This window comes from Eleutherodactylus coqui, chromosome 2 (assembly GCF_035609145.1).
Source record: "Eleutherodactylus coqui strain aEleCoq1 chromosome 2, aEleCoq1.hap1, whole genome shotgun sequence".
Classification (NCBI taxonomy): domain Eukaryota; kingdom Metazoa; phylum Chordata; class Amphibia; order Anura; family Eleutherodactylidae; genus Eleutherodactylus; species Eleutherodactylus coqui.
This window is the reverse complement of record NC_089838.1, coordinates 115,022,425-115,127,663: the sequence shown is the minus strand read 5'-3', so window position 1 is coordinate 115,127,663 and position 105,239 is coordinate 115,022,425. Positions and strand designations below refer to the sequence as shown.

General features: G+C 43.4%; 1 protein-coding gene across 1 annotated transcript; it reads right to left on the bottom strand.

Moving 5' to 3' along the window:
* Positions 1-10,066: 10,066 nt before the first annotated feature.
* NR1H4 (nuclear receptor subfamily 1 group H member 4) lies at positions 10,067-72,331 on the bottom strand. The gene is made up of 9 exons (XM_066591395.1): positions 72,247-72,331; positions 63,155-63,520; positions 57,445-57,585; positions 50,593-50,726; positions 45,721-45,822; positions 40,057-40,150; positions 38,365-38,511; positions 25,904-26,017; positions 10,067-10,357 (listed from the first exon to the last, which is right to left on the bottom strand). Exons 1-9 carry the CDS (start codon positions 72,329-72,331, stop codon positions 10,119-10,121), a joined length of 1,422 nt encoding a protein of 473 aa, XP_066447492.1. The 3' UTR covers positions 10,067-10,118.
* Positions 72,332-105,239: the final 32,908 nt, after the last annotated feature.

Below are 105,239 nucleotides of genomic sequence, written 5' to 3'. Positions count from 1 at the left end.
ACGTTTCAACTCCACATGGAGTCTTTATTTCTGGACCATCGGTGGTGCTGCTCTGCTCTGCTATTTCTGGACTATATTTAATGGTTCTTGGGACCAGTTGAGCTTGCACACCTAATCCAAACCTCGCACCTTAGGGCGCCCACCCACTGGCGATTTTTTTTCCCTGCGAAATTCGCAGCGTTTTTTTCTCTGCAGGGGTCTATGGGACTTGTAATGTTAAAATCGCGATCGCGCAAAATCGCGATTTCGCGGTAAATCACGAATTTGCGCGATCGCGATTTTAACATTACAAGTCCCATAGACCCCTGCAGAGAAAAAAATGCTGCGAATTTCGCAGGGAAAAAAATCGCCAGTGGGTGGGCGCCCTAAGGTTGATTTGGCTGAGTGCTGCTATTATATCCAACAAGGATCAACCAACGAGGCAGATGCCAATTAGCGCCCTTGGGGGAAAACATTCCTTCCTGACTTCATAATGGCAGTCAGAATAATCCCTGGATCAACTTTTTGAAAGTTCCTACCTGACTGTAAGACCCGGATCAACAACCTGCTGTGTATTTAAGGTCTATATCCTTTTAATATCGTAGCGCTCTAGAAACGCATCTAGCCCCCACAGTGTATCCATGATGCAGGAAATCGCCATAATACTTTCACTAATGCAACATTATAACATACAGAAAGGGCAGGGCCCTCGCTATCTACTTGCTGACTGCAGGCCGGCATCCGTCTTGTATGTGGATTTTGCCATGCGCTATTTCACTGTTGCCAAATAGTGAAATCGCAAGAGGTACAATATACCAATCTGCAGTATATCTCCAAAAATGTAGTGGAAAAATCTTGTGCGATTAGGGGTTTAAAAACTGTAATCACATATATTGTACTCCACTATGTAGCAGAAAAACTATAGAGCTCCACGACATCTGTAACATACAGAATAAGATTTTTTGAGGGGTTTTTAAATCTCCCAAATGTTGCTTGTAAGTAAATAGGAGAAAAGAATCTCGTGCCATGGAGTTGTGGAGACGTTTGTTTGTCCCATTGATCTCTCTGTTATTGTAAGTTCGCATCAGTGGAATTGTGAGGGAAAAGTTATCTGTTAAGGCAGAAACACATGGGTGCATGCGCTAATACGCTCGCCACTACGGAGTGTATTAGCGCATCAATCAGGGTTTTTTTCAGACTATTCAAACTCCACGCTATTGAACGCAAGTTTGGAGGAAAAAAAGGGGGGAAGATAGGTCCTGTCTAGAGATGAGCGAGCATACTCGATAAGGCAAAATACTCGAGCGAGTAGTGCCTGATTCGAGTACCTGCCCGCTCGTCTCTAAAGATTCGGCGGGGGGCGGAGGTGAGCGGGGAGGAACGGGGGAGAGATCTCTCTCTCACTCTCTCTCCCCCCCCCCCCCCCCCACGCTCCCCCTTGCTCACCGCCGCAACTCACCGCTCACCCGCGCCGGCAGCCGAATCTTTAGAGACAAGCGGGCAGGTACTCGAGTAAGGCACTGTTTGCTCGAGTAGTTTGCCTTATCGAATATGCTCGCTCATCTTTAGTCCTGCCCTATCCGTTCTGACACATACCATTAACACGCGAAAATCCTAAAAGTGGAAACGAAGCCATTAAAGTCAAGGGCTTCATTCTGTTCTCGTCATGCGGCTGTGATTTTCAAAGCCACATAACGGCATAAAACCACATCCGTGTGTTTAAGCCCTTAAACCCAAAATATGGACAGTTAAATAACGGGTAAAATATTTTGAATGAATGAGCACCTGTGCGGATTTTGGTCTCATACACACTGCTGCCGGCTCTGTCGGGCCTCATGTGTACAGAGATGTTCTCCCCTAGAAGAGAACACCCCCCCTCGTGAACAGAGGCCAATGCAACTGGGCATAATTTGCTTTCTGCGAGGATCCAGCAGAAAAAACTTTGTATGAGGGAGGATTCAGACAAACGTGGTTTTCTCCCGTTGTAACGGTACAAAACCAAACCAGTGATTTCATTAGGATTTCAGTGGTTTCATTTTCACCAGCTCTTTTTTTGGCTGTTAATTGTACAGGCAAGAAAAGATAGGACCTGCCCTATCTTCCCCGTAAGTAGTTAACCCTTTCCAATCCAATTTGTATCCTGGTTTTCCTAGGGGCTTAGTCTTTTTCTGCCGTTATAAAACGGCACTATCTGCTGGCTAAAGCCAGTACTGCATGAGATGGCACGTTAGATAGGCTCCGACAGCAGAGAGGCTGGCAATATACAGTAAGAGAACCCCAATGGATGTCTTTCAACATCGGAGCTGTACAGCCTTAAATCATAATGTCTTTAGACGTCAGACAGTGGATTGGAAAGGGTTAATACATCTTGAGGGGAAGATCGGGCGGCACCTGTCTCCCCGCGGTTATTTTCAAACTCATGCGCCCTGCGGTGGAGTTTGAAAAGCCGGCAAAAGGGAAGAAATTCCCCTTGTTCAGTTGCAACTACATTCCGTGCCGCCGAGCGTAGTTGTGCCTATGGCCGCCTGAATCTGCCCTGAAAGTGACGACACATGTAGGACTGATGCACCGTTATGATTGCACAACTCCATACATAATATGGCATGAGTATAAGCCATTAGTTTGCTCTCCCCGCTGTGCATTCAAGGAAGAAAAGTGTTAAACTTTATACAGTATTATAACTTTTTTTTTAAAAACTTTTCTTGTGTTTCAGTTCCACTCCTTGTCTTGGCTTTATTCAGATGGATGAATAATGTCCATGCGCTGTCCGTGTACTGGACAGACCCATTATATATATTATTCACACGGGCAAATTTTCACATGGACTGCTGGTCCACATGATTAAAAAAAACACTGTGTGTCCTATTCTGGTGGGTACTAACAGAAGAGAATAGCGCACTGTCCGTGGAGATCAGGCAGCACACAGATGAGTGTCCTTGTGCCGTGCGATGGGAGTTGGTCCTGAAGAAAGCTGTCTGTGGGGGGCAGTATGAATACACAGCATGAGCCCAGCAAAGAATAGACGACACGCTGTGAGCGCAGCACAGAACACTAATAGCTGTCTGATTTTTGAAAGATCAAAAAAATGATTTGGCACTACAATCAGGGGCTCTGTCATTAGTTTGAGCTGCTCTCAGAGAGGAAAGCATATATATTAGGGACACATATTCTTACTTTGGACACTTTAATGCACCACTTTTTTGTAATTAGCATATTTTAACATAAGTGAATGGAGCAGTAATGCACAAGCGCAACAATCTACTGTCATACCCTCTGGGACTGAGCCACAAATGGGGTGCCTGCATGACGGGTAAAATCTGTCGTGAGCCTACTCCTTTTATGGGGTGTATGCACCGGTATGAGGGTGATGTAACCAATAGAAGACAGGGAGAACTGTTTTTAAATGTTTGCTTTCCTTCAGGGGAAGCATGCCGTGAAGATGGAGGTTTGAAACGCGTAGCATAGACAAAACAGGAATGCTGAGCTGTGTGGACGCCGGAAAATACAACCGTGAGTGAATGGCAAGTATCAATAAAGTGCATGTGCAAACAACTGTGGACATCTATATAGTGCATATAATGAAGTGTATGTAATAATAAAAAAAATGTTACAAGGACGCAAAATATTTTAATTATACCGTGTGACAGTAAAGTGAAAAGAGATGTGTGGCTTAAAGCAGCAGAAGAACGATAAATAAATGACATTATAAAATGTATCACCAGCACATGCACATTCTAAATGCCATCAACCCTTAATAAAATAAGTAATGGAGAGGAACCTGGGAAACCGTACAGAACATATTTAAATGATATATAATAAGTACCTGAAAAACCTGTTTCTGATCCGGGCTCATGATGGTAATACCTGGAGTACTACTGCAATGTAATGGGGCGTTTCATGGCAGTGGTAATCCATCATGAGCCGGGGTGGGTGACAGGTGCTTTAGCTACTCATTGTTATATATAATTTGCATCAAATATTTTTTCCTGGTTCCTCTCCCTTTTTTCTTTTATTAAGGGTTGATGGCAGGGGCGTAGCTAAAGGCTCATGGGCCTGGGTGCAAAAATTTATCTTGGTGCCCCCCAACTTCTCTTAACCCCTTAACGCAGAGGCATAACTTGAAGCTCCTGGACCCCAATGCAAAACCTGTAACAGGGCCCCCAACTATAATGCTTTATTCATAGTATTGGGCTCCCTATATGGAGAAGAGAGGCCTTATGGGCCCCCTAAGGCTCCCGGGCGCAACTGCATCCCTTATAGTTATGCCAGTGGTTGACGGCATTTATAAAGTGCATGTGCTGGTGATTAGAGATGAGCGAGTATACTCGCTAAAGGCAATTGCTCGAGCGAGCATTGCCCTTAGCGAGTACCTGCCCGCTCGAGACAAAAGGTTCGGGTGCCGGCAGCGGGTAGGGAGCTGCGGGGGAGAGCGGGGCGGAACGGAGGGGAGATCTCTCTCTCCCTCTCTCCCCCCGCTCCCTCCTGCTGACTGCCGTTACTCACCGCTCCCCCGCGCCGGCACCCGAACCTTTCATCTCGAGCGGGCAGGTACTCGCTCATCTCTACTGGTGATATATCTGTCTTGGTATTCGACTGCTTTAATATTTTTGGAGGTTTTGTACAGGTTTTACATTCCCAGTTCTTTGGGTATATAGATAACATAGAGCACTGAAACTCTGTCCTCTTCCATGTCACATCCAAACATATGGGAACTGTGAACAGGACTTGCAAGCAGACATGACACAATGACTGTGAAATACCCAAAACACCCACCTAACATGCCTACTCGCATAAACAGATGGAATTGCTATGGTCTGAGGTATTGGTTCATATTTTGGACGATATACACCCTCTAGGTTAGCCTCGCCCTCGATGTGTTGTGGTGGTCCGGTATCTGTAAGTGTATTTCCAATCAGTACATCTAGTGTATTTGATAAACACTTGTAATATACGACGCCAGTAAGGTAATCATGGTGTATGGATAATTTGGATCTTTATGTAGTCATATCAAGATCTGCCCATTTCTTATGACCTATAATGTATTTTCATAGAATACTCTCCTCATAAAGTTTTTGTCTGCCCCTCTAATACGCAGTCATACAATGTCCTCCCCGTAAGTGTTTCCTTTTGTCCTTCTAAGGGCTCCTGTCAACGGGCGTATGCATAAAACACTAGCTCTCGCCGCAGCTTTTTACTGATTTTGTAAATATCAGCTCTGCTGGCAAAGACAGTGTATGGCTGCAAGTGCACTGAGCATGCCCGCGTATCACATGCACACAGATGACTGTTTCACAGCAAAATGTGATTGTTCCCGGCAAGAGAACCCAAGTAATCTTGTAGATATGATACCTTTTAATGGCTAACAAAAATACATGGTGTAATAGGAGCTTGCAAACCTCTCGGGCTCTTCGTCAGGTTTTTTTTAGCCTGACGAAGAGCCCGAGAGGTTCGCAAGCTCGCTATAACATCATGTATTTTTGTTAGCCATTAAAAGGTATCATATCTACAAGATTACTTGGTTTCTCTTGCTGGGAACAATCACATTTTGCTCTACTGGCTAACACCGTACCAAACCTTTGTTTTCATTGTTTCAGAGCGGGGATGCATATGAAAACAGTGGCCATATACAATGTATTGTGTATGGACAGTGTTTCACATGCTGCCTATATTAATGTATAGGGCTCACGCTGCGTGCTATTCAGGGAAATAGAGCATGCTGTGATCTATTTTTTGTGTGCATCAATCCACAATATCTACATGCACATGTGCAGGGATCAGCGAATGTCTATGGACTCCATTCACCGCATATCACGCGGCTGTGCAATGCACACGTAATACATGGTAAAAACACAGTTGTGGACATGAGCCCTAATTTTTAATTATTCAAATTCAACCCTGGTAAATCTTTTATGAGGGTCCCTCTAAAGGCCCATTTAGACACAACGATTATCGCTCAAAAGCCGTTTTTTGAGCGATAATCGTTGTGTCTAACTGCACTGACATCGTGCAGTTTTCGTTAAGGAATCTCTGATCGTTCTCTTTCAGCATGCTGAAAGACAACGATGAGCCTTATCAGGCATTCACAGTGGGATACAGCTGATACTATTGTTTCAGCTGTATCCTGCTCCCTGAACACAGGCTGGGTATGAATACAACAGCTGTCCAGCCATGTTCTTTATACCCAGCTCGAAACGCTCAGCTGTATAACAGCCGGGCGCTCCGAGCAGAGAACAGCTGGATACAGAAGACAAGTGGCCCGCTTGTCTTCTGCATCCCCCGCTCAGAGCGCAAGTTGATCACTCAAGGTTTGAGCGATAACCTTGCGCTGTAAATGGACACAACGATTATCGCTCAAAAGACATCTGTTGAGCGATAATCATTGTGTCTAAGTGGGCCGTTACATGTTGTTATACAATGTCCTCCACGTAATCAAATTCTGTGGATTTTGCCTTGGATTTTGTTGTGGATTCGGTACAGATTTCACTTCTTCATTTGAAGAAGTGAAATCCGTAGTGAAAATTCCGCAGCATAAATTGATATTCTGTGGATTTAAGATCCGCAGTGCAGATCAAGGTATGCTGCAGTGTGTGGATGGAATTTCTAAAATTCCAACTACAATGCTTGTACTGTAAATGCTCTTTTCTAGTTACGCATCCAGTCGGGATGGGATCCGAGCATCATGGCAGAAGCTTGCGGTAGTGTGTGAGCTGGTGATCACATCTCTTATTACCTACGATGTCAAGTATGTATGAAATCATTAGAGAGACATAAGAAAAGGTTTATGGGCAGGGCGTTCTATTACAACATATTAGAGGGACACTCGTACAGAATTAAGGGTGAATTCACACCTGCATTAGAGTTCAGTTTAGGGTTTCTGTCTCTCTGTTCTCTTTTTGTAGGAGACAAACTGAAATAAAACTGAAATAGGCTGGTCTCACACGACCGGATTTGAATTGCGAGTGTTTCATCTGAGGGTTCAATCAAATACATTGAATGACACAGTTCTGCTCACATTAGCGTGTCAGAATTGCGTACTCCGCTCGTGGAAAATAGAATGCAGCATGTTTTATTTTACCGCGGATATCTATTGTTCTCTATGGTTGAGGACATACCAGCAGCCCATATGCTATTACATCTTTTTTTCCTTCTTCTATAGCAATGCTTCCCCGCATAAATGGGACGTTTTGAGTATCAAAAGTATTTTTACTTTGCTGAAAAATATTTAGTGTGACCTCTGCATTAAAGCTTCTATGCACTAAATAAATTGACTTATTGCATTAAACTGTTAATAAAGCTATTGTACAGCGTGGAGTCGGCCACACACTTTCCCTGTGGTGTTAAATGACATTCATTCAGTTGAAGTGTGTGAAACATGGTCTCGCCAAGTCCTTCAGAGCACTTTATGCAGTGGCTGTCTGCTCTGGCTAATGAAGTAGAGTCCCAAGCTGACAGTTCCTCTCTCCGTGAGATCAATGAACCCTAAGGCCTCATGTCCACGGCTAGAATAACATTTAAAATCCGCAGCGTGATCCGCACCCCATCGGGATGCATTGGGCACCTGCAGGTAATTAAATACCAGCGGATGTCATTTTCCCCTGAGGCACGGATTGCGTGTGTGGAAAAACACCCGCAGCATGCTCCATTTTAGTGCGGGGCTCCCGAGTGGACAGCTCCCGCAGGCTTCTATTGAAGCAGGAGTTCAAAAAAAAAAATAGTGCACGGCACTGCGTGCGGCATGCTGCCGGCGTGCCGAGCACATCCGCCGGGCCAAATAAAGAAGATGTGGCTGCAACGGAGGGAAGATCCGCAGCGTCCGGACAGGTAAGTATTCTTTTTAGGCCTCATGTCCGCAGGAAATGAGGGAACCGCTGCGGGATTCTGCATGAAGCATCTGCGGCAGGCCTGATTTTCCCCGTGGACATGAGGCCTAAGGCCTCATGTCCACGGGGACAGATCCGCAGCGGGTCACCCACGCCCCATAGGGATGCATTGGACACCTGCAGGTTTTTAAATACCTGCGGATGTCATTTTCCCTTGAGGCGCGGATTGCATGTGCGGGAAAACACCCACAGCATGCTCCATTTTAGTGCGGGTCTCCCGAGAGGACAGCTCCCGCAGGCTTTTATTAAAGCCGTCCGGATCCGCGGCACACCCACAGCTGAATTCCGGCGTGGGAGAGCAGGAGTTAAAAAAAAAAGAGTGCACGGCGCATGCGCACGGCACGCTGCTGGCGTGCTGAGCACATCCGCCGGGCCGAAGCAAGAAGATCCGGCTGCGACAAAGGGAAGATCTGCAGCGTCCGGACAGGTAAGTGATTCTTCTTTTTAGGCTTTATGTCCGCGGGAAAGGAGGGACCCGCTGCGGGATTCTGCATGAAGAATCCGCAGTGGGCCTGATTTTCCCTGTGGACATGAGGCCTAACAAGGGTTATGGAAATGGTCTGACCTAACGGGACAATCCCTTTAAATTTAGCTCTCCCTTGTGCAGCATAGTCAAAATTATCTCATTCTTCAAGGTAACAGATAATGAGAAGCTTATAACCCTTTTACACAGAATGATTATCCATAAAATAATTGTTGAATCATGCGAAAATGAATGATGATCATTCAGTGTAAACGTGGCCAGCGCTTGACTGCTGAATGATAATTTGTTCACTGATTGTTCCTCATTCATTTTATACAGGCATAAAACGTATTGCTCATCATCTACCAGTCATTTGTGTAAAAGGTAATTGTTACGTTGTTTGCAAACCATTCCCAGGCCTTTCCAGACTGCCCTGACAGACCAACGATGGGCTGAACAAACTTTGTGCAACGTATAAACGTATTAACTTTGTGCAACACATTATTTGCAAGTATTAATGGACGTAGCTGGAAAGCAAACGACTCGCTCTTCTTCCCATGTTCCAACAATGAATTGCTCTGTGCAGAAAGGCCCTTACAAAGCAAACTGAGACAGAATTATATCACAAGCTAAAACAAAATAACTTCAACACATGACACAGGGCAAATGTATTACGCTTAAGACTTTTTGCACCTACCTTAATGCTTTTATTCTGCAGAATTTTGATATGGCAGCATGATATGAGTTTGTCTCCTGTCTGAGGTTCTGTCCGGAGCTCGCAGCATAAATGCCGTAAAGAAATATGAAAATATGGAAAAATGGTGGGCACCTTAGCAGAAACACAACGAATCCCTTAAGGTCAATCGGTTTCATTGGTGACCATAATATGATGGATCTGGGACATAATTTTTGATTTTCTCTTCTTATGACAAGACAGAATATGAAATGTATATATTTATTTTACATATTTTATTTGTTTTATATATTTATATTAAAAATTTTTGCTCACATACGGAAATCCTGATAAAACTCAGAGGTAGGCCAGGCTCATACAGGCGAATTCAAATTGTGGAATCGGCGTCTACGTGGTGGATCCGTGGCAAAGTGCAGGCATTGAAAAGGATTTACTTTCGCTTTTTCGCTCACACTTATGGATATGAATTGCATATTCCGCAAGTGGAGGAAAAATCGCAGCATTCTCTATTTTGCTGTAGACACAATGGAGGTTGTCTAACTCACAGCCCATACACAATTAATATTGTGTATGGGCTGCAAGCTTCCTCGTTATCGATACGCAACTACAAACATTCAAAAAAAAAAAACTGTACTCCGCGGTGATCCGCATTACAAAAAAAACAGATACGCAGGGTCGCCGGCTGGGCTCACAACCGAAGTCAGCTGCAGGCCTCCTGCATGCGGAATCTAGTCCGCCCATTTGAGCCCGGCCTTACTGTACAAACCTAGTTTATGGGCATCAACAGTATATGCTCCGCTGGAACATTCCCTGTACATAAATTAACTCATTTGTCCATTTCCAAGAAAAAATACAACGTAGTTATGCATTAGGTAAATTATATCACCTGGGTAAATTCTGTTTACCCATCATTTCAAATCTTGTGTATAGAGGTATACACTTACATTATATATACAAATACATACAACACAGATGTTAATTACTCCTAAGTATTTAAGTATATTTATATCCCATTACAGTGATGATAGGGTCTCGCTTATAGATGCTATGTGGCATAGAAAAATCCAGAGGAAATGGAAGTTTTGGGGTAGAAACATCTTCATTATTGAACATCCCAGATTTCGCACAAGAGGGGTGTAAATTTGTGATCCCTGACTCTCCATGACATTACCATGTCTGTATGGTGGTGGCTAAATGTCCTTAACTCGGTGAGACGCCCCAGAAGTCGAGCAAAGTGTTGAGGGTTGTTAGGGTGATGTTGCTTGCACAGCTTTTCTAGAATATTCAGGAAGCTCTCTTGAAGCTTTTCCACAGACTCCTTGTCTTTGATGTATTGTCGATCTGCAAGAATGGGGCAAAAATGTAAAATGTAAATGTCACTACACAGATATATCCAATATATGAAATGTATCACAGTCTGTCATCCTGCTTCTGAGCGCTTGTAAATAATGGTCACAGTATGGGTACTTTTATATGGAGAGAGAGTTCGATCGCCTGAGCAAATGATGACACAGTTTACTCATTCGCTTGGGCGGTCAGTTTTCTTTTTAACAGGATCATTCAGTTGCTCAGTTTCCTGTCCCAGTGAATGAGAACGACTGAATGATCGGTGTTTAAACCGAACGATAAGCTAACAAGCCAGCAATGATTTTCATGCTTGTATAAAATGAATGATGATCAATAAGTGAACTAATTATCTTTCATTGTTCGATCATTGGCCGTTTTTACACTGAAGGTTAAGGCGTATTATAAAATGACATGTGACACTATTCTTGATGGCAAGAATACCAGAACCTCGCTGGAAAACTGAAAAATCAATTACAAGCCTATTTTTAAAAATACATCCATTAGCTGTTAGGTTAGGTTCAACAGAGCCTAACTTTAAGTGTACTGTAATCACAGTATAAGGCCTAATGCCCATGGCTGGATTTCAGCCGCATAAAAATCCGCGGCATTTCACTGCAGCTATTAGGTTCTGTTAAACCTAATAGCTCAATGTACATGCTGCAGAATCCCGCAGCATGAAATTACCCGTGGCATGTCCTATTTGTAGTCAATAGAAGCCGCCCGTCACGCTATACTTCCGCTGTAGCACAGCGGAAGTATAGCGTGAATACGCACACCACCGCCCGCGTCACGTGACACCGCCGGCGCATCATGCGTTGTACTGTGCATGTGCGCTGGCAGTGTCATGCCGGAGCTACGCAGCGGATCCGGAGGGGAGTGTGGGCTCTTGGGGGGGGGGGGGGGGGCGCCGTGACGGACTCCGCTGCGGTATTCCGCTTAGCGAAACATATCTGAGAAGGTAAATACCTCTTTTGTACAAGGTGGCTGGGAAGGCAGAAACAGCAGAGCGCAGCTATGCAATGCTTTTTCAGTAATTCCCATAGGTCAGAAGTGGTGTCGTGTCTCCTTAAGGAGAGCACCCAAAAAGTGTGTGGGAACACCTAGGGGGTGAGTGGATATGGGGATGGTATAGTCTCCCCCCAAGGAGAGACTCAGAAGGGGTGTGGGGACACCTTAAAGCTAAGTAAGGAGACTTATAAGGCAATGCTCCTCTGGGAAATTTATGCAAATAAGTAAGATGGAAAAATACCTCTACAGCGCCATCTATTGGATGGCAGCATTCCTTCAATTCAATGTGACCTTATAAAAAAGGTCTACAATGATTGAGATTTTTAAACCAAGCCAGAAACCATGCACAGACAGATTGTTTCAGGGTGTTTGCCCCTCCTCAGTATGCAGTAGGTCTCTGGCTAGTAATTCCCATAGAAATGAATGGGAGTTAGAGAAACAATGTAGCATACTGATATATGCTGCTTCCTTAACTCACAAGCTGAAGAAACAACACAGATCCCTGTGCTACACTATTTCCATAACTGTGATTCACTTCTGTAGGAGTCATGGAAACATCGTAAGACAGCCCACTTGTCTGTTTCTGTAATACCTAACCATTTTTGGCCACCGCAAATAGCCGATCCTGGGGTGGTTAGGCCCCAGGGGTGGGACCTACATCTATCATACTTTTAGGACATATGCCTTGGATGTGCCATAAAAATCCAGTTAAGAACACACCTTTAAATTAACTATCTAGTTGTGAGATTCAAAATGATAGGCAAGTCAGTGCCTATAGGTCATGTTTTTTTATTCTTTTGTATTCCTTACTACATAATACTATGATTATAAATTACATTGATACATCATTTTCATTACCGCATATCCTACACCCTCCTCTCCCAAGCAGAATCAAGGAAAGAGAAAAAAAACTAAAGTTATTAATGCATTCGAGAAAAAAAGAAGACTAATCTCTGCCAGCTAATTGATAGGTAAGATAAAGCCAAATGTTCCAAAAGTACCAATTGTTTATCTCCTTGATATTTGTCCATATATATTCCTCAGTGCTGTACACAGATTGTGATATTAGAAATAGCTGTGGTAGTATTACCAACATAAGAAAAGATTATTGTTAAGGCAGCAGATGTGAATTTGTTGTGTCTCTAAACCAATTTGGCTTAGGGCTAGATCCAAGGGTTGTACCTGGGGGTCCCCAGTTTTCACCCTTTAACCCAACCAATCGGGATACGGTCTTTGCTGTGAGGAACCTCATACCATTACCCCAGAAATAGTCTTGGTTAAGAGGTAGCTAACACAACTTTGTCAGGTTTTACTATAACACTGTACCAGAAGGTGTAGACAAAGATGCGGTCATGGAATAGAGCCACGGCCAGGGCAGGCCAAATTATTGTATAACTGAGAAACAGGTCGAGAGTAGAGATGAGCGAACACCAAAATGTTCGGGTGTTCGTTATTCGGAACGAACTTCCCGTGATGCTCGAGGGTTCGTTTCGAACAACGAACCCCATTGAAGTCAATGGGCGACCAGAACATTTTTGTATTTCGCCGATGCTCGCTAAGGTTTTCATGTGTGAAAATCTGGGCAATTCAGGAAAGTGATGGGAATGACACAGTGACGGATAGGGCAGGCGAGGGGCTACATGTTGGGCTGCATCTCAAGTTCACAGGTCCCACTATTAAGCCACAATACCGGCAAGAGTGGGCCCCCCCCCCCTCCCAACAACTTTTACTTCTGAAAAGCCCTCATTAGCATGGCATACCTTTGCTAAGCACCACACTACCTCCAACAAAGCACAATCACTGCCTGCATGACACTCCACTGACACTTCTCCTGGGTTACATGCTGCCCAACCGCCCCCCCTCCCCCCCACAGCGCACACCAAAGTGTCCCTGGGCAGCCTTCAGCTGCCCTCATGCCACACCACGCTCATGTCTATTTAGAATTGCGTCTGCCATGACGAGGGACCGCAGGCACACACTGCAGAGGTTGGCACGGCTAGGCAGCGACCCTCTTTAAAAGTGGCGGAGCGATAGCCCACAATGCTGTACAGAAGCAATGAGAAATAGAATCCTGTGCCACCGCCATCAGGAGCTGCACACGTGGGCATAGCAATGGGGAACCTATGTGCCACACACTATTCATTCTGTCAAGGTGTCTGCATGCCCCAGTCAGACTGGTAATATGCACCTTAACAGTAACCGCGTTGGTGGTAATGTGGTGGTGACTGCGGACCTAGTAGCACGGTTGTATTTTGTTGGTTTTCGGAATGTGGCCAGGATTAAGTAGGCCGTGGCGGGGGGATGGTGGGGGGGCTCTCTTGTAGTGTCGGTAAAGGTGAAATTCTTGGACTGCCACCAGACGAACCAATGCAAAGGCATTTGCCAACAATGTTTTCCCTGTTGGAGGAGGAGGGGGATGTTTTTGAGGCACTACGTGTCCTCTCCACGTGTCCGTTCCATGTCAGCAATAGTAGCACTCAAGACAGGCCCCAGTAACAATTCTGAAGCAGCAGTATAGCGGGAGCGCAGTCTTCGTTCCATGTAAGCAATAGTAGCACTCAAGACAGGCCCCAGTAACAATTCTGAAGCAGCAGTATAGCGGGAACGCAGTCTTCGTTCCATGTAAGCAATAGTAGCACTCAAGACAGGCCCCAGTAACAATTCTGAAGCAGCAGTATAGCGGGAGCGCAGTCTTCGTTCCATGTAAGCAATAGTAGCACTCAAGACAGGCCCCAGTAACAATTCTGAAGCAGCAGTATAGCGGGAGCGCAGTCTTCGTTCCATGTAAGCAATAGTAGCACTCAAGACAGGCCCCAGTAACAATTCTGAAGCAGCAGTATAGCGGGAGCGCAGTCTTCGTTCCATGTAAGCAATGGTTAATGTGGCTTAAGTGGTAACTAGGCCTGGAGGCAGCCCAGTGTAACGAAAAATTGGTTCAAGTTAAAGTTCCAACGCTTTTAAGCGCATTGAAACTTATAAAAATTGTTCTGAAAAATTATTTGAGTGAGCCTTGTGGCCCTAAGAAAAATTGCCCGTTCAGCGTGATTACGTGAGGTTTCAGGAGGAGGAGCAGGAGGAGGAGGAGGAGGAATATTAGACACAGATTGATGAAGCAGAAATGTCCCCGTTTTGGATGGTGAGAGAGAACGTAGCTTCCATCCGCGGGTGCAGCCTACGTATAGCTTACGTATCGCTGCTGTCCGCTGGTGGAGAACAGAAGTCTGGGGAAATCCAGCCTTTGTTCATCTTGATGAGTGTTAGCCTGTCGGCACTGTCGGTTGACAAGCGGCTACGCTTATCTGTGATGATTCCCCCAGCCGCACTAAACACCCTTTCCGACAAGACGCTAGCCACAGGACAAGCAAGCACCTCAAGGGCATACAGGGCTAGTTCAGGCCACGTGTCCAGCTTCGACACCCAGTAGTTGTAGGGGGCAGAGGCGTCACCAAGGATGGTCGTGCGATCCGCTACGTACTCCCTCACCATCCTTTTACAGTGCTCCCGCCGACTCAGCCGTGACTGGGGAGCGGTGACACAGTCTTGGTGGGGAGCCATAAAGCTGGCCAGACCCTTAAAGACTGTTGCACTGCCTGGGATGTACATGCTGCTCGATCTACGCACATCCCCTGCTACCTTGCCCTCGGTACTGCGCCTTCTGCCACTAGCGCTGTCGGCTGGGAATTTTACCATCAGCTTGTCCGCAAGGGTCCTGTGGTATAGCAACACTCTCGAACCCCTTTCCTCTTCGGGAATCAGAGTGGGCAGGTTCTCCTTATACCGTGGATCGAGCAGTGTGTACACCCAGTAATCCGTCGTGGCCAGAATGCGTGCAACGCGAGGGTCACGAGAAAGGCATCCTAACATGAAGTCAGCCATGTGTGCCAGGGTACCTGTACGCAACACATGGCTGTCCTCACTAGGAAGATCACTTTCAGGATCCTCCTCCTCCTCCTCCTCCTCCTCCTCAGGCCATACACGCTGAAAGGATGACAGGCAATCAGCCGGTGTACCGTCAGCAGCGGCCCAAGCTGTCTCTTCCCCCTCCTCCTCATCCTCCTCATGCTCCTCCTCCTCCTCCTGTACGCGCTGAGAAATAGACAGGAGGGTGCCCTGACTATCCAGCGGCATACTGTCTTCCCCCGCCCCCGTTTCCGAGCGCAAAGCAGCTGCCTTTATGGTTTGCAGGGAATTTCTCAAGATGCATAGCAGAGGAATGGTGACGCTAATGATTGTAGCATCGCCGCTCACCACCTGGGTAGACTCCTCAAAATTACCAAGGACATGGCAGATGTCTGCCAACCAGGCCCACTCTTCTGAAAGGAATTGAGGAGGCTGACTCTCACTGCGCCGCCCATGTTGGAGTTGGTATTCGACTATAGCTCTCCGTTGTTCATAGAGCCTGGCCAACATGTGGAGCGTAGAGTTCCACCGTGTGGGCACGTCGCACAGCAGTCGGTGCACTGGCAGCTTAAAGTGATGTTGCAGGGTGCGCAGGGTGGCAGCGTCCGTGTGGGACTTGCGGAAATGTGCGCAGAGCCGGCGCGCCTTTACGAGCAGGTCTGACAAGCGTGGGTAGCTTTTCAGAAAGCGCTGAACCACCAAATTAAAGACATGGGCCAGGCATGGCACGTGCGTGAGGCTGCCGAGCTGCAGAGCCGCCACCAGGTTACGGCCGTTGTCACACACGACCATGCCCGGTTGGAGGCTCAGCGGCGCAAGCCAGCGGTCGGTCTGCTGTGTCAGACCCTGCAGCAGTTCGTGGGCCGTGTGCCTCTTATCGCCTAAGCTGAGTAGTTTCAGCACGGCCTGCTGACGCTTGCCCACCGCTGTGCTGCCACACCGCGCGACACCGACTGCTGGCGACATGCTGCTGCTAACACATCTTGATTGCGAGACAGAGGAGGAGGAGGAGGAGGAGGAGGGTGCTTTAGTGGAGGAAGCATACACCTCCGCAGATACCAGCACCGAGCTGGGGCCCGCAATTCTGGGGGTGGGTAGGACGTGAGCGGTCCCAGGCTCTGACTCTGTCCCAGCCTCCACTAAATTCACCCAATGTGCCGTCAGGGAGATGTAGTGGCCCTGCCCGCCTGTGCTTGTCCACGTGTCCGTAGTTAAGTGGACCGTGGCAGTAACCGCGTTGGTGAGGGCGCGTACAATGTTGCGGGAGACGTGGTCGTGCAGGGCTGGGACGGCACATCGGGAAAAGTAGTGGCGACTGGGAACTGAGTAGCGCGGGGCCGCCGCCTCCATGATACTTTTGAAGGACTCCGTTTCCACAACCCTATACGGCAGCATCTCAAGGCTGATGAATTTTGCTATGCGGACGGTTAACGTTTGAGCGTGCGGGTGCGTGGCGGCGTACTTGCGCTTGCGCTCCAACAGTTGCGCTAGCGACGGCTGGACTGTGCGGTGCGAGACATTGGAGGATGGGGCCGAGGACAGCGGAGGTGAGGGTGTGGGTGCAGGCCATGAGACGGTCGTGCCTGTGTCCTGAGAGGGGGGTTGCATCTCAGTGGCAGGTTGGGGCACAGGGGGAGAGGCAGCGGTGCAAACCGGAGGCGCTGAACGGCCTTCGTCCCACCTTGCGGGGTGCTTGGCCATCATATGCCTGCGCATGGTGGTGGTGGTGAGGCTGTTGGTGTTGGCTCCCCGGCTGAGCTTTGCGCGACAAAGGTTGCACACCACAGTTCGTCGGTCGTCAGGCGTCTCTGTGAAAAACTGCCAGACCTTAGAGCACCTCGGCCTCTGCAGGGTGGCATGGCGCGAGGGGGCGCTTTGGGAAACACTTGGTGGATTATTCGGTCTGGCCCTGCCTCTACCCCTGGCCACCGCACTGCCTCTTGCAACCTGCCCTGCTGATGCCCTTGACTCCCCCTCTGAAGACCTGTCCTCCTGAGTAAGCGTTGCACACCAGGTGGGGTCAGTCACCTCATCGTCCTGCTGCTCTTCCTCCGAATCCTCTGTGCGCTGCTCTCTCGGACTTACTGCCCTTACTACTACCTCACTGCAAGACAACTGTGTCTGATCGTCATCGTCCTCCTCACCCACAGAAAGTTGTTGAGACAGTTGGCGGAAGTCCCCAGCCTCATCCCCCGGACCCTGGGAACTTTCGAATGGTTGGGCATCAGTGACTATAAACTCCTCTGGTGGGAGAGGAACCGCTGCTGCCCAATCTGAGCAGGGGCCCGAGAACAGTTCCTGGGAGTGTTCCCGCTCCTGAGCAGGTGTCATTGTAGTGGAGTGAGGAGGCTGGGAGGAAGGAGGAGCAGCAGACAGAGGATTCGGATTTGCAGCAGTGGACGGCGCAGAACTGCGTGTTGACGATAGGTTGCTCGAAGCACTTTCTGCCATCCAGGACAGGACCTGCTCACACTGCTCATTTTCTAATAACCGTCTCCCGTGTGGACCCATTAATTGGGCGATGAATGTGGGGACGCCAGAAACGTGCCTCTCTCCTAATCGCGCAGCAGTCGGCTGCGACACACCGGGATCAGGAGCTCGGCCTGTGCCCACACCCTGACTTGTCCCTCCGCGTCCTCGGCCGCGTCCACGTCCTCTAGGCCTACCCCTACCCCTCAGCATGCTGTATTACCAGTGATTTGATTTCACAGGCAGGAAATAAATTGGCGCAAGACTGCAGGCCAAATATAATTTTTGCCCTTTTTGGAAAACGAAAGGCCCCACTGCCTCTAGTGAATGAATAATCTAAGTTTAATAACTGTGCTGTGTCCCTGCTAATGTGTCACAGAACGTGAGGGTAGCAGAGTTACTATAACTCTGGCAGAGCAGGTATTTTTTTTCCCAATGAAGGAAAGCAAATGGCGAAGCCAGCAGTAAAACGTAGCTGGGTGCGTATGATTTAGCAATGTTGTTCACGCAGCTCACACGTGTCCACAGGCGTTAGGACGGACAGAGGCTGGACAAATAGATTTGTTTTCAGTTTTTTTCCACCAAAAGGCAGCACTGCGTATATTCAATGAACATGAGAAGTTTAATAACTGTGCTGTGTCCCTGCTTATGTGTCACAGAACGTGAGGGTAGCAGAGTTATTATAACTCTGGCAGAGCAGGTATTTTTTTTCCCAATGAAGGAAAGCAAATGGCGAAGCCAGCAGTAAAGCGTAGCTGGGTGCGTATGATTTAGCAATGTTGTTCACGCAGCTCACACGTGTCCACAGGCGTTAGGACGGACAGAGGCTGGACAAATAGATTTGTTTTCAGTTTTTTTCCACCAAAAGGCAGCACTGCGTATATTCAATGAACATGAGAAGTTTAATAACTGTGCTGTGTCCCTGCTTATGTGTCACAGAACGTGAGGGTAGCAGAGTTATTATAATTCTGGCAGAGCAGGTATTTTTTTTCCCAATGAAGGAAAGCAAATGGCGAAGCCAGCAGTAAAGCGTAGCTGGGTGCGTATGATTTAGCAATGTTGTTCACGCAGCTCACACGTGTCCACAGGCGTTAGGACGGACAGAGGCTGGACAAATAGATTTGTTTTCAGTTTTTTTCCACCAAAAGGCAGCACTGCGTATATTCAATGAACATGAGAAGTTTAATAACTGTGCTGTGTCCCTGCTTATGTGTCACAGAACGTGAGGGTAGCAGAGTTATTATAACTCTGGCAGAGCAGGTATTTTTTTTCCCAATTAAGGAAAGCAAATGGCGAAGCCAGCAGTAAAGCGTAGCTGGGTGCGTATGATTTAGCAATGTTGTTCACGCAGCTCACACGTGTCCACAGGCGTTAGGACGGACAGAGGCTGGACAAATAGATTTGTTTTCAGTTTTTTTCCACCAAAAGGCAGCACTGCGTATATTCAATGAACATGAGAAGTTTAATAACTGTGCTGTGTCCCTGCTTATGTGTCACAGAACGTGAGGGTAGCAGAGTTATTATAACTCTGGCAGAGCAGGTATTTTTTTCCCAATTAAGGAAAGCAAATGGCGAAGCCAGCAGTAAAGCGTAGCTGGGTGCGTATGATTTAGCAATGTTGTTCACGCAGCTCACACGTGTCCACAGGCGTTAGGACGGACAGAGGCTGGACAAATAGATTTGTTTTCAGTTTTTTTCCACCAAAAGGCAGCACTGCGTATATTCAATGAACATGAGAAGTTTAATAACTGTGCTGTGTCCCTGCTTATGTGTCACAGAACGTGAGGGTAGCAGAGTTATTATAACTCTGGCAGAGCAGGTATTTTTTTCCCAATTAAGGAAAGCAAATGGCGAAGCCAGCAGTAAAGTGTAGCTGGGTGCGTATGATTTAGCAATGTTGTTCACGCAGCTCACACGTGTCCACCGGCGTTAGGACGGACAGAGGCAGGACAAATAGAATTATTTTCACTTGTTTTACAAGCAAAAGGCAGCACTGCGTATATTCAATGAATAATAACTGTGTTGTGGCCCTGCCTATACAATTCTTTCCCTGCAGTATCAATGGAGGGTGGAATGCTCTGCAGAGGCGATTTTGAGAAGCCCAAAAAAAATGCAGCACAGCTAACAGCAGCCAGCACAGTACTGCACACGGATAAATATGGCCCTAGAAAGGACCGTTGAGGTTCTTGAAGGCTACACTCACTCCTAACACTCTCCCTGCCTATGCAGCACTTCTGTCCCTAATGCCAGGTGCAACGCTCTGCAGAGCCGATTTTGAGGAAAAAAAAATGCCACTGCTAACAGCAGCCAACACACAGCTATCAGTGGCCCTAATAAGGACCTTTGGGGGGTCTTGAAGCCTACACTAACTACCAATTCTTTCCCTACAGCAGCTCCGGTACAAACAGCACTGTCTCTCATCTAACTCACCAGGCATCTGAGGCGAGCCGCGGGAGGGGCCGACTTTTATATTAGGCGAACACCTGATCTTCCCAGCCACTCACAGCAGGGGGGTGGTATAGGGCTTGAACGTCACAGGGGGAAGTTGTAATGCCTTCCCTGTCTTTCAATTGGCCAGAAAAGCGCGCAAACGTCTCAGGGAAGTAAGTGAAAGTAACCAGAACACCGCATGGTGTTCGTTACGAATAACGAACATCCCGAACACCCTAATATTCGCACGAATATCAAGCTCGGACGAACGCGTTCGCTCATCTCTAGTCGAGAGTCAAAGCAGGCAGCAGACAGGGAATACATGGGCAATAAACAAGCTGAGGTCAGGCTTGGAGAAGTCAGCAAAAGCTGGGTGGAACAGGCATGGATCAAGACTAGGACAAAAGGACAGAACCATAGACCTCACATTAAAGAGACTAATTGTTCAGGCACCCTCTAGTAGGAGACCGGCCCTAAATAGTCCAAGACCTTTCAAGCTTGGTCAGAGATTGGAAAGCTGGGTGCACACACTGGCCATTTAAGAGGAATGCTGAGTGCGTGCATGCACCGTTTGTGTGGCAGTGACACAAAGTCTACAATAGAGGAGGATATGTTTCTCACCAGTAGCAGCAGAAAGACCTAACCATATCGAAAAAAAATGTAAAAAAAGTGTAAAACAGTGTGCAGTCTAAGGTTTACTAATACACCACATAGCTATAATACCGTTGGTATACAGTAGTGGCTATTAGTTATTCTCCCATCTGTATGGGTGTGTGAGAATCTTGTAATCTCTAGGAGTGAGTTCCCTCCTCAGGAAGTAGCAATATCTGTAAAGGCTAAACCTTCGGTGGATATTACTTCTATACATTAAAATCACCACCGGAGTGTCATGCCACAGATACTCTTTCTCTACGCCCTTGGCGCTGTCTATTTGTCTAGGTGTACAATATTTAGTACACATAGAATTTTGAGGGACTTAGACAGAATAAAATCTATTTCTTCTACTCCAGATTAGAATCCTATTAGTTATTCTTTATAGCTTGCACAGAAAGGTGATGGGTTATGTAATTTATAATTTAGTATATTTTCACTTATAGCCCGCAATGTATTTTATATTGATTTTTACTAATAAAAGTTACGTTTTAGGAATCGGGCCAGTGAATTTGTTTAGAATAGAAGTGATTCCTCTGCCTCAGTGAAAGTAACCACATCAAAAACCATCAATCCTACTCTGTATAATAATCAGAGCAAGAGGTTTTATGACCAAAACAAATATCAAAGGGGACAAGAGACAACGTTGACAGTTCCCTCTGGTTAAAATGGGATAAAATTTCTTGGTTATCCAACACCCTGGTCTATAGGGGAGGCTAAGGGGCCATTTCTACAATACGATTATCGTGGGAATTTGGTTTAAACTAATAAATTTGCACTATAATCGTCACGTCTAAATACATAGCCATTGTGCACCATTTGTTTACAGTTCGCTCACTTTCAACCAGCATTGGGAGAAAAAAAGAATCGCTGGACCGCCAGCTTCTCGCTGAGTGTAAATTCTCCCTGCTCAGAGCTTCATATAAAATGTGAAGCTCTGAGCGAGAAGCTGGCAAGAGCCCAGCGGGGATCTGCCTGTCTAAACATTATGCACAAGAGCTAACAACTTAGTGGTCAGCTCTCATGCAGTTGTTTAGACGACTGTCGTCCCGTCTAAATTGGACATAAATTGGTATGCATTATCCTCAGTCCTTGCTACTTGACTGCTTTTTAGCTTATCTCCATTAGGCACCTCTGTGATCTGTGACTACAGTGTCTACAGGTAGTTTAAGGTAGTCTGAAACACATCTCCTGACTCATTATTGCTTTAAGCTACTGCTCCTTCCCTTCCCTTGGCCACTCTGCCTCCTCTGACAGACTAATATGTATTAAAGGGGTTATCTGCTTATTGGACATTTTTGCGATTGCTCCAACTGGCTTAAAATAACAGAGCAGTACTTACCAGTTCTCTGCCGCAGGAACCCAGCAATGTTGCCCTGCCATCCTCTTGGTGATTGATGGAAGATGATGTCAGCCAAAGTCGCCTGAATGCTGCAGCCAATCAGAAGCTGCAGAGTCACCACCCGTTCCCCTGGTATCAGCACTTACATCCTAGGCACCATGATACCAGGAGTTCAGAATGGATATGCTGTAGCCTCTGATTGGCTGCAGCATTCAGGTGATTCCCGCTGACGTCATCTTTCACAACAATCACTGGAAGGATGGCGGGGCAACAACGCTGGATCCCCACAGCAGGGGATGAGTAAGTGCTGCTCTGTTTGTTATGTTAAGGCAGTTGCAGTGAGTTCAGAAATGTCCGGTAACTGGACAACCCCTTTAACACAAATCTGAGACAGGTTCACTAGGAAGAAGGTGCAGGGAGAGATGATTTTTATTAAGCAGGGGCAGAAAGATTCCAAAGCAGACTTTACTAATAGTGATGAGCGAGCATACTCGCTAAGGGCAATTGCTCGAGTGAGCATTGCCCTTAGCGAGTACCTGCCCGCTCGAGAGAAAAGGTTCGGCTGCCGGCAGCGGGCACGGAGCGGCGGGGGAGAGCGGGGAGGAACGGAGGGGAGATCTCTCTCCCCCCCCCTCCCCGCTCCCCCTGCTGACTGCCGCAACTCACCTGTCACCCGCGCCGACAGCCGAACCTTTTCTCTTGAGCGGGCAGGTACTCGCTAAGGGCAATGCTTGCTTGATCAATTGCCCTTAGCGAGTATGCTCGCTCATCTCTATTTACTAAACTACCAGTGAGAAATAGAAAATTTGTGTAACTGTTGCGCATGTACTGAGGCAAGTATGCTTGAGTAGAGGAGAGCCTGGAGAATCACTATTTAGATATCACCAATATGATGTTAATTACTTCTGTGTAAAAAAGACAAAAGTATTATGGGAGTGATATTGGTTAACCCCAAAATGTATTTTGCAAGCTTTCAAGCACAGCGGTCCCTTCATCAGACAATGAAGAATTCAATGACAGAGAAATGCACATTTTAAAAGTGGTTACATCAAGATATTTGTATATGTTGTAATATGTCATTATGATAAGCGCTGGCAGTAATAGGAGAGAAGAGTCAGACCCTACCAGTAAGAATAATTGTCGCAGTTTCATAAATATGCTTCTATTAGCAAATAAATGCATCTAAAACATATGTCCAAACGGATCTGAAGGAATTTAAAACTCTCCTAGCTGCCATTCCCTTAACAGTGGTTCATATCGTAGTAACCTACATTCGCTTATACATTCTTCAGCTATAGACTGCTATAGAGTTCACAGTGTCTGAGGTCCAGCGGTTAGATGCCACAAGAATCAGCTGTTGTTCATTGCAGACATACAGTAGGGTCCAGAGGCATTTGGACATTGATGCAATTCTCAGAATTTAGCCTCCATATACCATCACAACAGGTTTGAAACAAAGCCATCACTGATTGAAGTGTACATTTCCAGATTTAACCCCTTACATCCTGGGCACACGGGGTTTGTATGAAGCAGGATTGAGAACTGATCCTGCTCCATACACAGCGGGTAGCAGCTGTCTTTGACAGCTGACATTCGTCTGAAACAGCCGAAATCAGCATTAACACTGCTATGATTGATTGCCTACCGAGAAATGTCACAGGCATGTCTCGATAGACTGCTTGTCAGAAAGCGATATCATGCAATACTATGGTATTGCATTAAACTGTATGAATGTTCAAACAGTCACAAATTCAAGTCTCCTATGGGGACTAAAAGAAAATGAAAAAATTAGTCAAAGATGTTTTTATTAACCCCTTAACGATCCAGGGCGTAAGTTTACGTCCTGGGGATAGCGCGAGATCACTTATGATCTCGCACTATCCCGCAGCTGGAGCCGGCTGTCAGTCACAGCTGGCCTCCCGCTGCGGCATGGGAAGGGTTCACAGAGGGAGCGCACTCCCTCTGTGACGTCACCGGGCTCTCGCGATATAATCGCAGAGAGCCCGGCCTGTTGCCATGGCGTCCTGTAGTGCCATAGCCTATGATCGCTGTATAAGTGCTGTGCTGTAAGTCCCTCAGAAGGACTCACATTGTGCAAAAAAAAAAGATTTAAAAAATGAATAAAAAAGAAAAATGTTAAAAAAAAGTTTTTAAAAAACCCTTTTTTTATGCTTTTTCTCATATTAGCATAAAAAATTTAAAACCCCACATATTTGGTATTGTCGCATCCGTAACGATGCGTACAATAATTTGCACGTGCTTTTGACTGTGCACGGAAAAAAGCGTTTAAAAACGCTAAAAAAATGAGGCAAAATGCTAATTTTTAGCATTTTGCCTCCCTAAAAACGCAATAAAAGTGATCGAAAAAGCTGTATGTACCCCAAAAGGGTACTAATAAAAACTGCAGCTCGTCTCGCATAAATAAGCCTTCATAGAGCTCCGTACATAAAAAAATAAAAAAGTTACAGGACTTTGAATGCAGCGATTTAGAGAAAAAAAAGGGTTTTTATTGCAGAAAAGTGGAAAACACTTTTTAAAAAATGTAAGAATTTTGGTATCGTTGTAACCATACCGACCCGCAAAAAAAATGGATTGTATCATTTATGTTGCATGATTAATGCTGTAAAAAAAAAAATATGGCAGAATTGATGCATTTTCTCTCCCTGCTATCATAAAAAATAATGAAAGTTTTACAATATAGTCAATGTACCCAAAAATGGCACCGATAAAAACTAGTTTACCACGCAAAAAACAAGCCCTTATACGACCGCATCGACGGAAAAATAAAAAAAGTTATGACTTTTGAAAAATGGAGAAGAAAATCCACCAAAAATCGTTGTGTCCTTAAGCCCAAAATAGGCCATGTCTTTAAGGGGTTAATTATTAGAAAAAAATAAAAAGGTACTAAAAGTTAAAAACTAGAGATGAGCGAGTAGTGCCTTAGCCGAGTATCCTCCCGCTCGTCTCTAAAGATTTGGGGGCCGTAGGGGAGCAACAGGGGAGAGCAGGGAGGAATGGAGGGGAGATCTCTCTCTCCCCCCCGCTCCCACCTGCTCACCGCCGCAACTCACCTGTCACTCGCGTCGGCAGCCGAATCTTTACAGACGAGCGGCATGCCCTATTTCTGTGCGGGTCTCGCAGAGCCCCGCACAGAAACGTCACTCCCCGGCCGCCGGCTCCGGTCTGCGCATGCGCCGGCACATGAAAGAGCCGGGGCTGCAGGAGCAGGTGAGTGACGCGCTGCTCTCTGCAGACGCTCAGGTCGGGTCCCGCTGCGAGAATTCTCGCAGCCGGATCCGACCCGGCCGTCTGCAGGCGGCCTTACTCAACCAGAGCATATCTGATAAAAAAGCAATAATATTTACTAAAAACAGAACAGTTCCAAAATATAGTAAAGAGTATAGCAAGGCAGGTCCCTCATGGCTTCTGCTACTTAAGTACCATGCAGGGAGGGCTGTTGGCAGTGCCCTTGGCGCTGTGTTTGTGTTATTCACACATTGCAAAGTTTTTTGACTATCCTGTATACTTGAATGGGCTTCTTAGAAATGCCTGAACATGCAGCATAAAGGCCACACCACTTATATGTATGGAACAGATTTTTAGTTACAGAAATTTGTCCAAAAACCTCCCATAAGTGAACATAGTCTAATAATGCCGATTACAACATGCATTTTATATATTATCAGTATTCCTAGTACATTCCAATAATTGTGTTGTATTTCTATATTCTGACAGCATACCTGGTGTGAGAATCACTATTGCTGACATAAGAGCGTATTCTTCTTCAACCATTTTCATTTCTCCGAGACTTTTATAAAAATTAAACATCGGAATAAGGTAGTCGTGTGATATTCCTAGAAAAGAGCATAGACATGAAATACTACTTGTCTTTTGTATACTTTACCTACTTTTGTTCATAATGACCTTACAATTAAGTCTCCTACCCACTCGCTTTGTTAACGCTGTCAATGGGACTGTCTAATGTTAAAAACGTATCGCACAGCACAAACTTGCGATGCGTTTTTAACATTAGAAAGTCCCATTGACATTTGTGTTAAAAAAAATGCAGCGTTAATGCTGCGTTAAAAAAAACACGCAAGTGGGTAGGAGCCCTTATATAGGAAATCAAAAAACTTACAATAAATTGCTCAATTTCTTAATAATTCTCACTATTTGCAGTCCTCGTTCACACAGGCGCTGTTTTAGCACAGTATAGGTGCGCAAGAAACAATTGCGCCTATACTGCGCTAAAAATTGTGTGAACGGGCAGCTGCTCAAGGAGGCTTCGGGAATTCCCCATATTGTGTATGTTTTGGCCCTTTGAATGAATCTGAGCATTATGTGCTGCATGTTTTGTACATATTGCATGGCTCATAATAAATCCAGTACTGTGCTCTGACTGCCCCCCCTCCCTCAATAGTTGTTCTTTATTTTAAAGTAGAATTATGTATTTAGGCATTAATAAATACTTCTTACAATTGAGGGGAAATTCACACATGGCAGATTTGTTGCAAACATTTCTGCAACTTAAAGGGGTTGTCCCGCGAAACAAAGTTGGGGTTATACACTTCTGTATGGCCATATTAATGCACTTTGTAATGTACATTGTGCATTAATTATGAGCCATACAGAAGTTATTCACTTACCTGTTCCGTTGCTGGCGTCCCCGTCTCCATGGTGCCGTCTAATTTTCAGCGTCTAATCGCCCGATTAGACGCGCTTGCGCAGTCCGGTCTTCTTTCTTCTGAATGGGGCCGCTCGTGCCGGAGAGCGGCTCCTCGTAGCTCCGCCCCATCACGTGTGCCGATTCCAGCCAATCAGGAGGCTGGAATCGGCAATGGACCGCACAGAAGACCTGCGGTCCACCGAGGGTGAAGATCCCAGCGGCCATCTTCACAAGGTAAGTAAGAAGTCACCGGAGCGCGGGGATTCAGGTAAGCACTATCCTTTTTTTTTTTAAACCCCTGCATCGGGTTTGTCTCGCGCCGAACGGGGGGGCTATTGAAAAAAAAAAAAAACGTTTCGGCGCGGGACAACCCCTTTAAATATTAATTTCATTCTTGTGAATGCTCTTAGGGTAGGCATATATGATGACTTTGGCCGCCTGCATACGGACGGGTTGGATCCCGCTGCAAGAATTCTCGCAGCGGGATCCGACCCGCACCCCTGCAGTGACCAGTGCGGCTCAACTTCTTCCGCGTCTGCTCTGCTCTGTGATGTGCCGGCTGCCGGAGCATGCGCAGAGCAGGGGCGGCGCGTCGTTAGTGATATTTCTGTGCAGGCCTCTGCGAGACCAGCACAGAAACAGATCATGCCGTGATTTGTTTTCTGCGCGTGTTTTCACATGGAGAAATCGTGGCCGTCTGCATTGGATTGCGTTTTGTAATGCAATCCTATGCAGGTGGGCACGGGCGGAAATCCTGCAGGAAATCCTGCTGCAGAATTTATGCCAGTGTGCAGGGGGCCTTTGCCTGGCCAAAAATTGTCACAGTGTTGCCCTGCCTGCATCACATGTAATGTAAGGGAATGTGGTTGCTTTGCAAGGTGTGTTGCAGCTACAGTAACAGTGTAACTCAAAACCCCATTCAGGTATATGGAGCAGTCACAGAAATGTTTGCAACATATTTTCCACATTCGAATTCACCCTTTTCTGCCTGTTTCTGATCCAGAGCGATAAATCAAGGCAGGTAATATAGTTCTTTCTTACTCGGAAAAAAGACCACCGTTTTAACCTGCTTAAGGGGTATTTTGTATGCTGTGGCTGCTATGTCTGAGACAGTTAAAAATTGTGTATACAAGACCAAGAGACAAATTCTGTGAGGGTTAATGTGTCAGAAGGGCGGACTCGGCTGTTTAAGTCTGAGGGAGCACGCCAGAGAGGCACTTACTCCTAGGTAAACTAGTGTGAGGTTAGGAAGATTTATGATACGCATATTTACCTTTTATGATTGAGCGTGTTATGTTCTCATATGTGAAAAGGTATATACGCGGGAATATAGCCGTGGTGTGACGGCTGATGTCTCCAGAATATTGTTGAGGTTTTGGTCATTGAAAATAATCGTCAGTCTATGTATATAGCTAAATGTCCTGTCTAGAACGTGTACAAAAAGTCCTCTTCGGGATTACTAGTAGACGGTGGGTTGATATAAAGGTAGATGAGATATATACCTTGAGCCGTTGTGGGTATTCTCCAGTAATCCCGTCTGTTTGGTATGATAGAAAGAATGTGCAGTGTTTATTATTGGGGGAGGGGTGCTGATAAGAGAGTGAACTGAAAGCATTCTCCAATTAACCCTTTCTGTTCCCGTTGTCTTGTGTTTTATAGAATTAATGTGCATTGTAATCTGAGGGGGAAAGAGAGGTTATATTGGAAGGATTTGAAGCAAGCAGATTTTACAAGAGAAACACTAATGTGTCCAGAAACTTCGAATAGGACAGAATAAGCAGGTAGCATAGAGTTGAGCAGATTGAGAAGGTTAGGCATAGACGCAGGTTGTTTAAAGAATGGGGAGCAAAGTGAGCAAGGACAAAGGTCATAGAGCTTGTGATTTGGTTGCTGAAGGGAAGGGAGCAGAGTTTACTGAACATGTAGAAATGTTATACAAAGAAGGATCAGGAAAAGTTGCAGAAAGAAATGTCAGGTCATGGACAGATAAGCAGAAATGAGTATGGACAGGTAAGATAGACTGTAGAAAGTTTTCAGAAGATGAGCAGGAAGCCCAGCAGAAAGAAAGGCGTTTTTAGCTAGTTTTTTTTGGTATAACGTAGTTAAGAGAGTCAAGAGGAGAAAGCATGTAGTGGGGTATGTGTATTGCTTATGAACAATGTAATGCCTTTGTGTTGACTACAGCCCCTCCCTGTAATGGCGGCCGCGCTTGCAATGTTTACAACTCCATATAGTGTGACTCTGCAGCACTTCCCCCCATGTGCTCACTTTCAAGGTGTGTGATGTTACTTCCGGTCCCTCCCCATCCGGGACAGGACCTGGCCCCGCCCCTTCCTCCTCCAGCGGCCATTTTGCCTCACCTGGAAGTGCTGCTGCCCCTGGCCCCGCCCCTTCTTCCGGCAGCCATTTTGCCTCACCTGGGAGATCTGTAGCCCCGCCCCTTCCTGCCTCTGGCGGCCATTTTGCTGCACTTGGGAGGCCTATATTCCCCAATGCCACTGTATCCAGTGCTAACATCATGATTGTCTGAAGTAAGGTTTTGTTTGACCGGCCTTTGTTACACTCCAAGATGTGGCCACTTTGGATGTGTGATAAGTTCAGGGAAACAAACCTTTGTGGAGATGCAGCTTAGGACATAGTAGATGACTAAGCTGGTTTATAGTGCATGGAAGATTGGAGTTGATGCATGGGGGGGCAGAGACCAGGAATACATGACAGGGGACGCTCTCTCATGTTCCCAGGGGCTCTGTTTTCCACTGCCCGCTTCTCCAATGGATACTCAGACAGATGATGTTATGGAAGGCTCCTACAGATGAAATAATTTCACTATAGTCACCCAGCAAACTTTTTCATGCAATTTGGTGAAGTAATTTTACTTTTTATGTGAAGAAAGAGGGACTGAATTGCCCAGAGTAGGATGTTAATTCATCCGTATTCTTTAGTTTTTCTTTAAGTCTTTTGTATATTCTAGTGTCAGTCTACACTGAAGCTACAATTATATTCCGACAGGAGAGTAAAAGCTAAATGTTGGCCATTCCCTGAAATACTATTACACTGGGTGACGTAAAATTTGAATTGTGTGGCACCCCCTTGTGTTAAAAGATGCTAACTGCAACCTGAAGAAAAAAAAATCTAAAGGATATTTTCGCTCAGACTTCGCTGCATATAATGTCACCTTGACCTACAAAGTGCTTGTTTTTGTGCCTCTTGGTTTACTAGTTTGAACGCAATTACTCTTTTTCCATTGAGTATTCCGGTTCAAAAGGGGGGAGGCATAGGTGATCTGGGTCATAGATGATCTAGGTGTTGTAGATCAGCTATTGGGTTTGAAAAAAAAATAAATAAATGATTTTGTGCTACAAGATTCCGAGCCATGTGAAATAGAACATCAACATGATTATTTAGTACTAATTCAGTAAGAAACTGCAGGTATGCAAACAGTTACCAGAACCTCTGTTGATAATGCATATGTTGAGCTTTTTGCAGATGGTACCAGGGTGAGGATTGATGACTCCACATCGGATATGCAGTGGTCACACAACAAGATGTCCTAGAAGCAGAAGCTCTGCCTCTGCATGTCACAGTACAAGAAGCGGAATTGAAGGCCCTCACTGAGGCGAGTAGAGTGGTGAGAGGTAAGACGGCAACCCTTTACACTGACTCCTGGTATGTATTTGGCATAGCTCATGATTACGGCCCAATATGGAAGGCCAGACAGTTTTTACCTTAGCAGGACAACCAATTGAGAATGGTGCAGCGGTACAGAGTCGCATGGAGGCCCTACTTCTACCTGACAAAGTTGAGAGTTCGCACCGATTCCTACACTGGAGAGGCGAGAGACGACACCCTCGCTGACAGCATAGCAAAGGCAGCGGCCCTCAAGCCGTGGAAGAAAGAAGAAAAGATACTGACGGCATGAGTCAGTGGTAAAAACTTTGGACATTGACAAAAATTTGGACTTTGATATGCTAAAGACTTTTACAGTTACAAGCCAGCAAGAAAGAAAAGAATAAATGTACTAATATGGGAGCAGCAGAAACAGGACAGCGTGTGGTGAACGGTCAACAGCACTTGCCCACCACAGTTCCTGTATCCCATGATGGCCCAGCTGATGGACGGAAAGACCCACCTAGTAAACCAGCAATGACGACGACGCTTGAAAGACGATGGGCGACTTCTGGGTTCTCTGTAGCTGCTGCATCATTTGTCCAGTTTAGCATGATCTATGCCATAGGTGAGTCAGGGCAGAAGTAAATTTGCCACATCACACTTGCCGGGACCACTCTACCCATTTCAGGGATTGCAAATTGACTACGTTCAGCTCCCACTTGTTGGGAAGTATGAATACGTGCTTGTTGTTGTTGATGTCTTTGCAGGTTGGAGGCTGACCCTGTTACCAAGGCAAACAAGTAGGTAACCGCAAAGAAGCTCATGAACGAGGTAAACTGTGAATATGGGGTACCAGAAGTGATTCAGAGTCAGACAGAGGTATAAACTTCGCAGGTGAATGTAACATGCCATGTCTGCTCTGGATGTATCCCAGGCCTTTTACATACTGTACCATCTTTAGAGTAATGGAAAGGTGGAGAGACGTAGTGGCACGCTAAAAGTAAGATACTTAAAAATGACGCCACTTTGGAAAGACTGTCATCCAATAGCCTTATACAGTGTTAGATATGAACCCAGGGGGGATTATACATTATCTCCCTACAAGATTGTTTGGGCTAGCCCCAAGGCTAGGTCGTTACTATCCTCAGTAGTTACAATTACAATCTGATGTGTTGACTGAGTATGTGATTTCCGTTGTTAAAGAACTAACCGAAGCCTATGCACAGGTGTTCTCTTCCAGACTCAGAGGCAGACACTGGGACACATATCTTGCAGCCTGGGGATTGGGTGTGCGTCAAGAAGTTCCCCAGGAAGCACCCTCCTGAGCCCCGATTTGATGGCCCCTACCAGGTGCTTCTGACTACTGCCACAGGTGTGAAACTAGCCGAAAGACTTACATGGATCCATGCTTCATACTGTAAGAAAGCTTCAGATCCGGGAGACCAGTCTTAGTTGTGCCAAAGACATTACTCTGGTTAGGGCTAGTGAGAGAGGAGGGTGGCAACTGAAATCCTTAGTCGGAAGAATATGAGGGTATGGTTACCTTCTAGTATAACTTGTTCAATGCTCAAGTAGCCGCATATTCCTTCGACTATTGTACTGTGGTCCCGTGTCTAGGCGCAAGATCCCACCGCAGGCCAGATTTAGCTCAGTCCAGCTGGTTATATGACTTACATACCCGGGGAATACAATATGTTTGCGCCACTAATAACGTCTGGGGAGAAGACTGCCGTTATTGGGGATTAGTGGGATGTAACACAGGAACAGACTGGTCCTATAAACCGCGAAGTGCCTTAAATAAGAAAGACAAGAGCGGGAAATCCCTAATCAGTCGTATAACCCTCCTTGAGAATAATAAGGACAGCAGGTATTGGAAGGCTGAACTTAGTATGTTGCTTGGTTTTAATGCGGTTTTTACACTAACCATGGGAGATCCAAGCCCGGGGGATGGGGGGACTTACAGTCTGGGGACATACCGGTACGGGAGGACAGATCCCTTAGGGAAGTTTAAAATAAGGGATATGGTAGATGCACCCGAATGAAAGCCTTCACTTAGTCCCGTGCCCATAATTAACCCCCTCCGCCGTAAGATAAAGACCTTGACGAACATGATGATCATAGCCGACCCTACCTTTGAGGACACCTTGACAGTAGCGACTGGCTACTCTGACCAGAATCTCTGGTTGGAGTTGATGAGGTACAATGCTAACAGGAGCAACAAGTCTAACTGTTGCGTGTGCGGTAGTGCCCGACTACACTCGGGGATGGTCCCCCTAAATCTCCCTGTAGATGCTGAAGAGTGGTTTATTAGTCTCTTCACGAACATTTCCGTTAATTACACTGCTTGTGAGAAGTGGAAGAAGGAATACTCTATAACTACTTAAGTGTTTGCACCGGAGAGAGTATTACTGACTACCCTGGAAACTACACCTGCCAGGCAAATAGGCAGGGTGGAGGGAGATTTTTTGGGGAACTCACCAACAGGTATTGCTCCTCCTACGGTACGATAGGAGGGGAATGGATGCAGAATCAGGTTCAGTCCTTAGGAGACGTTTACTGGCTTTGTAGTGACATGAGGTAGAGGACCCGCCTGGAGGGTAATTGGACAGGGGAGTGCGCCTTAGTAAAGCCCTTATGCTCCTCCACATCCTGTCAGACAGCATTGAGGATAATGAGGTTACCCCCAATAGTTACTTTATCTTGATCCAACTCAGTCTGTGTTTTATGGTTATCCTGTCATGTTGGTCTATCCTTGTTTTCCGCATAGGTACGGCGGTTCCTTCCAGTCTTGTCACTACGTAGTGTAGGGTCAGGGTGAGGCGACCTGGATGTGTTCACCATTAGGACTATCTCCAGGAGGGACACTGGTGTGGGTGAAGATTAGGGAGTCCCAGGCCGTGCGTACCTGTGCACGCTACTAGTATTGTAACATTATACTAGAGCGAGAAGAGAGACCCCTGGTGGTAGTTTTGATCTACACGTATACATTGACGTCATAGGATAGCCAAGGGGGGTACCTGACAAGTTTTAAAAAAATAGAGACCAAGTTAAAACTAGATCCGAGTCCATTTTCCTGGTCATTATGGTAAATAAACGTTGACTGGACTAATTATGTTTTTTATAATTAGCAGTGGTTTATAAATTATACTAGAGACGCCTTATAGGGACTAGTCGACCAATAGGACCTACTTCGACTATGACTTTTTAAAATAGAATGGCCTTAGATATGACTTTAGCTAAAAAGGGGAGTGTCTGTAAGATGATAGGGGAGACTTGTTGTACGTACATCCCAGACGACACGTGACCCGCGGGTAAAGACGCACTTGCCATTAAAGAAGCTGACCGCACTAACTAAAAAGAGCTAACTTTTGGGACCAGCACTCGCCATGGATGAGCGGGTGGTAAAGGATCCTGGCACAGACGGGCGTCGCTGTTGTATGTGATCTGATGGTTACCTTTTCTGTTCTAGTCTGCTGTGTTATCCCCTGTGTCAGAGAGACCTGTGAAACTGATGCTGGAAAAGCTACTCCCACAATGAGTTTGCTGGATGCATCCCCAGAAGGAGTGGACAAGTCCTACACCCCCTTGAAGACCCTAAAACGAACCTTCAACGCGCTCCAGTTATAGGCTCATGCGCAGAGAACTGTGAAAATTAGATAGAGAATTAGAGGATAGACATTTTAAGGGGGGATTGTGATAGACATGATAATTAATTAGTATAAAATGTCTATTGATTTGTATAAACCAAATGTATTATGCTGTTGTAATAACGCTTAGCTCTGTGGAGTTTAAAGGACACACACAATCTAATCATGGTATTTGCTAGACAATGGATGTGTGATGTAATGTTAGTTAAGTACATAGGAATTGCACAACCAGCCTCTAAGAGTTAAAGGTTATAGGATTATATGTATATACTTGTCCAACACTGAGTGTTTTCCTAGCCATATTACCCCCCACACAGAGACCTCTCAAAACAATGGGTTGCCACGAACACAGAAATGACTGGAGCTAGGACAGAGTCCATGCCACATCCTGGCTAGTAGAGGGTGGGCAGAGAGGTGGGGGATTCTATATGATCCGACAAATGAGAATCCTATATGTTACTGATGTAATCTGTTGCATGCCCATTAAAGGCGGTCATCATGTGTTATAATAAAAAGCCTGAGCCTCTACACATTGTAGAGACTCTCCCGGTTTTAGACCAGCATTTGTGTCTGATTCTGGTCGATGATGTGTGCACACGATACAATTCGGAAGCTACAAAATACCCCAAAACCTGCTGGAGAAAACTATAATCCAGATCACCTGAGGCTTTATCCACACAAGCATTTTATCACGGTAATTTATTTTGCCACGGTAAAACGCTGGCCGAAAATCGTGACCATCTGATGCATTGGATTCCAATGCATTTGTTTAGATGGGCGATTTTCATTGGTAACATTGGCCAGCTGGAAAAGATACATACAGTGCATATTCCAGCTGAAAGTTTTTACGCCTGTCCAGAAAAGATAGGTCTGGACTTATCTATTGCCGGAATACACCAACTGGTCCTATAGACTCCTATGGAAGCCCATTAGAGCTGCCAGAAAAGGGAGGTGGGAGGGAGTTTAGCCCCGGCTCTGCTAAACTTCCACCCCTTCCCTTCCCATCTCCGCCCCATGCCGGCTGCCGGCAAAGGGAGGGGCAGGAGATTAGTATACTAGATCTGCTAAGCTTCCACTCCGTCCCGCCGCCTCCCTTTGCCAGCATCCAACAAGAGGCGGAAAAGGGGAGGTCTCCCCACCTGCCGGTATTCTGGGCTACAGCGTATACTTGCCATAGCCCGGCCGTCTGAACGGGCTTAAAGACAGGAGATGCAGTCGCGACCTGGTTGCAGCTGCCTCTAGTTCATGCGATTTTCGGCCGCAATGTGGGTGGCCGAAAATCACAGCACCCATGTGAACGAGCTTTGAGGGCGGCTTCACACAGGTGTAATTAGCTGTGTGCCACCCGTGAGTCATTGTATAGTTGCTGTGCAGTGCGTGCATAATACGTACCAAGATAGGACATGCTGCGATCTTTATTATACATGTATTTCGCGCAATATGTGTGAGCGCCAGCATGGGAGACTTTGGTAGGTTGGTACAGAATATTACACATGCAACAACCGCACGCGCAATACGCTGTCACCACATGTTCATGTGAATTTACCCTAACACCCCTTTTTAAAAATACAATTCAAAAGTGTCCTTGGTGTGGGATAGAATCACTTGTGATACATGCTACATATGCTTGCCTGTTTTAAATCTGTCCCACAGGGTTATGCCATTTTAATATATCCCAGTGAGTCATGAAGCAGTAGTAGATTTCTCTCATTTTTCAAATACACTTTAAATATCACAATGACATATACCTTTGTAGTAAATACTATACCGTGTATTTGGAATCCTTACTACGTGTATGACTGCATGATTTAAGTGGTGACACATAATATATTGAAGTCTATATAAGACACACAATATATCTAGTCTTGAAAAGAATGTCATTAAAAACTGTAATAATTACTTGCAGTGTTTCATGTCATGATTATCCACTAGGTGGCACTATATACACAGTCCATTTTCTACTCTAGTTCGGTTATCTGTAGTTTATGAATAGAACTGCTTATAACACACTGCATTGAATAGGGAAAAATATGACACAGGCAGGAGGATCGGACATGGTGAAACAGTACTAGGGCTCATTCAGACGTCTGTATTTACACAGGAATTTAGCTGCGTTACAAAAAAAAAACGCGCCCCGAAAAATAGCACATACGCAACCAATCTATCTTTTGCCAAAATACGCAGCAAGCTCTCATAGACTTCTATGGAAGCTGGAAAAAAGGGAGGTGGAGGGAGTTACCCTGTGTACAACTCTGGAAAAAGAAGACAGCTGCCCCCATTTAAGCATTATTAGTCATTCCGAGGATTTCTTCCGATGGCTGCTTTTCAATGCTTCAGCGTATTTTATTACCTATATGCAGCAGTGCCCCATGTGAATGGACTGAAATAAGCAACTAAAGATCGGGACTCGATCGTGGCAAATCTTAATTTATGTGATTATACGTTGCGTACGGGTGAACGTAAAAACGCATACGGTAGTGTGAAGGAGGCCTTGTAATGATGCACATCAAACACATCTCCGTGAGCCCAGTACATAACACTGGCTTGGACGCGGAGTATAAGGTGTAACTTCTCTTAACTGCAGCAACTTACTGCCTATAGGGTGCCATGAACATACTGACAGATTTCCATTAATTGAAGAAAATTAAAAAATATACTCATTAATTCCCTGCATATCTGCACTTTTTGAAAAGTTCACATAGATCACTTAAAGGGGTTTTTCTTTAGTTCTCTGCATTAGTGATGGTATCAGGGGTCAGAACTCCATTAGTATTCCATTTTTCATTGATGTGCCATAATGTTCTTTGGCTCTTTTCACATCACATTAGTAATATATTATTAGCGTACTTACCAGGTGAGACTTCTATTGTACATACCAAGCATATCCAGGGTATTATTGTATCTTGTCACCACTAGCAGAATGGGTGGAGAGCTAGTGATGGGCTATATCCGCCCAGTGCACGCCCACATGCTGCTGATTGGCTGTGTGCAGCCAGGCCCTCAAAGGTCCTAGCAGTGAGGGGATTTATTTCATGCTGGGATGGGGGTTGTTTCAGTGTTAGAGATTACATTAGTAGCTGTTAATCCTACCATGTCAGAGCCGGCTTCATGAGCATGAAAGTATTGACAGCTAATAATAGAACCCCAACACTAAAAAAACCCTCACCCTAACCCTCCATGCCAGGCATACTGTCACCCAGCGCTGTCCCCGGTCCCCTCCAGCCTCCCCGTCCCCCTCCCTCACCCACTATTACCCAGCGCTGTGCTAGTGCCGCCACTCCCCCACTCATGCTGTATCCCCCTTAGCCTCCACCCTCCCTTCTTCACCGAATCTCATCCAGCGCTGTGCTGCCGCCGATCCCCCACTCATGCTGTGTCCCCACTCCCCTGCAGCTTCTGCACAGCCTCCCCGTCCCCCTCCCTCACTCTTAGCCAGCGCTGTGCTGCCGCTGCCCAGTGCAGGTAAGCCGCTGGAGCGCCGAGTAAGCCGCTTAGTGACTGCCAGGACCTGAGAAGGGGCGTGACTGGCCTATCAAGCAGCCTGTATCTTGTCACCACCCACACTTCCGGTGGTGACAAGATACAAGAATACCCATGTCTAGTTATCCTCTAGAATACTAGACTACACTAATCCATAGAAAGTATACAGTAAACAAGACTAGGTATATGTTTTTTACTATAGGCAGCGGCTCCCACTGCATGCAAAGGTTGCTTTTTTTAGCTGCACTAAAGATCTGTTGAGTCAACAAATTAGTATTTGCTTGTTTGTCCTGTGATCGCTGCCCTGTTTACATGAGCAATAATTGGGAATGAGCATCCCTATGAACATTTGTTTAGCCGAATGTCTACCAGTGTAAAACGTCCTTTGAATAGTTATGCATCTTTCCACTAAACACATTCAGATATCTACATGTAATTCATTTTCATTCAACAGTCTATTCAGCCTATTTGTTAAACTCTAATTAAATTAATTAGCAAGTAAATGAAAGCATTTGAATTTGAAAAGATCTGAAGCACAAAATCTAGGTTATTGTTATGCAAATAGCAATGTATGTATCAGAAAGAACACAAGCTCCTAGGCTGAGATTGCAACAAAGACAATAATATCAGATCTGGAGAGATGGAAGACAGAACAGTTTGCTTGATGTGCTGTTTTGATTTAGCGGAACAATTAAGTCAGTGCGCTGTATTAGTATAAACAAAAGTAACGCCCCAGTGACTGCAACAGAGGATTGTAAACTGTTGAGGAGCAGAGAGATGTCTTCTAGGATAAACTTACCACTATTTCGAATTTTCTCTTCAAGGATATCTGTGTGTCCATGAAGGAGCTTCTTGTTAAAAAGCTCAGCAGAGCGGAGGAACATGGCTTCAACTGCAGAGCCTTTTAGCAGAGCAATCTGGTCTTCATGATCTAACGTTTGAAAACCTAAAACATGAGAGATATACCCCTTAAGGACATCGTACTTTTTACCATTTTCAGTTTCTTCCCCCACTTTCCAAGATCATAACTCTTTTATTTATAGACATAGCTGTCTAAGGGTGCATTCACACGACCGTATATTGGCCGGGTTTTCACGCCCAGCCGATATATGGCGTCTCTCTCTGCAGAGGGGGAGCCTGGAAGAGCCAGGAGCAGTGCTCTGAGCTCCCACCCCTCTCTGCCTCCTCTCCACCCCCCTGCACTATTTGCAATGAGAAGAGGTGGGACGGGGCGGAACTAATTCCCAGCATTTAGCCCCATCCCCGTTCCACCTTCTCTCATTGCAAATAGTGCAGAGGGGCGGAGAGGGGGTGGAGAGGAGGCAGAGAGGGGGCGGGAGCTCAGAGCACTGCTCCCAGCTCTTCCAGCCTCCTCCCCCTGCAGAGAGGGACGCCGTATATCGAGCGTGAAAACCCTGCCGATATACGGTCGTGTGAATGCACCTTAAGGGCTTGTTTTTTCCCGGGCGAGTTTTATTTTTCAATGGCACTATTTAATGTATCATATAATGTACTGAAAAACTCTTAAAATTTTTTAAGTGGAGTGAAATGGACAACAGCAGTATTTACAGGATTAACAGCCGCAATTGGCGTTTACGCAATTGGCGTTTACGCAATTGGCGTTTACGCTGATCGTGGTTTTGTGTGTCAGCTGTGAGTAACAGCCAGTACCCGAAATTTGTGGAGTGAAATTTGCTCCCGATCCCCCTTCGTAGAACTCCAAACACACAGGACGTATCTGTATGTCCTGTGTCGTTAAGGGGTAATGAATTGTTACTCCCTTGGGTGTTTCCAATTTAATGGAGCTGACAGCTCAGATGATGCATGATCAGCATGACTGGATGTAGACAGAGACTGCAGGAGACCAAACCGCTTGGGATATCAATAGGTGGTGTACAAATTAGTTTGTTATTTTAATGCAATCCACACTGTTAAAGGGAACCTGTCACCAGGTGTGAGCACAATAAACTTAGTTATGTTGTTCATATGGCAGGTTCCCTGGAGTTTGGGTGGTATTTCTTATACTTACCCGGCTTCCCAATCTAGCACGGTCACTCTCAAAAGTCAGTGCGGATCTGTAGCCAGACCACTGGTCGAATGCTGTGGATGCGCACTCCCACTGCTAAGTGAGTGCGCGTGCAGCCAGCTTTCCGGCTGCATAGACCACGCTGACTTTTGAGGGTGACAGAGCTGGATCAAGGCAAGTATAAAAAAACTTCCCCGGATCCTTGTGAAGCTGCCGTATGAGCATCACAACTTAGTTTACGGAGCAGAATTTGTAGTTTTCTGTGCACAGTATATAGAAGATAGAATAACAGTTTGGACTCCTCCCACTAGTTTTGAGAGAACAGAAAATCAAATATACAGCCTGCAAAGGGGAACATGGGGAAAAATGCAGGATACAAGTCAAATAATGGTCATGTACACACATCAGCTTCTTCTTAAAAACTATCAGAAAAATTAGGTACGTTTTAAGTTTAAACTTGAATACCTGGTATCTTTTTTGTAAATTCTACTAAGATCTGGACATGACTTGTCGCCATTGTTGTCAGAAAAACAAAGTTATCATCAGTGCTAAGGTTGTCCTACAAGAAAACAAAAAGCTTACTTTAGCAACTAACATATTATTTTGAACTGAGAAATACCTGCCAACATGTCAAAGAGTTTTGCGGGGTTGTTTGCCATAGCCTTTCCCAGTCATCTTTTATCCCCCAGCAAGCTGGGTACTCATTTTACCGACCTCGGAAGAATGCATGGCTCAGTCAACCTTGAGCCGGCTACCTAAACCATACGGGGATTGAACCCACAGCCTTAAGGTCGAGATCGAGAGCTTAGGACTGCATTTCTGCTGCCTTAACACTCTGCACCACATGGAGCTTTTGTCAAAATGTTGTTGCAATCATTAAAATAAAACCTTGAAATCGGACTCCTTAGAGGTTATTTTTCTTCTGTAGATCACATTGTGATTGCCGATCTTATCACAGACTGACATTCATTCCTAAATGGCAGATTTATAATGTCCCTACCCTAAGTACATGACTGATATGCATCTAGTTTATGAAATTATCTTTGATTATAATCTTTGTGACCTCCACGAAATATTGCAACACCTTAAAAAGCACATTGAAATGTGAGATTTTAAAAGAGATGTAATATATATTCCAGATGAAACAACAAATTCAACAACACCAATCATATCTAGCTATCTGAACCTCGTGCAGCTTTAAGCTTGTTGCTTGCTTTTGTTGATACAGGTACCACATGCTTAAAGGGGTTGTCCCGCGGCAGCAAGTGGGTCTATACACTTCTGTATGGCCATATTAATGCACTTTGTAATGTACATTGTGCATTAATTATGAGCCATACAGAAGTTATAAAAAGTTTTTTACTTACCTGCTCCGTTGCTGGCGTCCTCGTTCCCATGGAGCCGACTAATTTTCGCCCTCCGATGGCCAAATTAGCCGCGCTTGCGCAGTCCGGGTCTTCTGCTCTCTTCAATGGAGCCGCTCGTGCAGAATGCCGGCTCCGTGTAGCTCCGCCCCGTCACGTGCCGATTCCAGCCAATCAGGAGGCTGGAATCGGCAATGGACCGCACAGAAGAGCTGCGGTCCACGGAGGGAGCAGACCCCGGCGGCCATCTTCAGCAGGTAAGTATGAAGACGCCGGACCGCCGGGATTCAGGTAAGCGCTGAGCGGTTTGTTTTTTTAACCCCTGCATCGGGGTTGTCTCGCGCCGAACGGGGGGGGGGGCGGGGGGTTTAAAAAAAAAAAAAAAACCCGTTTCGGCGCGGGACAACCCCTTTAAGACACTGAGGGATAAATAGCAAGAACTCTAAAGGAAAGACTCTAGTTACTCCAAGTTCGTGTATGACTGAAGCCCTGTATATACTATTGATATTGATACAGGAATATGGCTAGGTACATATAAGTGTAGATCCAGTTTGCTGCAGAGGATCACGATGATCTGCCATTGCTTTCAATGGGGCTTTCATTGAAAGCAATGCAGCAAACCCGTGCAGTGATTTTTCAGGGAAGGGCTTTAATTATAAGCCCTTCCATGAAGATCATTCCTAGCTGTAGTAAAAAATAAATACTTACCTCTCCACCGCTGCCGGAGCTCAGGCGCTTCTAACTGCTAGGTCTCCGCCACTGTAATGAAGTTCTTTCAGCAGGCGGGGACTTAAAATCCCCGCCTGCTGAAAGGGCTGCGTCTGATTGGCTGAGTGCTCAGCCAATCACAGACAACGCTCAGCCATTCGTTTAATGACAGCTTAGTGCTGCCTGTGTTTCGGTCACAGCTCTCCGCCAATCACAGACAGTGCTTGGCTATTCATTGAACTACCAGCAGGACACGGGCTATAAGAATCTTATCAGCGTTGCCTACTGTGATAATAGCCTGCACTGCTGATAAGAGTTCATCACTCAATTCTAGAAAACTAGAATTGAACGATGAACGACTGATGCACGAAAACTGCACGATGTCCATGCATTTAGATGCAATGGTTTGCGCTCAAAAGACGGCTTTGAGTGAGAATTGTTTGGTCTAAATGGGCCATTAAAGGGGATAAAAGCATTTCCAGTTTGAACAGCATAATTACTGAAATTAAAGACTCCTTTACAATATGTTTTGGTGAAATAACTGCTGATTAGCCATCCCCAGTCCGTTCTATCCACCTCATGATAGAACTGGATAACGGCAAAACTATAGTGGCCATAAAATGGTTTATATGAAAAGGAAATTAACCTAAATCAAATACAGAGTATCCGTAGATATAGTTATAAGATAAGACTTTATACCCATGCCAGGGTTATTAGTCACCAAGAACGAGCACTTAAACCTCAAGGAAGTAAATAGTTATCACCGGAATCTAGGCAGTGGATTGTCTCTCTAGAGGTTAAATCGCAGATCCGTCTATTTATTCCGGTAACATGCCGCACATGTAAGTGAAACCTGAACAAATCCCATTTTAGTCAATGGAGTCCATTAGGCACTGTTCGACTCGGTCATAAGACGCAGCCGTTCAGTGTGCGTAATATGCGGTAAGAAACGTTACATAACTTTCCATTGTGTTTCACACACAGCTTGCAAAATGCACATGCAAAAAAGATTGCAGTATGCATTATCTTGGCATATATTATGTGTATGGGGCTTGTTGACACACAATGCATACTGTTACACGCTTCCACACAGGAAATTTGCCCGCTGTGCACAGGAAAAATAAATCATATGTGTAAGAAAGCACTTAGTCAGTTCTTTATGGATATTGGTACTGCATAATATAGATGATAGTTTTTGTATTCATAATTGCCATGTGTATATCTCATGTATAATTATCCATATACTCTTTTTGCACAATTTTGATGTGTTAGTGCTACAATCAGCAGGAGAAATGCTGCTGCATGCAACTGCTCCCACAGCTGAACCATTGGAAGGCATCAGCTAGCCACATTGCTGAGCCTCATTACAGAGAGGAGTATCTGACTGATTAGTCTCTCTACAAATACTTTTGGTTTATGCAGTGTGGTGTGATTTATAGCTGTGAGAACATGTGTTCTAGCCAGTATTTCTTGTTTTAGCCCAGTCTGGTCTAGTATGGCCAATCAATGTGTCTTGTTGCTTGGTTTTCTAGTTCCATATGTCTTTCCCACTTTGTGGTCTGTCTAATCTTTTCATTTTTGTCTGGGTTGGGTCATTTTATCATTTGCTTCTTTAACCGCTCATCTGGGACCTGATGCTCTTCCATTCTCAGCAATAGTGTTTTAGATCGGGTCAACCATAGGGACAAGTTTTTTAGGAACAGTGGAGGCTGGTGTCAAGGGTCAATATCAGAAACTGTTACAGTTTATCATCATCCAGTTACTATCAACCATTGGGTACTGGTGTACCTTGACGCCACCGGAAGTGGTGGGTGTACACCACCGAAAGTGGTGGGTGTACACCACAGCTAGGCTGCTTGACAGCCAGGTGACGCCCCCACTTCCCGATTGGCTGAAAAGCTTCTGGCTGCTGGAAGGTGCTAGGAGCGAGGAGGGAGTTTTGTGATGGATGGAGGGTTAGGCGTAGTTTAACAGTTAGGCGTAAATTATTCGCCTGAACAAGTCATAATTTACGCCTAACAGTGAAACAACTTATAACCCTAACCCTCCATGCATTACAAAACTGCCTACATGCTCCTAAGGTACAAATCCCCTGTACTGCTGGCAGCGCCTTCGATCCCGATGGCTGCATCACAAGCCCCATGCCGATGCTGCAGATCAACAGTAGGGCTGGGCAATCTGGCCAGGTGATGCTCCGCTCTCCGGCGTCTCTCTCTGTGCCCTACTGTCGCGCTCCTCTGCACCGCTGTAGCCTCTGATGTTGGGCCACTGCTCCGGCACTGCCGGTCCTCCGCTGTGAACGTCCCCAGCGTGGCTGTGCCTTCTCCCCTGTGCCCCGCGCTGTTGGTCCCCTGCTGCTCCCGCAGTGTTGGTCACCGCCGCTGCTTTACCTTTTCCCCCCTAAGCCTCTCCGGCACACCTCTCAGTGTGGCCCCCGCCCACCCAATCAGGAAGTGGGGGCATCACCTGGCTGTCAAGCAGCCTAGCAGTGGTTTACACCCACCACTTCGTTGGCGTCAAGGTACACCAGTACCAACCATTGCCCCAGTCATCGGTTGGTGAGTCCTTAGTTGCATTTGTATTTTCATTAAGTTAATACATGCTTCATATCTATATTTCTTGCGGGTCCTGATTGTTATGCTATACTGATGCACTGTTAGTCCTGGGAGACAATGAGGAAAGACAACTGCTAAAGGTGAACCTGAAGGTACATTTACACACAACGATAATTGCTCAAAATTCACTCAAAAGCCATCTTTTGAGTGATAATCGTTGCTTGTAAATGTGTGCCCGTCATGCACTCACCATGCACTTTTCGTCCATCGCTGAGTTCAGTTCAGCTTAAATTCCGTTGTCCATGATAAGAGGATTCTTTCAAGCTGCTGTCCTGCTGGAGAACAATAGTGGTGTATTTAGAGAACAGACCACCCACTGTTCTCTAAATCATGCAAATGAAGCTACTTAGCTTCTAGTGGGCTGTTTAACCCATTAGTAGCTAATGCAAAATGATTGCTCAAAACTGTCAGTTTCTGACGAATTTTGAGCGATCATCTGTGTGTAAATGGACCTTCAGTTCTCCTATTAACATGCAGCTGGCATCTTCACAATCAGTATATTGTTTGGGCGAATGTCATTCCATGAGCAAACATTCATATTACAAAACAGTTGTCGACATATAAGTAGACAAGCCAAGGTGTGCACATAATTTTACTTTGTTCCAATAGGATAAGGTATCTTGCTTTATTCCTGCTGTTAGAGTGCATTTACATGGGTGAGTTTCATGCGAGTGCGATTTCAATTTACGAAACTCAGACTGATATCACACTTGAAAAGATGTGAATTTTATGCGTGTGCAATATGTTTTGCGAGAAAAACGTATCACACTTGCATCGCAGCACTTGCAATTTTCTTGTGCATGAAAATCGCCCATTATTCCCTATGAGAGCAGAAAAATGACATTGCACGAAACTCACATGCAAGTGAGTTTTTAGCTCCTGTAGGGATTGTTTTTGCAGAATAGGCATTGTGTATTTGCAAGCGTAAATGTGTTTTTTGCAGCACTTTTCGCGCGTGCAAATTGTGCATATTTGCATGTCCAAAAAAGCATGCAATGATGCTCCCAGCCATTGAAATGGCTAAATAGTGTAATGAGTTCAAGATGTATTTCTTTTCTGCACAAATGCAGACAAAAATAGAGCATTACTGCAGGTTTTTTCTCGCAACACAATTGCACACGCAAAATACGCACTTGTGCCCAAACCCATACACATCAATAGATTCTATTTTCTGCATTTTGCACGTGCAAAATTCTTGTGCGCAAAAACGCAATCAGATATGCCCATCTGCCATAGGCCTAAAGACGAGAAAAGAATTCACTACATCTTGTGACAGCGGCTTCATTATGTCTGCCCATACTGACTAGAACTAAATAGTCTAGAGTCAAAATAACACATTTGGTAAATGTTACATATTCCATTAATTTAGCAGTGCCAACAAATATTCAAATGACTTGGTTTTAATCACGTCTCATTGAACTCTATCGCATAACAATACTTACTACCAGCTTAGTAATCAGGTCCTGAGGCAGTCGATGTTTGTTGTACGCATCCATCACATTCTCAAGTAGTTGTATCTGCTGCTCTGTAAGTTCTGCTTTCACCTGCTTCAACATGAATTAGGCAATATATCCAGTAATTGTGTTTATTAACATAATAAAAAAATACTGACATATGAGTAAATTTAGTTAACAACTAGAGATGAGCGAGTATACTCGCTAAGGCTAACTACTCGAGCGAGTAGTGCCTTAGCCGAGTATCCTCCCGCTCGTCTGTAAAGATTCGGCTGCCAGCACGGGTGACAGGTGAGTTGCGGCGGGGAGCGGTGGGGCAGAGAGGGAGAGAGAGATCTCCCCTCCGTTCCTCCCCGCTCTCCCCCGCTGCTCCCCGCCCCCGGCCGGCCACCGAATCTTTAGAGACGAGTGGGGAGATACTTGGCTAAGGCACTACTCGCTCGAGTAGTTAGCCTTAGCGAGTATACTCGCTCATCTCTATTAACAACCTATTTTTCATTGCTCTAGTACATATTAAAACACTATAGATTCATAATTGCATATGCACCCATATTGTATACTTTTTTTTCCCCCTATGGGAGAAATTAAGATTCTATTTGTGCACTATATTTTCTGGTTCCACGATCATATAAATACTGTAGAGTTAAATATAATGTAGGATGGCATAAGAAAAATGCTCCGAATGCACTGTAACTCAGATATAAAAAGGAGGGTGGAGCAGGACCCAGTGAGATGATTGTGGAGTAAAAAGTGTTTCGAATGATGGAGGTGCTGCCAACCAGATAACGCTGGGCGTGAGTATAGCGAAAGAGAATGTGGTAAAATACTGGTGGTGAAGGCGCAACACTCTAATCTAGTTGAAAGCTAAAGGTCCAAAAGGCGATAGTGAAAGCATTTCTTTTTTATTTAACAACATAGAGAACCAGCAAGTGAATACGCGTTTCAGGGGCGAGCTCCTTCGTCAGTTCACCTGGATTAAACATGACAGGATACCTGAGGGTGACACAATTCCTAAGGTTTTTGGATGTGCCTATATGTGGCAGGGAGACAGGGAGGAAAGGGGGGCTTCTCGGCCCCGAAACGCGTATTCACTGTCATGTTTAATCCAGGTGAACTGACGAAGGGGCTCGCCCCTGAAACGCGTATTCACTTGCTGGTTCTCTATGTTGTTAAATAAAAAAGAAGTGCTTTCAATATCGCATCTTGGACGTTTAGCTGTCAACTAGCTTACAGTGTTGCGCCTTCACCACCAGTGTTTTATTACATTCTCTTCCATATACACTGTGATAAGCCTAGTCCAAGGCCCATTGGGTAGAACATGACACATGAATTCAAAGACAGGGAGATTGCCTGTGTCCTGCACCACCACCTCCTATCCTGTACCATGTGTTCATTTTAAGTTTTGCACTGAGTATTTGTTTTAAATTGCTTTCAACCTTCCAAACGACAATATATTCAGTCTTTGCCTAGGCTCCCCAGTATCTCAATGGACAAATGTCGTGGCATAGATTAGGATAGCCAACTGAGGGTAAACAGCACTGGTCATAACTATCGCATATATTGCTAACCATCTTATCAGATTCTTAACAAGTAGGCATTGTCCAAAGTGAAGAACCACTTTAATATTTACTATACCATTAAAAGGTTTTTCCCAAAATTAACTTTTATCACCTATGAATAAATGAAAAAAGTATACTCAGTGGGAGTCTCACTACTGAGACCCCCACCAATCCCAAAAACAGGGATTTGCACTGTGATCCGGCAGTGAGGAGGAGAGGGGACATGGTACCCCCTGATCTTGGGTGTTACCTGTGCTGCTTAGACCTGTATTACTATTGTCTCTAGCAGCACAGCTCCACAGGTGGTTGAGGGTTAATTGAGCTAGCTGGGTGTGGTGATCTCCTGCTAGCCAATCCCCTGGGTTTGAGCTCACATATAAACCCAGCTCTTGTCAGTGTCTATCTGGGTTCCAGAGTGAGCAGTCATGAATCCTTGTCTGTTGCAGCTTTCTGTGTGTTTTGTGTTTTTGCTGGTTCATGTCCGTTTGTACATTTATTTTTCTGTCAGTTTTGTGTCAGCTTGCTGTATGATCTGTGATCTGTGTCCTGTCCTGTTGCAGCTTGCTGTGTGAACTGTGTCCGGTTCTGCTAGACTCTTGTTAGTGTAGGGACTAGCAGTATAACCAGAAGCCGTGAAGTGGCCTGATAGCTTCCATGTTTTGTACACAATGTCAACTAATACCTGGTATTTATATATATATAGCTTATCATCTGCTATTAGTGGTTGCATTTTGGCTACTGTATGCTGTGTTCTCTGCTCTGTGTATCCTGTTGTTCTGTCCCTGTTATGTGGTATGTGTATGTCTCCTGTTCTGTGGCGTGGTTCCTAGGATCAGCTAGGGCCCAGTTTCGAAGACCGCTGGGCCGTCCTTTTATTGGGGCGATGTCCCCGCTTAGGTAGGGCCATGTCATCCTCCCTGGTAGCACAGGGCAAGTTTGTCTGAAACAGTTGTGCATCCATTCTCCTTCTCATTTGATCACGATCGTGTGGGCCTCTTTCTTGGCTTGCCCACACGATTGTAACATTGGGATCAGTAGTGATGCCCCTACCAATCATATTCTTATCACGTATCCTGTGGATAGGTAACAAATGTCACTTTAGGAATGAGCCCTTTATGTGTAATATATATATAGAGGGCAACATGACATTAATCTATGAAAAAAATCTAACACATAATTTAAGGGAAAGGGTTTGGAATGCTTCTATGTAATAGATGAAGGGTACGGTCACATGCAGCAGATTTGTTTGAGACAGTTCTGTTACTGCTCTATTCATCTTAATGGGGATTTTGTAAATACATTCCAGTTTTACAAATTTGTACAACACATTTTCTGCATGTGAACAAAAGTTCAACCTGACTTCTAATCAACTTGATATTGCATCTAAAAAGTGAATAATTTTAGCCATGGTTGTAAAATAAAAGTTTAACTTTATATGTTCATAACATTCGATATTAGGATATACTAAAAAAACAAACAGTAAAGCCCCATTTACACGCAACGATTATCACTCAGAATTCGTCCAAACGATGGCTTTTGAGTGATAGACGTTGTGTGTACTGTGCACTCTTCGTTCATCGCTGACTTTAGGTCAGCATAAAATCCTTGTCCCTGATAAGAGGGATGGCATGCTGTGTTCTCCACGGCAGTGCTGATAGCATTGTATGCAGCCGTCAGCCCACGGCAGAACAAAGCAGATGTATTTAGAGAGCAGACCACCTGCTGTTCTCTTAATACATGCAAATGAAGCTAGTTAGCTACTAAAGGGCTGATTAGCCCATCAGTAGCTAATGCAAAATGATCGCGCAAAACTGTCCGTTTCTGCCAAATTTTGAGTGATCATATAATGGGCTTGTTCTTGTGTCTGGTCCCCTGCACTGCTTGGTGTACTGTCATTAGAGACACATTCGGCACCACCCGTCACCCCGTCACACACTGTGCCCATACCGGCTTAATCCTTCCTGTCTCCGGGGAACATAGAGAGTAGCACCACAGGGTCGGCGTGCATGTCTGAGCTCTAAATGGCATCCACGATCTCAGCGGTCTTGTACTGAGTAACGCTTGCAGTAACACACACTTCTTCATTCTTGGCTGGTGTGGCTGCGATACTGGTGCTCTGGAGGACTTCTGGCTGAGGTTCTTCTGGAGAAGCGTCTTCATTTGGATTACCTCTAGCGGCCAGCACTAGCACGTACACGGCACATGTTATCACGGCGCGGAGGCCCATAGACTGCCAATCTCTTCTACCCATATGGAGACATTTCTGCGTTACATCAGCCCTCTACAGCAGCCCTCTCCATGACCTGCTTCCACTAGAGGCAGGAGTCTTCTGTGCGGGGCGGTGTGTAAATGGGGGCTTTACTGTTTGGTCTTCTAATTTATGTTAATATTGAATGTTATGAACAAGTAAAGTTAATCCTTTGTTTCACTTTGTTTGTAGTCACAGGTTATAACATATTAGCTTAGTCTAGTCGGAAGCAAAGTATACAAATGACAAATATTACTTCTGATGAGAACATGGAAAACGTGACCCTTATATTTTCTCAAGATTTGAAGCATATAGATAAAACTTTCACTGAAATGGTTGTCCCATGAAAAACAATGGGTCAGATTTACTAATACTGTCTGCTAGTTAGACAAAGCAAACCTAGACTCGACCGTCTTGAAATGCACCAGATTTATCACAGGGATCCTGTTGGATGATAAATCTGTCATATCTTCAGACTGTCTAGTCTAACTTTACATCTCCTATTAGTTGGCTAAAGGCCCACTTACACGCAAAGACAATCTTTTAAACGATTGAAAGATTGACAGTTTTGAAGCTCCTGTGCCCCAATGCAGAATCTGTAATGGAGCCCCCATCTGTAATGCTTTATTCATAGTACTGGGCTCCCTATATGGAGAAGAGAGGCCTTTTGGCCCCCCCTAAGGCTCTTGAGCCCGGGTGAAACCGCATCCCCTATAGTTACACCAGTGCCTACCAGAGGCGTACCTTGAAGCTTCTGGGCCCCAATGCAAAATCTGTAACAGGGCCCCCATCTATAATACTTTATTTATAGTACTGGGCTCCCTATATGGAGAAGAGAGGTCTTATGGGCCCCCTAAGGCTCCTGGGCCCGGGTGCAACCGCATCCCCTGCACACTCTATAGTTACGCCCCTGGTGCCTACACATAATTAGAGAGCAGAGAGGAGCAAGACTGAGCATGTAGCAAAAACAGCTGTGATAGATAGAATTAATTATATCTATCTAATGCTGGAGAAACCTAAAAAATGATTGATGTTAAAGAACACTGTTCATACCTGATGTAGCTTTGTGGTAGATGTCACTTGTTTTATCTCAATTCCATCATTGTCTTCACCAAATAATTTTTCAGACGGAAGCTTAACATTTTTTCGTAGTCGTTTTGACTTGCACTGTATCTCTGTCAGTAAACCTAGGATGTTGAATTGAAGAATTTTCAGCTACATAGTAAGGTGTATTAATCTGGTCTTTAAAGCGATCCTCTGGTCCTGGACAAACAAAGATGGTCGCACCAGCTTCTTTGACTACTTGATACACACTGTGCATTAGTATGTATCAATAGTGTAAGACACTTTGATTGACCAGTGCTGCCCATGTGAACAGCACTGACCAGTCACAGCAGCCTGTAGTATCCTAGACTACCAATCGATACTAATGGACAGTGTGTATTAGGTAGTCAGGAAAGGGCTGTGGACAGCTTTGGTTGTCCAGGATCGGAGGATCGCTTTAAGGCTACAACAACATGTAGCAAACTATCTGCAGCAAAGAATTCAACGCAAATCCAAGTTACACTCCACACCGAAATCCACTTCAAAATCTGCTTGTAACACGCAGATTTGAAGACCTGAAGTCCATGCTGAAAATCCGTAGCATCAAATTAACATGCTGTGGATTCAAAATCCATAGCGCTGGTCAATTTAAACTGCAGATATTTTATGCAACATGTGGATGAGATTCTAATCTATGTATTGTATGAGCTATTGTAAGTCCAACTTATTTAATGCAAATTTATGTGAAAATCTGGCAGCATTGGTCTTGTATATCCAAATGTGTTTACAGTAATAACTTTGATATCATCGGTATTTGGGCTCCCACACACTTGCGGTTTTTTAACACTGCGGTTTTTTACGCGAATGTCAATGGGACTTTCTAATGTTAAAAACGCATCGCACAAAAGTCGCAAAGCACAAACTTGCGATACATTTTTAACATTAGAAAATCCCATTGACATTCATGTTTAAAAAAAATCAGCGTTAACGCAGCCTTAAAAAAAAAATGCAAGTGTGTGGGAGCCCTTAGGGTAACAGGGCAATTTGTTACAAAGACCGGGATTATTGAACTGTGATATGTCTTCCTGGCACTCAAATTTGAAATGTTGTAGATGATAGATTACTGGGAGGGGCTGGTGCGGGCCCAGCAGTCCTGTTTCACATTAGCACCAATGACAAAGTCAGAGGTACTGGGAGATTCTTAAATGTGGTTTCAGGGACTCAGGACATAAGCTTAAGGTGAGGACTAGAGATGAGCGAGCGTACTCGCTAAGGCAAACAACTCGAGCGATTAGTGCCTTATGCGAGTACCTGCCCGCTCGTCTCAAAAGATTCGGGTGCCGGCAGGGAGCGGAGGGGGAGAGCAACTCACCGCTCTCCCCCGCCGGCACCCGAATCTTTAGAGACGAGCGGGCAGGTCCTCGCATAAGGCACTAATCACTCGAGTAGTTTGCCTTAGCGAGTACGCTCGCTCATCTCTAGTGAGGACCTAAAATATAGTAGTTTCAAAAATACTATCTGTAACACCTGCTACACCAGAGGGGCAGCGAAAGTTTAGGGAGCTAAACAAGTGGTTGAAGATCTGGTGTAGAACTGGCTGACTTACTGTTTGCTACAGGCTCTACCATAGGGATGGGCAGCATCTCAGTGGGGTAGAAAATGACTAGATGGTTGGAGCAGTGTTTAAACTAGTGCTGGGGAGGGCAAGATAATGTAGATAGTGAACTGGAACTTATTAATGAATCTTGGGATGAAAAGGAGGGAGAGGTTAAAATAACTAATAAAATAGGCAATAACCAAAAATCTCAAAATTGTATGCTAATTCTAGACGTTGGACAAATAAAACTGAGGTTCTATGGTAGCAATTAATAATGTCTGAATACAAATATGACCCAGAATGACTGAGACATGACTGGATAGTAGCTATTACTGAGAAGTTAACTTGCAAGGTTACAGTTTGTTCAGAAATGGTAATAAAAACTGGAAAGGAGGAGGAGTTTACTTTTATTTAATATTCTGTCTAAAGTTCACACTACAGGAAGATAGATATGAGGGAGATGAACATGTGGAGCATGTGGGTAGAAATACATGGAAGGAAAAACAATAATCAAATACTGATCGGGGTTTGCTATAAGACAGTAAATCAGAATCCGCAAAAAATCTACAACTAAGGCCGGCTGCACATGTCCCAGTTTGAATTGCGGAATCCGCCATCATTACCTGTGCGGATAAACTGTGGTATTACAAGAATAGAATATTCACATGTCCGCTCACAGGAGCGGAAGCGATTTCCACGAGTGGAAATAATATCGCAGCATGCTCCATTTTTGTACAGATTCCACACGGATGGCTTCCATTGAAGTCAATGGAAGCCGTCCGACCCGTGGCCCATCCGCAATTTACATTGCGGACAGGTCACGAGTACCTTCTTCATCACCTAGCAATGGCGCTGGAAAAAACACATATTTTTTAAAAACTTTGTACTGTGCATGACTGCCGGCGAGGCATCGCATACGCAACACAGAGGGAGAGAGGTACGCAGGATCATTGGCCATGGTCAGGGACGGATTCCACTGTGGGCTCCCACATGCGAAATCCGACCCGGTCGTGTTCAGCCAACCTAAGGCAAACAGAAGAGGCTGCGAATCACAATGTGGTGGTTGTTCTGGAGGACTTTAACCACCCAGATATAAACTGGGAAACTGAAACCTGTGAATCTTGTATAGGAGATTGCTATGAAAATCAATTGCTGTAGTAGGTGGGCACCTTTTTACTGTATGTACCAACCTTTTATATGACGCATTATCAAATGCTTTGGAAAAATCTAGATACAGTATATGACATCCTGTGGCTCCCCCTGGTCCAGTCTAGAACTTACAGATGAGATACATTTTACCTTGATTGTGATAGCACACAGAAATATATCCTATCCCATTAAAAAGCTATTGTTCTTTCATGTTAACTCAACAAAGCCCATTGTAAAGTAATTCAAAGTGTAAATAAACCACCCTGAAAGCATGGCACACTGTGATACCACATCGTATTAAAGGCCCATTTAGACACAACGATATTCGCTCAAAAGCCATCTTTTGAGTGATAATCGTTGTGCCTAAACATGCCCATCTTTCAGTTTTCTGACAAACGACGGCCCTCAGTTCGGCTTGAAATCCATCCTTCAGCAGAACAGCTGATAAGACGGACCGCACGCTGTGTCTGCCCAGGGACCGATGATAACAGCTGATTGCATTGTATCACCTGTTCTCAGCCCCACAGGCAGAACAAAAGGAATTTATTCAGAGAACAGCAGGCGGTCCTCTAAATAAATTCAGCTCCAGGCTGCTCATGGGCTGCTAATTGGTACAAATAGGCATTAGTACCAATTAGCAGATTATGCAAAATGATTGCTCAAAAGCCACCTTTTGAGCGATCCTCTGTGTGTCTAAACAGGCTTTAAGAGTCAAGCTTAAAGAGTAATCAATTTGTATCTCCTCATAGAAACTGATCAGATTAGTCTAACAGGACCGATCCCTCATAAATCCATGCTGATATTGAGTTATACATTGTATTTTCCTTGAAATCGACCAGAATAGCATCTGTTAGAAAACCTTCGATCATTTTACCTACAATAGAGGTTAGATATACAGGCCTATTGTTTCCAGGCTCACTTTTTGACCTCTTATTGACTATTGGCACATTTCCTATACACAAGTCCTGTGGAACAGACTGTGTCACTATAGAGTCCTAAAGGGAACTTGTCAGGTATCACTGTGTTCATAAAAGTCTGAACTATTAAAATATTGCATTAGTCATCCCACATGGAGAATGCCATAAATAGCATGAAATTATCAATAAGTAATTTGCATGCCAAAATGGTACCTCTAAAAACTACCATTTACTCCGCAAAAAACAAGTCCTCATACAGTTTCATCAATAGAAAATGAGAACGATATGAGTCCCAAAATCTAGTAATATAAAGCAAATTTTTTAAAAAGTTTGCTTTTAGTGGATGCTATGAAACTCTGCGGCTTTTTCATTACAAAATCTCTCAACCTTTTAGCTCTCACAAAAACATGGGATTTAACATTCTGACACTGCCTTTTCTGCTGCTATATCTTATGGTGGGGTTTGCTTTTCCCATATCCCCAGACCTGAGAACAGGTGTAATTGAGGAGTAAGCATTCTTCATTCTTCACAATGCACTTTCCAGATTATCTCCCCTTACATTCCCCACTTCTGAGGTCCACACATGCAGACTCTTTATTCTTATGAGTGGCTGTTGCTTACCAACTCCACCAGTTCCTTAATCACTTTGCCGCTTGGTTTTCTGATTTTCTAGCTTCTGATATTCTAACTCTCATTATGGGTGACTTTAACATCTCCAATAATAATCCAGACTCTCCATCTGCATCATTGACCTACTTCCTAGGCCTCTCACAACTCATAGCTTCTCCCACAAAGATGGCAATACAGTTGACTAGGTCTTCTTCCGGCTATGTTCTATCTCTGACTTTTCATATTCACCTCTTTCATTCTTTGACCAAAATGTTCTCTCCTTTACTATCAAGTACTCTTGGCTTTCTCAGTACAACTCCTACCTATTGCACACACAGAAATCTACAGCCTATTGACACAATTTTATAGACTCCCTACAGTCGTCATCATTTTCACTTCCTTCTCTTGTCTTGATTTGGCTACTAAACACTATCGTGACCCCCTGAGAAGGTGCCCTGTACAAAGCAGCAACTCTTACACGCCGACCCTCCTACCATGGCAACTTTGGCCCACAACTCAAACATGTTTCCCTCAGTGATTCTCTAGGTGTGCTAAATGATTGTGCAGCAAAGCAGAAGTTTGCAGATTTTCTCCATTGCAAAGTCATGCTCAGAACGTACTACTCTGCCCTTCACTATACCAAACAATCCTATTTCATGTCTCTCATTTCCTCACTGTCTAACAACCTAAAACAACTCTTTGATACTTTTCGCTCCCTCTTTAGCCCTAAAGTTTAGCCACTTATTGCTGATCTTAGTGCTGAAGACCGAAGGTTTGATTCCCTTCCCTCTTACACCACCTCTAGTTCACTCTCAGCATTTGACCCAATAAAGTCATCTCCAGGCTCCTCTCCCTACTACCTGCACTAGTGACCTATTTCATCACACCTCACCCAGTCTCTATTCCCGGCTCTCACCTAACTATAATATTTAACCTGTCTTTCTTCTGATATCTTCCCTCCTCTTTTAAACATGCAGTCATATCCCCACTACTTAAAAAAATCTCTTGAACCGTTCTGTGCTGCCAACTGTGTGCAGTAGAGAGAAAGGCATTTCTCCATGCTGGATGAATGAGGTAGAAAACCCAAGGGAAAGAAGCCTAGTTTCAACAACTGGTGGAGAGATGGGTGGACTGTCTATTGAATCACCTGAGGGGGCTCAATAAAAGGAGCAGAGTTTATAGTTTGTGTTGGGCATCATCACTTTGACTCCAACGGTAGCATGCATGTTATTCCAGTTATTGGCTTTTTGGTCCCCTGTTTTTCTGATTCCTGTTCCTACTCTGTATACCATTTTATATCCCTGTTCTGTTTTTCCCTTTTGTTCTTTTATCCTGACCTGATCTGATTGTCTGCATTCCTGTGTAGCGAAACTCTGATCTCTATTTACTTGTCTGACTCCCCCCTGGTTTGGACCCTGACTGAATCTCGTATGCCTTTTAGCTCTAACTTTCTTCTCTGACTTCCCAGGACTGATCCCTGGTTGGTTTGAGTCTGTTGCCTGTTCGCTTTACCAACCAGCAGCTATTCAGTGTCACAAAATAGGGCTCATAGGCAACTGAGGCCATAATCCTTTAAAAGTGGTGGAAGGGTGAAAACGTGGTCCCTAGAACTGCTAACCAGAGTAGACAGAGCAAATCCTGGTTGTGGACGTGCATTTGTTGGACAGGCTGTTCCTCCCTTAACAGAAATGTCACAGAGAGCCTCTCAGAAATGACTACCAGTATGGAGAAGAGAAAGCATTGCCAGGGCCTGTGCAAACCGGGCAGCACTAAACGGTACAGAGGCCTTGTGTGCCATGTGTGGAGGTGGCAGGCAGTAGGCCTACACCTATTAGAGGTAGTGGTGTGTGTCTAGTGCGAGTGCAGACATGCAGGTTTTATTTTTGCATTTCTGTGATGTGAATTAAAGCTGCTGGCACAGACCAGTTTTAAACCAAAAACTGGTGTTTTGGAGTATATGTTGTGTGTATGCCACTTATCTTGCCAAGGAAGACGGTGACCTCAGCATTTTCACAGCCCCAAGTGTCATATGGGGAATAAATGATGTAATAGTTATTTCTTTACCTTAATCCGGAGACCACGATAGTTTCCACTACATGTCATGTATTCTATGCTAATTGTAGGGTTTAAAGATGTTGAGTATCCTCGCTAAAGGCAATTGCTCGAGCAAGCATTGCCTTTAGCAAGTATCTCCCTGCTCGAGACCAAAGGTTCGGGTGCTGGCAGCGGGCATGGAGCTGCGGGGGAGAGCGGGGCGGAACGGAGATCTCTCTCTCCCTCTCTTCCCCCTGCTCCCTCCTGCTGACAGCCGCTACTCACCGCTCGACCCGCGCCGGCACACGAACCTGCAGTCTTGAGCAGGGAAGATACTTGCTAAAGGCAATGCTCGCTCGAGCAATTGCCTTTAGCGAGTATACTCGCTCATCTCTAGTAGGGTTGTCATTTATATACCGTATCTAATAATTGGTTATTATTACATTGGTGACACAATAATCTATATAATGTAAACATGTAACTGATAAATAAATGGCAACAACTAAAAAGGAGAATAGAACTAATAACCAGCAGAACGTTTACTGAATCACTTACATTCTGCAAGCATGCCCTTCTCTTTACATTTCCGCAGGCGACATTCCTGGCATTTCCTCCTCATGTACATATCCATTTCACAGTTGCCTCCATTTTTACAGTTGTAAACAGCATTTTTAGTTATACTTCTTCTGAAAAATCCTGCAGATTCAAAGCAGAGTGGGTGCACTTAATGCAGGTTTGTATGAACCGTTGCTATAAGCAGAAAGTTAGCACTTTAATATTTTCTGAACTTCTATATAAATGTTACCTAAATTGTACAAGGATCTTCAGAACTATAGTTAGACAAAGTCCAACACACGAAATCAAACAGTAAGAGGGATTACTTTCATTTATGTATTGATCTAAGTATTCCAACATTAAATGTCTTGGTTAGTAAAGTACACTGGATAGCCACTTTATGAAACACATCTCATTGAACTTCTTTTGGCCTTCAGAGCCATCAGAAGACCCAGGGTGTGCTAAAATAACATTCCCTACATGATTACTCCACCTCTACCAGCCTGAACTGTTAACACCGACAGGAAAAGTTCATCAATTTATGCTCCTTGCACCAAATTCTAACCTCCCACCCGTGTAGTGCGACAGCCATCTGGATTAATTTACTCAAAGTCTTCCCATTGCTCAGTGATCCAATTTTTGCCCTCTTTTACCTACTGGAGCCTTGCGTTTCTATTTCTTTTAGGGCAGCCCCCCACGGATGTATCTACACATGCAATATGCAGAGAATAGAACCTATTGAATTCAATGCATACACTCTGAACTCCATTTTTGTGCGCCTGAAAAAAACTGCAGCATGCTCTATTTTAGTGCGCGTATGCGCACAATAGGCCCTCATAGGAGTCTATGGGAGGTGCGCAGTTGCACACTCGAAACCCACATAAATGCGCATTACGCTGCACAATTTCACTGGAAAAATAACACATCTGGAACTAATTAGGCTGCATAATCTTTTGAATTACGGCCCGGGTGTGTCCCCTGCCCATGTAAAATATCACAGTCAGTGCAAAAAGTACAGTAAAATGCACAAAAGTGCTACGTTTATGGCGCAAATACATTGCGCTAACACGTGCGTTTTTGCGCATACGCCCGTATGAAGCTGGCCTTAGACAGCAATGGCACTCAAATGGGCCGTTGGCTGTTATAGCCCATCTGTGCTAAGGAGCGACAAGTTGTGCGTTCAGACAAGGTTTAATACTCAACATTGTATTCGGCTGCAACTTGCTTGTATCTGCACCTCATAGAAACCAAAGATTAAAATACAGAAGCATTTGGAGGATAATAAACATCCCAGGGCAAGAGGCGTGAACCCCTTTTGTGCGTTGTCCCATGGTTTCATATATTTCCAGGAGGAATAACAGAGGAACAGCAAAATGAAAAGTTTTAAGAAAAGATGTTCCAGAATTATTTCACGGGGATTTCATAGTATTTATTAAAATGGACATCAGGAAAGCTCTCAGCATCTCTAACACGTATAGTTACCATTGTAGAATTGTATGGCTCTTCAGCAATATTTACATCAATGGTCAGTTACACTCTCAGGTTTTTGACCAATTTCTCACCAGTCAATGCAATATTAATTTGATTTATATGTCTAAATAGTCAAGTGATTAATTTAAAATCTGTTGGATACACTGTAAAAGTATCTGAACTCTTTAAAACACATGATCCAACAATCCTCATTAAACTACGATCATAGCGTGTGCTAGCGATTTTGAAAATATATGAATGACCTTTTTCATGTAAAGCCCATGATCACTAGAAGTGGACAACTTATTACCCCAGCTGCAAAACCATGTGCTCGGTTGTTTCCACCATTGGCATAGACTTTGAATAAAAAGTCATGGTTCATGTTCAACCACTGCTCCATTCACTCCTCCAAGCCACAGTTATGTGACTGGGGGCGATGAGGAACTCGGTTGCAGTGATTAGTGGAGATCTAGCCGTCATTGGATAGGTGGATTGATGGATTGAGATGGATCACCAATTTCGGCACAGATGCACAAGTTTATTTCATTTGGTATTGGAATATGAAATACAAAGTCCAATAGTTATTCCAGTAAGGGCCCATTATAGATTACAAACACGTTGTAGTATAAATATTTTATAAATCCGCCCCGTGTGAACCCAGCCTTATAGTAATAGATTTACGTAAACCCTCACAGAATAAATGGGGAAAATCAAAATCTTTCACAGAGAAATCTTCAGGCCGCTCTCACACAGGCGATAGTAAAAGCAGGGTGTTTTTACTAGGGCAGAACTGCTTGGTACAGCATTCAGTGTGAGCATTTGCCTGCTTTGTTAGTGCACTTTTAGTGCAGTAACAATGCAGCCAAGCAAGCCAATGACGTCACCACTTTCACTTTCCCCCCCGGGGGCATAGAACGCTGCATTCAAAAATGCGGTAAAACGCTGTACGCAGCGTTCTACCGCATTTTGACAGCATTGAAAACGCTCCCCATTCATTTCAATGGGCAACGCATCGCATATAAAAACGCTGAAACGCAAATAGAATAGACAACGCTTGAAAAACACGGCATTAGAAACGCTGCACTTTAGTGCTTGTCTGAGAAGCCCTATGGAAATGAATAGTGGTTTACTACAGCGTTTAATCAGCACATTGCAAACACACTGTAAAAGCTGACCTAAAACGCCAATGTGAGAGTGGCCTTAGTCAACACTGTTCTGATACATTAAGGGACATGCTTGCTACTAATGTTTTATTTGGCTGATCGTCAAATCCTAATTATAACTTCAATCTGATTCACTTTCTTGTTTTTAAAATAGCATATGCACTTTATCTGCTGATAGGTGATATGTGAATGTCAGAAGATAACATTTATTAGGTTTGTGATCTTGAACCACCAATGAAAAGACTCTACAGAGCACTTGAAGGGATTTTCTGGGACTGTAATAATATTGATAGGCTATCTTTAGGATGAGCCATCCAATATTAAATTTGTGAGGTTGGTGTCTCATCCTCTTCATTATTTAGTAGGTGCAGCTCCATACACTTTATAGTGGACGTGCCTGGTATTGCTGCTCAGTTGCACTCACTGAACTGTGCCTTGTAAACAATGACAGGAATGTTGCACTTGTTGGAGAATTAAGGCCCATTTACACACAGAAAAAAATTGCTCAAAAATCGCTCAAACGACAGTTTAAGTGATAGTTTTGAGTGATCATCTTTGCATAACTCTAAGTAGCTAATTAGCTACTTAAGAGTTGATGCAGGCGGAGCGGGATACTGCTGTGATAGCTCTGAGAACAAAGCAGCAGGATACCAGTTGAAAGAATACTATCAGCACTGCCCGCTGAGAAAATCAGTGTGCGGTGCTGATAACAGTCATCAGTGACTTCTAGCAATAAATGAGTATTGCGCGGACTGTGCACGATGGCTGTGCATTTAGCGCATTTAGGCACAACGATTATCGCTCAAAAGATGGCTTTTCAGTGAATTTTGAGTGATAATCGTTGTGTCTAAATGCGCCTTTACTTCAATTAGTTGATGAGCAGAAGTGCAGAGAGTCTAACCTCTACTGATCTGATACCGTTATATTTCAGGTTTCTACCTTAAGAACCTTACTGTTAGTTTCACTGGTGTTTAAGTACTCTATAATGAATGCTGCCTAACTGTCCTGGATGTAGGAGGCTGTTCTACAGTCCCAGCAAGATGGAATAAAACCTCCACAGTGCCACCTATTGAAAGGCAGCATTCCATCTCCCTCATTTGCATATTACCCAGAGGAGTGTGCATGGCCATTTGAGTCTCCTCACTTAGTTGATAGTATATTTGCTCTCCCTAAGGAGAAAAGATAGCGTTTCTGACCACAGTCTTAGCAGGCATGTCAAATGTCCCCTGGATATAGATACAGTTGAATGAAGTGGTGAAGCAGGATGCCACCAGCTCCTGCTCCACCATTTGACTTGGCACGGGCAGGCATACTGTAGTGATATACCATGCCTGCTGCGCCCTTCTAGCTGTAGACAGCAAAGTTACAAACTGGAGGAGATCCGCTAAGTTATGTCCTCTGTGGGGGCGAGGCTAGATGAGGGATGTTTTAAAGAAAAGGCACTATAGGGGCATTACTGAGTACATTTTTTTCTGTGTGTGGGCACTAACGGGGCATCATACTGTGTAAGTGGCACCACTGGGGCACCTTTTCTGTGTGGGCAACTAAGGATGAATATTTACTATGTAGGGATATCAGCACTAAGAAGGGGCACCAAGGGGACATCATACTATGTTGTGGGCATGACTGGGGTCACCTTTTCTGCATGATGGTATTAAGGAGGAATCTTTACTATGTGAGAGGCATCACTGGGAGTGTCAAGTGTGGTGGGTCACTAATGGGGCTTCTTTACTGTGTGAGGGGCATCGCTATTATGAGGGGGCACTAAGAGTGCATAATACTGTGATGTACACACTAAAGAGGTTCATAATGTGTGGGGGGGCACTAAACCTTACTCCTTTATGGCTTTCTGAAGGTAGGGATGAAAAGACACACAACAAATTGCCAAATTTTGAATGCAAAGATGGGCTGCGTCTTTAAGGGGTTAGAATGCAAATAGATGTAGACTACAGAAGATACAATATAACATTTTCTATAGGAAACCAATAAAATGTATTATAGCTGTGATATGATATGAGTAGTTTATCAATGTAAGATCATTGGGGTACAATCCCATGGGCCTGCAGCCATCAGCAGAATGACATATCACCACCCTCAGCCATGCAGATGAGCAGCTCTGTTCTGGTGACCACTGGTGAACCCCGCACATTGATGCTTCATTTTGGGGCAGAATATAAATATATATTATTTCCTGGAAAATCCCTTTAATATATATGAAATACTAAATTATGAAATCCAAAAGCCAAATATCCTGTTGATAAAAATAACTTAATGAGAAAACAGCATGCAAAGTGACCTACATGGTTGAATATATTCATTTAATTCATTAATCGTGTTAGAAAGCTATATATTTGTTTCCATATAGACAGTGGCACAATTTCTCAACTCCTACACCCGTCTCTTGATTTATGTAATGTATTACTGCATTATTGAGTGTGAACATATCTTAGTCAAGGTTATATAGTAGTCAAAATGTTATAGTCCTTAAATGTAGAGAAATTATACTAAAAAAGGTATTGACTGCATGCCATATAGGCTTAAACAACTACAGCTCTGGTAATGATAGCTGTAAAATACTGAAATCTACAGGAGAACCTTTGCCCCAGGAGATAGATACAAGCAAACGAGTGTAGAGTAATGCATGCAAATAAAAAGTAATAATAGAATAGTGATGGCATAGACTGATAGAAGACAGCATACTTTATATAACTACGGGGTACAAATGGCACTCTTTATGACAACTTTTCAATATGAATAACGCATAATGATATGACTCAACAACTCTTCCAAAATGCTTTATAAAACAGATAATCTCACAATTAGTCCTCTGGCTAACATAATACTGTAAGCCTGTACACTGGTCTAACTATAGGGGATGCAGGGGATGCGGTTGCACCCTGGCCCAAGAGCTTTAGGGGGCCCCTAAGGCCTCTCTTCTCCATATAGGTAGCCTAGTACTATGAATAAAGCATTATAGTTGGGGGCCCTGTTACAGGTTTTGCATTGGGGCCCAGAAGCTTCAAGTTACGCGTCTGAGCCTGTAATATTGTATATGATATATACTTGGCCATTCTTACCTTTGCATCCTTCACAGGTTAGGGCATTGTAATGATAGCCAGAAGCCTTGTCTCCACAAACAACACATAATTCATCTCCTTTTACCCTGCAACCATATGGACTAACCCTACTCTTCTTGGCCATAGGCAAATCCACAATTTCAGTGTCTATAGAAAACAGGCTGTCGGAGGGAATTCGTTTTAGCTCATAAATTCCATTGGTGCACCAGTCTTCGGCTTGTTGTTGGTAATATCCAGAATTAACATGGTATGGTGAAGATGCGAGTGGTTGATGCACTACAGGAAACTGCATCTGGTTGTAAGGAGCAGTATATGAAGGTCCTTGTGAGTCAAAGTCAGGCGAATGACCATGCAGTGAATGAAGGCCTAGCAGAATACAAAATACAGAAAATGTAACAATATATAGTAAACAATATATCAGTCATTCAGGAGAAGGAATATGTTACATTTAAATCAATGTAATTACTTTGAGACAAGTCAGTACCAAAATAAACTGCATTCTGCCCTGTCAATATATTTGACCACCATAAACTACATTATGGGGCTCCAACGTAAGGGAACTGGGAGCCTGGGGAGCTGTGCTTGATATCCGCCAGATCCCCCGTTCTTTTGAATAGCTGGAATGCATGTGTTACAATTACAGATGAGCGAGCATACTCGCTAAGGGCAATTGCTCGAGCGAGCATTGCCCTTAGCGAGTACCTGCCTGCTCGAGGGACAAGGTTCGGGTGCCGGCGTGGGGGAGCGGTGAGTTGCGGCAGTCAGCAGGGGGAAGTGGGGGGGGGGGGAAGAGAGGGAGAGAGAGATCTCCCCTACGTTCCTCCCCGCTCTCCCCCGCAGCTCCCTGCCCGCCGCCGGCACCCGAACCTTTTCTCTTGAGCGGGCAGGTACTCGCTAAGGGCAATGCTCGCTTGAGCAATTGCCCTTAGTGAGTATGCTCGCTCATCACTAGTTACAATCAGATGACAAAAATAATGTAGGCAAAATGGCATGAATGGTACATCATATCTTATTTAGTATATTTAGTTGAGGGAAGAGTCAGAAGCAATGTAAATAATTTTTTTGCTGAACGAGTAGTAGATGCTTAGAACAAACTTCCAGCAGATGTGGTTGGAAAATCAACAATAAATTAATTCAATCATGCCTGGGATAAGCATATATCTATCATAAGAGAAAAATATAAAGGAAATCATGTAGGAACATATTAGATGGATCATGTGGTCCTTTTCTGCCATCACTTTTTTATGTTTCTAGACATTTTGCGTCTCACTAAAACATAGTATTACTCTCTATATTTCCTGATGTATGGTAGAGCAACGGTTTCCAATCTGTGAATTTCTAACTACAACTTCCAGTATCCCCTGAAAGCCGACTTAAGTCTTGAGGTGAAAGAGCATGGTGGAGCTTGTTGTAGTATTTGGAGACCATGCGGCTATTGCCTAATAATACTGTATAAACGCCTACTATACTATAGCTTGTAAAACTGAAATTTATTAGCAGATTGTTTTTTTTCACCCAAATATTAAATTAAACCAAATTTTTGATTATTGAAATATAGTTCCAAAAGTTTGTATATGTACAAGTTGTTTTGGAATGATAGCTGTTATGTAACGGGAACAACATGTCCTCTTTCAGGTGAGACTTGGAAATACAAAGGGTTAGGGTCTTGAATAGAGATGGACAACCCTAAGCTATAGCCCCCAGAATAGTGACAACTTCCCTGCTTCTTTTTTTGTACTGAGGAAACAGTAGTTATTTTACAGGGTGATGCAGATTCAGGACCATTTAGAATACTTTCTGAACAAAAAGAGATACAAAAAGGAAATTTTGGAGAACATTTAGATGGGATAGGGAAAATGTTTTTGCATTATGGTGGTGCGTGTCAGCCATTTTGGTGGTAGCCATCTTGGATTCAAATCAAGAAATGGAAAGGGGGCTATGGGATACATGCTTTAAAGGTGAAATTTCATCAGAAATTGATTGGTGCAGTCAATTTTGCAGTACCAGCAACCATTTTCAAATGATGGATTATGTCATTTTGATTATTAATAAAGGTATGTTGAATTATGTGGTATGGAACACACTAAGCACATGACTTTTCAGGCACCAGAAGATGCCGTTAACAATCCAGGACAGAATTGAGTTCATCCTGATGGTTGATAACAGAAGTACACATGAGATAGCTAGGGCTTCCAATCAAGAACACTCAGGAAGACAGCCAGTGAGTGCATGAACAGTTGGGAAGCGGATTCAGTAGTCCGGGGAAACTTGTAGTGTCTAGGACAAATTGAGATCTGGTGGTCTGAGTAGTGTTTCCAAATATTAGGTGTTGACAGCTTTGCTAGCTGTTTGAGTCCACATCAAAGCATGAGGAGACTGTCATCGGAGCATGGTGTAAGATAACCAACTGTCATAACAATCTTCAAGACACACAAGTGGCGCCCCCTGTAGGTGCAGGAGTAGTTGTGTGAACATGACCCCGACAGACACTTGGAATTCTGTCAGTGGGCATTACAAGTGAGTGAACAAGAGCACAATTCACCACTTCTGACTTGTTTAGTGATGAGGCAGACTTTTTTGTTAATAGGAAGGTTAATAAGCAATTACACCGACACTGGAGAGTTCCCTGAACTTGTGAGTCAGTTTCCTGACAGCTTGTCTCACTGGCTGTCTTTAGTTCTTGATTGAAAACCCTTTATGTATTATTAATCAATGTGTTTTTAAGAATTCTAGAGGACAGTTTTCATACAGTATATATTAAAAGACCTTCAATTATGTGACCTAGGTCCTACTCAATGTCTTGCATTATAGAACTCTTATGCTTTCTGAGTATCTACTGCATATTTTGCTATACATGTAATAAAATAATTTCCACACCCATATTGCAGAGCATCTATCTCTAATTTTTTTATAAGACAGCATGGTCTACAAGAATACATGTAAAACAAGGCCTACCTTTTGTCTTGCTTATTCTCAATGTTTCCATTGTAGACTATAGTTTACAGTACAGGTCTTCTAAATACAGTGATTGTTGCCCTTGCATTCTATATTACACTGAAAATGAGTTTCCTTCTACATCCCACATGCTAAGGTGTGACTGAACAGAGGTTAAATGTAGATTACTCATTAACCCACTTGAACTGCAGCAAATCATAAATGCTTAAGTCTACTGATTTAAAGTAGCAGAACTTTAAGGACTTTATTTCCGGTGTTTTAACAGCATTCCCATTCAAAGATATAGAATTTTGCTCCTTCAGAGAACATATTAGAAATGTTGAGGCAAATCAGTTTAACGAGTTGTTTTTTTTGGGGGGGTGGGGGGTTGGGGGAGTTAGCAAGGGGTATGGGAATAAGGGATGACTTACCTAGTAGCTGCCTATAGCGCTGTACTTGGTTACACAATAGGACTGGTTTATTCTCAGTGGTTTGCCCTGGTCACTTTCTTATTCCAAGGGTATGTTGATAGGGTCAGGATCTGCATTGGGCAAATCTGTTGTGGATTTTGAAGATAATCTGTGGCAAAACTCCATAGCTGGAACTTAAATTTCCTATATGGATTGGCATGTGGATCAGCTCCATTGAAGTTCAACTGAGCTATTTTACAGCTTTCGGTTATAGGCATCACAATGAATTGCGAATTAATGAATGCAAAATGGCATGTTAATGGGACTTTTTCTGCCTAAAGGTCTTAGAGGCCTGCACCAACTTTTTTTCACAATGTTGCCAGTAGTCTGACTTCATTAGATCTCCCAAAGTTAATCCATCAGGAATTGTTATGTGTTATTACTGGTCACTGAATTATACCCACCCTGTTTCCCTGAAAATAAGACCTACCCTGAAAATTAGCCCTTGTCAGATTTTTCGGGAGGCTTGAAATATAAGCCCTACCCTGAAAATGAACCCTAGCTACACTTAACTACAAAACAAAAATATTTAGCTGGCAGGCTCAGTCCAGGTCCCTCCCACTCCTCTTCATAGCGCCAGCTTGCACGCTTTTCACAGTCATCTGCACTTGTAAAACATCACTTCCTGGTTATGGGATTCATAAATCCTGCTTCCAGGAAGCGATGACTGGGATTGGTTCATAGACCGCTGCTCAGCCATTCATTGCAGCGCTGGATGAACCAATATTATGGCTGTGATTGGTTCATTCAGCGCTGCATTGATTGGCTGAACAGCAGTCGAGCAGCAAATCAACAGCCATCTTGTTGTGGAGGTGGGATTTATGATTTGGCTGGCTGTGGGTCACAGTCAGTTTATAAATACCGCCTCTATAATGCTATGGCTGTTGATTGGCTGAGCAGTGGTCAAAGAACCAATCAATGGAGTGCTGGATGAACCAATCCCAGACATCGCATTGGTTCATCGAGCGCTGCATTGATTGGCTGAGCAGCGGTTGAAGAACTAATCAACAGCCATCACATTGTGTAGGTGGGATTTAAGAATCCTGTAACTAGAAAGTGATGTTATATAAGCATGAGGACTGCAGGAAGCGCGCGCCAGAGCAATGAAGAGGAGTGGGAGGTACTTGGACCCGCACTGAGCCTGCTTGGTAAGTATAATAAGACAGCCCCCAAAAATAAGACCCAGTGCCTCTTTGGGGGCAAAAAAAAATAATATAAGGCAGGGTCTTTTTTATTTTTGGGGAAACACGGTATTTAATTTGGCTATTGAGTGCTAAAAGAACTGTACACTACAACATTTTGAAAACAAAAACAGCTGTACCCTGCAAATATACATAGATATCTGTACCTCTCTACACCTACTCAACTTCTCCTTTCCATAAATTTCAGTGCTTAAAAACAGCAGACAAGAAAAAGAAAAAAACTTTATTTTAGAGGGGTGAATGTGGCACCACCTTCGGACATCAATTACTGAACTTGGATGATTGTCAAAAGGTTCTGAATTTATTAAATAAAGCCGACATGTAAATGCATTTCGAGGTACACAGACCTCTTACACAGTACTTGTTGGGGACACAAGTGTGCATAACTGACGTGTATTTTACCAAGAATTCTTTCAGCACTGAAAACTGTGAAAATGGTTCCAAAAGAATTAAGTACAACTTTAGATTTGTTCCATTTTGCCTGAGGAAGAACCCTGAGAGGTTTGAAAGCTCGCTATAACATCATGTATTTTTGTTAGCCATTGAAAGGTATCATATCCATAAGATTGCTTGGTTTCACACTTTGCTCTACTGGCTAACAGGGTACTAAACTTTTTTCATGAAATGCTGTTAATGTATTCATATCAATAGTCTGACATATAGACATATATTACTGAGAATCTCTGGGATGCATAATTTTCCAATATGTTTTTTTTATAAATTGTCCAAAAAAAGTAAATTTTGGGCTAATGACCCTGGTTAGAGGTCAGTAATTATGAGTATATGATACAATTCTCAAATTTGTTTTGGAAGAGAACATTTTTTCAGAACACAAGCAGGCTCGTCTTAGTATGGATTTGTATGGGAGGTCAGAGCAAACAACTGTCGCATTGTTCCAACAGCCATCTAGTAGTGTTTCCAAGTAGTGTTTCCCAAACTCCAGCCTTCATGACCTCCAAGAGGCCATGATTTGAGGATATCCTATAGAGAGGACACCTGTGGCAATGTCCGAGGCACTGACAATTATTACATCACCTGCACAATACTGAGGAAATCCTGAAAACATGACCTGTTAAGGAGTTGGGAGGACTGCAGTTTGGAAAACACTGATCTAAAGAGTGTGGCAAACTTCACGCTATGGGAGACAGGAATGTTTCTTTAAATAAGCAACATAACAGTAACAATCATTCACACATACTTTATATATGGCTTTCGGTGCTCTTGTAGAAGCTATCATAAGATACAGACTAAAAGGGGCAGTAGCTCTGTCAGTTGCAGGAAGTTCGTCAGACCTAAATTATATAACTTTGCCAGCTGTGACTCATTGGTCATTTCCTGTTGTTTGCTTGTGTTGCAATACTTTGCAATCTGTAAGGTATTTGTAAGGCTTGAATTTAGTAATTAAATAGTATAGTGGTGAAAAGAAACTTGAATAAATGAAAGTATTTGGGTCATAGTTTTCTGCCTTTAACCCCATCGCAACGGCCCTATAGTGTTTTTACATCCTGCAGATGCAGGATGTGTATGAAGGGCGATCTCAGGGCGACCACCCTTCATACATCCCGGGTATCAACTGTTTCTTACAGCTGACACCCAGTGGCAACAGCTGCAATGAGCCACACGGCTCATTAGGGGTGTTAACCTTTCAAACATTCATACGGCTCCCTGTGATCTGATCGCGGGGGGCTATTTAAGTCCCCCAAATGTCCCCCCACGATCAGATCACAGGGAGCCGTATGAATGTCATGGCAGCCGCAGGCCTTCTGAAAGGACCCAGGGCTGTCATGGCAGAATGCCTATCCAGCCATTCCCCTGGGGTGGCTTGACAGACTGCCTGTCAGATCGCAGTATGATGTAATGCTATGACATAACATCATACTGCAGGAGCAATCAAAGCATCGGAAGTTGTAATCCCCTAGGGGGACTAAAAAAATAAGTAAAAACAAGATTAATAAAGTTTCATTAATTGCAAAAAAAGCAATAAAAGCTTAACTCATCCCCCTTTTGCCATATTTGTAAAAAAAGATTCTAAATCATAAAACAAAAATACATATTTGGTATTGCCTTGTCCGTAAAAGTCCTATCTATCAAAATACTGCATAATTTACCCCATATGATGAACGTCGTCAGAAAAGAAGTCTCCAAGTAAAAATCCAATAAAAAAGCGATCAAAAAAGTCATATGTATTCCAAAATGGTTCCAACACAAACTACAGGATGACCCGCAAAAAATGAGCCCTCGCATAACGATGTTGACGAAAAAAATTTAAAAGCTATTGCGCACAGAGGATGGTGCAGAAAATAATTTTAAAACATTAAGGCCTCATGTCCACGGGGAAAATCAGGCCCGCTGCAGATTCTCCATGCAGAATCCCGCAGCAGGTCCCTCCTTTCCCGCGGACATGAGGCCTAAAAAGAAGAATTACTTACCTGTCCGGACGCTGCGGATCTGCCCTCCATCGCGTCCGGATCTTCTTTCTTCGGCCCGGTGGATGTGCTCGGAACGCCGGCAGTGTGCTGTGCACACTATTTTTTTTTTAACTCCTGCTCTCCCGCGCCGGAGAGCAGAAATTTAGCTGCGGGTGTGCCGCGGATCTGGACTGCTTCCATAGGCTTCAATAGAAGCCTGCGGTAGCTGTCCCCGCGGGAGACCCACACTAAAATAAAGCATGCTGCAGGTTTTTTCCCGCACACGCAATCCGCACCTCAGGGGAAAATGACATCCGCAGGTATTTAACTACCTGCAGGTGTCCAATGCATCCCTATGGGGCACGGATTACACATGTGGGAGAAACGCTGCAGATTAAAAATGTTATTTTGACGTGGACATGAGGCCTAAATATCTTTGGGAAAAAAATCGAAGCAGTACAGCAAAAAAAATATATATGTTTGGTATCGTAGTAATTGTAATGACCCATAGAACAAAGTTATCATGTCATTTTTGTTGCAGTTTGTGTGCCGTAAAAACAAAACACGCCAAAATATGGTGTATTTTCATTTTTTTACCATTTCTCAGTTTTTCAGTACATTATATGGTACATTAAATAGTACCATTGAAAAATACAACTCGTCCTGCAAAAAACAAGCCCTCATACAGCGACGTCGATGGATAAATAAAGGAGTTATGATTTTTTAAAAGGGGGGAGGATAAAACGAAAATAGAAATAAACAAGCTCCGTCACTAAGGGGTTAACTCATCCACAGTCCTTCTAAAGTGCTGGCCACTAGGGGCCTCCCTTCCTCCTAACCTGCTGTCCACTGCCTGCTGTTAAAAAGAAGAAGAGGAAGGAAATTAGTCATTGTGGTAATTGTATTCTAACAATGAGGATGCCTGTTGGAGCTAATGGTTATCTGCTGTAATTTATTCATGTCTACATTCCTCAGTCTTGCTGTACACTGTCCTACATGATGTTATGTCTCTGTGTGTGTTACAGACATAGAGCATAGTTTGCAATTCTCAACAGTCTATAGAACACTGCACAGCAGCCAGGTTCCTCTCACCAGTTCTGAGAGAATTGAGAATTAGATGTATACCCTGCAGAGGAGTACAATGGGGAAAATGTTGAATACAATTCATATAATGGTCAGAAATGGTGTTATTCCTCATGTACACATATGGCAGCTTATTCTGAAAAATATAGGTACCCTTTTAAGCAATAGAATGCACAGCATCTGCTAACTATCAGAAATATCTCTATAATGGGCATGGGTCAGCCTCATAAAGGGCCGTACAGTAAACAATGAATACATGTTTGGGTCTTCTTCTTGTCTCTGAAAAAGAATACATATTTCCCTTACAGGGATGTATCACGCAAATATTAAATTGCATTATGCGCCAAATACTTTACATGAAATTATAACTGCTACACTAGTAATAAAAGGTTAAGCTAGAAAGTTGTGTTTAGACAGCAGTATTTTTGGTTTGTGTAGCTACACAGTCGTAGCTTGTATAAAATTGTTTTATTTGAGACTCCATGGTGGTCAACTCAAAACATTAACTGGTTGTGCTTTGCAGGGGCTCTTATAGCATTGAACTGTTACTGAAGCAATGCTGCCACTAAAATCTGCATTCACCAGAATAGAAGTGACTTACATTAATCCACAAAGTAGCAATGACGGGTGTCTATTAGAGATGAGCGAGTATACTCGCTAAGGCACATTACGTGAGCGAGTAGTGCCTTAGCCGAGTATCTCCCCGCTCGTCTCTAAAGATTCGGGGGCCGGCGCGGGTGACAGGTGAGTTGCGTCGGGGACCCGGGGGGAGGTGGGGGGGAGAGAGGGAGAGAGAGATCTCCCCTCCATTCCTCCCCACTCTGCCCCGCCGCTACCCGCCCCCCGCCGGCCCCCGAATCTTTAGAGACGAGCGGGGAGATACTCGGCTAAGGCACTACTCGCTCGAGTAATGTGCCTTAGCGAGTGTACTCGCTCATCTCTAGTGTCTATCCATTACCAAAAATCATTTTCTCTAATTATCAATGTGGACTTACCAACAAATTGCTGACTATCTAAGAGCGAAATCCCTGTGTCCACTGGATGATGGCAGTATCCCGCAATATCAATTTCTGATTCCATACAGAATTATGTTTGTATTTCCGTTTTTTCTTCTTTTCAGATAGATTTCAGACACAGTCCTTAACACATGAAGCTGAAGAGTGAAAGAGATGTTTAAAGGTGCAGTCATTTTCTTTCATTAGTCCATTAAACAACACTGTTATTTTTTTAGTTAACCTTCATTTCCCCTTGTAGTTTATTATTTTCATTTTATAGTAATCAATTGGATAGAATGACAGTGTTTACAGTATGTTAATAATCTAGTCCTCAGAAAGAAAACAATAACGCTCTGCCTATAGAATTAAAGAGATTTCTGGTTTCATCACTTTGTTCTAGTAGAGAAAAACTGGCTTTTAGTCAAGGTCATAGGTCTGTATATTACTGCTGATTGTAGCACACATTGAAGTATTTATGGAGTTGCCCGCAGACAAAGATGGAATTTATTTGCTTACTACCATTTTCCTATTGACTTTCAAGAAAGTTGACTTTCTACTTATTGACTTCCTACTTGCTATGGACCACCTACTTTCTAGAAAGTTTCTAATTTAAGTGAAATGGTATCGGTCTTTTGAGTTCTGATTGCATAGATATTTGATCAGCTGCTCCATTTTGAACTCTCATTTATAGTGTGGTGATCTTGAAATAAAACAATTAATTTGCAGGTCAAAGATAAAAGTAATGTTAGGCCACAGTCACATGGTCAGGATTTTCACTGGGGAAATCTGTCATGGATATTGAAAATATTCTGAATCAGAAATCCACATCTAAGTATTAGATTTCTGCTGCGGGTTGGCAGATAGATGCGCACTCAGATAATTTCTAATGTAGTTCAATGAAGCTAAACTGTGGCTTTTCACATGGAATCCTTGTCAATAAAGAATATGCTGCGCATTTGTAAACCTGCAGCGCTTTCATTCCATATGGATTTTTTCTGAAGCATAAACTATAATATTCATATGATTGCTAGAAGAATCCAAGGGAATCCTGATATGGTTTGGCATTAGAATCCACAACCATATCCTAATAGAATTTATGACATGTGAACATGTCCTTACATTCCAGCTCTCATTTTTCTGAAATAAAAGCAATTGCCACATAATTAACTTTCAGTTAGATTTATGTAGGAGGGGGGAGCAATACTTCTCTCCCCTCTTACTAATGTAGCGGCTCCCAGCCACTCTGACAAGTGGCCACTTTGGCTGCACTAAGCTCCACCACCGTGTCAAACAAGGCAAGGGAAAGCAGATGAGAGCTGAACCAGCCGTGCGCCACAATCGGGTACATGCCAAAAGTATTTAGGAGCTTGAAGTGCCAGGAAGTGCAGGGCTTGTGAGCGCTGCAGAGTGGGCCCCTCCTTCCAAGTCCTGAACATTGTCGACACGACAGGCAGTCCTATAAAAAGATATGAATGTCCCCCAGAGGTCTTATATGACGTCATGTGGGACATAGATAGTTAAAAGAATAGTTACATAAATAAAACAAAATTATAGAATAAAACAACAATATATACATAAAAAAAAGAACCCAAAGCTGACGCCAACCAGAACCGTTGCTACATGTGCCCTGTATTTCAAAAGCATACATATTATATATCAAAATGTCTGAAACGAAATGAGGAACCCGTTCCGATACTTTAGTTTAGTGTAAATATACAAGTCAAAAAAAAAACTAGAAATGTTAAAAAAAAATAATTTTTTTAGCTTCTTACCCCAAATAAAACTAAAAATCGGAAAAAAAGTCAGTGAAAAAGATATTTTTTAAAATCGCCCTATATGTCACGGGAAAAAAAACACAGCAAAAATAATTTTGGTAGCTAAAGGAAAAATAATAGGGCAGTAAAACTACCACATGGGTTAAATCCCTAAAAAGTGTCTTTAAGCTACAAAACAGCCTGGTCCTTAAGGGGTTAAAACACTATGGGGCTTATTTACTATCCAAAACACGAGTTTTCTGGCACAAAATATGCCATAAAACTGTCTTACACGCTCGGTACCACATCTACTTTGTGTTCTAGACACTTTCGGACAGTTTCTCCAAATTGTCCAGAAAAAGACAGAGGCTTAAATTGCACCAAAATCTGCACCAAATTGTCAAAATTACACCAAAGTTTTGCCACAATTTTTGGAGTAAACTAAGCTAACTACTAGGTTGTCTAAATTTAGATTAGACAATCTTAAATTCAACATTTTTGTCATTCAGCATGGCCACTATGATAAATCTGGCACATTCTTTAGTCTACGTTTGCACTGTCTAAGATTTAAACAGTATTAGTAAGTAAGCTCCTGTGTGTGAAACCACTCTTGAAATGTAAACTCCACTTCAGGATACAATAGGATGCTGGAAAATTAATTGATTTATGGGTCTCATGTATAATATTTGTAAAAAAAAAAAAGTGCTATGAATGTGTTCCATATTTCCAGAACAGTTCAAATAATGAAAGAATGATCTGATTGGTAATACATTAATATGAGCGGCTACTTCCGTTTTTGTCTGTACTTGTTTTTATGCATGAGGCCCTATATCCTTGGACTATATTTTAAGAATGTTAATTCCTCTCACATCGGCAGCCATACAGAAAGGTTCTGTTAATGTCACAGCATATCTGAGTGACCCTTGATCACAAACATTGAAAGTGAATCTACAATGATAAACTAAACACAAAAAACATCAGTACAGTGAAAACACTAATAAACCTATTGATTCTAGAGTAAATTATACAAAGCTAGTGTAGAAAAGAAAGCACTGATTGCACTGGCTTGCAATCAGAAGTGTAGCGAGGGTCTTAAACGCGGTGCATGAGCCCTGAGCCCCAAGGCATGTGTTTGCCCACGAAAAAATGTATATACAGTACGTATGTAGTTACCACATAACAATGATGCCACTATACCAGGACCAACAGTAACACCATACAGTATTTAAATGTTCTCATTTAGAGATAAGCGAACATACTCGCTAAGGGCAATTACTCGAGCGAGCATTGCCCTTAGCGAGTACCTGCCCGCTCAGAAGACAAGGTTCGGCTGCCGGCAGCGGGCGGTGAGCAGCGGGGGAGAGCGGGGAGGAAGGGAGGGGAGATCTCTCTCTCCCTCTCTCTCCCCCCCCCCCCACTCCACCCTGCTCACTGCCGCAACTCACCTGTCACCCGCGCCGGCAGCCTAACCTTTTCTTCCGAGCGGGCAAGTACTCACTAAGGACAATGCTCAATCGAGTAATTGTCCTTAGCGAGTATGCTCGGTCATCTCTACTCTCATCATACTGTTACTGAACAAAACCACTATACAAAAGACAATATTACTGCTACATCACAACCAATATCATTACCACTACATAGAAACTGAATAACATTATCATACAGTTATTGAATAAAAACTACTATACAGTGACCAATATTACCACTATAGAAGGCCCAAATAATATCGACACACCATGATCACTACTTAGTAACTGATGTTACTAATGTTACTGAACAAAACAATATCAATATATAATATTGCCACACCATAACTATTATTATTACATAATGACTGAATAATATCACTATAATGTTACTGAATAAAATTTACAATACAAAGACCATTATTACCCCATATAGTGGTGGATACCAGTTCTACACAGGTGCTCTGCAGACCTTATAAGTGATCACAGGGACAGCTTCACTGACTGGAATGATTCACTTTTCCCCAGTTTTCCTTCTGCCCAGACCTCTATGATGTCTACTTCCAGCCATGACATTTGTCTGCAAAGTTTGCAAAAAGATATTTTTGACTCCTCGCTTTTCCAGCATCTCACCAACATTTTTAAAGCCTACACAAATTCCCCATACTGCTGCTAACCCCAATTCTGTGCTTTTTGCTGCTCCATCTGCTTTTAGTACTGTACTTGCTGTGTAGAATAGTGCCCCCAAATACTATACTTCAGATATAATGTCATAACTTTGATTGCCACCCCAAAAATAGTACCGTACAGCAACCCCTGAAAACAATCGTGTCAAATGGATAGTGCCCCATACTGTGCCTTAGAGGTTAATAGTGCACCACACAGTAAAAGTGCCATCTGTTATTCCCCATACAGTAATAGTATTTTTTTCATGTATACATCTTGTTTTATACGTGTTAAAAATCTCCACTTACAATACAAACCTATTGTTCAAAAAAGAATAATATGCACTGTAGTGTTCCTTACAACATAATAATGCCCCCCAGAAAGTATTGATGTCCCCTGAATGCACCCTTGACATTAATGCCCAAGTGCCCCTTTAAAAAGTAATAATGCTATGAGTGTTCTATAAGAAAGTAATAGTGCCTCATTGAAGGTAATAGATCAATATTGGTGGTCCTTTGTTCCCCAGAGTCCCTTAGTGCTCATTAGTACTACTCCCCGCTCACTAATACTGCTCTTTAGGACCCCAATTTTTTATATTGTCCTTTTAGTGTCAAAACTCAGTAATGGTGCACTTTAGGGTTCCACACTCAGAAATTTGTTGCAGCCCCCCCACCCAATATTATTCCGCTCAGTAATGGTGCCCCAGTCAATTACTGTAATTTTCTAGCATTCCCATAATCAGGAATAATGCCTAGTTAGTTCCTTCAGTAATAGTGCTCACTCCCAGCCCATGCTCAATAATGCAGCCTCCTTCCATAGTGCCACAATAAAACAATATTACTTAATTAGCCTGTTCCCATGCTGAATGGAGCTCAGCCACTGCAGCCTATGAGATGCCATCTGGAGATCCCGCACAGGCCAAAACAATGCATTGACCTCATTGCGCTGGCTCATGCATGAGATGCATCCTGGCGTTATCAAAGGCTGCAGTGCTGAAGAGGCTGAGCTCTGTTCGGTGTAGGAATAGGGCTCGGTGAGTAATATTTTTAAATTAGCATTACTCTCTTACAGTGGTACTATGGAAGACGGCAAAAGATGAAAGAGGATGGCAGAGCAGGGAGCTAATAGCATCTGCATTCTGAGAATACAGATGCAGTTAAAAGTTGTGGTTACTCTAATGTCCAGGGTACTGAGCCCAATGATTTGAACCTTAAGCCCTGAATGCCTGTTGCTAGACACCCCCCTGCTTGCAATTGGTTTCAAATTCTTCCCAACAGTGCTCAGTGGGGTTGAGGTCATGAGTCTGTGTAGGCCACGCGAGTTCCTCCACACCAAACTCATCAAGCCATTTTTAATGGACCCCACTTTGTGCCCCGAGCACAGTTGTGTTCAAACAGGAAAGCTCCTATCCCAAACTGTTGTCATGAAGTTGGAAGCATGGAACTGTCTAAAATGTATTTTTTGATCAAGACTTTTTTGATCACTTTTGGCTTTTTTGTTTTGTTTTGGTTTTTTTTATAGTGTTTGCGGTGCAGTCTAAAAAGTGTGTTCAATTTATTATATGGGTCATTATGGATGTGGCCATGCTACACATGTTTTTTTTATTCTTTTTAAACAAAAAAGGGAAAAGTCCCTAAAAAAGGTTATTTTATCATTTTTGCATTGATTTTTTTTTTACTATTTTTATTTTTTTCACCTTTTTCTATGTCTCTGTAGGGTACCTGAAACTGTGATCTTATGATCACTCAAATACTACAGTGCAGTACTTCTGTACTGCAGTGTATTATCTGTATTAACTCACATTAAGAGCCATGGCAGATCCAGAGGCAATTGACTGACATTCGTTTGCCGTGGCAACTCATTGCAGTCTGAGGACCCATGACATTACAAAGGTAGCTCCCTCTCCTTGTTGACTTCATACATGCCACAATCAACATTGCCTGCGGCACATAAGAGATTAACAGTGGATATTGGTGTTCTTTTCAATTCCCGCCATTGCAGTGCAACCCCAGCTGTCAGTTGCACCTGGCTTCCATAGCAAATGGCAAGAGCTCAACTCCTGAGCCCGTACCATCTATATGTTGTTAATATATAGCATTTTGCGGGAGCCACTTCCTTCCCATGACATCTGCCCATCAGAAATCCAACTGCCTGATCCTTATCTCCAACATCTGCTGTCAGTTTTTCAACCATATACATCTAATGTGTGTAGCCACCTTCGAGTTTGCAAGCACTAATAACAATATAATAACAACATGCGTATGAAGAAGATCACAATAAGCAACAAAATGATCAATTTGCATTGTTCATACCGCTGTTAAAAGCATCAATATGACCACACTGCTACTGGTAAATGTAATAGCTGCTCCGAATGACATTTACCTTTACAGTACTCATTGCTGCTAGGACATGACTCTTATTAGAACCATCCTTGCCCAGCAGCAGGGTATTCCAGATAGAAAATCAAGAGAAGCAAATTTTTAAGCCAATTCACCAATAGCTCATCATTATTCATTCAAAGCAGACCAAAAGAAAAGCAGACACACCAAAATAGACATTGACGCACACCAAGAGTACAAAAATGTTCCAAATACTATGGATGGAAAAGCTATACCATAAGTAATAAATCAGTCAGCCATAAGAATCCCTAAATGACAATGTGTAAGTTTCCAGCCCTGAAACCATCGATGTGACATGCTGAACAGTGTTAAGGAAAGATGCCATGTGAACATACAGGTATATGCATCTGGAAATTCTACCCATCACTGGTATAGTGCAAAAGTACGAGTTCACACGTTTCACTACAAACTGTGTAGCTTCATCAGCCTTCAAGTCCTTTCATGTAAAGGGGGCATTAGATTACCTGACCAGTTAAATACCAACTTAGTGATAAAACCGTACTGTTAGGCCTTAGTCAGAAGGGCGTTTTTTTCGCGCGATTTGCGGATCGCATGACGGATGCGCATCCGCAAATCGCGTGACCGGTGCGCGCAAGTTGCCCGCAAATCGCCCGAAAATTTGCTCCTAGCCGCGTTTCATTAGAAACGGGCTGGAGCTGTCCAGCACATTGCATTCAATGGAGACGGCAATAGAGCCGCCTCCATTTAAAGCAATGCGCTGCGGGCAAGCCCGGGATGAATTTTTGGTAAGGGCTTAAATATATAAGCCCTTCCCTGCAATTCATCCTAAAATGTGTTAAAATAAAAAAAAATTGTATACTCACCTTCTCCCGGCAGCCGGAGCTCCGCGCGGCCGTCCTGCAGTGGGTGTGAAGGGGGTGTGAGTCAGACCTGCCCCCTGATTGGCTCAGCGCTGAGCCAATCAGAGGCATGCCTCACTCACACCCATTCATGAATTCATGAATGGATGTGAGTCAGACCTGCCCCTGATTGGCTCAGCGCTGAGAGGCAGCAGTCACTCACCCATTCATGAATTCATGAATGGGTGTGTGAGTGAAACCGGCCTCTGATTGGTCAGGGCTGTGACCAATCAGAGGCAGATCATTCAGCAGGCGGGGATTTTAAAGCCCCGCCGGCTGAATAGTGCCGAGAAGCAGTTCAGGAGAACTGACAGCGGCCGCGGCTGGACTCCGGCTGCAGCGGAAAGGTGAGTATACAAATTTTTTTTATTTTAACACATTTTAGGATGAATTGCAGGGAAGGGCTTATATATTTAACCCCTTCCCGACAATTCACCCCGTGCACGCCAGCAGCCCATTGCTTTCAATGGAGCCGCTGTATTGCCGCTCCATTGAATTCAATGGGTAAACATCGTTCTTCTCTGCCACAGCTGTTACAGCTGTGGCAGAGAAGAATGATTTGTCTTCTATATGTTCTCAATGGGGTCGGCGCTGCTGCCGCCGGCCCCATTGAGCGCATATACAGAAGAGAACAGGAATTGCAGATCGCAGATAAGTGTGCTCTGCGATTTTTTGTTCTATAATTTATCGGACGAGCGCATAAAAAGCGCTCATGTGTCCGATACCATTGCAAAGCAATGGTTTTATAAAATCGCCGGACACATGCGCAAATCGCGGCTAAAAACGCCCGTCTGACTAAGGCCTTAAACTGCAGTTACTACTGTTCCGACTAGACATCAGGCTAGCAACTATAGTCAGTAATGGGAATATTAGATTAAAAAATACCAAGAATGACAGCAAGTGAAAAGACACTGAAGGGTCCTGTACAGAGACCAGTAGTTTGAATCTTGCACTGCTACAGTAAAATATGTTTGAAATCCACTTTATGATAATTATATGTGTAAAACTTTTAAAACCATGCAGACATAATTTCTATACAGCTCACTTTACATTTATTTGTCTCTGAATATATTTACAGAATCTCAATTAACACTTTGCAATCCAATTTTGGATTCAGGGTTTCCTAGGGGGCTTTCTCTTTCTGCCCTTATACAATGGCGCCATCTGCTGGCTAGAGCCAGTACTGTAGTATCTGACATGCCGGAGAGGCCCCCGACAACAGAGCAGCCAGTAATATACAGTGAGAATACCCTGCCGGACGTCTTCAGACATCGAAGCTGTACAGCCTTCAATCAAAATGTCTTCAGACGTCAGACAGTGGATTGGAAAGGGTTAATGGTGACATCCTGTTCTTAATTACCAATTGAATTGGGGCATGTCATAATTTGAATCACTGAGTCATTACACCACATATATTTTATCTTGAGTCCTGCAGGAAACTTGATAACATTTACAACTGTTATTATCCAACATTTACATTTGCGTTAACTTCAAAATCAAGTTCTACAATTAAAGCATTCCTCAACATCGTTATTCCCATATCGAGCTGGGAGAACATGGAATTTAGCCAGAGAGATAAGACATGCCATGCCACTATTTGGCGTTATTTTGTTTGAAAGTGCATTTTACAGAAAGTGTGTAGTTGGTTATTAATTATAAAACTATATAAATAGATGGAGGTTGGTTGTCTAGCCTAGTGAAAGTCACCGTTGGATGTCTGCTCTAAGTACATATTTCTTCTATGCCATAACAGAGCAAAAATAAGCTTTTCCCATCATTAGCATATTGTTCGCATATCCCAACCCTTCCTGATCTGTGGTTTTATGACTGCAGCAAAGCCCACTAATTCTAAGAAGGAAGGTGCATTGTGCTTACTGGAAATGCTGCTCCAGTCTCCCGCAGTGTTGTACACATTACAGCTCATAAGCTTTGCTGGCAGAGAGCCGACAGAGCCGCGCATGGGCTGCAATTGGCACTGTGCATGCCTGGGAATTTGTTGTCACGGTAGGGTTGCCACCTTTGTCATGAAAAAATACCGGCCATGGTAAAAAAGGGGTGTGTTGGGGAAGTGGCTTGGGGCGTGGCTTATCACGGCATTTTTTTGCAAATAAATGCATTGTTGCAAATAAAAGTGTGTTTTTGTGCGTGCGTATGCAGGCACAAAAACACGCTGGTGCCAAGCCACCCTTAGTACTAACACAAAGACAAAAGAAGAAGCAAGAGGAGCAGAAGTAGTGAATGCAAATACTGAATAGCTGGGATTCATCTGACTGTGCTATGAAGCTAAGCACAGAAGCTTATATTTACACTCCGTTTATGGTGATTGCTAATATCTTTCAGAATACTATTTACGATTAGAGATGAGCGAACGTACTCGGTAGAGCACTACTCATCCGAGTAATGTGCTTTATCCGAGTATCTCCCCACTCGTCCTGAAAGATTCGGGGAGCGCCGCAGAGCGGGGAGCTGCAGGGGAGAGCGGGGAGGAACGGAGGGGAGATCTCTCTCTCCTTCTCTCCCGCCCGCTCTCCCCTGCTCCCCGCCGCAACTCACCTGTCAGCAGCGGCGCTCCCCGAATCTTTCAGGACGAGCGGGGAGGTACTCGGATAAAGCACATTACTCGGACGAGTGGTGCTTTACCGAGTACGTTCGCTCATCTCTATTTACGATACATAAGAAACCAATAGACAGAAGCTTCAAATAACTTAAATGTCAGGCAATGTACATATCAAATGATAGTCATTACTAAGCCTGATAGTACCATTGCAGAACAGCAAACGGCATCTATCATTGTAAAATGCACTGCTACATATGTGTTGAAAATTAAAAATTTCAAATAGAAGTAGGGATCTGAAAGTCAACTCTTGAAAAGCAACTGGTAGAAATAGGAACCTACAAGCAGATGACTGAATAGCTATCATCTGGGCTGATCTCACTAAATGCAGAATAAGTCTTAGAAGAGCCACTTTTTACAAATAAATGAAGAGCAGAATATTACTTTGTTCTATTTAAGGTGTAACCTGCTTGTGTGGAATCATTAGCATAATCTTCACAAAGTTGTTCACTTTGGTATTGGTTCACAAATATAGTTTTACTGTGTCATCTACTGAACTCAAAAGTTAGAAACGTTGCATCCTAACCTAATGAATGAGAAAAGAAAGAAACCATGGATAAATATATAGAGCCAGTGCTTATCATCTTGGCAGGAAAATATATTTAATATGTGTGGGAAGAAAATGTTGACAAGAAAAATCAATTAGTTACACTTGCATGTGGAATTTGGAATGACTGAGTACTTAACAAATATAGAGCATTTTAGCTTTGTCATGGGCATATCCTCTCCTGCATGCTTGTAATTCAGGCTGTAGAATAAAACAGCCATCATTATGTTTTGTATTACATGCCCATTCCCAACAGAAAGCAGGTTTGCATTCAATGCCAGGGAATGCCAGCAACATCATGTTTTTCATGTCTACTATTGAAACTGAGGTCCTTCGTGACAGACCAAGTAATTTTATAGCACTGATAGCTACTGATATAGAAATTCGGAGTGACACTTTACTATTTGTTTGTTCATGGACAAACTCTACATTGGCATTGACCTCTTTGATATGAGGATACTTTCAGGAGCAAATTAAATAAAGGCAGAAAATGTTAGTTTCGTCATACACATTAGATACTTGTCAACAAATCCCTCCAGCCTCAGCAATACAATGTTTTTGAGCCAGGATAATAGTGTTACACTATTATCCAGGAAAGCAAGGCTCAGAAAGGTTATATTCCACCTATCCAATCCTTTATTTTCCTGGGAGTATAATGGCACCAGATATGACAGCTATACACTAGAGATGAGCGAGCACCCAAATGCTCGGGTCCGCGTTGTTCGAGTCTTGCTTTTCGTAAAATTCGAGAGCTCTACTCGAGTAACGAACCCCATTGACTACAATGGGAGACTCGAGCATTTTTGTATGAGGGACGCCGTGTGCCCAACTTTTTTTTTTTTTCCTAGGTTCGTTCTCTCTCAGGCAAAAAATTTGCCAATGACACGCGCTGCGTCGTGGCGGGGAGGGGCCAAAACAGGCACGTCACAGCGGGCCAAAAACTGGGGTGGGGTTGAACACTGCTTGATGCTCGTTCGAGTAACGAGCACCATCGAGTACGCTAATACTCGAACAAGCATCAAGTTCGGCAGAGTATGTTCGCTCAACTCTACTATACACGTATCTACACCCTAATTTGTAAAAAATGCATGTTTAAAGGGAAAGACAGCGGTTTATGTTTCAAACATATTTATTGTATTTTAATTTGAAGATTGGCAACACTCTGCCACAATGACCCCACGCAGGGGGACATAGGCACTTTCAAAAAGTACAGAGTTTCTTAAATTAACATAACAAAAAGAATTGTACTATAAACAAGAAGTACACTATATAACCTAGTATGTTGTACGTGGCAAAGGTCAGTAGTCTGTCTCCCTTAGATATGCAGCCAAAAATGTATGGGGTATAGCTCTAGCTCGCCTCACATGTTATAATACTCCCAGAACACTTTTCTTCTCACTCTCTTTTTTTTTAGAGTAGTGAAGATTCGGGATGTTAATAAAAGCAATCCGAGGGTCCGAAATTTTTTCAAACTGGGAGAAAATGGCAATAAGTTTCTCATTTATAAGAGGTGTATACATTATGTAACTACACGCTATGCCTCACATTCACTAATCATCACCATAGCATCTACAGTGTGGGCCATTGAAAAGTCACACTAAAAAAAATCTTTGTTGCATGTAGCAACAAATCACAGCACAGCTTTCATTTCTTATAGTGAAGAAGTAAAATGAAAGCTGCACTGTTATTTGTTGCTATGGGCAACAAAGATTTTATTTTAGACATCTTTCATAAGAGTGTGATGCCGGGCTACTTTTACATGGTCCACAAACTTCACTGGAATGTTGCATACCTGGAAATGTTTTCATTAGATGCTCCAAAAAGAAAAGCCTGCGGAGGGTCTTGAAGAATTCTGCCTGCCAGTGTCTACAAAAGTAGGCCAGTGGACCAACATGCTAGGGGGTCTTCATATGGTTTGCCCTGAGTATTTTGTGTATTCGAAATAGCTGACACCTTTGCATTATCACTATTATTCCTATGTTAATTCCTCTGAATAATTTTCCTGAGCACGGATATTTATATATAATATATTGCAGGCGTTCCTGGGAAGGGCTTTCAACTAGTTTCCTATATATTGTATTCACTGAGAAGCTTCTCACAAAACCCAGCCCTAGTGTATAGATCGAATACTAGCATAGAATTGTAAGATTGAGATCAAGTTTAGCATTCTATAGATTGTCATATACGCACGAACACAGAGCGACTTTTACTTAAGCGCCATTTAGACATGAGGAATGTCGGGCAAACGGTGCCCAAAACTCGTCCTGCACATACCCGCTCTTGTGCTGTTGCATGGGAGCTAGTATCGCTGGCTCACAGCAGGATGGCTGGAGGAGATTTCTCTCCTCTCTCTCCCCCGCCCATCTCCATTGACTTAACATAGTGGCCATTCAGTACCAAATGGCTGCTATTTACACTGAGCGATCAGCTCATCGGCCATTGTTTATGTTGCATGAATGATGGACAATGAGCTGATTGCTGATCATTCAGTGTAAATAGCAGCCGTTCAGTACTGAATGGCTGCTATGTTAAGTCAATGGAGAGGCGTGGGGAGCGTGAGGAGACAAATCTGTGAGCAAACTGGCAATACTAGCTCCCTTGCAACAGCACGGGAGCGAGGACACACAGGGACGTGTGTCGGGCATTGTTTGCCCGACATTCGTTCCGTCTAAATGGACCTTTACTTTCAATTTACTCCATTTCAGTCAATACAGATAGGAACCACCTCCCTACTACATGGTACAAAAATGGCTAAGAGAAAGATAACCTCAAATAATAGTGGATAAAAAAACTCTGTAAATTGTATCACACAATATATTTCTAGATAGAAAAGAATCGTTCAATAAAGACTCTGTAACAACCTACAAAACTACACATTTTAGGAAAAGCAAAGCCTTGGTCTATATGGGATGTATACTTACTAATAAACAGAGATATATGTACCCTTCCATAGCCACTGGGATCTAGCTCTGCGTTTCACTGCCATCCCAGTGATTCCTATGAAGATGATCTCACAGGAAATCAGGTGACCGCTGTAGCCAATGAGAGGCTGCAGCATCACTGGCCATTCTCCTGGCATTAGTGCTCACATCCTGAGTGCCATGATGTCAGGAGTTCAAGAACGTGACGCTGTAGTACTTACGTGATTTCCCCTAACAACATATGTCACAACAAACCCTGAGACTGCAATGGACGGCAGCGAAAGGATACGTATATCTCTGTTTATTATTTTCACACAGGGGGTTCTATTAAGAAGGAGTTGTTCAGTAACCAGACAAGCACTTTCACCTTCAATAGCTGTCAACCAAACAGTTGTTCAGCTGACAGCAATTCCTAATCAACTCCCCATACGCATGCACATTTTGCTTGGCTTTAATGGGAAAAGGGGAGTAATCCATTGCCATACACCTCTGCTCTAAGGATAAAAAGAACAAGTCTTGAAATTTAGCATACCCAATTCTTCTTTTCCAAAACATCATCTAAGGAGGCCCCCCATACACATAACTTATAGGTTAAGGCTCATTTACATAGCGATGATCGTTAAAAAATCGCTAAAAGGCGATCATTTTAGCGATAATCATTGTGTCTAAATGTGCGCCCATCGTGCACATTTCGTGCACTGCTAGCTGATCGTTAAATTCAGTTCTCCGCTGGTAGTGCTGATGGCATTGTTTTCTTCTAGAGAACAAAGGATCTGAATGCAGATAAGAGCCCTCAGGCTATTAACTGCATTCAGCTAAGGCTTCATTTGCACACTTAATTGCTCTTCAGTAGCTGAGTAGCTACTTAATAGTTTATGCAAAATGATCGCTCAAAGCCGTCACTCAAACTGTTGTTTGAGCAATCATCGGGCCGTGTAAATGGGCTTTAGATTTCACATGATAAAAGTGCAATTAGATGTCATCAGTAGTCATATTGCCAAGTAACCTGTACTTTTTCCAGTACCTGCAGCATTCAGTATTATGCCATTTTTAGCAGTAATGCCAGATAAAAACAGCAATTTTGACACAACAGAAATGAGATATCAGTTGTTTTTTATTCTAATAATTTGTTGCATTTTTCTCTACCTGATTTTAAAGAAAGTTTGTACAAAAGTATTAGTGGCTATATTCTAACATATGTCTGATATGTACACTTTTTCTATATTCCATTATACAATTTTTCTAATAACAATCTAATGTTAAAAAACAAAATGAAAATGGAGTGGTAATAATCAACAGGGACATGATAATATTTTGATTGGTTTTAGTAATAGTGATATAGCACGAGTAACAGAAATACCTATAATACCATCAGAATGTTACTACATAATCCATCAGAAGTAAGTTAAGAAGTTAGTTATACTAGACTGACAATACTATTTCAGCAATAGTAGCAATAGCCAAAGTAAAACCATCAATAAAAAATGTTAAAAAAAAAAACATTTTGTATCCTCAATTTTGTATTTTTTTTTTAAACAAATTCTTTATTTGAAGAGGGGGTAAAGCGGTGTAGCAAAAGTCCAAACCAATTATATAAGACAGAACAAAATTATGAAATAATAAGTATAATGGCATACAAGATAGTTCCAGGAATATAAAAAAAAGGTAAAGGACAGTGACAGGAGTACGGACTTCACCCATGGGATCTCTCCTGGGTTTTACTATATTTGAAAACCTGAACAAAACAGTTGAAGAAAAACGGAAAGGAAGATGAAAGAACATACCCAAATAGAAGATGGGAAGACATAGGATGAGTAGGGAGGGTGAAGGAAGAGGAAGGGAAAAAAGAGGGGGGGTGTATATTAGAAGAGAGAGGGGCTGTACACTCAGTTAACATGTCACAGGGCCTTAGAATTGGACAGCAAAAGCAAATCTAATAAATATCAAGTATGTTGCCAAATGTAAGCCTGAAACATCTGCAAAATGGGTTAAAGCCAGGTTATTGTTAGTTATATCTAATATTATAAAGGTTATATTATTTTACTACAAAATGAGATCAAAACTTAAAAAAAATCTGATGAGAAGTAACAAATGTCTAAATTTCTATAGTACAATGTTGAAAAATGATTACAAATGTAATATCTGACCTCTTCGTCACTCTAACTTTAAGTAATACTTTAATAAACACATTGTTAACTTAAAAAGAAGCAAAATCTACAACACCATGAAGTTGTAACACCAAATAAGCAGCATTTCTTACCTTAATTGATTTTCCGATACAGGAGTATATAACGCGGTCACCGTGATAAATACTTGTGTGCCTCTGAAGTTCAGACATCTATGTGTAGAAATAAGACTCTCTCTGACAACCTCACACAACTGTTTGCGTCCTGCAGATACATAGATTACTCATTAACTGGTGACTTTACTTGTATAAACAGATTTGGAATTCTCCGAAAGACTATATTACAGGGCTAGAGGCCAATGTGAAGATGGGAGAGACTGACTCTGTATACCGCACATTTCTTCAAGTATGTGCTTTAACATCAAAAGTTATCTTCTAACCACTTCAAGGCAGGAAGCATATTAGCTCTGTTATGGCAAGATTCTTCTCATAAAAAACTTTACCTATCCTTTTTCTTATTTTATGCTAATCATCTTTATGTGCACACTATCCAAAGTTTAATATACCTTATCCAAATAGATTGCAAATATATAGCAACTAGAGAAGAGCGAGCATACTCGCTAAGGGCAATTACTCGAGCGAGTATTGTCCTTAGCGAGTACCTGCCTGCTCGGAAAAAAAAAAGATTCAGGTGCCGGCGGGGAGCGGCGGGGGGAAACAGGGGAGATCTCTCTCTCCCTCTCCCCCCCCCCCCACTTCCCCCTGCTCACTCCCGCAACTCACCGCTCACCCATGCCGGCGCCCGAATCTTTTCTTCCGAGCGGGCAGGTACTCGCTAAGGACAATACTCGCTCGAGTAATTGTCCTTAGCGAGTATGCTCGCTCATCTCTAATAGCAAAAATTTAGGGACTAATTTAATATTCTCTTTCAAAATTCGGTTTCAGGGGATGCATGGGGCAAAATGTCAGTCACTTTAGGCACATTGAGTGCAGACATGTAAGGGAAATCAATAAAATAGTAGCCACTAAGAGCACTCACTAAACAGAGCCAAAACCTACACTTTACTTAGTAGCCTATCGCTGGCACCTAGTTACAGATACAGCACAGCTTAACTAAATTTTTCACACATTATGATAACTTGCTGCGCCACAGTTTGTTTACCCTTTCTAAAAATCTGCTACATTTGTACTACATTTTTTCAGTCATGCGTTAAATAGTAAGGCCGGTTTCACATAGGTGGATATCTGTTGCGGAATCCGCGGTTGACATCCACACATGGAGGATCCGCAGAAAATGGTATGCATTCAATGGTATGTAAAATCACTTTTTCCTTCACACTCGCAGAAATGAATTGCGTATTCCGCGAGCATGTTCCATTTTGCTGTGGACTCCGCCTGGATGGCCTTCATTATAATCAATGAAAGCCGTCTGACCCGCAGCCCACCCGCAATTGACATTGCGAATGGGCTGCGGGTGCCCGTGTTATCGCCTAGTAACAGTACAGGAAGAACTATTTTTATTTTTTTAAATCTGTACTACGCATGACCAAAGGCGAGCATCTGTGTACAGAAAAAGTAGGTACGCAGGTCGCTGACCAGGGTCATAGCCAGATTCAGCTGCGGGAACCTGTATGCGGAATCCAGATCGTTCATGTGAACCCAGCATAAGGGTGCGGGCAGACGAGCGCATAAACGGCGCGTTTTTGTGACCAAACGTATATACGTGACCATCTGAGGCAATGGTTTCGAATGTATTCGTTCACATGGGCAATTTTACGGCGCGTAAAAACGGCAATTCGAAAAAAACCGGAACATATGCGACCAAAATACGCGCCAACGCATATTCGATCGCCGAAAAGACCGTTTGCAAAGTAGGAACAAACGAAAATACGCTTTCTAGCTCTGGTCGTGATCAGTGAAAAACGATCGCTCGGGCGATTATACGTTGCGCTCGTGCGAACGTAAATACGCCTACGCTCGACTGCCCGCACCCTAAGGGTGCATTCACATGAACGTATATCAGCTCGGTTTTCACGCCGAGCCGATATACGTTGTCCTGGTGTGCAGGGGGGGGGGGAGGATGGAAGAGCCAAGTGCAGGAACTGAGGCTTCCGCCCCCTCTCTGCCTCCTCTCCGCCCCTCTGCGCTACTTGCAATGAGAGGAGGCGGGACGGGGCGGGGCTAAAGTCCGGTAATTAGCCACGCCCCCGTCCCGCCTCTCCCCATTGCAAATAGTGCAGAGGGGCGGAGAGGAGGCAGAGAGGGGGCGGGAGCCTCAGTTCCTGGCCCTGGCTCTTCCATCCTCCCCCCCTGCACACGAGGACAACGTATATCGGCTCGGCGTGAAACCCGAGCCGATATACGTTCGTGTGAATGCAGCCTCAGGTAGTTTCCGATAATCACTGAATTGGCCTCACTGAGAGGGTTTACAACAATGCTGATTTGCTAAGAGTATTAGCACGGGTTACATGGCTCAATGTGAGCCAGATAATGAGCACCAGTTGATGTTCATCCCCCATATATTTTCATTATTATCTGAAACATCTCCTGTTCTCCTGTTTACATGGTCGTTTTTTCAATATTCTTAAAAAGATTGTTTACCCATCACCCAGTGTCATTGAATATGTATGACCAGTTTGAAAGACTGTAACAGAGAATATGGACTAAAATGTGTATGTCTGCATGGGCGAAACCATCATTCACCAGATAATCATTGAGCAATGATTGTTTAACCATCAACATACTTCTATATCCCATGCATAGCCACCCTAAAGAGTTCCTAATTTTTCAGGTGACGTTTTGGAAATAGCTGTTAAGTATATGTGTACATGATGAGTAACACTATTTCTGACCATTAGATGACTTTTATAGGGCATTTTTCACCAGTTTTTCCCTCTGCAAAATCTGTGTCAGGTTTTGCTGCTGCGATCTGTTGTTCTATATGGGTTTCCAGCAGCACAGCCCCACAGGTGGGGATTAATTGAGCTGTCTGGGTGTGGATTTCTCCAGCCAGTCAATTTACCTGGTATTCTGCTCATATTTTCCAGCCCCTCTGGCTAGAGGAGGCTGTGTTTCCCTTCACCCTAGGGTTTTGCTTGCTTGCAGGTTTTTTCTGTTTTGTGTGTAAACAGTGATGTGTTCATTGGGTCTGTGCAGGTGGCCATACTAGGTGTATGAACAGCCCTGTTCTGTGTTGTGTTGTGTGTGAACATTGATATGTTCATTGGGTCTGTGCAGGTGGCCAGACAAGGTGTATGAACAGTCCTGTTCTGTCTTGCATGCAAATTCCTGGCGTGTTGGTGTGAGTTGTATTCTGTCCTGCTGTGGATTGTGTGCCATCTAGGACAAGGTGGGTCCCTAAGTTCCAGTGTGGTGCCATCTCTGCTGGGACAATCGCCTCACATGTAAGCAGGTTTCACGTGGTACTTGTGAGAGTAAGGACCCATGGGGACCCTTGTCGGCAGGCTCGTGGGCTTAAGTATCTTGGCCAAAATACAGACTAATGCCTCATATCTCTATTCCATCAGTTTATGCGTGCAGATATGCATGTATTGGTTGTCAGTCCTTATTTTATGTCTGCCCGTGAGTCCAGTATGCAGTTCTTCCCTTTGGTGTCAGTGGTGTAGTATCTTAAGTCTCCAACTTGCTCCAGCACGTTCTGCTTTGACGCAATACTATCCTTGCATCCGTGCTGAGGAGGGGTGAGCCCAGCGGACATGACACTCTGTATTTAATTCTCAATCTTCCCTGAGTATGATATCTCTCATACACTTCACACATAGGGAATCAGGATATCTTCTTCTCTCTCGGGCAGTCCACAGAAATAATGGCATTATGAAAGACAGACTACAGCAGGACTGTGCAGTGTAGATGTGATTTCAGTAGCTGTGACAATAAATACTTACAATGAGCTGCAGCAGCATGTCTATATGAATCAGCAGCATCTTCCCTCTCATCTCTGTAAATTTCTATTGGACAGCATGAGAGCGCACCCCCACTTCTCTGTCTTGATATTTTTGTTACTACAGACAGATTTCACATGACAATAGACAGTGGACAGCAAATGCGAAGGATAAGAGACCCCTACTGGCTAGCAGTTTAGGGAGATGTTTTCTGCACAAAACATCATTTTAGGCAAATATAATAATACAGTTTTGCTAGTTATCACATTACCACTGTAGAAAATCTTAACAAATCTGTCACATGTGAACACATCCTTAAAGTGCATATCTTTTATTTAAAAAGTAGAGATTAATAAAGGTCACTGTGACCAAAACATTTGCAGTCCTGTGACACCATATAAGTAACACATTTCAGTCCATTTAGATTAACCCACCTCATTCAAACTAAATGCACTGCATGGCCATTGCCGACTTTATTTGAGACACCCATCTAGTATCTTGTTGGATCTCCAGACCTCCTTTGGCTTTCAGCTCATTGTGGCATAGATTCCACTAGGTGTTGAAATCATTCTGAAAGAATATTGGCCCAGTCATCAATCACTATTCATTTTATGTTGTAGCCCATCCATTCTAAGGAATGATGGGATGTGATGCAGCGCCCCAGATCTAGGAGAGGTTAAGCAGTGAGGGTAAATTGAGATGGTAGTCACGGTGGCTCTGCTACTCCTGGCAAGGTGGTAAGTGAGATCTGGGGCAATGATGACTTAATGGTCTGCAGAAATATTGCGCAAACCGTTTGATATAGTGAGAGATTTGCACGATAATCGTCCCATATAAAAGGGGCTTTATAGTACTACTATTTCTCGTATATCTCCTGAGCTTTTTAATGTCTCACTGCATGATGTAGAATTTGTGGAAAGCTACATCTAATCAGTTGAGATAATAGATATCTTTACCAATAGATCTGGCGGTGTCACTTTTCTGCATATCTCAATATTTTATGGCAGATTTAATCTAATCTTATCAAACATATTTTAAACTGGCCACTATTTGCAGATAAAGCTAGAAATTTTCTGATACTCTTTACAGCACACTGTGACATTCTTAGGTGCATGTATACTTGGGGCTTATTCACACAGTTCTATGCAGTTTCTGTGTGTGAAAATCACACCAATTTTACTGCATGTATATGTGCATATTTAGCATGTATGTATTTTTTGAGCGCATATTCACTGCATTTTTCAAAAACAAAATAGAAAAAGGACCAATTGATTTCATTTTATTCTACACGGTCTCCTAGTTTCATGCGTAAAAACGCAGTAAATACACGTTACAGAGGTTTTTTACGCTCCTATAGCCTCGATAGAATCACTGGGTGATTTTGGTCCATGATACAGACCAAAATAGGGCATGATTCAATTTTTTAACGCACATAAAAATAGCCGCAAGAAAATCTATGTCAGAATACACCAATGGAAATCAATGGTGTCATGTGCTGTCCACAATATTGTCTGTAATAATATCTGGACATAACATGGATGCAAAACACGCAATGTGAATGAGCCCTTATATTAGGGAACTGCATAAACAGCAATTCTTTAATGTAGTCATGAGAAAAACAGAGTACACGCTCTGAATTCTGTGGTTTTACATATCGGTACATAAAAAATTTCTGGTCTTTAGAAGATCTAAAAATTAGGTAACTACAACTCATATGTACAACAACACATAACAGATTACCCCGTATCATTATTTATTTAACAAAACTAGGGCAAAATACAGAAGCAGTGTGTGAAAAAGTTTCGCACATTATTCTGGAGGAATTTGCCAACTCTTCTGTACAATGCTGCTTCAGTTCATTGAGGTTTCTGGGTATTTCTTTATGGTGCTGGGCAGAATGACCAAACATCTCCACTTTGGTCTCCTTTGTCCAAAGAACATTGCTCTAAAAGTGCTGTAGTTTGTTCAGATGAAACTTTGAAAACTTTAGCTGTGCTCCCATATTCTTTTTACAAAGAGGCTTTCTCCTGGCAACCCTTTCAAACAAGCCATATGTGTTCAGTTTTTTTCTGTCATACACTTCAACATTTAACATGCTAACGGAGGCCCTTAGAGTCTGAGATGTAGCACTTGGGTTGTTTAAATTTCTCTGAGCACTGCATGCTCTGACCTTGGGGTGAATTTGCTGGGACATTCCACTTCTGGGTAGATGATCAACTGTCTTGAATGTTTTTCACTTGTAAATAATCTTTCCCACTGTAAAATCCCTTCCTTGATTTTTGAGGAGGGAAGGGGGTGGTGGTGGAGGGGCTGAAATAAGCTCTACCCCGAAAATAAGCCCTAGCTACGCTACATGAAAAAAAGCAATACTTACCCAGCAGGCGCTAGGTCCCTCCTGCTGGTCTCCACAGTTCCGGCAGGCTTCCTTGCAGCTATCATCACAGACATAAAATTGCTTGCTAGTAATAGGGTTTGTAAACTCCGGCCTCCAGCAAGCGATTGCTCTGATTGGCTGAGCTGCGGCGCTCGATAACCAATTACTGCGGCGCTCGATGAACCAATCACAGCCATTCAATGCAATGGCTGTGATTGGTTCATCGAGTGCTGGAGTAATTGGCTGAGCTGCGGCACTTGAGAACCAATCAGAGCAATTGCTTGCTTGAGGCGGGGTTTACAAACCCCATTACCAGCAAGCAATGTTATGTTGGCGCTGAAAACTGCAAGGAAGTCTGCAGGAACTACAGAGACCAGCGGGAGGGACCCGGACGGCACCTGCTGGGTAAGTATAAGACATCCCTCGAAAATAAGACCCTGTGCCTCTTTTGGGGCAAAAATGAATATAAAACAGGTTTTATTTTTGGGGAAACACGGTACTTACCCTCAAAATTCCTAAGGAAGCAGTAAGGGTGTCACTTATTTTTCACACACTGTTTCTGCATTTTGGCCTTGTTTTTGTTAAATAGTGACGCAGTGTAATTTGTCATGCATTTGTTAATCTTAGTTGTATTTACTTGCTTAAGATCTTCATAATAAAATTTTTTATTATGTCCTGATGCTTAAAACCATAGGATTCAGAGGGTGTACATAGTTTTTCTCATTACTGTATGTAAATCTTAAGTGCCTTTATACACACACACTTTTTTCAACATTTGTAAATACTTGGGGGGGGGGGGGAAAGCCATGTTTTGGTACCGTTTTATATTTTGTTACATTTTTAACCTGTTTTCTCTGGTGTTTTTCAAATCCTATGGAGAGGTCTGTAGGGAAAAATGTCACAAAATGCCATACCTAAAACATTTGGCACCGAAATGCCACAAACAAAAATGCTGTGAACCTTTCAATCATTTCCTATAGGCTCTAAATTTGCATCTGGCTTCAGTTTTTTGAAATGCTGAAGAAATCATTTAATGGAGCAAAGAAGATGCTGGGATTTCACAAATCATGAAGTCTTTCTCGGTCCATTGCAACTTGAAAGCATAGTCAAGATACAATATCACAGACAGTGCAGATCTGCAGTATGTGTACTATGCTGAGAAATTGAGCCAATCACCATGGGCATTTCACTGGTATGACACGTGTAGTACTGGGGTCAGAAACGCTCTTTTCTCCTTAGGGAGAGCAACTATATACTATAAACTAAGTGAGGAGACTCAAATGGCCACGCACGCTCCTCTGGGTAATATGCAAATAAGGGAGATGGAATAAATCCTCCACAGTGCCACCTATTGAAAGGCAGCATTCCTTCGAGTCAAAGTGGGACTTTTTATACAAGTCTTGTTACAATGACTGGGAATCAAAAGCAAAGCCAGACTCCATGTACATACAGCTGTTTCCAGGTTATTGCCCATCATCAGTGCACAGTAGGAGTCTGGCTTTTGCTAGTGAGAGGCCTGGGACAGGGGTCAGAAACGCTCTTTTCTCCTTAGGGAGAGCAACTATATACTATAAACTAAGTGAGGAGACTCAAATGGCCACGCACGCTCCTCTGGGTAATATGCAAATAAGGGAGATGGAATAAATCCTCCACAGTGCCACCTATTGAAAGGCAGCATTCCTTCGAGTCAAAGTGGGACTTTTTATACAAGTCTTGTTACAATGACTGGGAATCAAAAGCAAAGCCAGACTCCATGTACATACAGCTGTTTCCAGGTTATTGCCCATCATCATATTACCCAGAGGAGCGTGCGTGGCCATTTGAGTCTCCTCACTTAGTTTATAGTATATAGTTGCTCTCCCTAAGGAGAAAAGAGCGTTTCTGACCCCTGTCCCAGGCCTCTCACTAGCAAAAGCCAGACTCCTACTGTACACTGATGATGGGCAATAACCTGGAAACAGCTGTATGTACATGGAGTCTGGCTTTGCTTTTGATTCCCAGTCATTGTAACAAGACTTGTATAAAAAGTCCCACTTTGACTCGAAGGAATGCTGCCTTTCAATAGGTGGCACTGTGGAGGATTTATTCACACGTGTAGTACTGAAACACATGCACTGATTGGCTGTCTAGTGGCCCCAATATACAGTAAAGTGCAGTTCTACCTGCCCTGTGCTGCTCTTTACCTGTACCAGGACAAACTGCTCCTTTGAGCAACAGATAAAATCAATTCCATTTCTTTTTATTCTGGTAGTTGACCATTATACTTGATGATATTACGACAACATGAGTCTGCTGCTGTTAAAATGGCTGTTTATATTCTACTTATGATCTCACAGGGGAACAGGGAATTGTTGCAGAACCTTTGTTTTTACAGTTTATGGTAGGGCCTCACTGCAAATTTGGCCATGGCATAGGTTGCGATGTAGCCCTGAAATCCTCTAATGTAATAGATTTCATTGCAGGTTTTGACTAATAAGTTACCACGACCTGCATAAAATCCACCCTGGATATTTGCAACCTGTGGGTCACAGTTGCAGAAACTTGCAAGTCACAATGCTACAGGCATAGACTTCTGTTATCACAGGGCTACACTTTGAACTTCAGTCACACGACCCATGTTGCAACGAAAGTCGCCATACCACCAAAAAAGGTTCAGGAATATTATACAAAAACTATTCTTAAAATGTTACATGTGTCATAACTATGATGGCCATGACCTTTATTATATGAAGCCAGTCCACTATCAGTCCTCCCTATGATTACCTCATTTGATCTAGACTCTATGTTTCTCTTAATACATCTCAGAATTGTGTTTGCCTTTTTTGCTGCTGCATCACACTCTTGACTCATGTTCAGTCTGTGATCTATTGGTATACCCAAGTCTTCTTCACATGTGCTGCTTACCCCAATTCCTCCCATTCTGTGCTTTTTTTCATTTTTCTTGCCCAGATATAGGACCTTGCATTTCTACTTGTTAAATACCATTCTGGTAGTCGCCGCACACTGTTCACGTTTTTCTATAAAATATGAAGAATATTGCTCTATGGAAGAAATAGAGAGTAGCAGAACTAACCAAAAGAAACATGTGACATATTATATGTGGATGTGATTGCCTTGATCTTTCATTACCTTTTGTTATGTTATGCTTTACAAATTTTTTCATTCTGGAATCCCTCTGCGCCGGGTATATTTTTGGCACATATACTGCTATAGGGCTTATTCCGACATGCGTATATCGGCTGAGTTTTCACGCCTGGCTGATATACACTGTCCCTCTCTGCAGGGGAGGAGGCAGGATGGTCTGGGAGCAGTGCACTGAGCTCCCACCCCCTCTCTGCCCCTCACCACTGTTTGCAATGGGAGGGGTGGGATGGGGTGGAGCTAAGTTATGCCCCAGCCTCTCCCATTGCAAATAGTGGTGAGAGACGGAGAGGGCGCGGGATCTCAGAGCACTGCTCCCGTCCCGCCTCCTTCCCCTGCAGAGAGAGAGTGTATATCGGCCGGGCATAAAAACCCGGCCGATATACGCACATCGGAATAAGCCTATATTCTGATGAAAGTTAATAAAATTATTTGAAACTAAAATGTGAAGAATATAACCTACCCATAAGAGGAACAGGTGGTCCCCAAGATGTACTTTCAGGGTCTTAGGCCTCATGTCCACGGGGAAAATAAGGCCCGCCGCAGATTCTTCATGTAGAATCCACAATGGGTCCCTTCTACCCCGCGGACATGAGGCCTAAAAATCAGAATAAACTCACCTGTTCCGAACGATGCGGATCTTCCTTCCTTCGCATCCAGATCTTCTTTCTTCGGGCCGGTGGATGTGCTCGGCACGTCAGCAGCGTGCCCCTCGCATACGCTAGGCACATCCGTCGGGCCGAAGAAAGAAGATCCGGCCGCGAAGGAAGAAAGAACCGCATCGGATCCGGATGGCTTTCATAGGCTTCAATAGAAGCCTGCAGGAGACCCGCACGAAAATGGAGCATTTCCAAAAATGACATCCGCAGGTATTTAACTACCTGCGGGTGTCTAATGCATCCCTATGGGGAGCGGATCCGCGTGCGGGAAAAACGCTGCGGATTTAAAATAAAAATTATCCCGTGAACATAAGGCCTTAAAGGGATTGCCCCGTGAAAAATGTTGTTTATGTTGCAGTTAAATCCAGCCTATATTTATAAACATTTTTTGTTGCTTTTATGCCTAGTAAAAAAAAATGTTTCTATCCCCAGGTGCCCCATGATTCATGTAAGTGTAGCGTCATGTGCTGTTTCTATTAAAGAGCCTTTTTTGTCTTGTCCACCTCAGTAGACATATTTAGTCTTACTACTGTGAAGTAACCCTGTCTCACTCTTATCACCTGCTCACCATCCTTTCTGACATCAGAGAAAATGCAGCAACTTCTGCTCACCACACCAGAGATCAGAGGGAGAAGCAAGACAAAGCATGTGTGTCCACTTTGTAATAATTACTTAGAAGGACCTAGGATAGAAACAGCAGGTGGCACTATTCTAATGACCGTTCCGGAATATCTGGGAATAGAAATATTTTTTGATTATTGCAAATGCAAAAAATCTGAGGGTTTCTTTTTTGTGGGACAAGTTGTATTTAATTATCGTAAATACAAAAAATATCATTATGGGCTGGATTTGCTATAAACAATATTTTTCGAGGGATAGCCTCTTTAAGGAGAGGAAGATAAACATTCTTATCCATCTAAGGGTTAAATATATTCTTTAGTAAATATACGATTGAATTACGAATTGATTTTAATTGTATCATAAATATAAAACTCCAAAGGTGGTCAAAGTCCAAATCAATGATTACAAACTCTGCATTATCCGTACTAAATTTGATATATTTAATCTGATTGCAAAACCAAGATCTTATCTTCTGGGATTAGTTGGTTATCTCTGATAGATAAGTCATAAGAGATTGTTGATACCGTTGGCCTTAATTCAAATCTAGATTCATTAATTCCAACCATACTTTTAGCATTGTCACATACTGTACTTATTGAAGAATTTCCCAGAGAAATCTGTCAATCAGTGGCCAGCGGGCAGGGTTATCTCATAGCTCACAGCTCATAGCTCGCAGAGTGGCCATAAACGATGAATAATGCTCCTGAACGCAGATCGTTCAGTGTTAATAGCAGCCGTTCAGTACTGAACGGCCGCTATGTTAAGTGAATGGAGAGGGGCAGGGGAGTGAGAGGAGAGAAATCTCCTCTTGCCGCACAGCTGTGAGCCAGTGATACTAGCTCCTGTGCAGCAGCATGAGAGCTAGTATGTGCGGGGACGAGTGTCGGGCATCGTTTGCCCAACATTCATTCTGTCTAAATGGGCCTTAAAGGGGTGGTCTCGCGAAAGCAAGTGGGTCTATACACTTCTGTATGGCCATATTAATGCACTTTGTAATATACATCGTGCATTAAATATGAGCCATACAGAAGTTATTCACTTACCTGCTCCGTTGCTAGCGTCCCCGTTGCCATGGTTCCATCTAACTTCGGTGTCTTCTTGCTTTTTTAGACGCGCTTGCGCAGATGCATCTTCTCCCTTCGGCTGGTCTTGGAAGCATCGGCGTTTTGGCTCCGCCCCCTTTTCGCGTCATCGCGTAGCTCCGCCCCCGTCATGTGCCGATTCCAGCCAATCAGGAGGCTGGAACCGGCACACGTCATGGGGCGGAGCTACGCGATGATGCGTACAAGGGGGCGGAGCCAAAATGCCGATGCTGCCGAGCGGAGCCGTCTAAAAAGGCAAGAAGACACCGAAATTAGACGGAACCATGGCGACGGCGACGCTAGCAACGGAGCAGGTAAGTGAATAACTTCTGTATGGCTCATATTTAATGCACGATGTATATTACAAAGTGCATTAATATGGCCATACAGAAGTGTATAGACCCACTTGCTTTCGCGAGACCACCCCTTTAAGTAGAGATGAGCGAGTATACTCGCTAAGGCACATTACTCGAGCGAGGAGTGCCTTAGCCGAGTATCTCCCTGCTCGTCTCTAAGGATTCGGGGGCCGGTGGGGGCGGCGGGGGAGAGCGGGGAAGAGCGGAGGGGAGATCTCTCTCTCCCTCTCTTCCTTCCGCTCCCCCCCCCCCCCCCGCTCCCCGCCGCAACTCACCTGTCACCCGCGGCGGCCCTCGAATCTTTAGAGACGAGCGGGGAGATACTCGGCTAAGGCACTACTCGCTAGAGTAATGTGCCTTAGCGAGTATACTCGCTCATCTCTAGCCTTAAGCTTTTCACCAATCTTATCTCTACTAACTGTGTAGTCACTTTGACCTGCTTACTATAGGGTTCCTCAAGGTTGTTACTAAGAGTAAAACAGAAAAATTCCATTTTTCTCCCATTACTCTAGTACTGTAAAAGCTACTCCTACATAATTGGTGAAGCCTGCCCAATGTAAAGGCAGGCATAGCTTCCCTGGTGATAACAGTTGATGATTGCAGGTTGGAAAAGTTAGACCGATGAGGATCAGCGGACAAAAGTTATATTTTAAGGTTGGAGCTTCACCTGGTTTTCAGCAATGAAAATGGATTTAGATGAACTCATTACTCTAGTGAATTACTAGTAATAAGCTGCCTGGGAGCTTATTCATTTACTAGTTATTGCTTCATTTGTATGCAGTACCTTTTTTTTATAAGTAAATAGATAATTAACCAGGACAAACAAAACCTTTGCTGTTGTCTGTGCAGCATGTCGTGATGTCATTCCATGTCTAATCAGAACTAGATGGATGTCTCGAATAAAGTGGAAATTCAGTGTAGAATCACAGGTTTACTTATTAAAGTGACCCTGCACACCTGGAGAAACAAAGGTGGTCACACCACTCCTCTGACTACCTTGTGCACATGGTGCATAGCATGCATTAGTAGTCTAAGACACAGCATGCTGCTCTGATTGGCCAGCACTGCACATGTGAGCAAAGCTGGTTAATCAAAGCAGGTGTAGTGTTCTACGGCCCTTACACAGGCCGATAAACCCTTCAGATTCCCACATCCAGCAGGAATCTGAACGATTATTGTAAATGAATGCATCGACTGAACGACTAGAATTCATTTGCTTCTTGTTCGTCGGTCAGTTTCTGCATGCAGGGAACTGGACAATGATGGGCCCAACAGCTCTAACTTTGTAAAACAACTCTTAAAGTTGATGGGTTAAAAGTAGGAAAAAATGGGAAGGATCTAAGGCTCAGAACAACTTTGACTAGAGTAAAATTGTGATGTTTGGAAGACTGGATCAGAGCATCTCCAAAACTACAGGTATTTTGGGGTGTTCCTGTTATGCAGTCGTTAGAACATACCAAAAGCGGACCAAGTCTATCTTGTCTGGTCCGATTCCATAGGAGGGCTACTGCAGCACAAATTGCTAAAAAGTGAATGCTGGCTATGATGGGACAGACTACACATGTCAATACAGAAAATAAATATATTAAGTGCAACATTCTAAAATCTCTAGAAAGCTTTTAGCCTGTTTTTTTTTTGTTTTTTTTTGCACCTTGTTATAGGGTTGCAGTTGTAGGAGGGAGACCCTTTCAATAACTGAGGTGAATAATATGCAGAAAATACAAACACCAAAGGACTTTCCCCAATATTTTAGTTAAGAGAAGAAAAAAATATATTAGCATTGCTAAAACAAGGGTCCGGTCCATGGACCAAAATAGTGTCATGTAGCTATTGTGCCACTCCTCCATTCAAATTTGAATTTTAGGTTCTTGTGTGCAGGGACTTCTTTTTTACTTGCATTTCATTTATTTTCATTAGTTTCAATTTTATATAATATATATATATATAAAATGTATGTGTGTGAACCATTAACAAATCTTCAGGATAGGATTCTGAATTGTGAGCAATAAATTCATTAGCTTAGTTGACATGTCCACTCTTGATATATAGTAATAAGATGAATAGGTCATTTGATTCCCTGTAAAGTCACAAACACAACAGAAGGCCTATATAAATGAAAACAGTAAAACCATGTTGAAACAAGACATGTTTAATGAGTTGCCTCAAGTAATACTTATTTTATATTCAATACAAAAATAGGAATCTGAGATATGTAGACACAACGTGGCTCTTCATATACATAGGCTGGTTTACCTATGTGTAGATGTTACTGTATCACCATTGAAATAAGCACTGAAATTTTATATACTTTATCTTTAAAAGCTATCAACATCTTTGGGGGCATATCTTCCTTAAATTAATCTATTTTGGGTTGACAATAATTTTTGCAATAGGGTATGATTAAAAATGTTTGTACTGTTTTGACATCTGCAGCATCATTGTATATAACAAGCTGCAGAAAGCACCTCCCTTCAGATCTGTCAGTGTGCTGGACTGACTAGTTAAGATTAGAGATGAGCGAGTATACTCGCTAAGGCACATTACTCGAGCGAGTAGTGCCTTAGCCGAGTATCTCCCCGCTCGTCTCTAAAGATTCGGGGGCCGGGTGACAGGTGGGTTGCGGGGGGGAGAGAGAGAGATCTCCCCTCCGTTCCTCCCCGCCCCCTGCTGGCCCCGAATCTTTAGAGACGAGCGGGGAGATACTCGGCTAAGGCACTACTCGCTTGAGTAATGTGCCTTAGCGAGTATACTCGCTCATCTCTAGGTAAGATCCTTTGTAGAGATGAGCGAGCGTACTCGATAAGGCAAACTACTCGAGCGAGTAGTGCCTTATTTCAGTACCTGCCCGCTCGTCTCTAAAGATTCGGCTGCCGGCAGGGGGCAGGGAGCGTCGGGGGAGAGCGGGCAGGAACGGAGGGGAGATCTCTCTCTCCCCCCCCCCCCACTCCACCCTGCTCACCGTTGCAACTCACCTCTCACCCTCGCCGGCAGCCGAATCTTTAGAGACGAGTGGGCAGGTACTCGAATAAGGCACTACTCACTCGAGTAGTTTGCCTTATCGAGTATGCTCGCTCATCTCTAATCCTTTGACATGGCCTGGTTATCAGGCATGAATATTCCCCCAGACGTTTGTTCAGCGACAATCGGGCCACACGAAAGGATCAATGATCAACTGACGAACAAGCTTATCTACCAGCTGACTTGTGACTTTCAGGAAGCATAAAATTGCTCTCTGATCATCTGAACATCTACCTGTGTGAACAAGGAGATGTACAGCCAACCTATGGGAATGAACGATCGTTAATATCTTTCTTCATCCTCATAAGTCTGTTCTCGGCCTATGTGAAAGAAAATTAAAGGATCCTTAGTTTTTCTTCTGAATGTTTTCATCAACTAATTTATGACCACTATAAAGTTAATTTTTCTGCAGCTTGCTATATACTGTGATACATAGAAGCCGCAGAAGTCAAAAAGTACAATATTTTTTAATTAAACCCAATGGCAAAAATGATTTTCAACAAAAAAAAAAGGCATTTAAGTAAAAAGAATGCTCCCAAACATGCCCATAAACTTTAAATATCGAGATAAAAACATTCACACATCTAGGAGCTAGGTATTAAATATCAAATTTCAAGAGCGCGTAGGAGTTTTTGAACGGGCCTCATTCTTATAGAAGCACTCAGGCACATTTTTTTGCAGATATAATGCTAACTCCCAGCAATGTTCTAGCTGAGCAATTTGTTTTATCCCAGCTCAGTTGCATCTACACATTTTGAACTCCTTGATTATGGGCAGCTGTGTCATGTGATCCAAGTCTGACTACCATTCTATAGCTTACTCTCCTGTGTAGACAGATTGTCAGTCTGTCCTGTATGTAAGATTTCCTGTTAACTACAGGATTACATGAGCAGCTGTCGAATCCCTTTTTCCAGCTGTCAGACTCCTCCCATCACCACCGAGCTTCACCCTACTTGTGTTCTGTATGTTTTTCAATGTATAGAATACTGAGGAAGATATAATTTCTATCCTATATAATAGATGAGGAGTACGGTGATATACTAGCATTCCTCCCAACAGTTCCGAATCCAGAAACATGCAGGACTGTCCCGAATCCCTGAATGCATGCCAAATGTCTCAACCCCCATGGCCAGCCCCCATTCCAGTAACTACACCAGCAGCAGCTGTAAAATCTTCACCACTCACTTTGCCAATTGCTGCACACTCTATACAGAGCATTGCCTGGCTCATCATCCCGACTCCCCTTCCCCCACCCCTCCCATCTCTGGCTCTGTTTTTCCAGAGAGAGGGAGGTGTCAGACAATGTTCTGTACAAACTGTGTGGTGTTGTTCAGCATTAGTGAGCAATGAAGAGGATTGTTCAACTGCTGCTGGCGGAGTTACTGGGCCACAGAGGGGTCAATTTAATTAAGTGGGGCCACAGAGGGTGCACTACAACAGAGTAGAGCCACAGAAAGCGCATTATTACTTTGTGGAGCCACAAAAGAGACATTGTTACTTTGGGGGACCGCAGAGGGGTGCAATTACTATGACAGGGCAATAAGAGGCTCATTGGGGTGGCCACAAGATGGGGATAGTGTACAGAAATTAGTCATGTCTGGAAGAAGTCTTCATGATAGTCTATAACCATACAGAAAAAAAAAAGCAAAAATGGATGATGCCAATCAGAGATGATGTCACTTGTGATCACTGGAGCTTACTGCACTGTAATTACTATCACTGTATAGAACCAGTGATGGTAATTACAGAACTATTATTTGGTGACCGTGTTATTTAGAGCAATAGTAGAGCTGAGCCACTGTATGTCAGACACCCATGCTATAAAAGTTGTCTTATAGTATAGATGCATACATTTTTGGGAGGAAGGAGCAGGGGCCTGGTGGGGTGGGGTCATCCAATTCTGAATTTTGCTATAGAGCTCCATGAGTTTTATGTATGCTCCTGTTGTGAGCCCTGTCATTCACAGTGCATTTATGTTCACAGTGAAATCAGTGGATACATACACACTGAGAGTCCCAGAGCCTACAGAAATTGATGCAAGGGTGGCCCATGGTCTAGTGTCAGTTCCTAGGCACTGCTGCAAGCAAGATGGAGGCAGGCACAATGCAGAAGCAAGGGGCGAAGACATGCTCGGCCAGGCCAAGACAGTGGCTGAAAGCTCCCTGGAGAGGAAAGCATAATACATGGGGGATATTAGAGGTACTGTGAGAGGGTTACTAAGGGGCACTGTTAGTCTTAGGAGGTCACTAAGGGGCACTATTACTGTGAGGGGATACAAAGGCCACTGCTTAGCATAAAAGGTGCGTAACCTAACATTTAAAAGAATTACCACACTGTACACCACTGTCCTTCTTCCCCTTTTTGCTCAGAAGTTGGGAGGTATGTAGTAGGTGAGTGACTACAATTATTAGTTCACATTATTTTTTTAATGTGAGTTAGGGGAGTTATAAAACTCTCTTGACTGTGAGTGCTATGTGTAGAACATCCA

Bases quoted from the DNA above. Each gene is read 5' to 3' on its own strand.
- NR1H4 (XM_066591395.1), bottom strand. From the start codon at position 72,331: ATGGAATCAGAAATTGATATTGCGGGATACTGCCATCATCCAGTGGAC. The intron at 63,521-72,246 runs GTAAGTCCACAT...GTATTCTGCTAG, and splicing joins AGATAGTCAGCAATTTGTTG to GCCTTCATTCACTGCATGGT. The intron at 40,151-45,720 runs GTAAGTATTGTT...GTTTTCTTGTAG, and splicing joins ACCTGATTACTAAGCTGGTA to GACAACCTTAGCACTGATGA.